Genomic DNA, 144,179 nt, shown 5'->3' with positions numbered 1-144,179 from the left:
ATATACTTGCTTCTGTTAAGTACAGATTATTACACGATGGAGTTTCCGCTCTGTGTTTTTTTTTTTGCAGATGTCAACCAACTGTACAATAATCATAACTCTTACACTGATTACTGATATGCACAAGCAGAGGAGTACGATAGTTAAGAGACTCAGGATACCTACCTGAAAACCTTAATTCTCCAAGAACAACTAGCAAAGTCATGATTGCTGAATTCCTCAATACAATTTAACAGAAGCCGTCCCACCCAACACCATAATAACCAGTCCATACCATTATTTTGGATGAAAACGGCCACAGCATTTATAAAATAAACATAACTGTAGTTCTTGCCATCCATAACTATTTAACACATTTTAACATATGCCAGCGACTGGCTTCAAGGCTAGAAGGCATGTATCAACCTTATTAACCCACAGGTTAGCACAACACAAGCCGCACAGCTAAAAAGGTGTTACTGTACGTTACTTTTCCAATGCCATATATGGCCAACAAAAACATCATCAGCTTTTAACCTCATACAACTGTCAAGGAGATCCTGCTGCGACAACATCAAAATTCATTGCATTAGACATCATGTTTTTATACATCGCAATATAAAATGACATTAACACAATAAAACATACTAAATATACAATACATTCATTATTATTATTTTTTTAAATATATAATGGGAGGGAGGGCCGTAAAATGAACTTCTCTTGTTGTTAACCTAAAATGGTTGACACTTACTGTCAGTTAGCCCAACTGTCCTATTAGCTCTGCCATCTTATCCGAAGCTGCCAATGACAACAACTTTACAAAAAATTCCATGTGCCAAGCTTTCCCAACCAAATGTATTAACACCTTACCAACACAGGTTATTCCTCATCAGCAATCACAATCTTGCCACGTCTCATTTGACCCCAAGAAGCCGGCGGGTCAACATCTCCTGCACCTGTTGGAGAAAAAAGAAGAAAAGGATGAAGAAAAGAAAGGAAACAAGATCTACACACCAGGGGCTCCTCTGCAACCAACTGAGGATCGTGGACTTCTAAGCACCATTGCTGATGAGGATCATTGCATCGTTGGTCAATAATTGGTGCCGCAGTTGGATGAGGATGAATGTTCATCACGACAAAGGTAAGAAACCCATTGATTGTCTTTTATTTACTTGTGTATTTTTTTAGGTTGCCCATTCATTGCCATTGTGGTAATCTTTGCCCCCATTTCCTACTGTGTAATGTATTGCACTATTATGTCAATGTGATTTTATTGTGTATTTATTTATATTTAAAACAAATGGGCAAATGGGCTATTAGCCACATTTGCTCATTTTGTGCTTATGTGAGGTGAGAGAAGGAGGATGGTGGTAGTTGCCCGGGAGGGTGGTTAGGCATCCTGGGTGGATAGTGGGGGTGGGTTGGTGGGGTTAACCCATTAATTACCATAGCGGTTAATAACTGCTAAAGTGATTAAGGGGTTACTGGCCGGTTGTTAGCTTTTTTATTTTACAGCTGGTGCCTTGGAAGAGGAACAGGAGGCCGAAGATGAGGACGAGGACAGCCTTTATCCTGGCAGGGTAAGTATGGCTTTTATTTACTACAGTACATGCTGGCTGGCTAATGGTTTATTTTTAATGGGCAAATGTGCTATTATGCAGATCTGGATTTTAGGGCTTTTGCCCACTACTGTACTGAAGTTGTTGAGGGGGGGGTTGTTGGGGATAGAGGGGGTGTGTAGTAGGATGCCCTTTGACTGCCAATGTGGCTACCTGTGCCTCAGTTAAGGGCAAAGGTAACCACAGTGACAATCAATGGATAAAATGACTAATGCATTTTTTGTATATTATTGTATTTCATTTTGAATGGGCAAAATCGCTATTTGCCATATTTTGCTATTGGCACTTTTGACCATTCCTGTGTGGTGTTGTTGGTGGTAGAGAAGGTGGGTGAAGGGGATAGTTGCCCAGGGGTGTGAGTGGTTAGGCCACGTGGAAGGGGTTAACCCCTTCATTACCTTTGCGGTAGTAACTGCTAAGGTAATGAATGGGTTAACTCCTACCAAGACCCTCCTGGGAGGACTAACCACCCACCATGGGGCAACTATAAGCTTCATTCACCCTCTCTACCACCAACAGACCGGGTAACGCTATTTAACCCCTTCATTGCTTTAACAATTAGCCACTAAAGTAATGAAGATGTGTTTTAATTCTAATAACATAGGATTCAAGCAGCGGGTCTCTGGAGCTGAACCGCATTCATTTCAAGTCCGGTGACACCTTGCTTCCTGAGGTACAGACTTCCGTATCGGTGCTCCGCTTAAGCACACCGGTCACATGTAGATGTCCTCCTCAGCTTCCCACACTGTCACCGTGCCCTGATGCGTCTCTCAGGTTTCTTCCTCCACCATGCCTCAGGCTGTGCTCACCTCCATATGAACCAGCCTGTTTGAGGCCTGCCGCCCCGATCACTCATCCTCTGTGTCACACTGTCACCATCATGGATACTGCCGAGCCTCACTAGCCAGCCCGTTGCAGGCCTGTGGCTCCTCTCGCCATTCCTCTTCTTCCACTACAGTTCTTAATCACCACCGAGGGTCGTCTCCACCGCACTGCTCCCACTTTTGGGAGTACTGGGGGCCTCGATCTCCTAGGCTGCTTTGCAGCCACTGCTGGCTCCTGTTATGGTAGGTATTGGCTCTGGCCTACCTGCTTACTTACATTTCCCCCTTACACCTCCCTGAGCCACACTCCCCCCATCCCTAGATACTTTAAGTTTTATAGCGGCTATAATAGCCTCCAAGTCAATATTTCCAACACCTCTTGGTGATGAATGTTTTTGGCTTGGAAATCAGCTTAGCTGGCCATCCAGTTAGCAAGGGCTAAAGCTAAGGTGTAGTCAGTTTTTCTTAAAGGAAATAGGTGTTATTTTATGTATTGTTTTGATTTAAAGGGACGGTGGGCCTGTTAGCATTTGATTAAATCCCTGTAAATAAACCTCATGTCAGAGAAGTACGATGTTTCCTGCCTTTATCTGGAACTAAAAGATGCTATAGCGTAGTGTGGATATCACAATTGGTGGCGTTTAATGCAGGAAGTCCAAAAGGCAATGAGCAGCGGAAACTGTGGGTTTGAAAATAAATGCGTAGGTTTAAAATGGCCGCCCACTTGGAGTGAACCGCAAATTCTGCAAGTAAAATCTGTCCCACTGTGTATGACCAGTTGTGATTATAGCATTCACAGAGAATATGTGGTGTGGATGCAATAGCACAAGAGGCCAGTGGATGAAGATATGTTATGGTGCTGAACCCAAGCAGAAAACCCCATTTTCTTCTGAAGAAAGTGAAAGTTGCAGCTAGCAAGTGCTGAGTGTAAAGTCGGCCCCGTTGGGTATGAAAGGAGTGATGTGCTGTGTAAAGGAAATAGCGCTTCCAAGAGGTCAAGGTGAACAATACACCTGAAGGTAGAAAATGGAGGATACAATGTGTTTTATGTGTAATATGCCTGGTCTCACAAAACAAGGTCCTTTCAGCAATGGGTATCCAGGCGTGGTCCCACAAAAGGAACAGCACCAGAAATGTTTATGGTGTGAAAAGCTGGACCACACCAAACACTGTCCCTTCAGGCTGGATGAGGATGATGATAATGATGATGACTTCTGCTAAAGGGGGCACGCAAAAAGGACAGTTCCCATTTTCAGCAGAAGCTCCAGAAAAATTTACCCCATGTGTTCAGGAAGGCGTGGGTTAGAAAAGACCAGAGCATTTGGCGCAATAGTCACGGGAATAACGACCAGCCTAGAGATGACAAAGGCTACCGCTACCGCCATATACAGAGAGCCGAGCGAATCAGAGAAAACAAGTACTGACTGGAAACTATACTATGCGATGTCCCAGAAAGATGTGCAAAACTTCATCACAGATTTAGAAGTTTCTCAGCAAGAGGCTAGCGCGCTCAAAGCAGAGCTGAAACTCTCACACCATGAGGTTTACGCTCTCAGCATGGAGGTCTGTGAATTGAAAGATGCTAAGGAAGAGATCCTGATTCGTTTGAGACTGTAAAAAGAGCAAATACAAGCCTGAGACAGTAAAATTCAGTACATACACTGTATTATATTGAGATTTATGAAATTTTGCTTCATTCTATAAATCAAAATCTCTGCCAGGACCGGGGTCACACACTTCTGTGTTTAATGATCTACCTTCAATGTATAAAAACGTAACTTTCAAGCTCCATACACGAGATACAACTTCAGATAGAAATCAAAAATACTTTGCATCAATCCCCACTTTCCTTTTCCTGGAAGCATAAAACCTCAATACACTTTGATATTATAATACACATTATAGCATCTTCCTACACGGATAATGTACTGTAAGTAACATGTGGTTCAAGAAACAGAGCTGGATTAAGTCTTTGGATTCCAGTCGAGATTGCATTAGAACATTTAGCATTAAAGATACTGTCAAAAATAATCGACATGCCCATTTTAACTGGTACATCTGAAAATATATCTTGGGTGACTATGGCACTATATTTTTCATTGATAAAAGAATCTGTCTGTTTTCCTTTAGGCTTCTTCCCTTTAAACTTCTTAGGTCAGTGTAAGATTGACAACAACCATAGCTCTCAGCTTTTAAAAGCTTATACAGCAGACACTCATTCTTGCCAGCACTTTGTAGTTGAGTGAGCTAGTTTTGTTTGACCTTTCAGAGGTTTAAAAACCTTTGTGAAGCACACATCTTATCGGAGGAACCTTTTGTATTGAGTAAAAAAACAATGTTTAGAAATATATCAAGAAAAAAGATATTGTTTTTTCTGCACTTTTAGACTTCTATATATATTGTGAAGCCCACACCACATTGCAGTCTCTGAGTCCCAGATTAAGGACAGAAACATTGTATTTCTCTATACAGGGGGTTTATTTACAGGATTAAACCATACACCAACAGATCCACCATCCCTTTAAATCAAAACAAAACATAAAACAAACTACACCATAGCTTTATCCCTTACTAACCGGATGGTCAACTAAGCTGGTTCCCACCCCAAAATATGTACTATTATGACTGAACATATAAAATCTCTGTACACAGCACTAAATGGTTTTGCTTATCTTTTAGTCCAGGGTTTGAAGCAGATGTCCCCGCTTCCGCACGGCCTTCCTTCCAAGGCGGAGCTCGGCCCCACAAGAGCTCACAGAATTTCTCCTGTCTACGTCCAATGTTAAGGATAGGACAACCCCGCTTCAGCACGGTCTCTCGTCCTTCCTTCCTCTTCCTGGGATTAACAGCCCAGGCAGTCCCAGCAGACTCTGTGACCACCGTTCATTGGGTCTAAGGGGCTGTGCCAGCTTTCATAGCTGGGGAGAACTCTTCTCTGAGAAACAGCAGTCAGTCTCTCAATAGCAGCTCTCTAGGTCTGCCTTAAAACACTTCCTTGTTCATCCTGCTCAATTCGGAAGAGGCTGCTGCTGGCTTCTCTTGGAGATTAACTCTCTCTGATGGAAAGGTCTCATAGCTGCACTATTCCAGCACATAGAGGACACTGATGGTATCACAACGTATATATATATATATATATATATATATATATATATATATATATATATGTAGAGGTATCAGTACCGTGTTAGCCGAGCTTCAATAATCAAAAAATAAATAGATGATACCGTTCTGTGGCTAACGAAATGCTTTTATTTGTGCGAGCTTTCGAGATACACTGATCTCTTCTTCCGGCGATGTTACAATGAATGAAGCAAGCAAAAGCTATACTATAAACAGTGTCTATTGGAATGTTATCTGTGCTGGTCCTTCCCCCGGTGTGGATGTGTTTTATGGCTGGAGGTGTCAAAAGGTTCCTGAAAGCAAGTGATGAAAGAGTGTGTATGTGTATCAGTGTGAATTAACATGAATGGAGTGCCCACAATATATACAGTGCTTTACAAAAGGTGTGTGTGGAGTGGGAGCGGATATAAATGGTGTGGGTGGGTGTGGAAATGTGAGTGTTAGTAGCATAACTAAAAGTGTGTGTGGATACTATGTGGTCCCTATTTTTGTATAGGGATGGAAAAATAAGGAGTATAAGTATGTGTGAGAGACAGCTGTGTGTGCATACATATAGCACAGTATGTACAGACATGGCCTATAGCGCTCATGGGAAGAGAGTTCACTTGTGTCAGTAATGACTCATAAAATTTCGATCTCTGTTTAGGCCACTGCTAAGTGTCCCGAACAGTTGCATAAATTTGTATTCATGCAACCGTCTCTCTTTCGGTGTTTTAAGATTACCTTTGAGTATGGCAACCCTCAGATCGTTCATCTTATGGCCAGAGTCAGAGAAATGTTCGCCAACAGGACTGTCTCTTGTTCCGCGTGTGATGCTGTGGCGGTGCAGGTTCATTCTCTTGTTTAGCCCCTGCCCTGTCTCACCTATGTAGTAGCAGCCCCCTGGGCATTTCATGCACATGATGAGGTACACGACATTGCTGGAGAAACAGGTGAACCTTCCTCTGATTTTGTATTCCCGATTCCTGTGTGGTATTTGTATTGTGTCCGCTGTGTAGAGCATTGCGCAGGTTTTGCATCTTGGGTCCTGGCATGGTTTTGTCCCGCATTCAGTTGTACTGCTGAATACTTTACTCCTCACCATAATATTCTTGAGATTATGGGGTTGTCTGTATGATAATAAGGGTGCTTCAGGGAAGACCTGTTGCAGTCTTGTATCTTCCTGGAGGATGGGTTGTAGTTTCCTGGCGATCTTGCGTAGGGCACCTAGGTGTGGGTTATATGTGTCCACCAAAGGTACCCTGTCGCTTGTCTCCTTCTGTTTGTATTCAAGGAGATCAATTCTTGGTATTCTGGTGGCTTTGTGAATTTGCTGGTCTACAATTCTGTGGTTGTACCCACGGTTTATAAAGTCTGATATCAAGGCTTTAATCCGCTGGTCTCTGTCTGCTGTGTCGGAGCATATCCGGTTGTATCGTATTAGATAATAAGCCAGACCACTGTACCAGGGTACTAACAATTGATATAGTACCTATTGTGTCATATAATGGGTACTATCCTCCTGAAGACAGGTAATGTGTGGTGCAACCCACTCACCATCAGTATCATTGGCAGGTTCCCCTGAAAAATATACAAGTACTCACATCCTGGTAGGGCAGGCAGGCAGGCTGTGCAGCTACTCAATGCAATACAGGGAAAAGGGAGACCAAAAAGCGCACCAGCACAAACGGAGCAGGAAGAACCCAGGACAAAAAAAATAATTAAAAGGGCACTTTAATGTGACAAAAGACCCAGCACTGTGAGAATTGAGAGTACACTGATACTGTATTTCATCAGGGTGTGAAAATATTTGTCAGTCACTATGGTTTACAGTCACATGGTTTACAGTCACATGTTTTAAATACAATACAGTACATTCTTTAATATCTTTAAAATAAAAATATATAAATCCTGTATATACAGTAAGTATAATGTAACATAATCCGTTCTGTGGGTCTGTAGGGGTATACATGACTGTATTCTGGTTACTTTGGATGTAGAGGGATTGTATTCCAGTATCAGGCATGATCAGGGAATACAGGCAGTCAACCACTTCCTCAGCACACGCAGTCAACACCACCATAAACATAATATCTTCACAGTGGAATTACTACAATTCGTTCTTAAAAGAAACTATTTCTGGTTCAACAAAACCATTTACCACCAGATACAGGGCACGGCTATGGGCACTAAATGTGCCCCTACGTATGCGAACCTGTATCTGGGATGGTGGGAATCAGAGATAGTTTTCTCTGAGGAATTGGAATATCTAACCACCTTTGTGGAAATGTGGTTGCGTTTCATCGATGACGTGCTGATAGTGTGGCGCGGGACTGAGGCTTTGTTGAAAGACTTCATTGAAATTCTCAACAAAAATGACCTCAACCTCCGCCTGACTCTTGAATACAGCCCTAAACAAATTTGCTTCCTTGACCTACTGATTACGAAGGATGACACTGGCAATCTTGAAACGACTATATATCGTAAAAAGACAGCCACAAACAGCATACTCCTAGCCAGCAGTCATCACCCCAAATCCCTTATCAGGGGGATACCAGTGGGGCAGTTTCTTCGCTTAAAAAGAAACTGCAGTAAGGATCAAGATTTCGAGGAAAAGGCGAGGGACATGAAGGAAAGGTTCACCGAAAGGGGATACAGTCAAACAACAATTAAAAGAGCATATAAATGGGCAAAGCATAAAGCCAGATCGGAACTGGTTATGGATAAAACAACTCAGCCAGAACAAAGAACAGTAAGATTCATAGGCACCTTCAACAAACAATGGAAGGTGGCTAGGGAAGTCCTACAGAAACACTGGCACATACTAAGGGCGGATGAAGACTTATGCGATTCCATACCAACTTTTCCAGCAATGGTCATCAGACGTGCAAAAAACCTGAGAGACCATCTGGTCCATAGCCACTACAATGTGGCAATACCAAGGGCCACTTGGCTACCACCCCGTATAAACGGCAATTACCATTGCCAAAGGTGCAAGGCCTGTCAGCATATGACTGTTTCTAAAACCTTCAGCAATCACAACAACAGAAAGCATTTCGATATACGCAAATTTATCAACTGCAATACAGTGGGAGTAATTTACATGGGAACATGCAAATGTGGGGAAAAGTACGTGGGCAAAACCCGCCGCCCACTCAAAATACGGATACTCGAGCATGTGGGCTCTATCCGGAATAAGCTAGATACTCCAGTGGCCAATCATGCCAACAGGTGCCAACCTGGAGACCTCAAAGCCATGACCTTCATGGGAATAGATCAATTCTCTCCAGGAATAAGACGTGGGGACTGGGATAATGAGCTATTAAAGATCGAAGCCAGATGGATCTATACCTTGGGAACATTAAATCCACTTGGACTCAATGAGGGCTTCGTGTTCAGCCCCTTCATATAAATCCCTTATCCCCTGTTACCATCTCCATTTTAAGAAATGAATCCCGAACTTTCCTGTAATCCAGGAACTACACTTACAACACCGAACCCACTAATTTGAACGTAAAACATCCCCCATGTTTCTTTCCCCTGCACTATTTGCAGTATACTGACAACCATTCGGCCGCCATCACACACCTACACTCTGACAATGAATTGAGTACAAATAAAACAAGGACATAGTGGACTTTTAGTTTATTTCATTTTATTTACCATCAATGGAATACAGTGTATTTGCTTTTGGTACGATCTAGAATCATAGACTTACCTTTAATATCAGTGACTAACCATCACTCCTTACCATGAATATAAAAATTTACAACACGAACACCCCAGCTCCTGTGAGTAAATACAACAGTAATACATCACATATATTACCAGTATTGCAGCCATAGCCATTCAGCCCATTATAAAAGTTGTAATTAGTTTGCCACTTATGCAACGACCTAATGGGCATATTGAATCTGGCAATAAGGCAGTTACTAGTCTGCAGACCACAATTAGTGCATCTATGGCAATGGGATATTGTATCTGTCTATCAGCAGTAACGAAGGGGTTAAGTGTAGGAACAGGCACTCTCACGTTGGCTATATAAACTTGCCTCCACACGCAGGGACCTCCCCCTACGTGCCCTGAAGAAGCGTTCACTACGTGAAACGCGCGCGTCGGCATTTTTCTCCTGCACACGCGGGAAGCCAGTTCATTTAAATTTAACAGCAGAGGGATACTGATCCGCGTTAAAAGATTTGTGGCTTCCCCCAAAGTGCATGTTCAGTGGGGATCGCGCTTCGTAACCATACAGCGCGATCCTCTTACTCAGGCAATCCTCTCCTGCACACGCGGGAAGCCTGCTCATTTGAAATTCAACAGCAGATGGATATTGATCCGCGTTGAGTGACTTACGGCTCCCCCCGGCGTGCATGTGAAGCCGGGATCGCGCTCTGTAACCATACAGCGTGATCCTCTTACCTCCAGGGGTCTATTCAACCCACCTACAGACAGGCATGTCCTCGAACATATCAGCGCTGATATAACCAAGATCAGCGCTGATATAGGGGACTATGCGACTTATAGCTAGACCGGCCCCTATTTAAACTCACAATTGGTATATAGCTGCTATACAGAGAAAGGGGGGTGGGGTGAGTGAACACTGATTCCATCCCATCATTAACCCCACACATACCCTATCAGCTGGTATTAGCTGCATTTTGTCAGTGTGTTCATCTACTCAGGAGATTCATATATTCTGTCAGTTGTTATGTGTATTTATTAGCCCTATAACCAGTGCTGACCTCAGCTGCAGCAACCACAATATAGTGGAGGTTGCTTCAACAGGCTATTATAAATACACACAGACCTCTATACTGAGTTGAGATTACCTATACCTCACTGACACCACCATAGGTGAGCCCTCAGGGTTTATAGTACAAATAGAAACACCACGGCATTATTACTACCACCTATGGTGAATCAACACTCTGCAGTAAATATACCTGATAAACGCTAATATATACCTCACCTCATACTTGCTTATAAGCCTGTGTTTTACCTTATTATGTGGGCGTAATATGAATCCGCAAAAGATCTAGCGCCAACTAAGATATCACGCAGGGAGCAGTTTATTCCCACAATAGGGGTGGATACGGTCTGACCTTGCATAGTATACTAATACTATTGCACCATAAGTGTATCTTGTGAGTGTGCACTACATACCCGGATACACTTACATTTACAAAACCTCTGGGTGAGTTTTTATAGGCTCCTTTCCTATACCTTTTAGGAAGCTATAACATATAGCAGTCCAAATCCCGAATATCCATAAGGGGTTTTATTACTACATCCACCCACCCAGCTCAAGGTGGGTAACATTTGGACACAGTCACGTGCTGTTACAATACACCGTTTAATTACGTTTTAACACCCATTTTTTTATTCTTGGCATTAATAAAGTATTTTAAATTTACAACTCTACATTTGTTTGTGATTGAGTGCTGGAAGACTGGGTTCTTTTTTCTCCCATATGATACGGTCTGTAGGGGTGGCTGTCAATGATTATAATTCGCATGAAAGTGCATAAATATTTATTTTATCAGGAACCAAAAAATACAAATATAAAAAAAATGTATACTGCTGTACTATAAATATAAATAGACAAATATATATACTGTTGTACTATAAATATAAATATACAAAATAAATATACTATTGTAATATACATATAAATATTTTTAAGAACACAATGGCAATATGCAGAAGGTTAACGACCCAGTGGAGAGAAGGGGTTGGTAGGATAGGGTGACTCAGCCGATTGACGCTTGGCTAGGGAGGGATTAAAAACTCTGGAGGTGTGTGGCTGAAATAGTTAACAGCACTGTAATTTCAAAAGGCAGTTCATCATAATAATTTGATGAATAAACCCCCAAAGACAACCCCCAAATACAGTACATAAAAAGCAAGTCACTTTAACTCACTGTGCCCCATGCACCAAAAATGTTTTGTGGCAGAAGAATTTAATAAAGGCTGCAGAATGTATTATTGTGTGTTGATGGTTAGAATTGCTGTGCACTTTAAATGTTACAACATTGTGCAGTATTTGTAAATAAATGTTTTTGTACTGACTCCACCAATAAAAGAACATGTTGAATTGCCTCACATTGTTTCCATTTGCTCCTTTGACAGTGTAACAAATGTAGAGGCTTGCTGCACTGTTTTTTTACTGCCTGGTCGCGCAATTGGCGTAGGAACTACGGCAATTGGCGTGGGAACTAGGTCAATTGGCATGGGAACTTCTGTTCTAGGGCACCTAGAAATAAAATTCATTTTGCCCCTAGATGTTAGGAACCCCCTCACTTGACCCCAACAGGGTCCGAGCAGTAATGGCAGAGAGAAAGGGTCACGCCGGCGAGGAGGGTCCTACCATTGAGCGTAATGGCGGAGAAAGCTTTGAACCGGCTAAGTCAGAATGAGCAGAAACCTGGAACCCACAACTCCGGTTCTGTTCGACCTAGAGGGCTCTGATTCGGTCACCATGTAGTCCTAGTTGCGGCAGGATTGCATGGCAAATTGCAACCCTCTCGTGGCAACAGAACGGAGTCAGGGTGATGTTAAAGTTCAGGTTTCTGCCATTGACTTGCATGGCAGAAAAAAAAGCCACTTTGGTAATGTGCTTTTAAACTGTCTATTGGTACCTCCGGTTCCGGGGGTCGTGCAAGGCTGATATTTTGCCACTATGGCAAGGGCCCTCCCGCATGAGGACCAGGTAAATTTCAACCCGCTCAGAACCACAGAACGGATTATGTTACATTATACTTACTGTATATACAGGATTTATATATTTTTATTTTAAAGATATTAAAGAATGTACTGTATTGTATTTAAAACATGTGACTGTAAACCATAGTGACTGACAAATATTTTCACACCCTGATGAAATACAGTATCAGTGTACTCTCAATTCTCACAGTGCTGTGCACATCAAATTTACATTTCAAATTCGAGAGGGGATTTTCCAAAGCATTACCGTTCAAACAACAGGCCTCTAAGGGTTGGGGGAGGGGGGTGGTGTGATTAGACGCAGGCGTACTGAGTGTTTGTAGCTCGGCTATGGGCGGATTAAGAACACAATGGCAATATGCAGAAGGTTAACGACCCAATGGAGAGAGGGGGTTGGTAGGATAGGGTGACTCAGCCGATTGACGCTTGGCTAGGGAGGGATTAAAAACTCTGGAGGTGTGTGGCTGAAATAGTTAACAGCACTGTAATTTCAAAAGGCAGTTCATCATAATAGTTTGATGAATAAACCCCCAAAGACAACCCCCAAATACAGTACATAAAAAGCAAGTCACTTTAACTCCCTGTGCCCCATGCACCAAAAATGTTTTGTGGCAGAAGAATTTAATAAAGGCTGCAGAATGTATTATTGTGTGTTGATGGTTAGAATTGCTGTGCACTTTAAATGTTACAACATTGTGCAGTATTTGTAAATAAATGTTTTTGTACTGACTCCACCAATAAAAGAACATGTTGAATTGCCTCACATTGTTTCCATTTGCTCCTTTGACAGTGTAACAAATGTAGAGGCTTGCTGCACTGTTTTTTTACTGCCTGGTCGCGCAATTGGCGTAGGAACTAGGTCAATTGGCGTGGGAACTAGGTCAATTGGCGTGGGAACTTCTGTTCTAGGGCACCTAGAAATAAAATTCATTTTGCCCCTAGATGTTAGGAACCCCCTCACTTGACCCCAACAGGGTCCGAGCAGTAATGGCGATGAGAAAGGGTCACGCCGGCGAGGAGGGTCCTACCATTGAGCGTAATGGCGGAGAAAGCTTTGAACCGGCTAAGTCAGAATGAGCAGAAGCCTGGAACCCACAACTCCGGTTCTGTTCGACCTAGAGGGCTCAGATTCGGTCACCATGTAGTCCTAGTTGCGGCAGGATTGCATGGCAAATTGCGACCCTCTCGTGGCAACAGAACGGAGTCAGGGTGATGTTAAAGTTCAGGTTTCTGCCATTGACTTGCATGGCAGAAAAAAAGCCACATAATGACACGATACTGAACATGTAGAATAAATTCATAGTTTTATTTATTCGGGTTTATTACACAGTATACTGTACGGCCAGAAAACATCAGCATACAGTACAATATTATCCATCGAAATCCCCTCATTAGCCGTTTTCTTTTCTGATGAAAAACAAAAAGAAAAGTTTTAATGTACAGTAATGGTCAGCCCCCTAAAGAAGTACCCAGCCAGCCCCACCAAAATAATACGGCAACAAGACAGTACTCACCATAGAATTAAAATTAATTTTCCCCCAGATGTTAGGAACCCCCTCACTTCACCCCAACAGTGTCCGAACATGTACAGTACAGTACTTTAAAATAAATTAAATATGCAATTTTACTATTACTGCGCACGCACGCACAGACTGTGTACTGTAGGTTGAACCGCGAAGGTATTAGACTTCAGAGACAACAGCTCGCAAACGCCCCCATGCGTTTTTACACGGCATTGCAGTATTGCAGCCAGCGGGAATAAAATGCTTAAATCACAGCCGCGAAAATAACGCAATACACCCCGGGAGAAAACGACACAAAACCGCACATCACCGGGATATTCTGAAATTCGCCGAGCTAGCCAAGTAAGAATAAAGTTGGTCGCCACTGTACATTGATGACCTGTTTATAATATGGACAGAGGGTGAAGAAAACCTTAAACAATTCCACGGTCCCTGAACTCATTCCATCCATCAATTAAACTCAAAATGGATTATTTGGCAAACCTAGTAAACTTTCTAGATACTACAGTAACACTGAAAGATGGCAAACTACACACATCTGTATACAAGAAACCAGCTGAGAGATGCAGTTACCTCCACAACTCCAGCTTCCATCCCACTCATACAAAACAAGGTATCATACACAGCCAGGCTATAAGATACCACCGCAGATGCTCTGAAACTGAAGACAGAAACAGGCATCTCACAACCCTGACCGAATCGTTCAGACAGAAGGGATACAAACCAAAGACCATTGCCAAAACTATTACATCTGCAATAAAAGCCCCACGAAAACACCTACTACAATACAGACAGAAAGAACCTACCACACGCATACCACTAGTGACCACATACAACCCTACCCTAGAGGGTATACGAAAAATAATCAAAGATCTGCAACCCATGCTGACAGAGGATGCGACATTAAAAGAAATCTTTCCCAAACCTCCCATTCTTGCATTCCGGCAACCACCAAACCTCAAACAGAAATTAGTCAGCAGAAAACTTCACAACGATTTTAAAGACATTGATAATGGCACAAAGCCGTGCAGCAACAAACGCTGCAAACTCTGCAAACATATTTGCCAAGATCCCACAGCCAGTCACAACCATAGAACATTCAATGTTAAAGGATCATGCAGCGGCACATCCAGGAATATAGTGTATATGATTCAGTGCAACAAATGTGACCAATGTTGCTACATTGGGGAAACCAGCCAAAAACTACAAGGAAGAATGAATATGCACAGACACTCTATACTCCATCACGAAGAAGGAAGATACTACTCACCTGTGGGACATCACTTCTCACAACCAGATAATTCCATAAATGATCTAAAAATCTAAATCCTCAATGGAATGTTTAAAAGCACCCAAGAACGGAAAACATTTGAACTCAGAATGATAAGACTCTTTGACACCAAAACCAAAGGACTTAGGGCCTCATGCAGAGAGCAGCGCTAACAGGGAAAGCGGCATGTTTTGGCGAATTCTGCCTTGAGAAAGGCAGATAATGGCAAGTTTTTAAAAAAGCGCCATTTTTTTTTTCTTGAAACTCGCCGCGCGGCTGGAGAGATCCTAATCTCTCCAGTGTTTAAAACGGCCGTATGCAGAGAGCCGCGAACGCCATCTAGTGGCTGTTCGCGCCAAAAAAATGGCGCGATTTTCAACATTTTTCCTCTCCACCATGAAGCTGGCGCTCTGCGGCCGGTGGAGGAGAAAAAAAAAAAAAAACGATTTAAGGAGTTAGGTCTTTTATTTCTGTTTTGTGTTATGAGTTAACCCTGTTCCTGCTTTGTACCCTGTAAATAAACCCCTGCTTAGAATGTACAGTGTTTCCTGCCTTTGATCTGGACAAAAGATCAGACGCTGGGACTGAGACTTCACAATATATATATATATATATATATATACACACACACACACCATACACAGTTTAAGTTATGGTGGGTTAAAAAGGCGACAAGAAACCTCCACCGTATAGCATATAGCAAATAAAAACATCACTTTTGAGCACATGCACATGTCTTTCACCATTATCACCTAGCATACAGTGCTTCCACCGCAGCAAGGGATTATGGGAAATGAGCACACCATGTCACCTTTTGCCTGCAATCTATTTTTACATGGAACCCTTATAAGTTAAAGATCGCTGTTAACACAGCTTTTAAGCACCACATGGGAATCAGATACAAAGCCACCCAGGGCAAACTAACAGGGTTGTAGTCTGTTCAATTATTCCACAGCTGCAAGTGATATGTTCATTCTGTTATGAAGGCTGGAAGTTGTTGTGACTAAAAACCATTAAAAAAAGAAGTTAGTTGTCAAATTCTGGACAAGCATGTCTACATCAGAACTAGTATAGTGATGTATTCTGGTCCAGAGGGAGACTTCAAATCCACTTTTAGTATACCACAAAAATGGCCATATTTGATTTGCGAAAAAATGCAAAGCTTAATCACAGCTCCTAAAATGTTTAGCGAATGACTCGTCAATTTTGACTGACCTGCGAAATAGTGAATTTTTTGTTTGAAATGCGTGATTTCTAAGAACTGTATAGCCTATAAATATTCTGTGAACTGGTTCGCCAGGAATTAAATGTGATTAAAAAAATATTAAAATATTTGCAAGTGTATTTTGGAATGTTTTGCACATCTAAGATGGTTTAGTCCAACTGGGTTGGAGAGAGGGGTCCAACCATGTGGCTAATTGGATAAGTATAATATATTTACTCTATTTTCTGAAAAAACGGGCTCCTTTTTATTTTTCATCATATCTTGCAGAAAGATTTCAAAATTTTCATGAACATTTTTTAGCAAGTATAGTATATCCTTACTCACAATTATTTTTGTTTTAACTCACAGTTTTTCTTTCAGATGTGTGGTACCGCTATGGGAACTAGGTTTGCACCAAGTTATGCCAACCTATTTATGGGCAGGTAGGAGGAGGATTATATATGGAATAACTGTCCTCTTGGTGCAAACCTAGTGCTCTGGCGGCGCTACATCGATGATGTGATTTTTATTTGGTCTGGGAGTCTAGAACAACTAGATATTTTCATTAACTATCTAAACAATAATAATAGGAATTTACAATTCACTTGTCATATCGATTCGCAGCATATTGATTTCTTAGATTTGAGTATTAGTATTATTGATAACACTATACATACTAAAACCTTTTTTAAGTCTGTGCAGGCCAATAACTACTTGATGGCAGACAGCCATCACAATCCTTAATGGATTAGGAATATACCTAAAGGACAGTTTGTCCGCCTGAAACGCAATTGCTGTGATCAAGAGACTTTTGCTGTTCAGGCCGACGAACTTAAGAACAAGTTAATTGATAGAAAATATACAGTTAGCTAGTTGGACAACACCCTGGCACAAGTAGGACAGATGAATAGGTAAGCACTTTTAGAATAGAAAAATAAAATAAGGAGCAATCCACTGAGGTCAAAGAGCATATATCATTTATTACACAATATAACCAGATGGCACCTACAATTAGACAATATTAAATAAGCATTGGCCAATTCTGCTTAGAGATTAAACTCTTGCACAGATACTTTCACCCACCCCGAGTATTATATTCACTAAGGCTACCAATTTAAAATCCAAAATAGCACCTAGCTGTCCATTAACTAAATCGAAATCATCTTCGTTGAGTTCAACTAAAGTTTTTTTTACTTGCACTGCATGCACAGCCTGTGCGTATGGTGTGACTAGAAAAACCTTTAAGTCTAATGTGACCTCGAAAATATATTCTGTCAAATCTTTCATTAATTGCCATTCCACATATGTTATTTACATTTTGCAATGTCCATGTGGCTTGCAATATGTTGGAAGAACCGGTAGGACCTTCCAGAGAAGAATATACGAACACGTATATAATATCAGGAAAGGTCTTACCACACATAGTGTCTCACCATTTTCTGACACACCAAAACCAAAATCCAACTGGTTTGGAGTGTCAAGCAATAGAGATGGCAGCATCCAGCTGGAGGGTGGGGGGGGGGGTAACAAACTCAATCAGATCAGTAGGCGGGAGGCCTACTGGATCTATGAGTTGAAGACCCTCTCTCCAAATGGACTCAATATCGACTTTGAGCTAGGAGTTTTCCTAGAAAATTAACCACCAGTTCTGTGTCTGGTTTTCTCTCTCCGATACCTTTTAAGTACAATAATAATCAGTTATAGTCTGTTTTATTGTTTTTAATGATGAGCTTTTGGAATAATAGTAATGCATATATGTGTATACATATGCATATTTAATCCTTGTTGCTATTTCACCTCAGTATTAATTAGAATATGTATTTGCTGTGGTTTTTTATAGATTATTCCAGCCATCATTATGTGATGCTGTATAATCGGTATATACTATCTCTAACTGGGTAATGCACTACATGTTTATGTATGGTTATCATAGTATTCTGTTATTATAAGTTGATGTAGTCTAATGTGTGTATTGTTTTTTTATGTATATGGAGTGTTAGTCTGTCATTGTTCGTAGGCTGTTCTTTTAAACTGTTTGGATTGGAGGAATAGTAACCAATCACAGCCTTTGGAAGGGTACAAATTGAAGTACCAATCAAACACCAGTAAACCCCTGAGGAAGTGATGTATACACGAAACGCGTAGGGTCAGAGGTCTCGGCTACCACGGAGGAAGTGCACAAGCAGCCATTCAAGCGTTTGTATTGATCCAACCACGAGGAGCGGATCCTTCTCCCAGCGTGTGCCTGTGTAGTGTGAAAGCAGACACGGAGCACACAGTCAGCACTGCTATGGGTCTGCAGATGTCAGCACGCTGAGGGAGGATAACAGGAGAGTCTCTATCTAAATGGGACATACATGCATGTTTTCATCTGCACTGTTGTAAGTAGGATTCTGGTTTTAACCACCAGATCATCTTCAACAGGTCAACTTCTCCTTTTTATGGAACTGAGTGTCCATTTCATGTTTTAATAAATTAGTTTAATTGTTTTTTCAGCCTTGTTTGTTTGTGTTACATGTTATGTGTTGTTAAAGTTATTTGTTTGTCAGTTAGTGATGTTAGTCTGAATTTATATGTCAGTTTGTATATTATAACAGTATACACTATGAAAATCTTTTTGTGTTTAACGGCACATATCACGGGCGTTATCTACGGAGCCACAAAGTCAATTAGGATGAATGGGACTTGACCACCTTAAGGAGTTTAACCCCTACCAGTACATCTGGACATTCACTGCGCTATATCTTGCAAGGCGCTGGTCTGTATTTCAGTCAGTATTATTCGGCTGCCTACCTCAATTTATTGCATTTCTTTGTGTTCTTTATACTTATATTTTTGAGCACGGTTACTATTTTTGTGTGTATTATCCACAAGCGCTTTTTAGCACCTTCTCTTTGTTCTGTTTAAAGCATGGGAATCAGATGCAAAGCCAGAGAAACCATTCACAGACAAGTTTCAGCCTTAATGGGTATCATCAGTGTGAAGTTGGTTGTACTGCTAGCTTTGCATTTGTGTTTGCAAATGTGACCATGCTGTGCTTTAAAGTTGTGTTAACAGCGAGCATTTGCTTATATGGGCTCTATGTAACAATGGTTTTTCAGACAAAAGGTGACACATTGTGTGCTCATTTGCATGTCATTTCCCAGAATCTCTTGCTTCAGTGGAAGCACTGTATGCTGGGGATAATGGTGAAAGGCAGGGTTGCAGACCTGCCTGAGACATGTGAATGTGCTCACAAGTGATCTTTTTATTTTCTATATGCAATACGGTGGAGGTTTCTTGTTGCCTTTTTCACCTATAATAATTTAAAACATATATATCAAACACGCCCAGCAATATGTGGAAGGAGGCACATACCCTTGATAAATATTTGAATGCGTTTGATTACATTTTATTCCATACTATTGTAACTTTTGGATTACAGTGCCTTAGATTTTTTCAGCACCGATATTGGATCTGTTCCATACTGGAGGGTTGCGCAAACTGGGGTGCATTCCCCCAAGGGGGGGTGCAAGATTTTCAGGGGGGGCTCCGCGCTCTTCCCCAAAGCATTTAAATTAAATGTCGGGGATCGCGCGCAAGGCCTCTGCAAGTTCCCTTACCTTGTCTCCAGCTGCTTCTGGCGACGTGTGACCATGGTAAATGACGCCGTGGGGTCACATGACGCTGCTTTGCCATGGTAACGTGACATCACATGACGTTGTGACAGCAGAAACACCGGAGACAAGGTAAGGAGGGGGGGGGGGGTAGAGGAAAAATACTGTACTGTCATGTATAGGTGTTCTCATTTGCATGTCATTTCCCAGAATCCCTTGCTGCAATGGAAGCACTGTATGCTAGGTGATAATGGTGAAAGGCAGTGTTGCAGACCTGTCTAAGACGTGAATGAGCTCACAAGTGATCTTTTAATTTTATATATAGTGTGATACCATCACTGTCCTGTAGGTGTTGGAATAGGCAGCTATTGGACTTTCCAATGGACAGAGAGTTAATCTCACTATAGAAGCCAGCAGCAGTTTGAATGAATGAATAATCAATTCTGAGAAAGTTAACACACCATTAATTGTTTAATATTTCCTTTTGTTCCATGTGCGCTCGCTGTTGACCTGTTTGCATCCAATCACTGAGAATCCTGGGAAGATCCTCTTTCAGCTGAGCAGCAGTGAGAGTTTGGGCCAGTATAATTTAATACTTTCGGTTGCGTACTCTCGTTCACTGCCCGTTACACTTGTACACTTTGTTTGTGCTATCACCGCACTTCTCTTATCTGAGGCAGCGCCCCAGTTTCTCCACCATTGAACTCCTGATTGCTCATGGAGTTTTGAATGAACAAGGAAGTGTTTTAAGGCAAACACAGGTCTGCCATGCTATATGACTGCTTTTCTCTGAGAAGGGGAACAGAGAAGAGTTCTCCCCAGCTATGTGAAGCTGGCGCAGTCCACTAGGCTTGCTGGACGGTGGTCACGGAGCCTGCTGGGACTGCCTGGGTTGTTAATCCCAGGAAGAAGAAGTAAGGATGTGAGACCATGCTGAAGCAGGGATGTCCTGTCCTTAACATTGGACTTACAGAGGAGAGATTCTCTGAGCTTTCGTGGGGCTGAGCTCCCCTAGGAAGGGAGGATACGAGACCATGCTGAAGCAGGTATGTATGCTCCAATCCCTGGAGTAACAGATAAGCTAAACACTTTATTGCTGTGTTCAGAGACTGTACTATATGTTCAGCTATAATAGTACCTGTTTGGGGTGGTAACCAGATTAGCTGTCCATCCAGTTAGTGAGGGTTCAAACTAAACGTGTAGTTAGTCTCGTAAGAGTAGTAGGAGTTTATTTTATGATTTCTTTTTCACTTAAAGGGACAGTGGGCCTGTTTATCCCTGTAAATAAACCCCATATAGAGAAATACTACGTTAACTGCCTTAATCTGGGTCTTAAAGATGCTACAACGTGGTGTGGGCATAACAATAGAAAGATATACACACACCGTGTTCAGGAAAAAGGGACCCTTTAATTTTTCCTCATATATTATATATTTCTTGCTAAATCCACATGAAAATGAGCACAATTGTAGGTCTATTATGTAGGCTAACACTACACTACTGTATATAAGAAACATAATATAGACCATAAACTGATATTAACTAAATTGATGTCAGTGTTTTATGTCAGCTTCTCTTTACGAAGATTCCCTCTGTAAGTGTAACGGAGGACCCTCCGTGTCTCCACACTCTCAATTTTGTGTGGCTGCGATGCAGCTCTTTTGCGGACCCCACTATCACCTCCCTGTACTCAAAAAAGGGAGCCTTTCCCCTAGAAAAAAAGGGATTGCAGCACCAGGGGCAGTTCCAAGCTGATAGCTTCTGTTTTAGAAGCATTTGAACATTATCACCAGTCCTGGTTACCACTGGTTCCTGCCGTTGAGTTTCAACGCCCATGGTATCTTATTGCTTACCTTAATCATATTCCAACCGATTTGCATTTGTTTACTGTTTTTGCATTGTTATTTTGTGATTTTCTTTTTATGTTGTTTTCTTTAGTGTCCTTTATCTAGTTTGTATTCCTTTATTAAATGCAATACATTTATGAGTGTTTCGCTGTTACGCTTCTATTAGATGTGAAATATATATTTTTATATATACATAAATATATATATATAATTTTTTTTTTTAGATATATGTTGTCACAATCACACTTTGTCTGGCATGCACCAGTAGCACTGAGTGCTTCTCATGTGCACCTTGAGCTAAACATATCACGATTGTGGTTAATGTAATAGTTATAGTTAAGAGTTGTTTCTGTACTCGTATGTCCCTAATGTACTTTTGTTTTCCAAATTGGGATTGAAACTGTATTATGGAGGTTCCCTGGCTACTATCTCCTCTCCCAGAAACCTCTGCATGTCACATTATCACTGTCTATTAACTCTATGATACCTCCAAATGGAGGGCAGTGACATCCCCAGACTGGAGATAAAGTAAGAATATATAGTACAGTAGCAGTGAGGATTTGCAAAGTGACCTTCTCCAATGTACTGTAAGAAAGAGGAATCTATATGGGCAATTAGAAAGGGATAATGTTAAGTATATATTATTGCACCATTGATGGATACAACAGGAAATATTTTACTCACATCAAAGATATACTGTGCATATCCTCACCTTATACAACAAACCCTTTTGTTTTTCCAAAGTATTTTTGTTTCATATCTGTGAGTCCATCAATTCTTCTTTCATTGTATTAGAAAAATGATAGTATTTCTTTGTTTCTGCACTATTCACTATTGTCTACTATCGCCGATAAGGTGAAATTGTGGATGAAGTGTATCTACTGCTTATGCATAGTGCTTTAATTTTAGTTACAGAATAAGTCTTTGAAAATCCCATTTAATATGTTTAAAATTGAATCTTTGGAAACCACTTATGAGTTTTACTGTACTTCAGTGAAACAGCAGCAAAACAAAACAAAAATGAACAATTTCTATTTGTATTCATTTGAAAGCACTTGGCCCAAACAGCCGCTTTGGCAGATATACAGTAGCATGAGGACCTTTGCCACTTTGTGACAATGTATCGACGAGCACCAACTGCACCAGTGAGTGTTTGGGGTATTAGTTACATGAGGTGCTAAGGAAGGAGACAGTCAATGGGAAGATATTCATGAAACTGTTATAGTGCTGATTAGGGCACTATCACGTGGAAACTCCCATTAAAGTCAAGGGGAGAGTCCATGTACATGTACAGTTATTTCTTGTTTTGTTAATAAATTATTACACTTTAAACCCTGGTATCTGTTGTCACATGCCGCCACACCGAGAGAGTACAGAGAGACAACATAGCACCACTGAACCAGAAAGAAAAGCATCAAGACAGTGTGTTATTTACATTGCCTAGAAATTCAACACCTCTGAGTACAATTCACTCACATATGGCCATGTGAGTGCGCTTTATTTATATACTTTTTCATTAGGCATTCCCACGGTCCATACTATTTATTGGCACCAACCGTGGTTGTCTTCTTTGCATTGAGACAACACAGGGATCCTGTATTGGCAAGAAGAACCAGAGCAGTATACTGTACCAAGGGTCAAACAAGAGGATCCAAGTTGCAATCACAGCAGTCACTCACACATGGCCGTGTGTGTTATTATTATTGTTCACCAATACCTCAATCACACCTTCCCCTCCCCTCCCCCTTCCCTTCCCCCACTCCTTCATCCTAAATACAACTAACAAAGGTTTAATATAATCCTTTATTTTCTCTCATTCTTTATTTTTGCGCTTACCGTATTTTGTTCATCCATACTCATTGTAATGTGCCTTAACCTGGGACTGCAGATGAGGATAACCAAGAGTATTGTTGCACTGAGGTGCTTCCCCATTAAAGTTACTAGAATGAGCTGTAATCACTTATAAAATAAACAATTATTTCCAGGGGCAATGGGGCTTACTACAAAGTCATAGGCCCCAGACCTCCCATGACACACACCAAAATGCAAAAATCTAAAAACTAAAAGTAGATATTAAAAATATAAAAATGGGTAGCTAGCTTCACAGTCAGACAGCCAAGAGAGCTATTACAAAAATAGGTTTAATATCAAGGGTAGCGGTACATGGAAGTGTTAACAGTACAGACAATAGCGGTACACATAAATGGATATTAAAACAAATCAATCCTATTTCGTACAAGGAGGCTGGTTGCACTAAGCTTGGCACCTCCAGGTAGAGGTGGTACTGTATGTCTGAGAGATCATAGACAGAAAGTCGTAGGAGCACAGAGAAAAAGTCCTTTGTTGCAGAGAAGTCATCTGGTTTCTTTGGTCCAGGAGTTCCAGGTGTTAAAAAGTGAGACTTGGAGTAGCATTAGACACAACCGAAGCAAGACAACAGATAGTAGACCCAGGAAGGGTAGAACTAGACGGCCAGAGCTAATTGAATCAGTCAATCCGGAGTGCTGTAGTACAAGTTGTCCAATTGTGTGAATCGAGTACAGTACGTGCCGGTTGTGACGTCTGGCAGTGGGGAAGCAGTACAATGCGAACACAATTCATACTACAACGGATTTCATATTTGCAACAGGAAACTAAAACGTTAACTTAAAGATCTGGCTGTCCCCTGCCATGCAAATTTGTGTAAGCTGACGGGAGGGGGGAGGGGAGGGAGGGGGAGGGGGGGAGAGGGGGGGGGGGGAAGGGGGGGGAGCAGCTGAGCTAAACCCTTTTATGCCTCTGTACTAAAATCCATCTAGTTTCTCTGCTACTGTATATATTATACAAAATTAACTGTATTATAGCTTTTTGTAAAATGTTACTCAAAGCAGATAGCTAATGGTAGTGTCAGACTAGGGTCTCAAAGACGCACATACATATACTCTTACATGCACTCACAGATAGTGTATTTACAGGTATACATAAATACGCACATAAATATGAAATACAGTACAGTGAAAGATGTATAGCATATGGAGATTCAGATAGACCCATATAAATACATTGATCAACACAGAGGAGGCCAACTCAGATAAACCCATAAATTCACTGATACAGAGCAGACTCACCCCATAAACATGTCACTGTCATTAGTATACTTCAGTACCAGCAGGGATTCCCCTTTACAATTTGTAGGGTTTAGCTGACATTGCCTCTTGTTCTAATATAAAATTGTGTTTAATAACTTAGTTAAAAGGAAATATTTGAGTTAGAAAACGTGAATTTGTTTGAAACATTTAAAAAAAATCACAATGTACTGTAGGCCACTTATATAAAATAATATATATCAGCAAAGCTGATGAGTAGAAACATATCTTCATTATTTCCTTGATAAAGTAAGAGTATCACAACGCTGCTATGAAACATGCCACATACTATATCTGAGAACATAAAGCATGACCTAAATTAGAAAAAAAACAGACCTCTACAGAGAAAATATGACTCATAGTTTACCCTAATTAAATGTTACCATAGAAAAGGATGTTAAAGCCATCAGTCAACAGAATACATTACAGATCTTTAGTGAGATACAACCCAACTTCAAGTGTATTTCAGTGCAGTTATTGTATTTAAGGCAATGTAACATTTGTTGTAATACATTAACTGTGGTATTACAAATCCAACCATTTTTTTTTAGGTTTTCTGGTATGTAGTTTTACCAGCATTTACAGTAGACTAGTAGCTTGGTGAAAAATATAATATAATACAAATATATTATGCATTGTATTGCTTGTCCACTGGCAACAACAGAGTTAACGTACAGATGTAGCAAGACTTACTGTTCCCATGACCACGCAAAACAAGGTGCAATTTTCCTGCACTTCATTGTCATGGCCCAATGACTGCAGCTGCCCAACTTCTGCCAAATTGTCTTGTGCGGCTGCCTTAGTACTTTGATGTAATGATAGGCGATGCTAGTGTGTATTTAACCTAAATTCAATGCACAGTATTCGTAGGCTATTGTTATGGTATTGCACGTTTTGTACGGTCCTATGTACTCTCATACATTCTTTCAATGCTAGGAAACTTAACATAACAGACACAGTCAGTCTTTATACATTTTCATTAAAGTAAATGAGAGAAACATGTATTGTACTGTACATCTGTGTAAGATTTATGAAAAAATGTATTGCTTTATACAATAACAGAAATAACAAGGACTTGGAAAAAACAATACCATCTTCTTCCACCAACATTCCCTGGCTGTCTCTTCTACAGTTTAACCTGTAAGATAATCGAGAATAAATAGATGTATTAATTAAACACTGTGATGCTTTGTCAGAACACCACTGTGTATGCACGCTCTATGGATACCGTATGGAAAGCATATGCGTTCCATTGAATTCATGCCAAAGCATGTTCTATGCCAACTGAATGGAATGCATATGGTTCCATTCAAGTGCTGCACATGCACACTCTAAACCTACTGAATGAAACACATACAGTACAGGCAGTCCTCGGTTATCCGACACAATGCGTTACTCAAAATGGCGTTGTAAAGCGAAACGTTGTAAAGCGAAACACGTTTTCCCATAGGAACACTGTTTAAATGAAAGGTTCCGTTCCTGAAGGCATTTTTAACACTAAAATACACCACATATTTTATGCAGGCAATAAGATATGCAGCACACACATAAATTATATAGTGTATATAATGTATTATATATATAATATAACATAATAAATAATATATTATATAGTATAATATTATATAGTATAATATTATATATATACGCTCTTACGACGCTTTGCAACGTTGTTTATGTGAAAGTGTGTGTATATATACACAGATACACAACGTTGCAAAGCGTCGTAAGAGCGTTGGATAAGCCATTTTGGCGTTGTAAAAATGAATATAGGTATGCGTTGGATAAGCCATTCGTTGTAAAGCGAAGCGTTGTAAAACGAGGACTGCCTGTACTGTGTTTAATCTAACTAATGCTCATGTGTGCAGGAGCTACAACACAAAGAGATGTTACCTTCATTTTGTAATAGTTATGTTCTGTGTCGATGGATGTGGTTTCTACAGGAACAAGGTGTTGATATTGAAAAACGTTAAGAATCTGCAAAACAAGCATGAAAAATAAAATAATGCGCATGTACAAGAAGGGATTAACAACCACAAGAATCATATGGTGGCTGTGGCAAGGGGGCATCCCTATGCTGATACTATGCTGTGTTAGGTACAGTATCATGCACAAGGGAAGAAAAAGGTTTGTAGGATGGTCCGCAGGTTCAGAGCTGACTAAGTACACTACTGTATACAGAGCATTGTTTCTCCTGTATTGTGCTTTTCACACAGTGTGTAATGTACAGTATGGCTCTGTACTCTTTTTCATCTTTATAATGTTGTTGTTCCACAGTGAAGCCATGTGGCTGGTGGATGTGATCTGCACAGAAAATGATGAACAATCTGCCACAGAGGTTAGGAATATTCTGCATCACAGTCACAATATTCCAGTGTCTGAGTCCAGCATCAGACTAATCAGACATGGTTTGGGTTGGACCTTAGGACATGTGAGGTAAACTGCTGTACTGTACAATTTGGTTCTGCACATGCCAAGTGATATGCATGAACATTGTACCATATTCCCGTTCTAACCACCTTTTTTATTATTATTATTATTGCAGAGTGTATCCCATAATAAGGGATGTTAACAAAAATTTAAGAGTTGGCTAAGCACGTGCATGGATTGAGAGTGGAGAAAAGTTTGAGGCTGTCATATTTTGTGATACATCAAATAAAAATACCACTTGGGGGTACATTTGCACGTCTCAGATAGGACTGCAACCCTGTCTTTAACCATTATTTCTTAGCAAACGATGCTTCCACTGCAGCCAGAGATTAAGGGTAAAGACATGTGTAGACATGCATAATAATGGACTGCAGACATCTTCCCTGTTGGCAGTAAACCCTGGTAAGTACAGGAATGCCAGCAGTAGTTATGGAGGTTTTCCCTCACACCCTGGTGAGGTGCCCTATGTATGGATGGGAGTGGCTGCATGCTCTGAGTCCATGGATAGTGACATCAGAGATGTGCCTGCCCCCTGAGGTATATAAGGCACAACACTGTCAAGTTAGCGTTGTTGTTGCTAAAGTGTTTGGCTCCTGTGAAAGGGATTGCAGGATAGCTTTGTGACCCTAGTGCTGTAACTAGTGGCACGAGTTTCCAGATCAAGCCTGTCAAGGCCACACTGTGTCCAGGGACCTGGCACAGGGGTGATCTCCCTACGGGGAGAGGGGATCCCACTCCAGTTAGGAGGGCAGTACCTGGCAAAGGGACAGCACGGAGAAATGTGCGGCTAGAGCTGAAAGCTGCCTGGGGCAGTCTACTACATCGAGTACGTCAATAAAGATGCCCTGTTCAAAGATACCCCCACTGTGTGAGTGTGAGATTACTCTGCAGTGGCAGTCATCACCGAGAAGGAGTTCCTCACCAGGACCATCTCCCTGCGGAAGCATAGATCCTGATGAGGTAGAGGCGCTGCACATGATATAGGTAGGACTCGCACCCACTACCTCAGATACCTGTTCCTGATGACATCCCGTAATACCATCGTGCGGGAGACTCAGGAGTCCTGTTACTTGGAGGTGCACCACCATACACGATCACGTAATGGGGGCCAATGAAAAATGGGGTGGAGGCGGTCACAGCAATTGGAGTCCAGCCGAAGGATGAATGAAGATAAAATCAGCTTTAATAATACATGCTGTACATCACAGAAGGGGAACTCTGACGCGTCACGTTCTGTGATGTACAGCATGTATTATTAAAGCTGATTTTATCTTCATTCATCCTTCGGCTGGACTCCAATTGCTGTGACCGCCTCCACCCCATTTTTCATTTGTACCTATTTTGGCTGGGCACGCAGGCTTTTCACCATTGAATTCCCAGGCTTAGAAGTGCTGGCGTCATCCCCCTCATACGTGCAGTCGCGCCGGAGCGCAGTGAATGCAGAGACGCATCAGTTGCTCCTCCTCTCGGCAGGAAACGGCGTGGGCTGGTTTGCAATCAGCTGTTCTCCACATGGAGAACGTGTCGGCGTTCTACTAAGAATCAAGACGCCACCGCTACCCCCTCCGTTGAGGGAAGGACGCCAGGGAAAACACTTCAGCTGGGCATTTGTGACCTCATCCCGTGGAATGTCTTACAGCAAGTGAAACAAGGATATTCCAGACACCGGGCAGGATAAGGGCAGCAGCTGGCGGCTTCAGTGGTTCATGAGTGTGGTGTTCTTGGACACTTCATCTCTTGCACCTTGCCTCATCCTGCACAACGGGCCCCCCACCCAGGGTGAGTTCTATTATATTATCCTGTAAATGACTTTACAACTATGCTTCAATGGTGAATTGTCATTCCTTTTTAGTGGATTGTGGATCACACCCCAATTAACCCCTTCATGTACGTGACTTTGGCAGCATCAGTATTTTGGGTTCATTCCCTTACTTTTTGGTACGTAATGGGGACCGGTTAGACCACACGGGCCAATGTGATATTGGGTGGGTCAACAAGGAGGGAATACCCGTTACACATGCAAATGTGAACACACAATGAGTCACTCTTTACTTCTTATCCATTTTAACATGGACCTCTATATGCTAATGCCTGCCGTATTACACAGCACATTCTGGGTTAAAGAAGTGCATAGATAGTAAGCTTACTCCCAGACTGCTATTTCGACCTTTTGGGTCTCATCAGTGAAAGGTTGGTTGCTGGCTATATGGTAAGGCCATGGGGCCCATGCACTAAGCGCCCGGGGAAAAAATCGCTGGGATGTTTAAATTGGCAGTTGTGACAGCGTTGCTATCATGGTATGCAGAAAGCCCAGATTACCTGTGATAGCAACATTAGCAAAACTGGTGAGTAGCCGGAGACGTGATGATCGCCTCTCTGAGAAGGGCTCACCTGGCAATTTCTTTCTGCTGCGGAGAGTGCTGCTCAGAGAGAGCTGCCTCTCCCTGTGCAAATCTCGGCCGAAATTAATGTTTTTTAATATACATTTTAATACTAGTACAGATGAGCAGGGGGTCTCCGGAACAGAACCTTGTTGATTTCAGGTCCGGGGACTACCCCGGTTCCCGAAATACAGGTCCCGTTATGGGGTGCCGGTATCTTCTAAGCATTTTATTCTCCACAGTCACGTGACGCAGGACATTTAAATGCATAGGAGATAGCGGCACCCCATAACGGGGCCTGTATCTTGGGAAGCAGGGGGTCCCTGGACCTGAAATCAACGTGGTTCTGCTCCGGAGACCCCCTGCTCATGTGCACTAGTAATAAAATTTATATTAAAACAGCTGCTACCCGGAGACTTCCGGTGACGTCATCCAAGATGGTGGGTTAGTCAGGGAGCTCTGAGAACCCTCAAGCATAAAAAGATCAGAAAAGACCTTTACCCCCCACGAAACCAACGGAAAATAGCCCCAAAAGACGTCTGAACCTCACAGCATGCCCCAGAAGGCAAAAGCGCCAGCTTCTAAAGGCGTCCCGAAATTTTTCCAGCCGCAGCAAAAACGCGGTCCTGCGAGCATGCAGGGACCCCAAGATGGCGCCGGACACCACGCGGCCACATCCCCGCAACGAGACGGAGGCGCGCAGGCCGAGGAGCCAGCCCTGGAAAGGGAAATCACACGCACCTACCTTGAGGAACTCCTCTCTAATATGCATGACAGACTACACAAAACCCTCAAGCAGGACCTCAGGGAAATGGTGACAGGCCTGCGTGAAGAGATGGGTACCCTCACACAGAGAGCTGACGATCTTGAGAGCAAGCTAGAAGAATCTTTGCAAGCTCAAGCGGTGGCAGATGATGAGATCATGCGCCTGGGTGAAGAAGTCAGACTCCTGAAGGACAGTATAGAAGATCAGGAGAACCGGGACCGGAGGCAGAATCTTAGGATTCGGAATGTCCCGGAAACGGTTCTCCCTGAACTAATAAAACCCTATTTGATTGATCTCTTTAACACTCTATGCAAGGACCTGGACAAAAGAGATCTAGAAATAGATCGAGCGCACCGCGCACTGGGTCCCCGCTCGAATGACCCGAAACAAAGGTGGGACATCATAGTACGCCTCCATAGTTACTCCACGAAGGAGAAAGTGATGGCGGCGAGCAGAGAGGCAAACAACCTGACCTTTCAAAATGAACCGGTGCAAATATTCAGTGACCTCGCCAGGATCACAATTGAGCGACGCCGAGAACTCAAGCTACTCACCCAACTACTGCGGGAAAACAACATACCCTACCGGTGGGGATTCCCGTTCTGGCTTGTCGTAAGCAGAGGCGGAAAGCAGAGATCTATCAGACTACCAGAAGAGATGCAGGGATTTGCCCGCGAACTAGGCCTGACGCTGCCACATGCACGGAACAACGCGCGGAGGGAACCACGAGAAGCAAGCCAGGAACGGAGACCTGTCAGAGCATCGGAGAGATTGGCCGGCCAGCAGGAGCAACAGACCTGATCGCCCAGAGGAGAAGCACTGCGACCCAGAGCCCTTGTTTCCATTCTGGGGGCCATGGAGGAAGCTGGCGTGCCTACACGGATTCGTTAGTTGTTGTTCTACCAACCAGTTGGCCGGAGAGACCCCAGCACCCCATGGCTTGGTTTGTGGAAGCCAACATGTGCACCTCTGCAAGCAGAATAGGCGAGTCGAGAAGCGCGGAGGCGGGAGAGGGGAAACCCGATCCACCTGGCAGCCTTACCGGCCAAGCCCCACGGGGAACTCCTCGACCTACCCGTGGACACCGCCTAGACCAGGTTTGAATGTCCTCCCCCCAGATAAACGTTATATCAGGCTCCGGCGAGAAATAGCTGCCCCCCCCCCAATCAGACTGATACAGAAACCGTTACCCCTGTTGAGACTGTTAAGCACTTTTTCTGTGCTGCGAAACTCACCCCCCCACCACTTTTATGTGCCGTTCAAATCCCTGTTGAGAACCAAGTTGTAGCTACGTTATAAAGCCCTTCACTATCTACCACAATAACCTAAAAAACGGACCATCCCCCCCCATTACCCCCCCTCCCTCCCCATTACCCCCCCTCCCTCCCCATTACCCCCCCCTCCCCACCCATGGTCCCCCCCTCCCCCCTCCCTCCCCATGGCCCCCTCCCTCCTCTTCATCCCCCCCCCCTCTTTATCCTCTCCTCCCTTCCCCCCCCCCCCACTATCCTCCCTTCCCTCCCCCCCACCCTCCCCCCCCAACACGCTAAGATGAGCGCATAATACCTACCTACATACTACAATTCACACAACACCCCCAGAACCAAACAAAAGTCCCTTACCCCCCTTCCCCCTCCACTCTTTCCCCCCCCCCCCACGTCCCTTCCTCTCACTGACCCTTCGCCCCCCCCCCTCCTAAACTGCGCCCCGCTTAACCATAAAATACACAGATCGACTCACCTGCCACTCCAGAAACGCAGGGTGTCACGCCCCCCGAAGCACCTCGGGACATGGTGACGAGCAGAGCAATGCCCTGAGACGACCGCACTGTTTCAAGCAACTGCATACTGACCATAGCCAGCAAGTTAGCTCACACACCCACAAGGACACAATCATGGTTACGCAATAATCCTCTCGCGGACCTACCCTCAATCACTCTCTCCCGCCCCCCATTACTCCCCCCCCCAGCCCCCCCCCCAGCCCCCCCCCCAGATAGAACAATAAGTATGAACCCCATCATAAAGGCTCTCCACCTCACTACACGCAATCAAAGCTGAGGCCGTCCCGTTATAATTGTCTATATGAATTACCAATGTGAATAACTGTATAACTACCGTATAAGTGACGCAAAGCATTAGGCCAAAATACTCCACGTTACCCCTCCCCCCCACCTCCCCCCCCCTCCCTCCCACCCCAAAACCCCCATCACCCCTCCCCCCCCGGATACAACGAACCCCATCATAAAGGTTCCCCGCCTCACCATATGCAAACAAAGCTGAGGCCACCCCGGTATAACTGTCTATATGTATTACCAATGTGAATAACTGTATATATATGTATTACCAATGTGAATAACTGTATATATATGTATTACCAATGTGAATAACTGTATATCCAATGTATAAGTGACTCAAAACTAGATGCCAAAACACCCCCCGTTACCCTTCCCCACTCCTCCTCCCGCCCCCCCTGGATACAACGAACCCCATCATAAAGGTTCCCCGTCTCACCATACGCAACCAAAGCTGAGGCCACCCCGGTATAACTGCTTATATGTATTATCAATGTGAATATCTGTATATCTAATGTATAAGTGACTCAAAGCTAGATGCCAAAACACCCCCCGTTACCCCTCCCCGATACCACCTTCTCCCCCCCACCCCCCCCCCTCACACCCCTCACACCCCTCCTAAAACACCCCCCCTACATAGCCACCCAGCACAAATATCACCTCACCTGCTACTCCAGAATCCCAAGGTGCCACGTCCCTTACAGCATCCCAATGAAGAATAATGAGCGGAACAGTGCCCCGAGCTGACCGCATAACCTAGAGAAACCGCTACGCAGTATGCACCGAGCAAGCCAATCCGCAGACTCAAAGGTGTACATCCGCAGGCTCATAGCAACCCCCCCACGATCCTATCCCTAATCACCCCCAATCACCCCCTCCTCCCACCTCCCCCCCCACTCCCCCTCTATTCCTCCCCCCCCAGACACTACAGTGAACATGAATTCCATCACAAAGGTCCCCCACCCCCCCCCCCATATGCAACCAAAGCAAAGTTTATTATGGTATAACTGTTTATATGGCTTATCAAAGTCATCGACTGTCTATCTATTTTACAAGCGAATCAAAGCCCTGCGCCGCAACCACAATGAATAAGAACCCCATTGCAAAGGATCCACACACCCCCTTATACATCCACGCTGGAGCTCTCATGTCATAATTGTGTGTATGACCTATTAAAGTGAAGAACTATGTCTACTGTACAGGCGAACCAAAGCAAGGCGCCGAAATGTCCCCCACTACCCCTTCCCACCGCCATCCACTCCCCCCCACCCCCCCATCCCCTCCCCCCCCTCCACTGCCACCCTTTCCTCCCTCCTGTCCTCTCCCTCCATATCACCCCCCCTCCCCCCAAGATTCGTGCGCTCATAGACCCAGCGACATGCAAAGGTATCAATGTATACACAGGAGAAATGTCCAAGATTTGATCTCCCTCACAAAGTACCACTCCAAGTTCTGGACGTTTCAAAGAGAGTACCCACTCCTGTTTACTGAGAACACTGATACATAAAAGTATGCATGATAACCTAATGTAAATATCTATTTACCTGCTGTGCACACACCTTCACCTGTGACGCGGAAACGCGCTCTAGAATCTCTCTTTTGTCTTACCTATCCCCCCCCCTCCCCCCTCCTACCCTCCCCCCCACCTACCACCTTCCCCCTCCCTCCCCACTCCTCCCCCTCTCCCTCTTTCGCACACCCTTAGACAAAAAGGCCCATAACCCACAGCCCCCGAGAGGGCAACCCTTACCTCGAGGGACCCCCCCTCCCCCTTGTAAGAGGACAAAGGGCATGAATGAGCATTCAGGAGGGAAAAAACAAAGAACCAGAGGGCTCAGCCCCCCCCTTCTACACTGCCCACCGGCTGCCGACACCGGAGTCAACCCCGATGGGCACGATTGCCCAAAAGCCGGTCGCCCAAGGACCAGGCAAATACCTGTTAGGTTCATACAGGAGAAAAGAATAGAGGCTGGGGCGCTCCCTTATTTATTAGGCTTGTTGTATGGCCTATTTTTAATGTATAACCAAAATAAGGGGTAGTGTATACTTGCCCTTGTTGTTTTCTGCAGCTGGACCTGTAGAGAAGATAAAGCCCGGAATCTTCTTGAAATGGCAGTAGAATCGATGGATCGGTCAGCGCATGGATTTTTTTGCTCACAGGATGAAAAGAGAAAAATGGGGGACACGTGATTAGTGTTTAAATAGACAAAACATTTAACCAATAATACAATGTGGTTGTCTAAAATTGATCTTGTTTAAAATAAAATAAAATAAAATAAAAAATAAAATAAATAAAAAATATATGTTCATACAGGAACCTCATCTTCCTCTTCTCCTTACCGCTGAAATTGTCCCAGCGGTCCTACCCCCCATCCCCCCTGCCCCCCCCCTACCCCCCTCCCTCCTCAGACCACTCAGTTAATCTTTTTAAAAAAACAAGCTACCTTGAGATGTTTGCCAGGGCTAAGAACACTCTTAAGCCATAAAGTCAGGACCCCCCCCAAGATGGGAAGGGAGGGTTCTTAAAAACCACGACCACAAAAGCCACACATGGCTTCTAACGCCCCAGTGAAGATAGTGTCGCTCAACGTCAAAGGACTTCAAAATAATAGAAAAAGGAGGCTTGCCCTCCAAGACATGAAGCAGGCAGGGGGAGACATCGTATTCCTGCAGGAAACCCACTTCACATCACAAGACCCCCCAAATTTATTCAAAAAAGTGTTTCCAACATGCTTTTTCGCATCATTTAGTAGTAAAAAGCGGGGAGTGGCTATACTAATCAGACAAGGAACTCCATTTAATCATGTCAAAACGACCATGGATCCAGAGGGTAGATTTCTCGTGGTATATGGCTCCTTAGCGGGCTCAGCAATCGCTCTAATCAATGTATATGCCCCAAACGAAAATCAAACAGAATTTCTGAAAACAGTGCTTGAGGGCATCGACCCGGGATATCTGTCATCGATGATAGTGGGAGGAGACCTAAACATGGTCTTTAACCCCACCGAGGACAGATCCCACTCCCAAATCACGGGGAAAAGGTTCAGGGAACTAATGGATGAGTTCTCATTGGTGGACATATGGAGATCACAACATCAGGGCCAGAGAGACTATACCTTTTACTCGGCACCTCACCAGACCTATTCACGCATAGATCATTTTCTGCTGACCAAAAACATCCTAGCGGCAGCCACGAAATCAGACATCGGCCCCATCACGTGGTCAGACCATGCCCCAATCACCTTGACCCTATCCACACCATTCGAAAAGACGACATCGTATTCCTGGAGATTGAACGACTCCCTATTGAACCACCCCGAGATAGAGAGAGAGAGATCAGAGCCTCCCTCAAGGACTACTTTTTCTTTAACTCAGGGTCGGTGTCATCTCCAGCGATCCTATGGGAAGCCCATAAGGCGGCAATTAGAGGCAAATTTATCTCTATTGCCTCACATAGGAAAAAAGTGAACCAAAAATTGATTTCGGAACTTACTGATAACATCCTAAAATTAGAGCAATCCCATAAAGCTAATCCTGCAAAAAAAAACCTATAAAGCCCTAACAATAGCCAGACAAAAGCTCAAACAGACCCAAATGGAAGACGTGGAAAAAGCCCTTAAATTGACTAATCAGCATTATTATGATAAAGGTAACAAGGCGGACAAGCTTTTGGCCAGCAGATTACGAGGCATCCAAAAAAGGTCCCAAATAACAGCGATCAAGAATAGGTCTGGCGAAACACAATACAGTGACAAAAAAATAGCAGCGGAGTTCACAAAATATTATACAGAACTTTATAACTTACGACCTAAAACTGGTCGGTCAGAACCAAAAGCATCAGAAGCGATCAAAAAATACTTAGATAAATGTCAACTCCCTACCCTGACTGAAGAGGAAAATGAGATCCTCAACGCGGAGATCACGAAAGAAGAATTGGAAGAAACGGTAAAAGCATTAAAGATCTCCAAGTCTCCTGGCCCCGATGGCTTCACTAATGTCTACTATAAGAGATTCTTGCCCATACTATCCACGCATCTACTAAAAATGTTCAATCATTTTATGGAGGGAAATTCGATCCCCACCTCCATGTCCCTAGCCAACCTAGCCATAATACATAAGGAAGGCAGAGACCCGATGCAATGTGGAAGCTACCGTCCAATCTCCCTTCTCAATAACGACCTCAAACTATATAGCAAAATTTTGGCCAACAGATTAAACCCCATTCTACCGAGGCTAATTAACATTGACCAAGTCGGATTCGTGACAGGTCGACAGGCCTCGGACAACACACGTAAAATAATTAATATTATTGAGCATATCCACCTCACAGGAACCAAAGCAATATTACTCAGCCTAGACGCAGAGAAGGCGTTCGATAGAATTGACTGGCTATTTTTAGACCATACTATGCGTAAATTTGGCTTTCGAGACGCATATTTAAAAGGGGTCCGCAGACTTTACCAAGATCCATCCGCAACGGTAAAATTACCAGGAGGCAATGCCCAGAGTTTTGGCATTCAAAACGGCACGAGACAGGGGTGCCCCTTGTCCCCTCTCCTCTTCGCACTAACTATAGAACCCCTGGCAGCTACAATTCGAAACAACGTAGATATTCAAGGGATAGAAATTGGGCGTACGCATTACAAAATATCCTTGTTTGCAGACGATATAATCCTAACACTCTCAAGACCCCAGATTTCCCTCCCAAACTTACAAAAGAGCTTTTAGACTTCGGAGCTATATCAGGTTATAAAATTAATAACGATAAATCCGAAGCGCTAAACCTCAACCTGCCAGAGATGAAACTCCTTAAACTAAATTTTAACTACCGATGGTGCTCCTCCTATATCAAATATTTGGGAGTAAAGATATCGGGGAACTACCATTCTCTATACCATCATAATTATCCGGCCCTCTTTCAGAAAATTAAATTAGACCTAGATAAATGGGGAGCATACCAAATTTCATGGATCGGGAGAATGATCTCGGTGAAAATGAACATACTCCCCAGATTACTATATTACTTCCAGACACTCCCGATCCACATCCCTGGCACAGAATTGAAAAATATCCAGAAACAAATTCTCCACTTCATCTGGCAGGGGAAAAAAACAAGTCGCAGGAACAGTTCTACTTGCTTCAAGGGGGAGAGGGGGCTTGGGAGTCCCCGACATTATGCGGTACTACCAAGCCACCCAGTTAAGGCAGGTAGTAGTATGGAACGCGGAACCCGGCCAATATTGCTGGCTAGACATAGAAATGCAATACGCCGGCACGCCTTCTCTGCCAGCATGCCTTTGGTCCCTGAGCAGGGAAGACTTGCAGAAAAACAAATTCCAATTAGGACCGATGAGGCATACATGGGAGACCTGGACGAAATGCAAACTGAAATTTAAGCTCACAACCACCAAATCTCAACTCATACCAATTACCCAAAACACCAAATTCCCACCAGGCTGTGAGCCCAGACAATTTGAGCAATTCACAATCAAAAACATAAGGGCGATTGCTGACTTCCTGAGCATTGGGGAGTTCCTGAGCTACCAAAGGCTACAAAACAATTACGAAATACGGGGATTGAACGTCTTCAAATATCTCCAAATTTGGCACTACGCCCAATCAATATCACCAACGTTGGAATTTCCCCCTCTCACGAACTTCGAAAGACTATGCAAAGAGACATCACACCAAAAAGGTCTAATAACACAAATATACTCAGAACTAGAAAGGGCAACAGATGCTCCGGTTCATGACTACATGCTCCATTGGGCAGCAGAATTGGGCATAGTTATAGACCAAGAGGACTGGGAAAGTATTTGGGACTCAGCCTCAGGAACTTCCATATGTACCACAATCAAAGAAAACATATACAAAATACTGTTTCGCTGGTATCTTACCCCAGTTAGAATAAATCAAATCTACCCTCTGGCTTCCGACCTATGTTGGAGAGGCTGCGGACAAAAGGGTGACATGGCCCACATATGGTGGTCATGTCCAGAAATTCAGAAATACTGGGAAACCATACAGACTCTAATCACAGAGGTCACAGACCTCACAATACCCATTGATCCGCTGACCTACTTGCTGGCCAGGCCAATCGAGAACATTGACCGCCCAACAAGTGAATTGATCTCCTTCATTCTCACGGCGGCTAGATGTGCGGTGGCGGCCTCATGGAAGAAGGTGTCTCCCCCCCCCCCTAGGCAAACTGTTAAAAACAGAATACAGGAAGTTATGTTAATGGAAAAGCTTTCGGCCTTCCTAAAAAGGAAAACGGAGCCCTTTTATAACACATGGGAACCGTGGCTGTCCCGTATGGCAGATTAACGATAACCATCTCCCACAACAGAAGACAGTAGTAGCGGAGGAATATCGTGCAATGGACTGAGGAGGAAGGGCCCTCCCATCCCCAGACCCCGCCCCCCCCTCTCCATCTCTCCTTCCCCGCCTCTCCCCCTCCCCCCCCCACTCTCTGTTTCTATCCTCACGCCAACCCTGCCGACCCACGCTTGAAGGTCAGGGGCGCGTTGAGTCTTTCCCTCTTACTGTCATTAAAACAAGAAAACCTGTATTAGGCAAAATGATGTTTATTCAGCATACAATGTATTTCAAATCATGCCTAATAAAAAACTTTTGGAAAAAAAAAAAAAAAAAAGCTGCTACCCACAATAAACATTAAAAACACAACAACACTAATACCCACCTCTTCTACCACATGATTGATACCAGAGGCCGTGTGTGTCTGGGGGTCCTCATGTGGTCCCCATGGTTATCTGGGGGCCCTTGGGTGGTCCCTGCAAGTGTATGGGGGCCCTCAGGGCTTGTATCTTGGGAAGTTGGGTGTCCGCGGACTTGAAATCAATCTGGTTCACTGACGAATTGACGAGATAAGGCATCAGCCTTCAGGATCTTGGTACAGGGAATGTAAGAAATAATGTAATTGAACCTTGAGAAGAAGAGAGCCCAGCGGGCCTGACGAGAACTGAGGCGACGAGCACCTTCAATATACAATAGGTTTTTATGGATTGAAATAGGATTTTCGGTGCCCTCCAGGAGATGTCTCCATTCTTGTAGAGCAAGTTTGATGGCTGAAAGTTCTGTTACCAACGTCGTAGTTTTGCTCTGCGGAGAATTTCTTTGAGAAGAACCCACAGGGATGTAATTTATCATGAGGAGATTGCCTTTGTGAGAGTATTGCTCCTGCTCCGATATCCGAGGCGTCTACTTCTAAAGTGAAAGGGAGAGTAGGATCTGGGCGACGTAAGATGGGGGCAGAAACGAATGCATTCTTAAGAGACTCGAAGGCCTGGCATGCTTCAGGGGACCAGGAGAAGGATCCGCGCCTTTCTTAATCAGGGCAGTGATAGGGGCCATAGTGGCCGAGAAGTTACGGATAAATTTACGGTAATAATTGGCGAAGCCAAGGAATCGTTGAATCGCCTTGAGAGAAGTAGGTTGGGGGCAATCTAGAACTGTTTTGAGTTTGTCAGGATCCATAGCGAACCCTTCATCAGAAGTAATATAGCCTAGGAAGGAGGTGGAGGTTTGGTGAAACATACATTTTTCCATCTTGGCGTAGAGATGATTCTTGCGTAGGCAAGAGAGAACTAACTTAGTGTTCTGGTCATATTAGATTCTTGTTCCATATCACTAGCTGACACTTTCCACTCTGTTGAGGAATCCTGGGCCCTATAGAGTGGGAAGTGTCAGCTAGTGATACAGAACAATCTAATACGACCAGAACAGACCTATCACACCCGACACCCCACTTACCTCTTCCATTACCACAGAGACCTGGAACATCTTCCTCTTTTTTAGAGGATCCGGGCCTCTATACTCATACACCCATAAGAGGAAAACAAGAAGGGGAAAGGGCGGAGTACTTGAGAGATCGAGAAAAATGGGCATATCAAGAACAAGGGATGAACTTAGTGTGCTGGATGTGTTCTGATATGGATTTTGAAAAAATGAGAATGTCATTGAGGTAAACTATGACAAAGGTGTTAAGGACATCACGAAAACTCTCATTCACAAACTCCTGGAAAACCGCTGGTGCATTACAAAGTCCAAAAGGCATAACCAAATACTTGTAATGGCCGTCGCGTGTATTAAAGGCTGTCTTCCATTCATCTCCTTGTAGTATGTGTATAAGGTTGTAAGCCCTACGGAGATCGAGTTTAGAGAAAATGGTAGCGTCTTGCAAGCATATATTTGTTTAACATTTTCTGTTGGGCCAATTTTAATCCTTAGCAGCACGCTCCTAGAGGGCAACACTAATACGGTGTAATTAATATATTTAGCCAATCACCTGCAACTGCTTATTGAGCAGTCTGTGGGAGGCCAGCCCCTCCTTCTTCTAGGTATATAATCTCCTAGCTAGGTCCCTATATTTCACTATTCACTTTACTTGCAGACATGTGAGTGTCTGTACTGGTATATAGCAGTTTTTAACTGCACTATGTTATATAAGCATATGCTTGAATATATTAACCCTTTCACATAACATTAGTTTGCATTTAGCGTAGGTACCTGCTATAGAAACTTACCTTGACGTGGTTAGCAGGCTTGGCATTATTTGATCAAAGGATGTAACCAAAAGTCTCCTTTAACTTATAGATTTTCACACTATATATATATATTTATCCCCATTTATTGCTATCGCAAAGGGAGAAGCACAGGGATTCACTGTCTGTTTTTCACATTTGTATGGCCAATCTCTTCGCCAGCTGCATGCTCCTTACATGGAGAAGCGCGGCGATTATTCTTTTATTCATTCTCTCCCGTCTTGATTACTGTAACCTCCTGCTGTCCGGCCTTCCTGCCTCTCACCTGTCTCCCCTACAATCTATCCTAAACGCTGCTGCCAGAATCACTCTACTCTTTCCTAGATCTGTCTCAGCATCTCCCCTCATGAAATCCCTCTCCTGGCTTCCGATCAAATCCCGCATCTCACACTCCATTCTTCTCCTCACTTTTAAAGCTTTACACTCTTCTGCCCCTCCTTACATCTCAGCCCTAATTTCTCGTTATGCACCATCCAGACTCTTGCGTTCTCCTCAAGGATGTCTTCTTTCTACCCCCTTTGTATCTAAAGCCCTCTCCCACCTTAAACCCTTTTCACTGACTGCCCGACACCTCTGGAATTCCCTTCCCCTCAGTACCCGACTAGCACTCTCTCTATCCACCTTTAAGACCCACCTTAAGACACTTGCTTAAAGAAGCATATGAATAGCACTGTGGATATTCTGAACACATGATACATAAAGCTTGGCCCCCTGCAGACGCACGTACCAGAACTCCCTCCTACTGTCTCTGTACATTGTCCCTACCTACCAATTAGACTGTAAGCTCCTCGGGGCAGGGACTCCTCTTCCTTAATGTTACTTTTATGTCTAAAGCACTTATTCCCATGCTCTGTTATTTATTTGATTACCACATGTATTACTACTGTGAAGCGCTATGTACATTAATGGCACTATATAAATAAAGACATACAACACAATTTGTTTTACATTTTCTGTTGGGCCGATTTTAATCCTTAGCAACACGCTCTTAGAGGGCAACACTAATATGGTGTAATTAATATATTTAGCCAATCACCTGCAACTGCTTATTGAGCAGTCTGTGGGAGGCCAGCCCCTCCTTCTTCTAGGTATATAATCTCCTAGCTAGGTCCCTGTATTTCACTATTCACTTTACTTGCAGACATGTGAGTGTCTGTACTGGTATATAGCAGTTTTTAACTGCACTATGTTATATAAGCATATGCTTGGATATATTAACCCTTTCACATAACATTAGTTTGCATTTAGCGTAGGGACCTGCTATAGAGACTTACCTTGACATGGTTAGCAGGCTTGGCATTATTTGATCAATGATGTAACCAAAAGTCTCCTTTAAACACTATATATAGTTTATTGCTATTTATTGCTATCCCAAAGGGAGAAGCACAGGGATTCACTGTCTGTTTTTATAAAGCACACTGCCTGTACCCAAAATGGCCACAGTGAGCAGAAAGGGCAGGAGAGACAGAAATCCTGGACTGTAGTGAAAACCCGGCACGGATCGAGCAGACTCCTTACACCAACCCAATAGGTGTATATTGGGTGATAGTTACCGGTAAGAAAGAAAAACACAATGTCGAAGGTTTAAATATATGCCACAAAATGGAGAGAAGGCTTATCTCATCGGTCTGATCAACTAAAGGTAAACTTAATATAAAATGTCCCACCACTTTGAGAAGTCGATGGGTCTCTTCAAGCCCTGCTTCTGCCTGACTTGTTAAGCTCTAATATTAGATTTTTTCAAATGCCAGCAGCATCCCAATGTCCTTTACAATATTGATTTAATACTAGAATTTCACTGTGTGATTTACATATACAATTAATTTTGCATTTGCAGTCCTTTACACATTGGTTGTGTCAACACATTAAAATTAATGGACATAAATAGCCATGTATCATTTTCATGTTCTGATGTATGCAAATAGTTAGGAAACGGAGTGTGTTTCAATAATGAGCCAAATACAGGAATATCAACGAGGTATACTACTGTAGATATCTGACAGGCTTCAATGACACACAGGAAATGCTGTAATTGTGGATGTGCGAAGAAGTAAAGACATGGATAATTCCTGTCGTTTTCAGAATCATAGGTCGCAAGTGCATATTGTCAAATGTCCTTGGAAATTTCCATTGCAGACTTAGAACTTAAACTCCATGGGGTTGATAAATGAATGCAGTTTTGGAGCAATATTTATGTAAAGATTGTATTTGTCTTTCTTTTGTCTTGAATCAATGTCAGTGTATTATTAATATATTTTGCCACAATGTGGCCCATATTCATCACAGGGCCCAACTTGACACATATTTTAATCTTTTCCCCTCTTGCTATCAATTAGGTCTATTTAGCAAAGTTTCCTGGCTGCAAAACTGAGGCAAAATTGGACTAAAAAAGCACCAAATTGAGTTTCTCAATTATAAATCTGATGATGTTTTCCTTGCTCCAATTTTGGGAGACTTTGATATATACTGTAGACGCTATAGTCTCAAGGTGCCTTGCTCCAATTTTGCCCTGTGCGTCAGCTTATATTAGGGTTCGTTTTGTTAGTCCTTAATTATCCAAATTAAAACACTTTTGTAACATTATTCCTATGGCTACTAATACCTCAATACCATAAATCAGATTTCTTGGTATGGTTTAAATAAAATACCTCTCCCATTAAAAAAGCCTATGGCACCGAATGTTAATTTATTAATTATCTACTTACTGCAATATACAACAATCCTTTAGCTAAATGAAAAATGCATTCATCCGAAAAACAAATAAATGTACTATACAACATTTTATTATTTTATGTGTGATTTATTTACCTCATTATACTTGTTACAGAGGCTTTAATAATGGTCAAAACGTGAATATAGACAATAAACTTCTGCTTTTCAGTAGATATACAGTAGTGTGATTTTTAGAAGACTGGGATTTGCCAAACATTGCTTCAAGCTCATATTATGATCTATACTATAGAATGCTTCATTAGTACAATCAAGTTAATTCAGAGACACAAAACAATACTTCATAAAAGTTTCACAGATACAATATTTTGTAAAACCTTGTGCTGTTCATTATTTTGATACACAGAATGTGCCAGGTGCTTAAATCTAAATTTTCATTACAAATGCTTAACATTTTTTGGAGCAATATAAACTGAAGTGTAAAATAAAAAGAGAGATATATGTTTTCTTCTCAGGACCCCAAAGTGCATGTCTCCGATTTATGAAATGATGTAAAACATTGGAAGTATCATTCAATCTGAATTAAGTGCTTTTAAATTCATTTATAGCTAGTCTGGCTTCTGGCTCTTCTGAAGAGCACAAACTTGTTGCTGCCATTAATAATAGAAGGTAAAAAAGAAGGGAGTGGAAATATGTTTGTGCTGTTCTACAGAAAACAGAAGGCAGAGGGAAGCTCAATAAATCTCAATACACTTCACCTTTCCAGTGTCATAAGTTACATCACAAATCAAAGCTGGTTGCATCTTGACCCCCCCAGAAGAAAAAAAAGATATAGGAATAATATTCCCTCTTTTATTCCCTAGAGTTTCCTGGATAACACTGAACTGCCTCAAAAATGATCAGGTTACAACTAACATTTGTGAATGAATACAAGGTTGAAGAGCTAATAGTAACATAGAAACAGATTTGACCACATACAGTATTGGGCCATACTTACTAAGCAGTATTAAGCCATAAGATGACACCTTACCATTCAAATTGTTCAATGTCGTACAGCACTGTAAAGGTTTTTTAATGGTTTAGCACCGCTCAGTAAGTATGGCTTTATGACTGTGGTATGTTGATTGCAGGTGCAGACAGCAATATATTCTTGTATCTTTGCATTCAACACAAGTTCTTCCTTCATATACATATCCTGCATAGGGGATAATTCAATAATCTGAAGTGGGCAATCACATCATTATCGGTTGAAAATGCACCATCTAGGTCAATGGGAGTTTTTAGTCAATAAAGTGTGAACGACCGCTGTGGAGTGTATTCATCTGACCCTTAATGGTATCAGCATCAGATAATTTTATTAACAAAAGTACAACAGGTGCTTGGATATTCTTTGCTCCTAAATTTTTCAAGAACCAAGCATTTTAAGTGCAACAGAACACAATTGTATGATGCCATCAATATCCCATACATAACATCAACATATTAATACAAAAGAAAAATCAAAGCATATGTTTGAGTCTAGCAGTACATTAGTGGAAAATAATTGGGCCGCAAACATATTTTATCTGGTAAAATGATAATTATCCCACTTAATATTCATCCCCTAAGAAGTTTTCAGTACAAAGTCTTTCTTTCAACACACTAAGAATAATTTCATCTCTATATATCTTATCACCTTTCAAAGATCATATTTACTTTATACTTTCCTAAAAAAAAAAAAAAAAACACTTTCCCAAAATTCAGAAAGCAACTAGTTACCAGTGAGTATAACTTTTGCTAAGCAATATATATAAAAATATATATATAAGGTATATAAATTCTGGTGCTTTTTAAAAATACTTATTAATGCAAAGCTGTTTAGGAGCAAGGTATATTTTATTTTTTTAGCTGAGTGTACACCATGCTAAATTAAAATCTTTGTTAACTGATAGATTAGAGCTTTCTAATACGGAAATGTTTCCATCTTTTATTTCAATGGAATCTGTTTTCTTTCGTGAATTACATATATTTTTGTCTTTTTCATTATTTTTCTTGTCTTGTATAATGAATACATTTTTTTCTACAAAGCAACATTAGGCTTCAGTTGTTATACATTTTCTGCTTGTATAATGCTTGTTACAAACATTTATTACAATAAAAAACTAGCAAGGGATTATTCAATGAGTGGAGTAGAATACAGGAATAAGACATACAGGAGTATTGCAGGTGATTTATTTATATATCTTGGTTCACTGCTAATGTACAAGGCAAAAGCGTATTGCTGTTGCCAGGTTTATGCACAAAGAATGTTATACTTGGTGACAGAAGACAGATCCTTAAAAAACTTAATCCAATTAAAAGGCATGAGCCATTACAGTAACTAGCATTACGTTAGAGCCTTTTTCTTCTCCTTTTGATGTGAAGAAGAAATTGCTGTGCTGTTTTGCAAATTGGTCCCACTTTTTATGTGATGAATCAATGTCAGCCAGGTCAACATTGCTTATGAAGTGCCGACTAACCTAGTCTTACTAACTGCAGGATATACAATTTTCCTCTATGTTTTAAAATCCTTCCTGGGTTGTCATTGTGTATTTTGTGAAAGTAACAGAGTGCAAAAGTAATGCAAACGAGTTTAAAGAGGAATTGCTGTTTTGGGGCATATGTACTAAGAGCATATTTTTGATCGTCAACATTTTAGTGCTAAAAGATAGTACAAACCTTCATAGAAAAGTGCACTGTATACAGTATATGAAGGCTTCATACAAATAAAGCATTATTAGTTGTTTGAAATGAATTTTGACGCACTGTTATGTTGAATAACTGATACAATTTAAATTAAAACAGAATTGTGTGAATTTCTTATTTATAACTAGTATGCCTACTAGTAAATATAAATTATTAGTGATACTGTTTAGAATTGCTATACTGTGAAAATAACATATTGGGGCCTATGCAGAGAGCAGCGCTATTTCGAAATTCGCCATTTTTTGGAGATAATCGCGCAGAAAACAGCAGAAAATGGAGATTTCCGAAAAACGCGCCAATTTTTCTTTTCTATTTGTAAAACTCGCCTCGCGGCTGGCGAAAACCTCAATCTCGCCAGTTTTACAAATATCCTAATGCAGAGAGCCGCGAACGGCATCTAGCGGCTGTTCGCGCCAATAAAATGGCGCTATTGTCTCCTTTTTCCCTCGCCAGAAAAAATTGGCAAGAAGCGGCCGCTCGCGGCCATTGCAAAGGGAAAAAAAAAGGCGCGCATTTGTTTTTACAAGTTTCTGAAGCGCGCATCTCGCCAATTTAAACTCGCCAGACGCATCCATGTTAAACATAGCAGAATTCGCACTTTTCTGCATATGGAGAATAAAACTCTCCAAAAAAGCTACTTTTTATGAAATTCGCCATTTTTCAAATTCGCTGCTCTCTGCATAGGCCCCATTGTGTTAACCTATTGTTTACAATGAAATGTGTGCTGCAGCAAATACATTTTTAGTTGATACATATCAATTTAATTCTGCTCTAATACTATTCACAGACATTTGAGGGGTTTTGCCAACTTGAAGTTAGTGAATGATTTTTAAGCACTTTCTAATTATTTTGTTGTACACAGAAACATTCTTTTTCATTACCTACCATTAATATCTGGTCGCATAGCACAGTCCACTTCTGTACAGCAATAAAAGGTAAAAGCAATTGTTTTGATTGCGCAGATTCCAAAACATTAATGTAGTACATACACACAAAAGCACAATTTAAAATTAGATTTCCAAGCACCAATTTTGAGCCAAAAAAGACGCTTGCAACACTTAGTACATAGGCCCCTATGTGGTAAACTAATCCTATTTAGGTTACTTTAATAAACATTAATTTATTAAGACTCTACACTTCACAGACATATTCTTGATGTTGTAGTTAAACAACACAGCTTCAGGTTGAACGATACCTCAAATTGATAACTGATATTTAATGTATTAATAATAAAAGCTTTCAAGGTTGTCAATGTCGCTGATCTAAATGTATTTAGATGAGGAACTAGTGTTTTTTTCCCACTAGCTAACATGAAACCCACCTCTGTTTGACAAAGAAACATTATTGTGCAATTTTCCTCAAACCACATAATCTGTGTTTAGATAATTGAATTTCAGATACTTCTATGCACTTTGGTCTATTTGTAGAGCAGTTGAGTGAGTGGGTTCTTCATAAGATTCTTCTGTGTCTTCAGGCATTGGTTTATAATCAGTGCTAAATGGATTCTCGCTTTCAAATTCCAGTTCATTCTCACCTTCTTCCTCGTCTTCAATGATAGAGAGCTCAATGTTATTCACTACTTGACTTTCTTCTGTCTTGGTCTCTTTCTGCATTGAATCTACTATTGCTTTTATCTCCTCATGAGGAAATGACACTTCAGATGTCTTCTCACTCAATGAACTCTTATCATGATCATCCACAGCTTTCTCTGCTACAACTTCCATAGTAGATTCGTCTGTGTTTTCAGCAGGAGTCTCGCCATCCTGTGTTGTCTTCACATTGAAAGTAAGTGGGGCAACTTTAAACGATGAACTTTTTGACGATTTGTTTTGGGATTGGGTGAAAGACTTTTTAATTTTTTCCCTCCTTTCTGGCGACACAATCTTGGTGCTGATTTTGTTCATCTTCTTCTCAATGTTTTGACGAGAAAAGGCCTTCTTCAGGCTATCTACTTTTTTGAGGCTTGATCTTTTAATTTTTTCAGCTCTGGTTTGTTCTAACTTTTCATCGATGCTGTCATCCTGTGCATCATCTTCAGGATTTATTTCATCATCTGAAGACAGGTCAATTGTGTGCATTGTCTCCTCCGGATTCTTATGGTCAGTGGACTCTTCATGACCTTCTGTTATGCTTGGAATGGGTGTTGGTTCTTTCACAAAGAGATTTGCAGGTATTTCATTTTCTTCCTGAAATGTATAATAAAGTTTAGTAACTGTAATTAAGACTTATACGGTAGACACAATACATGTTCAAGGAAAAGTCGTTCTTATGCAATGAGTATGGAAGCAAAATAACATATTAGTACTTGATAAAACTAAAATCTGAAATCAAACTAACCTCGATGTGTGAAAAAACTCTACAATGCACTGCAAGCGACTACAGTAGTGACATGTTTAAGAAAGTACAGTATAGTATGGCCGAGCTCATGGTGGCGGTGTGGGCCACGGTGCACACTCCTGCAGCCCCAGCGATGTGTGCACGAGGCTACAGGAGATTGGGGAGGCTGTCGGGGGCGTGGCAAACGTGTCACAGACGCGTCACAGAGATGGTTCACCCTCATTGGCTGAACCAGCTCACATGACGCTGTCACGCGACTGCAGCCCGAAATCTCAAATTGACTTGTCTCAGCAAAATGTAGCAGCATCAACGCGTGCAGCGCCGCAGGCACTTAAGGAAGTGCAATAGCAAATCAGGTAACAGTCCCGAAAGTGCGCGCGCACACAGCAACGCCCCCACCATGAGCTCGGCCTAAGGCTTTAAAGCAGCCGTTCAAGCTGCGTTTTTTTTTTAATTTTTAATTTTTTTATTTTTTTCTACCATTAATATGTGCATCAATACAATCCACACAATGATAAGTAATTAGCTGAATTGCCAATCGATCCTTTCTCCTGTTGATCGATCAGCGAAGATTCGGATTGACTCAGTATCTGTGACTTTGTAAATGGTTGCTATAGAAACAGAAGGCTTGTTACATTACAATACATTAAAAATTTAATTCAGAGTTGTGTAAAAAAATGCTACATGTATTTTCTCATAATACAGAGCTGATTTATTTTAAAAAAAAAACCACACGTAGGATATTGCTTGGTCTGCAGCTTCAAATAGATATATGACTGATTCACATATGGTTTCTATACTAATATGTCTAAAAGTAATAAAGCAAAGTATAATAACATTGTATTGAAATGCATCTATTTATTAAATGTACATATAGTATACAGATGTAGCCTATTTAATTTACCTTTGGTTATTGTTACTCTAACAGATGCAAAGCCTAGCCAGGGGCAAAGTTGCCAATTGCTTTAAAATGTAGCAGATGAGACTGGCTGCAACTGCATCTTTCCACTGCACAAGGTGCCATATATACTAAGCAGTCTTCTGCCATACTGCACCTCCAAGTGCAGGAAGACACTATAAGGCCCATATCCATCAAGGCAATTGTGCGGCAGAAATGAGCACCATACTTTATGCATAAATCAAAGCCATATTGAATACAACAAGAATTTGTCCCAGAATTGCCCCTTTTACCCTGATACATAGGGTCTATAGCAGGCCTGCACAACTCCAGTCCCGGAGGACTGCAAACAGGCCAAGTTTTCAGGATATAACTACTTCAGCACAGCTGGCTCAATTAGTGGCTCAGTATGACAGAGCCACTAATTGAGCCAGCTGTGCTGAAGTACAGTAGGGATATCATGAAAACCTTGCCTGTTTGCGGCCCTCGAGGACTGGAGTTGTGCAGGCCTGGTCTATGGTATCAATGTAGGCAAAAGTTTTTTTTGATGCATTGCTCAGTTTTTTGGAACAGTTTCTTCCATCTGATGCAGAATGTTAGACATGCACCACTTCAGATACAGAGGATTTGGAGGCCAAATAAAAGGAAAAAAAGAATAATTCAGAGATGTAGACTTTGATACATATCATTATTATAAGCCATAGAAGAAAGATGCGAGTCGCTCAGGGTTCAACCCCCTCTTTTAATGTGTATCAGACATTGACCCAAATGACACTACAATCTTCCAAATAGTGAGGAGTGGAGACCTAGTAGGTACAATTAGACTACTCAAAACATATAAAATGAACAGATCCTACAGTACAGGCATACCCCACATTAACATACGCAATGGGACCGGAGCATGTATGTAAAGCGAAAATGTACTTAAAGTGAAGCGCTACCATCTTTTCCACTTATCGATGCATGTACTGTACTGCAATCATCATATACGTGCATAACTGATGTAAATAACGCATGTGTAACAGGCTCTATAGTCTCCCCGCTTGCGCACAGCTTTGGTACAGGTAGGGAGCCGGTATTGCTGTTCAGGACGTGCTGACAGGCGCATGCGTGAGCTGCCGTTTGCCTATTGGGCGATATGTACTTACTCGCGAGTGTACTTAAAGTGAGTGTACTTAAAGCGGGGTATACCTGTACAGTACTTTGTTGCAAAATGCACTCAAGTGGCAAGTCAAATGGGCACCTGTTAAAAATGTACTTTTAATAGATTCCAAAAATGTAAAAAGATGCGGGGGAAAATAAGTTAAATTTATTTAAACCCATCATTAAAATATAATCAAAAGGGGCATATCCGTGTGTGGTTAAATACATCTAGTAGAGAAAAGGACTAACTTTTGGCAACTTGGCAACTATTAATTTATTCTGGCATTACTAATAACTAGAACCAGTGCAAACAGTAAACACACATAATAGTCTAGCATCAACTTAGGCGGTTCATCACTCTATCAGGATATGGTACAGAAGTGTCAGTCAATCTGTTGTTACGAATGTAACAATACACCTTATTGAGAAATGTAATTTAAGTTTTGAGTATTAATTATCTGTTACCAATTGCAGCTGGGGAAAACAGATGAGATAATGCCAATTCAATATAGACAAATAACAGTAGTAATATGCTCAAAAAGTCAATAAAACAGGTCAAGACCCAATTGAACAATTTCAATAATGTTCATGATGGCTACTACATGTGCCATTAGGTGTATTTTTAATAAATCAGCAATGCAGTGTGATAGAGGTACAGTACTCCTATCTGTTCAGGCACCATTAAGCAGTATATCACGAATCTCTAGTTCTTAATAGGATGGTAGGGGTCCATAAATCAAATGGAGCAATGGATAAAAGAGAAAAAAAAACACACCCAACTGTATACAGGGTCTTTAGACTGACAATCACCCTACAGAAATATGCAGAGCAACGGATAGAAATCTTGAACATAATAATGATCCCAAACCTCAATGGAGTACTGAGTTGGAGTTTCCTACAGTTGCCTCTAAACTCATATTGAACCCCCACCCCCACAAGTTGTCTGCTAGAAATTAGTTAGAGATGCTGCTTCACCAAGTTGCGCGTCCAAGCAGAGATCTCTACCCTCTCTGGCTTCCACGTCTCGTGATTCGGACACACCGTGTGATCATACACCCGACACGCATTTTCCTCCACCAGAGAGCTTTCTCAAGGGCAATCAATAGTCCTTTCACTCCGCCAGCTATATATATACACACACACATTACTGGTAGTCATAGCAACCAGACATATTTAGAATTTTAACTCCTAGAACGTCATGTGGAGCCCACATTACGAGACAATAGTTATATCTGAGTGATGATCCCAATAAATATTACTGTATGAACAGTGCTCAAAATTTGAAAGTAAGAATAATAAATAAACAACATTAAAAATATAATGATAAAACCAGTAAGGAAACTGGAAAAAAATAAATGAATAAGCATATCCAGTATTATTCCAAATTAACCGCATTTTAATGTACTTAATGTTTAGAATAACCTCATGGTTATGATTTCAAATAAAAGGGCTAAAGGTGAAATCTTCATTTAAACTCAATGGGCGCAATTCATTTTTGATGGAATTAATATGTTCTCTCACTTTTCTCCTTTGTGGTCTTATTATTTCCCCCAAATACTTTAGTTCACAGTCACACCTTATGAGGTAGATAACACCAGTGGTCTTGCAGTTAATAAAGTGTCTTATTTTATATTATAATTAATAAATAATTGTTTGTTCTTGTATAGCACTGCTAGTTTTAACATAGTGCGTTACAGAGATATTTTTGCAGACACAGTCCCTGCCCTGTGGAGCTTACAATCTATGTTTTTGGTGCCTGGCACACAGGGAGATAAAGTGACTTGCCTAAGGTCACAAGGAGCAGACACTGGGAATTCAAACTCAGTGCCAGTCAGTGCCTTTGCTCACTGAGCCACTCCATCTCCACAATATCATTAGTGCCCGAAAGAGTTTTGTGTAGTTCCATGAAGGGACACGCTTGCATGTGTTGCATTTAGAGCCTATTGTCCGAGCCGTTAGCAGTTGATAGTGACTATGTACCGTCATGTCACGAACATGTTTAACTTATCTGATCTAGAAGTAAATACTCTTCAAATTTCCTTACTCCAGGAGGGACTTTAATTTTGTCTTATTAATTTTGACTTTAATTAATTTGATTGTGTAAAAGACCTTAATGTTTTTGCAAAGGAAACTACTGTTGAACAAATATCAAAATAAAAGCCTGCCTCATTGCAACTAATGGGATGCGTTAAAGAGATAAACTTTATATGAAGGACTTTATTTTCTTCTTAGAAGATAATGATAATGTTAATGATTTTTCAGGATAGGGACCTTTCACAGATTTGAAAAATAAAAATGTGTTTACCTATGAATTCTTGTCCCCATATAGAATTTTTTGTGGAACTTGTCACATGGGACCTAGAGCAACTAAAACCCAAGTTGAGTTTGTGATGGCGAGGGTGTAACCAGGTTCACAATAAACGTTTAAGCCTGTTTGGTTATCTCTGATCCATGTAGTGGTGTTTGCGAGTGTCAGTTCTTGAGCCCACTGATTGTATCTGTATTGTATGACATTATGCGACAATAAAGAATTTGTGTTTTTACCTTTTCAGGAGTGCCAGCAAGCAGAGATTGCTAGGCTATGAGTTTCAAGGGGGGTTTTATGGAGAAAGTCTTGTCAGAATGTGCCTAACTAGTTGGGTTCCAGAGTTGCGTGACACGCCAAAAATGTACCTTTGAATCTGGTCGGATTCCCGAATACATAGAGACACATTCCTCCAGCAAAATCTCCCCTTGAAAACGCTTGCGCTTGTGCTAGGATTCCCTGCTTCAGCACAGACAGAAAAGTAAATGGGGCATAGGTATGTGAGATGTCCCTGAACATGTCAAGGGGTCCCTAGGTTAAGGGGGATATCCAAGTAATGTCCAGGTCACTCAGAACCTGTATAGGGGTTCTGGGGTACTCCAACCATGCATAAGGTTGTGAGGGATTTTATAAGTCCATTTTTTATAGTGTATGGGGTAATTGCTAGTAAGAAATAAAGTGCAGCTTTTTATTCTATTCCCCATACCAGCAGACTTATAATAGTTTAAAGGGTATAGTTTTATTAAACCGTGTGTTTTAAAACATATATGCTTGTGAACAGTGAACAGACATTATCCAATGTCCTGAGTGAGTCATTGGGCTACCAACTTTGGTGCCAGAATGTCTACTCAGACATCGGACTTGAAAGCCACAGAGGGTGCTAGAGGTGCGAAGGTCATCTGGACAGGATGGCTAGTGAAATATCCACGTCCTGGGATGAATGAACGTCCTCCGGACTACCATTTGCCTTCCTAGGCGTGGAGGCGCCTAGCCCAACAGGTGGCTTCTGAATACCAAGTGGCCAAAGTGTATGCCCTTGGCTGATTGAAAAGAAATCACTTGCCCGGCTTCAGGACACTGGCATCTCTCTGATTGGCTAGTAGGAAATTTCCCACGCTCGAATTGGATGTAGTATTTCATGAATTAACGCTGAAATACTATAAGAAACCTTCAGCCAATCTGGACATCAGATTCTAAGCGCCAGAACAGCAGTGGCAAATTTGAAACGACCAAAAGATGCTCTGAAAGAAATAGCAAAGACACGAGTTCTGAGAATTGAACGTAGCAGTTTCGGCTGGGATTACAAGCCGAATTTAGTTCCAGGACGTTTGGAGCTAACTCCCGGTGAACTTATTTCAGCACCTCTGGAGGAAATACAGCGGTGGTGTCAGGAACTTCATGCTGATTTGAGTTCCAGGAAATTTCGGGCTAGTAAAGACTCTTGTTTTATGTCTATTTAAGCTAGGAAAGTCTAGTTTTTTTTGCCCAGGTCCCAAGTAAGTGTGCATTTCTTATGTAGTTTGTGTTCCATTGTGTGTATGCCTTTTCATGTGAATACATTTACAATTTATTTCATCAACCTGTTTTGGTCAGTGAATGAACCCAGTAAAAAAGTGCAAATTGTCTGGTCTCCCGTGACAGAGTTCTTAAAGTAACCTAACAAAGGAGGAACACAAAGCCATAAGAGAAATGAGTTAGAGGATAGATCTGACCCTCAAGACCTCTGATAAAGGGGGAAACATAGTTATAGTGAAAACTGAGAATTCTCAGAAAAGAAAATTTCAAAGTGATAATAATTGTTTTAAGATTTTAACAAACGATCCCACCTCGACCTTCAGGAATTAAATTATCTCAATTTCAAAACCAGGTTTGATTAATAAGGTCATCAACAAAAAAATATTTGAGTACATGGATATGAAATATCCAACCATTGACACATTTTATTAGCTGCCTGAAGTTCATAAAAATCAGCACTATCCCCCTGGCAGACCAATTGTAACAGGAAATGGTAGTTTAACGGAGCAATACTAAAGTAATTAAGGTCATTTGTAACAACCTTACTGTCATATAGAAAGGATACCAAGGACACAGTTAGGTGACTTAAATATACCAGCATTATTCAAACAAATGGAGTAAGAGTCTGCCAATTCCTTTTTGCAAACGCACAGTTTGCGATTTCAAACACATAACGACTGTGATTCAAATGTTAGACTTCCTCGTTAAACATAATTATTTCATCTTTGATGGTAGATACTATTGCCAAGTAAAGGGAACAGTATCAGGTGCACACTATGACCCCCAAAGGGCTTAATATTGACGTTGATTTAGCTGGTTTACTTTAGATTTTGGTTGTGTTTTTAGTATTTTAGATGACATGTATTCATATGAAAGTTTTATGTATATTTGTTCTGATTTTTCATTTATACATACATTCATATTGACCTCCCTTATTAGGTTTTACTAATTTACACATTACCAACATCTTATTATATTATTTTTTATTACCTCTCATTCTCCTCCACTTATGACTCCGCCACCCCCCTTTTTTTAATGTACGGAAATTATAAAGGAATTGTATATACTGTATATGTTGGTTTTAACAGTGCTTCCTTGACACTTCTGTTGTATCCACTTTGAAACGCATACAAGTTTATTTTATATGCTAATACACCCCAGAACGCAAGGGGCTAATACTGGTTATTTAAGATATACAGTATAGAGCTTGCGCTGTGGAACATTGTCTAGCCCTGAGGAAGTGAGGTCACGCCCTCATAAAAAGCATAGGCTAAGAGATGCTGGCAAGAAGTCCGGAGGGTGATCGTAATGTGTGGCCTTGCTTGGTTGCCGTGGAAACTCAAAACCGGAAGTGGGGTGGAACCGTAGGCGGGAGCAAGCGAACAGGATGCCACAACAGCATCGTGAAGGACTAACTCCTATGCAGATAAGCTTAGATTTGTAATCATTTTTGTGAGTGCATTACTTTCCTCAACGGTCACCAACAGGCCAGATTAGGGATATCTCTGCTATAGCACAGATGGCTCATTTAGTGGCTTAGTCATTTTGAGCTACTGGAGTTGGCCACCCCCTGTACTACACCATAGAGGTCTTTGGTCTGTGTGCGCTTTTATCTTCAAGTATTCTTGGCATAACACTTTAGAAAACAGGGAATATCTCCATTAAAAGCAGCACTGGACACCTCTTGACTGCTAATACCACAAGGATTGTTTGCTTTGCACACCATCTGCATAATAAAGGATATTTATGTACAATATTATACCTTTTCCTACCAGGATTTTATAGAATAGGATTTTTGCTGTAGAGCATTTTTTATTTTTCATACTACAGTATACAGCTCAACCCCCTTATAACGCTGTGCTTGGGGTCAATTGAAACACATCGCGTCATAAGCGGACCGCATTAGAGATAATGTACAATTGTATGCATTGTATAATAAAGTATTTAAGATACCAATAATCGCGTTGTAAAGTATTCATAAATACGAAAATTGGGAGCCATGCTTGCATCGCGTTATAACGGGTTTGAGCTGTATTATCATTACTTCTTTGGGTCCTTCTTTCTTCAAAACTTCACATATGCTCCATGGATTGGAGCTAGCTTTGAGGCCGTGGAATATGAGATTCGGATATTACCAATGGTCTTCACTCCACTAAATAAATGTGAGTATATGGCAAAATCTTAGCTATGAAAAGGCACCAGATTTATCAAGGTAAAAAATCCTAATACTTCTTTTGGGACATTTCTCTTTAATATATCTGGCGTATTCTGAGTGTTTGAAATGGGAGTTGAAACGTAAAAGAGACAGTTATCCTGCCTGCTGAAGAGCACAGATTCAATATCACAACCAGATAATAAAGGAGTAGTAACTTAGATACAATACAGTAGGGATAAAAATGCATACTAAATTGTTCAGAACACAGGAGGCAAATATAGAGAGTGTACTTGCAGACTTGTCCTTAGACATTCTTTTGATGTTGCCAACGATACATTATATAGAAATGATAGCTCCATTAATGGTCATTAGCTTTAAATTATGGAAACATTACAAAGTGGCTATGGAACATGGTTTGCATATTAAAACGTTTGTGTTAAGTATATAGTATATTTTGTAAGTTAATTCAATGTTAGTATCATGAAAATTAAGCGTTTTAAAGGCTTGTGCAACTGTCCTGGAATATGAGCATAAAATTCCAAAATACAATTGAATACACTTTTAAAACATGTATGCTGAGAAGTGGCTAATGGATAGAATTAAATTCAATAAAATAATTAATTTCTGTTGGATGAGCCTGGAAAAGTGAAACAGTACAGTTATTTTAAGCTGTGATTGGAGTAAAAGAGGAGCATATGTTAGCTTAGGGGTCAGCGACCTGGCTCTTTCCGCACCTACATGCTGCTCATCCGAAGTTGCCGCTCCCCAGCTGCTGCCTCAGGTCTCTTGTTGCCGCTGGGCATCTCCCCAGCTGCTGGACTGCCTTCTACACTGTCCCATGCCGGGCCTCTTTGATACAGCTCAACCTCATTATAGCGCGATCCGCTACAACGCGAATCCGCTTATAACGCGGTCTGAGCATGGCTCCAGAACTTAAAACAGCAAGGCAGCAAAAAAGCAGCAGGTGAGGAAGCACACAGGAGCCTTTTCTGACCCCCCACCATTTGAACTTTATGAGCCTGATGAAGCCGATGAATTGGCGAAACGCGTAGCTCCTTCCTTGTTTGTTTCTGACCCACGGGGGCTTCCGTAGTCAGTGTGAGCTGCCGCAGTTACAGTCGCACGTAGTACTTCCATCCTCCTGCTTTCCGGACGCGGAGACAGAGTTATCTGCGACAGGACGCCTCACCTTGCCACGGCAGTTAACCTGGGACTTGTTCGATGTGAGTGATTTGTGAGTTGTTACTACACTCCAATAAATGTTTTGATATGTATGCTGATACAATTGCCTCACTTACCTTATACCGCTACACTGGGGAGGAACCGGGCCATTTTAAGGGCACAACAGAGGGAACTCTCTGCCAAAACCCTGCTTGTGAGCGGACACCTGATTTCTGTCCTGTTGATCGGTGTGGACGAGTGTGAAACCCCACAGATACCAATTGAAGTATCTGTACTTACACTTGGCTGTGTAAGTATTATAGACATCAATTATAATATATAATTCCTTATCCCCCCCTCTCCCTCAAAAGGCCCTGCCTTCTTTTGGGCTTTCATTTACGATCAGATTTTTGGATACTTGGATTGTGTTAACCCCTTGCTCCCCCTGTCTTCCGTTTCTCAGCAAAAAAGCAGCGCAAGGACCTTACCGATATCTCTCTCCTCACTTCATAGAAGCTCTCCTCTCTGCAGCCGCCCACGTGCTCTCCTCTCTGCAGCTGCCCACGTGCTCTCCTCTCTGCAGCTGTCGTGTGCAGGGTCTTTTTTTTTAAACATTCAATTAAATGCTTTATTGACTAACTGACACACAAATTGAACATTAGTACATTTTGTATAAGACACATTCAGGGCTTGAACTCAGGACCTTCCACTGATACTGATACCAATGCCTTACCTCTTACCACTTCACCATAGGCTGGGTGTGACAAGACATACCCTATACATATATTTATCCTCTGTAAGGAGAATGTACTCTGTTAACTGTTAAGTTTATTACTAGATGTCTGTGACATCACATAGTCCCTGTGGTGTAGATCAGCGGTGCGAAAACTGGGGGGCGCGAGACAGCCGGCGGGGGGGTGCGGGGTTTACAGAGGCCCCACGCGCTTCCTGAAGGCACTTAAATTAAGCGCAGGGCCTCTGTAAACCTTACTTACCTAGGCTCTGGCAGCTTCCTTCCTGCGTCGCCATGGCAACGCGGCGTCAAAATGACGCCGCAAGGTCATGTGACGTCACGTTGCTATGGCAACGTGCCGTCATGACGCCGGAGCGCAGGTAAGTGGGGGTTAGGGGGGGCGCGGGAGTGAGGGGACTGCCGACAGGGGGGCGCAGGGAAAAAAGTTTGCGCCCCCCTGGTGTAGAGGTAAGGTACTAATGTTCAATTTGTGTGTCCGTTAGTCAATAAAGCGTTTAATTGAATGTTTAAAGAATAAAAAAAAAAAAGACTTTGCACTTAGCTGCAGAGAGGAGAGCTTCTATAAAGTGAGGAGAAAGATGTCGGTAAGGTCCTCGCGCGGCAAAATGGAGGTTTAAAAAAAACAAATATGACTGCCGGTGAAATTTTAACACGATCCCAGTTATAACATGGTCTAGGGGCTGTGGACCCCAAGGACCGCGTTATAACGGGGTTCAGCTGTATTTTTTCCTTTCCCTGATTCTGATTACAGTAAGTTTGTCGTATGTTAATGCTTATACAGTACATACCTATTAGTGTGTAATTTCCCCATATACCTAATATGGGGAAAGTTTTATTTTGTTTGTAAAGATAGCAGTATAGCCTATATTTTACAGCCATTTGGTGATCTACAGAGCAGCACAAACTTCTCCAATTGCTTCATTCACAATCAGTATAGTACATCAAAGGGTCCATATATAAAGCAAAAAGGTTTTTTAACGCAAAATTAATGCATGTCAACCTCAATTTCAATTCCCCTTGTGTGCACCTATTTACTGTGCTCACATTTGTCCATCTTCACCAGCTGCACAAAGAAATAGACTATTCTGTATGCACTAAAAAATATTTATGTGCGCCATAAACAAACAGTGCGTCAAAATCCATTATATTTAATATTCTAGGACTCCATTGCCACAGGCTCAATACCACATGATTGGCGTAAAGCAGACGTGGTGCCTACATTTAAAAAGGGAGCGATATCACAATTACAGACCTATAAGGCTGACATCAATAGTGGGGGAGCTACTTGAAGGTTTAGTATGGGATAATGTTCAGGAATACCTCATGGATAACACAATTATTAGTAATAATAAGCAAAAACTAGTTAAAAAACAACTTCAGGGAATCAAAAACTTTATATAAAAGCGTCCATCCACCAGCATAATCTGAATTGGCTCTGATATATAATATATCTTTATGAAGAGTAGGACTTCTATCAGGAAGGTAATAACAATATTCATAATGTGTGAGTACATTTCTTAAAATGTATGGATACAAATATCATACTGTATATCACAAGGTGCCGTATATTGGTGAGATCAGGTGTTGGGGGTACTAGTAATAGTCAGCAGGATTTATGACAGAGAGCTCATGCCAAACTAACCTTATTAGTTTATTTGAGGAGGTAAGTAGGAATTTAGACCCGGGTAATTAATGCAGTTGCAAAAGCTTTTGATACGGTGCCACACGAGGTTTGTGTACAATTTTTTTTGTCTTTATTGAAAATAAATAAATTGAACCCCTTTGTCAGGATTTTGCAATGAAATATATTTTCCTAGTTCTCCTTCTCTCCCAGTTCCTTTCTCTGTCCACCAGGTGTGCTGCTGTTTTCTGTATGCTCTGGGGTTCCTCTGTCTGTGTCCTTGTTGCTCCTGTTCTCTGTCCTTATAGTTCCTGTTTCCTGTTCCTCCCTTGCCTTTGTCTTGTGTCAGACTCCTATGCCCATGCTTCTGCCTATGATCTGTTCCTGTACCTGTCCTGTATTGGAGTCCTGTTCATATTAAAGGCCCTTGCTATTTAAGTAGATTTCTCAGTCTGTTTCCTGCTTGCATGTCCCAGACCTGTCCCTGCTCCCTAGTCTCAGTTCCTGCTCCCATGCCAGTTCCTGCTCCTGCCTTCCTGTTGCCAAACCCCACGTGTGACCCCGACGTTCCCGCTTGCTGCCTGCCTCCGACCTTAGCTCGTGACCCCGACGTTCCTGTTTGCTGCCTGCCACCGACCTCAGCCCGTGAACCCAACAATCTTTGCCTGCTCACGCTGTTCTGGCCACGAGGTCCTACCCGCTACAGGAGTACCCCGTGACACCTTTTAGGTTGGGCTAAAGTTGTAAGTGGAGTACTTTAAGGTTCAGTACTGGGACCACTGCTTTTTAACATGTTTATTAAAGACCGTGAGTTTGGCAAAGAGAGCAAAGTTTCAATCTTTGCTGATTACACTAGATTGCGTAAGGTAGTAAAATCAGAGCAAGGTTTGTAATTTATCTCCAGAAAGGACTTGGATAGACTGGAAACTTGGGAAGGTAAATGACAGATGTGGTTTAATACAGAACAATTTAAGGTTATTATTTATTTATTTATAAAATATTTTACCAGGAAGTAATACATTGAGAGTTACCTCTCGTTTTCAAGTATGTCCTGGGCACAGAGTAAAACAAATAATACATGGTTACAAGTACTGCACCGACACACTTTATTCGAGCAAATACCCAGTATGTACCTGGCAGATACCTGGAATGCGCCGCTCCTCACCTCTGACAAGCCCCGTTGCGTTTGCCTTCCCAGCCTGGGTTCATGCTTGGCTGACGGGCGGCTGATCTGTTAAATGATAATGATTAGGATTTAATAGGCTGCAATGCTTTGCGTGTCTACCAGATGGCATAAATTCATGAATTGTAATGCAGTATATATATATATACTGTGCAGTATTGCAGCCAGCGGGAATAAAATGCTTCAATCCCTGCCTGGAAAATACCTCAATGCACTCGGGCAGAAAACAGTCACAAACCTCAATACACCCGGGTATACCCGAATTCGTGGGACTAGCCGAGCTCGAATAAAGTGTGTCGCCAGTGTACAGTTACATAAACGAACAAGGTATACATTATATACAAGACATTGCGTGCACAGTTAAAGAAAATGTATATTATGAGCGTATGAAACAGTTACAGACCAGATTAAAGTGTGAGACAGCCTTAGATTTGAAAGAACTTAAGCTGGTGGTGGATATGAGAGTCTCTGGTAGGTTGTTCCAGTTTTGGGGTGCACGGAAGGAGAAGGAGGAACGTCCGGATACTTTGTTGAGCCTTGGGACCATGAACAGTCTTTTGGAGTCTGATCTCAGGTGATAGGTGCTGTATGTGGTAGGGGTGAGGAGCTTGTTCAGGTAGCTGGGTAGCTTGCCCAGAAAGTATTTGAGGGTGAGACAGGAAAAGTGAACTTTGCGCCTAGACTCTAGTGATGACCAATCTAATTCTTTGAGCATTTCGCAGTGATGTGTGTTATAGTTGCATTGGAGAACAAAACGACAAATTGAATTGTAGAGGGTGTCAAGTTTGCTAAGGTGGGTTTGAGGAGCCGAGCCATATACTATGTCTCCATAGTCAATAATTGGCATTAGCATCTGCTGTGCAATACGCTTTCTGACCAGGAGACTTAGGGAGGATTTGTTCCTGTAAAGTACCCCTAGTTTGGCATAGGTCTTGGTTGTCAGGGTATCAATGTGCATCCCGAATGTTAAGTGGGAGTCAAACCATAAGCCCAGGTATTTAAAACTAGTGACAGGGGTTAGGGTGGTGTTAGCGTTGGTTCTAATCAGGAGCTCAGTCACTGGAATCTTTACCAATTTAGTCTTGGTCCCAAATACCATTGTTACAGTCTTGTCAGTGTTTAAAAACAGTTTGTTTTGGGAAATCCAGTTTTCGAGTCTCAAAAAGTCAGACTGAAGTATGTGTTGAAAGTCAGAGAGGCTATGGCTGTGTGCATATAGGATTGTGTCATCTGCATACATGTGTATTGAGGCTTCCTTACAAGCTGTGGGAAGTTCATTAATGAACACTGAGAAGAGTAGGGGCCCCAGAACAGAGCCTTGCGGGACACCACAGGTGATATCCAGGGGGTTGGAGTTAGAGCCTGAGATGGACACATGTTGGGATCTTCCTGATAGGTAGGACTGAAACCAGTTTAAAGCATGTTTCCCTATTCCAGAGCTCTGGAGTTTGTTAAGCAGGATAACATGATCAACTTTATCAAAAGCCTTTGCAAAATCTAGGAATACTGCACCAGTGAGTTGTCTCCGTTCCATTCCACACTGGATTTCATTGCAAACTTTTAGCAGGGTAGTTACGGGGGAGTGTTTGGGACGAAACCCAGACTGGAATTGGCTAGGGAAATTTGTCTTGGTGTAGAAATCGCTTAATTGGGAGTGGACACATTTTTCCATTACTTTGGATAGAATTCGGAGAAGTGAGATTGGCCTGTAGTTTGAGACAGTGTTTTTGTCCCCACTTTTGAAGATTGGGACAACTCTGGCAATTTTCCAGGTCTAAGGGATATGGCCTGCAGACAGGATAGAGTTGACTATGGACGCAATTGGTTTGGCAATGGCTGGGGCACCAAGTCGTAGGAACCTAGATTGTAGTAAGTCGGGTCCACATTGGCTGCTTAGTTTTAGTTTGAGGAGCGCTTGTGTAATCTCCTCTTCAGATACTGGGCTAAATTGAAAATTGTGGGCAGTGTTGGGAGGGGGTGGGACTGTAGGGATACTCCCAGGATGAGATTCATGTTTGGGGTTTGTGCTGCGTTTCGCTAATAAGTTAGTGGCACACCCCACAAAGTAATCATTGAATGCATTTGTAATATCAGTGGGGTTTGTCAGAGTAATATCCCCCTTAGTGATATTACTTGGTTGTTGATGGTTAGGAGGCTGGAATATATTGTTGATAACCTTCCAGAAGTTAGCTGGGTTTGATGTATTTTGGTGGAGATTGTCAGCGTAATATTGTGCTTTTGCATGCCTTGTTTGCCTTGTGCACATGTTCCGCATGCATCTGTAGTGATTGAGATCCTTGGTAGTGCCAGTTACTTTGTAGCTTTTCCACAAGGCATCCCTGAACTGGTAGAGTGCTATAAGGTCAGGTGTAACCCATGGAAGGTGGGCCCCCCGTGCCCTTATTTTGCGTAGTGGAGCATGGGTATCGCAGAGTTTTAAGAACTCGGATTGGAAATAGTCGAGCGCAGAATCGGGGTCGGGAATTAAATCGATTCTGTGCCATGGGCAGTTGGTAAGGTCATCCAGAAACTGTTGTGGGTTAAAGTTTTTAAATGTTCTAGTGAGGAGAACTTTAGGGCTTGAATGGGGCGGTTTAATTTTCCTTACACAGTACACTATTGCATGGTCACTGAAAATATCAGGAAGGATGCCAGAGGATTGGATTCTGCTGGGGTTTGAGGAGAGAATCCAGTCTAGCAAGGAATGGTTGTGCGATTTCAGATTTATCCGTGTGGGTTGGGAAATGAGTTGCGATAGGTTAAGTGACTTGAGTTGTATCTGGATTTTGTGGTTTTTAGGGTCAAGCCAATTGAAGTTGAAATCCCCAAGAACTAGCAGCTCACTCTTCTCATTCAGAGAGGAAATGTAGCCAAGAAATTGGGTGATATCAGTCAAGGATTGTAGAGGGGCTTTAGGGGGGCGGTAGATGCCAGCAAGCAAGATGGGCTTAGAAAAGGGGAGGCAGATTTTGCCAACTAGAGTTTCAAAAGAGGGTGGACTTGGTGGGCAATTTAACAGTGTAAATTGTAAGGTGTCTGCAATAGAAAATAACACCCCTCCTCCTCTCTTTGACCTATCTCTCCTAAAAATTGAGTATCCCTGAATGGCGATATTTGCATCAGGGGTTTTAGGGGATAGCCATGTTTCTGTAAGAATGATGGCTTTGGGTTTATGCATAAGGCACCATGCCCTTAGTTCGTCTAGTTTGGGCAGCAGGCTCCGGATGTTTATATGGGTGACAGATAGACCTTTTTGGAATTTAAAGGTGGAATTCTCAGGGGCATGGGACAGAGGTGAAATGGGAGGACCTGGGTTAGGTTCAATATCACCTGCTAAAGAGAGTAATAGTATGAGTAGAAATTTGGGTAGTTGTTTGCAAGTTGTAGATTTGTGATGTTTGCCATTTGAGTGAGCAGTGGTTGGTGTGCTGGTTTTTAGAGTTCTCCGCCAACATTCAGTAGATAGTGCAAGGCTTTTGAGTAGTCCAGGGTGTATGGTGATGTTGGGTGTGGGCCAGGATGGAGGAGTTTGTAGTGGATAGAGGGAGTAACATCTCCATGAGAGCAGGAGAAAGAAAAAAATTAAAATACATAGCAGGTTCATGATGCCAGAGGTAGGCAGTGTTGCAAGGAGCTGTTGTGAGCAGAGTGAGTGTGTGCAGACTAAACAGCAGGGGTGTGCCTGTTCCTTGTCAAATGTTTAGCTGTATTGCAATGCTAGAGTCAGTTCAGGGTTTCAGTGTATTGTGCAATCAGTTTTGGGAGAGACTGCAGTAAATAAATTCTAAAGGGGTGGGGGGTTGAAATAGGCAGGTTAGCAAGCATGGGATCATAGTGTGATCTGAATAGTTTACCGTTTGTTGTCTTGAATGAAAGAGTTTGCAGAAAGAAGCAGTCCCCAGTCACCTCTAGTCTAACTATAGTCTAACTGTATTTATCACTTAAAAACCTCACTTTAAATGCCTCACTGTCTAATGCCTAATGCAGTTCCTGCAAAGATGCAGGAAAGGTGTTGGTATTATACAGATAAAAGCAGTCACATGACCCTCCCCCTCCCCAATCAATCAGCTTGTTCCATTTGGTCAATTAACAGCACAGAGTTAAGAGGGAAAAAAAAAACATTCAAACATACTAACTTATATCAATTCTACAAGCCCAGATTCAGTCTTTTACACAGAGTTTCAGCATCAGGAACATACTTATATCAATTATATCAATTCTACAAGCCCAGATTCAGTCTTTTACACAGAGTTTCAGCATCAGGAACATACTTATATCAATTATATCAATTCTACAAGCCCAGATTCAGTCTTTTACACAGGGTTTCAGTATCAGGAACATACTTATATCAATTATATCAATTCTACAAGCCCAGATTCAGTCTTTTACACAGGGTTTCAGCATCAGGAACATACTTATATCAATTATATCAATTCTACAAGCCCAGATTCAGTCTTTTACACAGGGTTTCAGCATCAGGAACATACGTATGCTACAATTCTACAATTGATATAAGTATGTTCCTGATGCTGAAACCCTGTGTAAAAGACTGAATCTGGGCTTATGCATTTGGGAAGCAAGAACAAACAGGCTACGTACAAATTAAATGGAGCATCATTAGGTCAATACTTGATGGAGAAGGATTTAGGAGTAGGCTTAGCAAAAGTACCCAATGTAAGGGAGTAGCTGCAAAGGCAAACAAGATCTTATCATGCATTAAACAGGGTATGAATGGAAGAGAAGAAAGTATACAGTAATTATGTCATTGGATAAATCATTAGTAAGACAAACCTTGAATATAGAGTACAGTTTTGGGCACAACTCCATAAAAAAGACATGGAACTAGAAAAAGTACAGAGAAGAGCCATCAAATTAATAAACCGGATGAAAAATCTGACGCATAAGGAAAGGCAGTCAGTGGGGGAAGGGGGGGGTGAGGGGTAGGGAGGGAAGAATCCTGCTCAGCTCAAAATAGACTTTCTAGGGAGGTGCTATCAGGGTGAAACTTAGCGTATAGGAGGAGAGAGAAAGAACCCTATGTGATGCACTCAGCCCTACTAATAAAAATAATAAACTTTTATTTATTGAAAAATGCAAACATAACAAATATATTTAAAACCTAAAAAGTGTACTGTGCAGTTCTGATGTGCATTCACTCTGAATGACCAGATAGTGTCATAACTCGTGTGATGCACAGTAGATAAGAGAGACTGTAGATTCTCACAACACTAGTGTATGAATATAGTGGATGCACAATGTATATGACCCTGTGGGGGAAACAACTGATGTGCACTCTACACAGGTGTTATAATACACAGGCACTGGGAGCATTAGTAGTGCATTGGTGGTGCAACTCTGTGTTACAAGGCTGCAGTGAGGTGCATAACACTGCTGCATACACAGGGAGCCAAATGCAGACCCAGATAGGGAAAGGACCCCCCTGATGACAAATCAATGGGAGCGCTGCTAGGAGGTGGGTGCAGGTAAGTATACCCCGTTATTAACCTCATGAGAGTACTCCAGACTAATAGCCAGGACTCACACTTTGTCAGCTCCTTCCAGAGGGGGGGGGGAGAGATGTTGTCACAACCCTGCTGTGTATATATACTTCGGGCTAGCCAGTGCCAGCAGAGGCTCTCATATGCCTAGTTTCTAGCTAGTGGGATCCACATCTGTGGCCCACATCAAAGTTTAAAGCTAATCTACAGGACGTGAACAAACTCCTATGAGTTTGACACTGCAGCAGTACAGCCGGCGTCGCTATGACGTCATCCCGACGCGCGTTTCGTTCCAGCAAGGGAAGAGCCATCAAATTAATAAACCGGATGAAAAATCTGACGCATAAGGAAAGGGAAGCAAAATTAGATTTGTTTATATTAGAAAAGAGGCGTCTAAGAGGGGATATGATAACTAAGGTTGGAGGAAAGGAGATTTTGCCAGCAACAAATGAAAGGGTTCTTTACAGTAAGAGCAGTTAGAATGTGGAATTCATTACCTATGGAGACTGTGATTGCAGATACAATAGATATCTTTAAAAAAAAAAAGTTGAACACCTTTTAGAAAATATGGTACACAGCGATCTAACAAGTAAATAAACATGGGAAGGATGTTGATCCAGGGAAATCTGATTGCCATTACCGGAGTCAGGAAGGAATTATGTTTTTCCCTTATGAGACATCATACGATGATGTTTCACTTGGGTTTTCTGTTTGCCTTCCTCTGGATCAATATACTGTAAATGTAAATATAGGATAAGTATCTATTGTCTAATTTGTCTAATTTTAACACAAGTTGAACTTGATGGACATGTCTTTTTTCAACCACATCTACTATTTAACTATGTAAAAATAATTTGCCAAGTTCATCTTGATGTAAACCCTAAAAAGACTCCAAATAGTGTTTGCGCAAAATAAAGTTGCTACAGTATGTTTCAACCCAAAAATGTATTTGACGGAGTACATTCATTATATGTTATCAAAATGTATTATTTTCACAGTATGGCTATTATAAATTATATTATACTAATAATCCTTACTAATGCAAATAACAATATATATATAAAAAAAATACTCAATTAGGTTTTAATTTAAATTGTAGCAATGAGGTATTCAACATGAGGGAATAATTTCAAACAAATAATGATGCTAATTTTTTAATGTTTGTATTAATTTTTAGCACTGAAATGTTTACTGTATGTACAAAAAAAGGTAAAATAAAATCTTAGTATATAGGCCTCCAGTATTCTTAAACACAAGACAAACTTTAAAAACAATTAGCATGATAAAAATGGGAGGGCTTATTTCATTTATAACATCTGTAAAAGACCCCCTCCCACTTTTTTTTTATTATTTTTCCCTTCTATAGTATATATATATATATATATATATATATATATATATATATATATATATATATATTTAATTAATTGAAAGAATTTAAAGGACATTTGCAGCAATAATTATGACGCATGGCAAAACTAGATATTGTATCAAGATAACATTTGCTCATAGGTGTCATTTTTTAATGTATCAATTTGTGCTATAAACAAATTTGTGAGACCATTATGAGATCTTTTTACATCTGACAGAGAGATACTGTATTAGGAACTTAGGTTGTTGTCATCTCAGACCTGAGAAATGTAATTGGTGTAGGCTTTAAAAGACAGGCTACACCCTAAAAATTGTACTTTCTCCTGTTTTTTTTGTTTTCTAGAAACTTTGTTTATTATTTATTTCTTTAAGAATATTGAAGATATATATATATATATATATATATATATATATATATACTGAGTTAAGTTATGGTGAGTAAAAAAAGTGACAAAAAACCTCCACAGGAAAGCAAATATGACCTGCCTAAGACATGCAGATGAGCATACAGCTATATTTGCATATTTGCTTTCCTGTGGAGAGTTTTTGTCACTTTTTTTACTCACCATAACTTAACTCAGTATTATGGTTTAGCCTATCCCATAGCCTCTCTTGCATTCCCAGTAAAATCAACCCCACACTGATGAGACCCATCAAGGTCGAAACAGCTGTCTGTGGGTGGTTTTCTGGGTATGCACCTTAACCCTGGCTGTGCTCAAAGCTGTGACCATGCAGCAAGCTTAAGCCTATAGGGAACCATGTTAAAAATGGTTATTGAGGCAAAAAGTGACACTGTGTGCTCATTTGCATGTCATTTCCCAGAATCCCTTGCTGCAGTGGAAGTGCTGTATGCTGGGTGATAATGGGGAAAGGCGGTTGTGCAGACCTGCCTAAGACATGCAGATGAGCAGACAGCTATATTTGCATATATATATATATATATATATATATATATATATATATATATATATATATATATATATATATATATATATATATATATATATATATATATATATATATATATATATATATATATATATATATATATATATATATATATATATATATATATATATATATATATATATATATATATATATATATATATATATATATATATATATACAGTGCTCGACAAATACGGTCGCCAGGGCCAACAAGATTTGGCCTCCTGGCGACTCAGCCTCATGGCCGCGCAGCGCACGCGGTTCTATGCTTGTTTAAAAAAAAAAAAAAAACATTTTTTTTCAAAATCCTTCTTCCTGATTGGTTTGACGGGACTTGGCGCGATGCAAGGTTTTTTTTTTTTTGCCAGCTACAGGCTCTATATAAGCCCACGCACACGAATCATCCTTCCTTTTGTATTCTGCTTGAAGGTTAGTACACCGTTGCCACAGTACACCATTGCCTCACTGACCCCCCCTCCCATCCTCCCCAGCCCGGCATCGATCACAATCAGGAGCCCACGCACCCAAGCAGCATCACTGACCCCCCCCCCTCCCGACCCCCCAGCCCGGCATCAATCACAATCAGGAGCCCACGCACCCAAGCAGCATCACTGACCACCCCCCCTCCCGACCCCCCAGCCCGGCATCGATCACAATCAGGAGCCCACGCACCCAAGCAGCATCACTGACCCCCCCCCCTCCCGACCCCCCAGCCCGGCATCAATCACAATCAGGAGCCCACGCACCCAAGCAGCATCACTGACCACCCCCCCTCCCGACCCCCCAGCCCGGCATCGATCACAATCAGGAGCCCACGCACCCAAGCAGCATCACTAACCCCCCCATCCCAGCCCGGCATCGATCCCAATCAGGAGCCCACGCACCCACGCACCATCACTGACCCCCCCCCCCCCACTCCCTCCTTGTGTCCAACGGATGCTGTGTCTGTTTGTGTGTGCTATGCTGGGTCTGTGTGACATGCTGGATGTGTGTGTGTGTGTGTGTGTGTGTGTGACATGCTGGATTTGTGTGTGTCTGTGTGTGACATGCTGGATGTGTGTGTGTGTGTGAGAGAGAGACATGCTGTGTGTGTGTGTGTGTGTGTGTGAGAGAGAGACATGCTGTGTGTGTGTGTGTGTGACCTATGCTGGGTCTGTGTTTGATGCGCCTGGGATGGCTGGTTTGCTCTATATGAGCAGGAGCAGTGACGTCCTCAATCCTTTCCAGGGCTGTTTATAGAGGAAGTAAGTGCTCCCCCTGCCTCATGCATTACCATCTCCACAGCCCGCCCCCCCTCCCTCCTTGTGTCCAAAGGATTCTGTGTCTATCTGTCTTTATGTGTGTGCTATGCTGGGTCTGTGTGTGTGCTATGCTGGGTCTGTGTGTGTGACATGCTGGATGTGTGTGTGTGTGTGTTTGTGTGTGTTTGTGTGTGTGTGTGTGTGTTTGTGTGTGTGTGTGTGTGTGTGTGTGTGTGTGTGTGTGTGTGTGTGTGACATGCTGGATGTGTGTGACATGCTGGATGTGTGTGTGTGTGTGTGTGACATGCTGGATGTGTGTGTGACATGCTGGATGTGTGTGTGACATGCTGGGTGTGTGTGTGACATGCTAGGTGTGTGTGTGACATGCTGGGTGTGTGTGTGACATGCTGGGTGTGTGTGTGTGTGACATGCTGGGTGTGTGGGTGTGTGTGTGCATGCATACGAGTGTGTGTATGAGTGTGTATGTATGAGAGAGTGTGTGTGTGTGTGTGTGTGCGTGTGCGTGTGTAGGTGTAGGATACCTGAAGTGTCACCCCACCACATCACCCCACCCAATCACCCCGTCCCCCCACCCAATCACCCCGTCACCCCACCTAATTACCCCACCCAATTACCCTGTCACCCCACCCACCCAATCACACCCCCAATCACCCCCTGTCTCACCCTCTGTTTTTCGCCCTCTCTCTCTCGCCCTCTCTCTGTCTCTCGCCCTCTCTGTCTCTCGCCCTCTCTGTCTCTCGCCCTCTCTGTCTCTGTCTATCGTCCTCTCTGTCTCTGTCTATCGCCCTCTCTGTCTCTTGCCCTCTCTGTCTCTGTCTCTCGCCCTCTCTGTCTCTGTCTCTCGCCCTCTCTGTCTCTGTCTCTCGCCCTCTCTGTCTCTGTGTGTCTCTGTCTCTCTCTCGTCTGTCTCTGACCCTCTCTCTCTGTCTGTCTCTGACCCTCTCTCTCTGTCTGTCTCTGACCCTCTCTCTCTATCTGTCTCTGACAGGGTTCCATGTAATAATGGATTTAAGACAACAAGTGGCACTGTGTGCTCATTTGCATTTCATTTCCCAGAATCCCTTGCTGCAGTGGAAGCACTGTATGCTAGGTGATAATGGTGAAAGGCAGGGTTGTAGACCTGTCTAAGACATGTAAATGTGCTCACAAGTAATATTTTTATTATATATATATATATATATATATATATATATATATATAATATTATATATATGTATATATATAATATTATATATATGTATATATTATATTTTTAAGTGTAACAAGGAGCTCCCATGTTGCCTCTTTGATTATATCATTTATGGTACAGAACGTTCGAGGTATCGGACAGCAATGTAATTTTAAATAACGTTCAGCTCTCCATAGAGTACAGAAAGAAACAATGTTACTAAATAGCAGCATAGATACTTCTAATACTGGTGATACATCGCTGCCAAAAAACTCCAGCCTGAAATAAAAAATGTATATTAAAATCACAACCTCTCACACACATCCGCCTCCTGCTGTAATCAAATCACATGCAGTCATAAATGACATCAAAGAAAGTGTTAGTTGGACAGTAGAGAGATGAAGAACATGGCAGCACAGAGGAATAATTGACCTTGATTATTATACTTATTTTATAGATACTTAAGCATTTCTTAATATCATAAGCACACTCGGTTTTTACATTAGTTGAAACCATTCAAATAATTTTTTTTGATTAATCCGTGCGTAATGTCCTTAAGACGGAAACTTTAATACATTCTATTATAATATTGTGCCTAGCAATTCCTCCCTTAACTGCTATAAACACTCAACAAATTGCTGACTGATGCAAGGAAATGCAAAATTGACGTACAGGATGTGCTATCTAATGGGTCAATGCAATGTTCCAGTGTCAATATGTGATTAATATATCATCTATCCCTCTGAGATTTTGGGGGATTTTGTTTCGTTTTTAGATTGTTGGGATTAGTTTTATTTAGGATTCGTTTTTATTGCTGCATGTTAACATTCAGGAGAATTTATAAACTGCAGCTTTAATGTTGGATGCCGTTGTTGCTATAAAACTGTGTACCTATTTGTTTTGAAAACCGTTATTACCTAGAACAGGGGTGCGCAAACTTGGGGGTGTACCCCCTACAGAGGCCCTGCGCTCTTCATCCCAACATTTAAATTAAATGCTGGAGAAGGTGTGAGGCCTCTGTAACTCCCCCTTACCTGGTCTCAGCCGCCTCTTCGGCGACGCATCGCCATGACAACGCAACGTCAAATGACGCCGTGGGATCAAATGACAACGCAACGTTGCATGATGTCGTGACGTCATATGACGCCACCGATGCCATAGAGCTGGTAAGGTGGTGGGTAGAGCAGACAGGGGGTGCAAACAGAAAAGTTTGTGCACCCCTGACCTAGAACATACTGCATGAACTGCTGGGTTTGACCAAATGGTCCATCAAGTTTAGTATACTTGAAAATAAATATTGGAAGATTATGGAGATAAAGAAAGTTCCTTTTCTTTGTATATAGATCCTTGTGTATCCTTTCAGTAGAAATAAAATGCCAGACAGAGATTTCTGAGCAGTTTCTACATTATTATTTTAGAGACAAAATAGTAAACCAATAGACTTCAGATATATTGGTTACAGGCAAAAATAGACATACAATCTATGAGAACATATGTCATTTGTTGCCTCTGATGGTATCGTTCGTTCCTACTCACAAAAAGCTCAAATAACTATTTCCTAGCTACCAATTAACCTACAGTATGCATGGCTTTGTTAATAAAAAGCAATAATAAAGGAAAAAAAGACAATAACATATGCTCATCCTTGGAAATTACTTATCAAAATGTCTGGGCACAAAGCCTATAACCTTGATGGTCTCCATTTTGTTCTTATCTTTTCTACAAGTCAGCAGATTTCACGATTTTCTTACAAAACGGATTTCTAGCACATCTGACGAGTCAAAATGGATCGTACCAGACAAAATGGATTCAGAATCACTTGAATTTCATCTACAATACTCGTACAGAAATCCTTCGAGATACATTCCGGAAAATGTTTCTGTCACGTACCGCACACCGGTCAGCACGTGACCTGTATATGGGACAAAGGTTAATACACAGTTTGCAAGCTGCCTCAAATGAACAACATCTCTCCCTCAATCTGTCCACATATACCATCTGTCACGAACAGCACACAAGTGAGCATGTGACTTAGATATTCAACCAGGGTTAAAATACACGGCTACTCTAGCCATCTCACCTTTTTCCTGCGCAAGGTACTTTCAAGGAGTTAATATTAACCCCTTACTTAATTTCAATAATATCTATATGCTTCAACAACTCAAGAATTATGCAGAATATGCATATTAATATATCTGGCAGGGTCTCTTGTCCCTGTTTATTATAGAAAAACCTATGCACTTACTGTAACACACAAAAATCTGTCAAAAAAATATAAATATTCTCTCCAGAATGTGCAACAGTTCATTCAGAGCCCCAAAGCATTCTTATTAAATAATTATTTCATATACAGTATATAAAAATACAGTGGATCAGATTACAGAAAAAAGTAATTTCAAGAACCTAAAATTACTGTAAATGCAGAATGGTTTCTTAAAATAACAGGATAAAACATAAAACAGAGATCATTACGTTACCATATGTCAGGATTTCCCCCAAAGAGGTCACTGGCGTAGAAATATAAAAATTCACGTGTTTGGTCCAAAACACACCTCTGTTGAATTCTGATTTCATAACTCCATGGCAAGGCCTATATATTTTATTTTCTCATTGAGAATTACATAAGCCCACCCCTGTCATAAGTCAGCTGCTAGTTTGACGGTTTTACGCCAGAGAAAAAAACAAGTTTAAATCTTTGCCTCAATATATAAACTCAAGCATAACTTCCTTTCTCTAATACTTAGACACACGTGAGTCATATCAATAGATTCAGACAATTATGATGGACGTAACAAGACTATGACCACTTGCACCCAAATCTGAGTGTCAAACAGATCTGTCCTTGGCACCTCTTACCCATGCAGTGTGTGATACGGTTTGATTTGTCTTTTTGCCACAATTACAAATATGAACCTGTTATTACACATAGTAGATGATGTCACATGATATTCTCATTTTTAATAAAGTACTCCAACTAACCGTTGACCTATGGGTTACCTCTCTCTGGAATGCACAAGGGATATCTCAGGAATGTTAGTTTCCTTTGAGGCTGACAGACTAATATCCGGCTATCGTGTATTGCCTTCTAAACGACACATGTCACTTTTAGTGGGCCATCAGTGATAGCCCCCCAATTAAGCCCCATTTCAAGATCAGTACAGACCCAGGAAAAGTCTTGACCGGTCATAAACCCAATATATTATTATTGTCTTTTTTTATTTATTTATTTTTCAATTTAAAATTTTTATTAAATTTCACAGGACATTTACAAAACATACATTCAACTTTTCAAGTGTGATATTGGTGGGTCATGTAGCTTATTACAGCATAAAATAGTGATATAGAGTTACAGGAAATCTGGACGTACACCAAATAAAAATACACACAAAGAGGAGTGGTAAGGGGAGGGAGGGGGGGCTGTGGTCTGGAGTTTGTGTCTTTATTTTCTCTTGTGATCTTCTCGTGTCATCGCCTCTCCGGAGTCACAACTTCTGCACGGTTCCATTCTTAGCCTGCGTAAAACCTCTAGTTCGTTTCCTGACTCTTCCCCAGTCAATCCACTGTCAGAGGAGAACGCATTCTGATCTATTAAAGCCAAGCGGTGGCATTGTTCACCCCTGGAATGTCCGTCTGGGCCAGCCAAGGGTACCAGACTTTTGGGAATTTAGAGCCAGTGTCATTAACCAAACTTGTTGATTTCTCCATCTGGCAGACAAACCAAATTCTGTTTCTAATTTTGCCAATTGAGGAAATTGCTAGCTGTTTCCATAATGCTGCGATCTCAAAATGCAAAACGAAATTGTCTCCCCTCCTGGCTAGTCCCTGAGCCGGTCAATTTAGCAGGAAAAGCAAGGGGTCCATCAGAATTTCGAGGCCCAATATCCTCTCTAGCCAAACCTTGATTTCGTCCCAGATAGGGGCTATCCAAGGGCAAGACTACAGCATATGCAAAAAGTCCGCTTGCTCTCCACATCGTTTAGGGCACAATGGTGTGTAAACTATACACAAAAATATAATTTGTGATTGTAATCAGAATTACTTTTGTTTCTTACAGAACGAAAAAAGGATTTCAACCGGTTTTGCACCGGCATCATAAGAGAACAGTCAGGGACAAATTTAGAAAGTTTTAGCGGGGTGAGATTTCACATCATCAATACCCTATATACGTTCTCCTTTAACGTTGTGCATATTCAGCTTTTGGCCGCTGCTCCTATAATCTTTTCCCATTCGTCATCCTCCAAAGTATCACCTAGGTCCGATTCCCATTGGGACATATATTTTATTTTAACTGATCAATTCGCCACAGGACAGACCACCTCCCCGTATATTCGAGAGGTTAGGCCCTTCGCATCCGTTTCCAGAATACAGCACGTTTTGAAATTCGTCAGTGGGGGGCGTTGCTTAAATTTAGTGTAAAATGCACGGATCTGGAGATATCTAAGACATTCTAAATTTGGGATGTCTTTGTCTGACTTAATTTGGTCATATGATTTTATACTGTTTCTACCCTCCAGATCCTTGAGTCTCAATAACCCTTTCTGTTTCCAAATCTGAAAATTCTTGCTATTCAGACCCGGAGCAAAGTCTGGGTTTCCGAATAACGGCGTGATTAATAAAAGTCTAGTGGTCAATGAGCATCTATATTTTGTGGCCTCCCAAACTACTAGTAAATTGGTTATTGAGGGTAGCCGTTCATGTATTAGTTTATAAATCTTTTTAGGATACCAGATAAAATTGCGTAACTCAATAGGTGCACAGATCTCCTTTTCCAGCGCCACCCATCTCTTCAACTCTGGAGTTGTGTGCCACTGAAAAATTTGGCTCAATTGGGCCGCTTTACAATAGGACATCAAGCAAGGTACCGCAAGCCCCCCTGCTGATGTTGGTCTTGTTAATAATTTGCCTCTGATTCTCGACCTTCTATGCCTCCAAATAAATTTAGAGATAAAAAATTGCAATGAGAGAATATCTTTTATATTTATCAGTATTGGAAGAGCTTGAAACAAATATAAAATACGTGGCAAGAGGTTCATTTTGATGCAATGGATCCTTCCAAACCAGGATACATTGTATGTAGCCCATCGATTAACATCCCCCCTAAGGGTTTTTATTAAATTGGGATAGTTAGTCTTGTATAATGATTTGTAGTTTTTTGTGATTTTGACTCCCAAGTATTTCATTGCCTGTGGTTGCCAATTAAAATTGAAATTCAGTTCTATTAGTTTCTCTACATCTTTAGGCAAGTTTATATTTATCGCTTCTGATTTTGATTGATTGATTGATTTTAAATCCTGATACCCTGTTAAATTTCTTTAGGAGGCTAGATAAATTTGGTAGCGAGGTAAGGGGGCTTGACAATGTCAAAATGAATCATCTGCGTATAATGCTAATTTATGCGTTTGGGAGTATACCTGTAACCCCAATATATCCGGGCTCTTCCTGATTTGTGAGGCCAGTGGCTCCATGCACAAGGCAAAGAGCAGGGGCGAGAGCGTGCAGCCCTGTCTCGTGCCGATTTGGATCTGGAAAGAGTTAGAGGGGAAACCCTGATGTATGACCCTCGCTAACGGGTTGGAGTATAGTGACTTTATTGCTCTCAAGATTCTTCCCCCAAATCCAACTGCTCCAAGCGTTGCACCTAGATATGGCCAGTCTATCCTTTCAAAAGCCTTTTCGGCATCTAGACTCAGTACCAAGCCCCGGATCTTTTTTGTGTTGGCAAACTCAATCAGATCTATAATTCGTCTAGTGTTGTCAGCCGCTTGTCTATTTTTGATAAAGCCAACTTTATCCGGGTGGATTAGTCTAGGCAGGATGAGACTTAATCTGTTGGCCAGCATTTTAGAATAGATCTTAATATTTGAATTTATCAATGAGATTGGCCTATATCTTTTACAGTCCGATGGGTCCTTGCCTTGTTTATAGTTTAATGAGATAGACGCCTGGAGGATGTGTTCCGGGAAAGAAACACCCGCCAAAACTGAATTAAACATACGGAGCATATGTGGGGCTAAAAATGTAATGGTTTTTTTGTAATATAAATGAGAAACCCTGTCTGGGCCCGGGGCTTTAGATTTTGTACTACATCCACTAATTCTTCTAGTGTGAAGTTTTTTTGTAGACCCTCTCTTTCCTCCCTATTAATTTTGGGTAGATCTGAATCCGATAGGAAGCGACTAAGCGTCCTCTTCGAATTCTCGCTATGAATGACCTTCTTACCATTGTATCATTCTTCATAATATGTTTTAAACTCTTCCACGATAAGTTTAGGATTAGAAGTTAGGGCTCCTGATTTAAGTTTAATAGATTGTATATTATAATTTGGGTGTTTATTCCGAATCTTATTTGCCAACGTTGTACAGGCATACCCCGCTTTAAGTACACTCACTTTAAGTACACTCGCGAGTAAGTACATATCCCCCATTAGGCAAACGGCAGCTCACACATGCGCCTGTCATCACGTCCTGAACAGCAATACCGGCTCCCTACCTGTACCGAAGTTGTGCGCAAGCGGGGAGATTATAGAGCCTGTTACACTTGCGTTATTTACATCAGTTATGCACGTATATAACGATTGCAGTACAGTACATGCATCGATAAGTGGAAAAAGGTAGTGCTTCACTTTAAGTACAATTTCGCTTTACATACATGCTCCGGTCCCATTGCGTACGTTAATGCTGGGTATGCCTGTATCTGGCTTGTTTGCTTTTTCAAAAAACTTCCTCTTTGACCACCTCAGACTTCTCAGCCTGGGAGGTTTGGAGCAAATTCAGCTCAATTCTTGTGTCCTTTAACTCTTTTAGGAGAGTTACTCCTCCACCTCTTTTATGTGCGGTAGAGAGTTTGTGCAATTGAAAAAGGAAATACCATAGAATGATTATACACAAAACACTAGGGTTTACAGTTACAGAATTACTGGGGACTAATTAAAGTTTAGCAACTCAGGGGGTAATGCAGTAGAGTAGTATAATTTATTGTACCTGTGCTTTGTACTTTTAAAGAAAAGGAGATTGGAACCATTTTATTGTAGTGAACAACCTAGAAAACAGTTACCACACCACAATTAACTACTCTTGTGATCTTTACTTTAAATCATTATTACACCTGCTTTCTGCTTTCCCATTAGATTACACATAACACCTTACAGTCATAGACAAGCTAATGGAAATGTATGGGGTTTTAGCATTTAAATGCATTTCCTTAATCTATTTCTGTAATATTCGACAGGAATCCTAAAACAACTGAGTATAATTGTACATGGTTATTTATTTTCCAACATGTTTTTAAGTCAATCATTGTTCAACACAATGCTTAAAAACACAGAATGTATTATTTGCTTGGTATCGCAAGCTGTGTCAATTTGCGGCCTTGTTTAGTACACCGGGGTTTCTAACATTATGGGTTTGGCAAGGATTTTTCAACCATTTGCAAAAAATTATCACAGTTAGCAAATCCAACTATGCCGTAAAGCGCACTTGGTTTTCAAAATAGTGACCCCGTCACAAATAACGTCTTTCATTTTGTGTGCCATCAGGTGATAATAACAGGACAATTCATTAAGCACTATTCACAGTTACTTTACCCAGAGGTAAGAATGCATAATCAGATTACTGCTGTTGCTGATATTAGGCTGGCTCAGGTTCAAAAGTTAATGGCTAGCAAAAGGGACAGCAAACTGTGCAGTAATGTATTATGCCAAGTTCATAGGCACTAATGTCAGGCTGAAAAAGCCACTATGCTGTTGTAGAAATACTAGAGGTCACAATGGCTCCTGAAATGAAGTCGTTTGAAAATGAGGAAGAATTATTTTAACATAGAAACCAAGAAATGGGTAGCAGATAAGAACTTCTTGGTCCATGTAGTCTGCCCATCCTTCTAAAACTCGATGCAAAAAGAAAAATGGCAGATGCTGTAATAAAGTAATAGAACCGTAGCAGCCCAAGCTTCTGTAATTTCTAGGTCCTCCCCAAAGGAAAGTTGTGAAGACCTGAAACACGTGTTTAAGATTCGAGGATTGACCATGCTTAACTTTTAGCGTGAAGATTCACAATCACTTGGGAGTGTGGGAATCATGTTTCTGACCTGACCCCTGAAAACGTGAATTAAGAGGAAATTCTCCTCTTATGTTCATGGCTTCTGTAGATCTGTTAACGCGATCTCTCCTAAAACCGGGCAAAAAAACCTGATGATATCTACTACATATTAAAATGCCACCAGCATGCCGGCCCATGGGACATTCAGTGGGTGTCATCAGGGTACTATAGAGGTAAAGATTTGTGCAACATTGGCGTACTTGGCTTTTAGCCTCTGTCCTGCCATTATGTAGTATTTCAACCTATATTTACTAAGCTGGGCTAAGCCCGTGCACAAGATTTAAGAAATAAATCAATAAAAAAAGAGTCCGCAGGATACTTACTGCATCCCTTCTGTAGTGTCCTGCTGTGTTCAGCACAACCCAGCAGGACACTAGAACTCCAGGAATGCCCAAGTATCCTACAGACTCTCTTTTTTTCTTGATTTATTTCTTAAATGTTCAGGGAAGTACCACAATTCTCCTTATACTGTATGTGGGGAAGGGCCAGAAGAAGAGCTAAGCAAGTTCGAAAACATTTGCCCCCCTGCACCACATTTGGTGGTAGATAACTCTACATTTGCATACTAGAGTGGTTACAGATAAGTATTTGTCTCTGTGTGCTGTGTTCTGATTATTCTGATGCAGATATATTTCTACACTCACTGTATATACTCTTCACTCAGTGCTCTTGTCTTGCATGTATTTTGGTAGTTCTCTGTGTGTGTATATACAGGTAAACCCCGTTATAGCGCGAAATCGGTTATAACGCGGTCTGAGCATGGCTCCCGAATTGAAAGCCTCCATTTTGCCACCTTACCTGCATCTCAAATCCTCCATTTTGCCGCCTTACACTCTCCTCTTCCAGCTGTCCTGTCCAAGCCAGCTGTCCTCTCCACATGCTCATCTCTCTCCTCTTCCTGCTGTCCACGTGTTCATCTCTCTTGCTCATCTCTCTGCTCGTCGCGTGCCATCGGTTTTTTTTTCAATGCTTTATTGACTACCAGACACAATTAAACATTAATACATTTTGTACAAAACACATGCAGGGATTGAACTCGGGACCTTCTGATACCAATGCCTTGCCTCTTACCTCTACACCATAGGCCTGGTGTGACAAGACATAACCTATAAATATATTTATCCTCTACAACACATTGCAACATGGTACATGTCAATGTTAAATCTTAAGTCTTTCTAGATGTCTATGACAGCACACAGCTTCTGTGGTGTAGTGGTAGAACTCTTAACCAACATATGAAAGGGTCCTGGGTTCAATTCCTGTATGAAATGGTATAATTAGATTTTTTAATAAATTATTATTTTAATTATATTGTATAATTTATAAATATATAATTATTTATTATTCTTTATTAAGTAATAATTATTTATTAATCAATAATGATGTATTAATAATAATTCTCTATTAATAATTCATTATTAATCATTCTTTATGATTAATTATGTATTATTAATAAGTATGATTATTAATTATTATTATTATTAACAGTTAATTAACTAATTAATAATTATTACGAAATACTTAATAATAATTATTAATACTGACTTATTAATAAAACGTATTAATACTTAATAATTATTAATAATTAGTAAGTATTAATAACGCGACCCCGGTTGTAACGCGGTCTTGGGGTTGTGGACCCAAAGGACCGCGTTATAACGGGGTTCAGCTGCATGCGCGGTGTGCGGTCTAAGCTGACACGCACTAATAGAGTGTCGTGACGCTTTGTATATCATTATATTAGGCGTAAATATTGAGACGCCACATTCTGCACATGCGCAGTAGATATACATGTAGGACTTAGTACCTACAAGCCGCGCATGCGCATATTACTCGAGCTGACATCATGCGTGCCAGTCTGACACGCAGACACGGCACATTAGCAGTAATTCATTTAAGCACCTGCAGCTGCTGCCGCCCTCATCCGTTTTTGGCGCGAAAAACAACCCTACATAAACAGTAATCAGCTTTAGTTCCCTCACCACTCCTAGTCAAAGTCTCTGGACGAAACGCGTCGGAGTGGGGGTGCTAGGCAGGACCCCTGACCCATGGCTCACGTAACTATGCTACCCAGCACTCATGCAAACTATTTTTCTGGACTGTGACTTTTCATTTTTTCATTAGGGACACTGATAACAAACACAAGGTTATACAATAGGCGTTCATTAGGTATTTTCCTATATATGCTATTCACTAACTTTATTGTTCTACACATCTAGGGATTTCATTCCACCTCACCACCTTTCCTACACATGATTTGCGCTGTAGGTATTGGTTATATTTCTGTATGCTCATGCAGATGTGTGATGCTTTGAGACTGTCATTTATACTTCGATCAGTCTATTTTTTGGTGTGTAGTGTGCATTATCCTTAGCGTTGTATAGGTGCCTTTGAACCCAATAACCAACTGTGATTCACTTTGACTTACCCTAGTGTTTTTTGAGTCACTATCCTATTCATCTTTAGGGTTGACAATGTGTGTCGTTCCCTAGTGCTGTTCATCAGTGTTTAAGGGTAACACCCGTGACAGGGGTCCATGCCTCTTTTTTAAGTGTTTTTAATCATGTACTGTTTATTCATCCCTTTTTGCACTGTGTCAAATAAATAAACTAATATATCAATTGCATACCTGAGTGCTCCCATACGGGTTACTTTTTTTCTCCTTTCACTCACATAATTCACAACCCGTGAGCACCGCCAAACCTTATTCGTGTAAATTAAATAAGATATTTTCTTTGGCTTATGGTGGCATGAATTTTGTACTAGTAGATGCGAGGTTTTTTTTCCCTATCCCTCCCCCCTTTTTTCCCCCCGTTATTTGAATATATATATATATATATATATATATATATATATATGTATACAGTGTTCGACAAATAATTATAACCACACGCCCATGGCGAGGGGATTTAGGCCGTGCTGCGGCTCTATGAATTCCCCTGCTCACTCCAAATGTTTTTTTTTTTAAATAAACCCCTCCCTGTTTGGGTTAACGCGGGGAAGAGGGCCGGCAGGCAGCTCTGGGTTAGCCCCTTCCCCCGATCTCCTCCCCCTGATCTCCTCCCCCACCTGCCCCTGATCCCCGCTTGCTGCCCGGGGGTGTCCGCCTCTGAAGGGGGTCCGCTTCCACTTCTGGGGGGGAGCGTGCTGCGGGGCCGCTTCGGGGGGGGCATGCTGCGGCGTCCGCTTCGGAGGGGCGTGCTGCGGCATCGGCATCCGCTTTTGGGGGGGGCGTGTGTCTGTGAGTGTGTGTGTCTGTGAGTGAGTGTGTCTGTGAGTGTGTGTGTCTGTGAGTGTGTCACCCTCTCTCCCTGTCACCCTCTCCCTGTGTCACAATCTCCCTGTGTCACCCTCTCCCTGCCCTCTACATATGTCACCCTCTCCCTGTGTCACCCTCTCCCTCTCCCTGTGTCACCCTCTCCCTGTGTCACGCTCTCCCTCTCCCTGTGTCACCCTCACCCTTTCCCTGTCGCCCTCACCCTCTCCCTGTAACCCTCTCCCTGTTGCCCTCACCCTTTCCCTGTTGCCCTTACCCTTTCCCTGTCGCACTCACCCTTTCTCTGCCGCCCTCTCCCTCTCTCTGTCGCCCTCTCCCTCTCTGTCGCCCTCCCCCTCTCTCTGTCGCACTCTCGCTCTCTCTGTCGCACTCTCTCATTCTCTCTCTCTCGGTGTCTCTCTCTCTGTGTCTCTCTTTCTCTGTGTGTGTGTCTCTTTCTCTGTGTGTCTCTGTGTGTGTGTCTCTCTCTCTCTGTGTCTCTCTCCCTGTGTGTGTGTCTCTGTGTGTGTGTCTCTCTGTGTGTGTGTGTTTTTTCCCTCTCTCTGTGTGTCTGTGTCCCTCTCTCTGTGTGTGTCTCTCTCTCTCTCTCTGTGTGTCTCTCTCTGTGTGTGTCTCTCTCTCTCTGTGTCTCTCTATCTATCTGTGTCTTTCTCTCGTGTGTGTGTGTGTGTGCCACTCTCTGTGTGTGTGTCTCTCTCTCTGTCTGTCTCTGTCTCTCTCTCACCCACACTCTCTCTCTCTCACACTCTGGATCTCTTATTTACCCTATATATCTTAATTGCCCTATACCTACACCAAAATAACCTATACTGCTTTCTTCCAGATCTAACTCTCGAGCTTCACACGGAAGACATCGGAATCCCCCCTAAACCAGAAGACAGGTAGGGAACACCTCCCCTCCATTGTATAACATTGCGGGAATGAGGGTACCTGGACATTGAGGGACTGCGGATCAGGTAAGATCCCAGGCAGAATTGCTGCTTTAGATATTGTGACGCGGGGACGTCCAGGCACTAGTTATGGGTTTCAGGAACATTCACACACACACACACGTAACAAGGACTAATTGTAGTATAATGTAATACAATAAATAAACTAATGTCAAAAATGAATGTTGTTCTTACTACTGCACCGACACACTTTATTCGAGCAAATACCCAGTATGTACCTGGCAGATACCTGGAATGCGCCGCTCCTCACCTCTGACAAGCCCCGTTGCGTTTGCCTTCCCAGCCTGGGTTCATGCCTGGCTGACGGGCGGCTGATCTGTTAAATGATAATGATTAGGATTTAATAGGCTGCAATGCTTCGCGTGTCTACCAGATGGCATAAATTCATGAATTGTAATGCAGTATATATATATACTGTGCAGTATTGCAGCCAGCGGGAATAAAATGCTTCAATCCCTGCCTGGAAAATACCTCAATGCACTCGGGCAGAAAACAGTCACAAAACTCAATACACCCGGGTATACCCGAATTCGTGGGACTAGCCGAGCTCGAATAAAGTGTGTCGCCAGTGTAGGAATTTATTCATTTATTTTTTTTAAAGCGGTTCTGGGGGCGGGTCTAGGGGCAGGGCTAGGTAGATTTTTTGTTCGGCGAGTAGATTTTTGGGTGATTTGTCGAACATATATATATATATATGCAGTATACATATGCAGTATATATATGCAGTATATATATGCAGAACATATATATATATATGCAGTATATATATATATATATATATATATATATATATACACAGTATATATCTTTAAGTCTTTTTTCGAATGTGAGCTACACATGTTCTACTTAGAGACCAATAGGTTCTCAGAGTTTACTGATAACTTTTGGATGTTCAGAATACCAGCAGTTACGATTCTATCTCATGTCGTATTCAGGTGGAATATCTTGCATATGACTGCAAATTTGCATTTAATTATCAATACACCTTTTTATTTTTGGAAGAAGTCATATTTTCTCTTTATTTTTGAGTGCTGGGGTAATCTGTATATAACTATTTTGTATTTTGTATTTTGTAAGCTCCTGTTTTTTAAACTGTACATTTTCCAGAAAAATTGAAAACTTTTTTTTTTTTGCTTGAGTTTTTATTGGTTTTACAAAACGAATAGAAATGTCATTACAAATTATATTGCTCATAAATACAGCAGCAGAATCAAAAAACAGTATGATAATTTCAGTGATATTTTCAATTATTATTGCATGAGATTTTAAAAAAAAATAGAAACTTATATATTTATTCATCCAATAACATACTTGTATTTTATGTGGGTAAATGTACAGGTAACATTTTTATACTTGGATTTCACTATGGGGAATTGTTCCTATAAGGACCCTGAAACGTAAAGTGATATGCTTTCTCAAAATCTGTACACAAAAATGTGTGGGTGACTGTAGCTTTTATGCAATGATCCATAATCCTATAAGAATGTAAAGTGAAAATAAAATTTGATTTCAGGTGATATTGAAGCCGTAACATACAGGCGCCTGCACTGATGAGGTTAATAATTATGTCATGCACATAATATTACAAAATGATAAGGTAGCCTGAATCTTCCAATGACAAGCCTATAAAAAGACTTTGTTCTTTCTACAATGCTGACTTGATTTATGAATATAGACACTGATCTTCTGTGAATAACATAATTAAATTACCCTTTCCAGATTTGAAATTGTAGGCCTGTAGAAATGATTGATTGTTCAATTTCTGAATTCTATCATCCTCCCATATTTTTCAATGTGTGTAAACCTATACAAATATTGTTTGACTAATGAAAATGAAGGCCAACTGCCATCCTCAGTGCATTGGTACAATGCTGAGAAACACTGCAGATTTCACTGTTTTGCTTTTACCATATCTAAGGCCTCGGCCAGGCTCCCTGCTTGCTCGCTGAGGCGCGCTGAGGCTCAGGGAAAGCGGGTACTTTCCTTGGCCTTGCGGTTGCTTACCGCACGCGCTGTCAGGGGGCCGTCAGGGGGCGGGCACATCACTGGCAGGGGGCGGGCCAGTGACGTCACGGAGCCGGTTCGCCCTCATTGGGCGAACCGCTCACGTGACCGGCCTGTCGTGCCGGCAAGCGGGGGAATTTTAAATTCCCCTAAGACCTACGCTTCCGCGCGCTTGTATTGGGACCTTATTTTTCATATACAGTTACATGTATGGGGTTAGTTAGGATGAATTGCTTCTTTAAATTGGAACCCCCAACACCATAAGGTATTGGGGGTTCCAATTCAAAGAAGCAATTCATCCTACACTAACTAACTCCATTTTTGTTACAGGATTGGAACCAATGGCTCCTTCTGAGTTGAACCCCACTAATTTTCAGCTCTGGGGACCCTCTGGATCCTGAGATATTGGTGCAGTTACCGGTATTGCTCCCTGTATTCTTTTTAAAGGGGATTTAAATGGCTGTTCAATAGGAAGCTATAATCAATGATGTATATACACACACACACACACATACATACACACACACACACACACATACATACATACACACACACAGGTAATCTATACCCACAGCCTGAAAACAAAGGCAGACAGGCGCACTGAGGGGTGTAAACGATTTATTAATCTAAGACTGTAGAAGAGATCCGAAGATTTCAGCGGTGCACAGCTTGTAGAGATGAGAGACCAGCAAGGTGTAGATTAAAAATCTACACCTTGCTGGTCTCTCATCTCTACACCATATGTTTTTTCAATAAATTTTTATTTTTAATCTACACCTTGCTGGTCTCTCATCTCTACAAGCTGTGCACCGCTGAAATCTTCGGATCTCTTCTACTGTTATATTGCACACCAAGCGTGGATGCACGCAACCGAGAACCGCCACATGTGAGTATTGCAGGTCTCCCTTCATTTGAGACTGGATGACCGGAAACAGTGCAGCAACAAAAGGGTCATGTAGGGTGCAATCCTACAAAGTAACGGTACGTTAACCTGCATTCATGTTATTTGTCATATGTGATAGATTCATGTACTAAGCACTGGATTCAATACCCATGAATGGTTATAGGCTGACTCCACAACCAAATAAGGTTTATTATTACCCACTGAAGTTCTGAACAAGATTGAGCACTGTTTTTGGGACTCTTGCCCCATAACCACATACTATTAATCTAAGACAGTGGGTAACCATCCACTGATGCAGGGTTAAAACAACAATTAGTCAAAACAATTATAGTAAAAACAGGACTGGTAATTCACCAAAATAGTAGATGTGGGGTAGGGGGTAACCAAAGTGATCTAGCTAAGCACTACAGAGAGGGTCCGGACCAATCTGAGTACTTACCCTGCTAGAGACAAGGGGACCCGGTTCCACCAGCTGCAAATACTCCACAGGAACTGCCACCACGTGACCTCTACGCGTTTCGCATGTAGTGCTTCGTCAGGAGGTCACGTGATAGCGCTGTCCCTGGAGTATAAGTGCAGAGCAGCAGCCAATGGATTAGGTGCAATTAGGATAAATAAAAACACACATGTAGTCCCAAACGAGTACAGATGGGGTTCTCTGCAGCTTGTATATAGGTTTAACTGATGGAGGACACATTTCCTTTTGGAGCAATATTCAACCAGTTCCAAATGGTAACTTAAAATAAGTCCAAAGTCATATCAACATATTAGATAAAAACATGTATACAATATCACTTACAATTTACAAAGAATGAATTATTTGGTGATTACTTGGGTTTTGTATGCGGTTTTTCTTACTTTTAGATATAATGTTTTAATTACATACGGTTTTATTATGTTTTTAATATATGTCTATCTTGTAATTGTTCACATCTTTGAATTGTAAGTTCCTGTGGAGTATTTGCAGCTGGTGGAAGCGGGTCCCCTTGTCTCTAGCAGGGTAAGTACTCAGATTGGTCCGGACCCTCTCTGTAGTGCTTAGCTAGATCACTTTGGTCACCCCCTACCCCACATCTACTATTTTGGTGAATTACCAGTCCCGTTTTTAGTATAATTGTTTTGACTCATTGTTGTTTTAACCCTGCATCAGTGGATGGTTACCCACTGTCTTAGATTAATAAATCGTTTACACCCCTCAGTGCGCCTGTCTGCCTTTGTTTTCTTCTGTTTGTGAGCCCCCCTCGTGGGAGCTCACTTTTGTAGGGGATGTGTGGAATCCCCCCCCCCCCCCAGACTGAAGGCTGCAAGAGGGAGTCTTCACAGTACCCACATTAGCGCGGAGCAACTCTATCCCTACGTATACCCACAGCCTATGTATACACTTATCCCTTGATAAAGTCAGATAGACAAAACCGGTAGGGTAACGTGGTTCTATCCCTTAAAAAGTCTAAACAGACATTTTATTCATGTGTCTTTTTGAATGCAATTTTGACACATTGCAATTGCATTTTATTCTGCTCATTTGTCCTCTATAATGCGTTGAAATCAATGCATAGTGCTGCCGCAGAGGCATTTCAAGTTTGAAACACCGAAGGTGCAATTAGGACTCATTATAGAACAGTTGAGAACTGACGGAGCTCTATCCACGTGTGCGGAGCAACACAGGGTCTAAACCCTGGCTGTGCTCAAAGCTGTAACCATGCAGCAAGCTTAAGCCTATAGGGAACCATGTATAAAATGGTTTTAATGGCATCTTAACCCTCGCTGTGCTCAAAACTGTGACCATGCAGCAAGCTTAAGCCTATAGGGAACCATGTATAAAATGGTTTTTGAAGCAAAAAGTGGCACTGTGTGCTCATTTGCATGTCATTTCCCAGAATCCCTTGCTGCAGTGGAAGTGCTGTGTGCTGGGTGATAATGGTGAAAGGTGGGGTTGCAGACCTGCCTAAGACATGCAAATGAGCATACAGTATATTTACATTTGATATAATATATATATATATAGAATCCAAAGAAGCAGCCGGCACTCCACTTGCAAGTAGAAAAAATTGGGTGCTTGTCCCATAAAGCAATAATAAACCATACGATACCGTTTGAAGCACGAGACAGCACTCGGGTAAGTTTGATCACAAGTTTTTGTATTGAAAAAAGACACATAAACCGACGTTTCGGTCCCCCAGTGGGACCTTTGGCACCACCTTGAGAAAGGTCCCATTGGGGGACCGAAACATATATAAAAAAAAACTACTGTTTCAATTGAGGACATCTTTTAAATTTAAAATATAGCATTTAATTTTTGGCTCTTAGAGGGGAAAAAAGATCTCGCATTACTGGCACTGCGATTATCTTAGGTTGCCTAGCAGTGGAATACTGTAGATAGACGTTTCTGACTCCAATGAAGAATAAATAACTCATGAATCAACATATGTTATGATGTGAACTGGTATAACCTTATTCAAAACACTTCAATTCTTTGTAGCTAAACATGTCAATATTAATTGGTATTTTACATAGGAATATTTGAAACCTGAAACCCTTCAGTGTCAAAAAAAGATATATGTCCCTGTAGTTAAAACTATTTCAAATTACATTTTAATTAACATCTTAAGTGCCAGTGGGACTGAAATGCATTATGTAGTGCAAGCCCCTTAAGCACTAATGAAAGATATATTCTCCATTAAATAGACCATTGAAATTACAACATAATAAAATATGAATTCAATTATTTAAGTGCCTGTGTCTCTTACTATGCAATATTTTGTGAGGTAGTTCCGATAATGTATTTGTTATTTATTATTTATTTATAAAATATTTTACCAGGAAGTAATACATTGAGAGTTACCTCTCGTTTTCAAGTATGTCCTTAGCATAGTTATGATGACAAATACATGGTTACAAATACATAGTTACATTAAGTGAACAGGGTTATAGATTATATACAAGACATTGCATGCACAGTTAAAGATAATATATATTATAGACATATGTAACAGTTACAGACCAGATTCAAATGTGAGACAGCTTTAGTTTTGAAAGAACTTAGACTGGTGGTGGCTGTTGAGAGTCTCCGGTAGATTGTTCCAGTTGTGGGTTTATTATTACCTTTTATACCGGGATCATTTGATTGAGCAAGACGAAGCATTAAAATAAATTGTAATTTATTCAATTGTAATTTATTCCAGGATTATGTGACAAAACAGTGCTGAAATGGCGCCGTCTTCTCTTTTTCTTTATTCCAGGATTAGACATACACACAATGTAACACAATTTGCACTGAAAACACACTTATTGGGAACGGGGCTAACAAAATAAATCTTCCTTGGAACTAAATGTTAACAACCAACGTCTGTAGGAGCCCTTTGCAATGACCGGGAGGTACTCACGAAAGTCTTGCAATCCCAGCCATGACCGCTACGTCCCTCAAAAGATTGACATAGAAAATTTCTTGAGTAAAAATCTCTGAAGCCGGCTCGCGTCTATTTCGCACAGAGAATCTTTTCCGCAACTTGAATTTGCCTGTGTTTGTTTGGCGTTTGGAACCTGAGGTCCTGATTGGCTGCAAGGTTTCGTATAGGTTTTAGCGTCCCATTCAGAAACCACAACAACCAATCAGTGCATGGGAATGCTCCTGCCAGCCTATCACCGATTTGCCGGTATTCTGAAGCCGGGTCGGTACCGATTTGGATTTTGCTAAAGGGCATGAGTCAACCTGGCACCTCGGCATTTTAGCATATCGAGCCCACCCGCTGTCCAGTCTCTGCAAATTCTGGGGAAGGGCAAATGGTTGTCAGATAGCCCTTTGTTAGTTCAGGCCGTAGGTACTCAAGTATAACTACAGTACTCCTCCTGTTCTAACACCTTGGCATCCCTGAGGCTTTCAACTCCGGGTCCCGGGCAGACTCAGTGGCGCCAAGCTTGGTAGCCATCTGGTCTCTCGGAACCATGGACTTGGAAATCCCACGGTCACATACACATTGGTACCAGCATATACATTTATTAAATAAATCCTTTCATAAAATACGCTTTGCTTATGTGTCTTGTGTTTTAACGGGTCTAAGTCTTCTGGTCTGGTGTCAGAGATAGACTAAGAATAAATGTTCCCTACTCTTACCAGCCATATCCCTGGCACACTGCAAAACCCTGACTTTACCTTTACTCACACTATAAAAAAAACTTGCAGCTTTATGACATAGCTGGAGCACCCCCTGAACCCCTATACCAGGTTCAGGGTTACTTGGGCATGAACTGGGCATCCCATCATATGTTATTGACCCTGGGACTGTTCTGGGGATACCTTGATCCCCAATGCCCTTTTCACCTTTTCTGTTTGTGCTGAAGCAGGGAACCCTGGTGGTGAGTCGCAAGAACGTTTCCAGGGTAGGATTTTGCCAGAGCACTGTGCTTCAATGTGCCCAAGAATCTTACCTGACTCCCGGGTATATCTTTGGGGTATCCCATAACTCGGGAACCCCGCTACATAGCCACAATCTGATCGAAGTTTCTCTGCAAAACCCACCCTCAAACTCACAGCCTAGCAAGCTCCGCTGCCCAGTACTCGTGGAAAGGAAAAAAACACAAAAATACGGAATAGTCGCACAGTTTATACACAGTCTCAGTGATGCATATACGACAGTTGGGTCCAAGAGCTGGCACTCTAGGACCTTTACACATGGATTAGGGGTAACCAAGTGAGCTTAACCTTTATTATTGAGCTTGGTTAACCCCTCACCATCAGTCATTCATTGGAAGCTTTAGAAATGTAGCCTTGTGTTAAGAAAAAAGTGTGTGTGTGTGTAATGGAAATTTTACTGTATGCTCATTTGCATGTCTTAGACAGGTCTGCAACCCCGCCTTTCAGCCTTTCACCATTATCACCCAGCACACAGCACTTCCACTGCCGCAAAGGATTCTGGGAAATTACATGCAAATGAGCACACAGGGCCACCTTTTGCTTCAAAACCATTAACATGGTTCCCTATAGGCTTTAGCTTGCTGCATGGTCACAGCTTTGAGCACCGCCAGGGCTAAGATGCATAGCCAATAAACCCACCCACAGACAGTGGTATGGACCTTAATGGGTCTCATCAGTGTGGGGTTGGTTATACTGGCTATGCAAAAATGAAGCAAGATAGGTTTAACCATAGTTGGTTAAGTTATGGTGGGTTCAAAAAGTGACAAAACCCCTCCACAGCAAAGCATATAGCAAATGGAAATATTGCTGTATGCTCATTTGCATGTCTTAGACAGGTCTGCAACCCCGCCTTTCACCATTATCACCCAGCACACAGCACTTCCACTGCAGCAAGGGATTCTGGAAAATGATATGCAAATGCACACATAGTGCCACCTCTTGCTTCAAAACCATTAATATGGCTTAAGATATATATATATATATATATATATTGTGACAAACGGCTTACTCCGGGGCTCCGCCGTCTGTCCGGGACTGTTAGAACACGGTCTTTTAGGGTAGGTTAAATGATGAGACGTCACGTACTGTTCCTTTAAACAGGCTATGCCTGGTTTATTCAGTCCCAGGCACTGAGACTGCCACAGTTTTAACAGAAAACAAAGCCAAACAAAAAGCTGCTCGTCTGAGCGATAACTTAAACTTAGATGTCCCTGACTCAGAGTTGGAAGTGGCTTGTCCACTTCCACCAACAAAATAAGTACCTTTGCAGTCTTTAGACAAACTAACAGAATGAATGAAGCGATTTGGGAAAGAGGCTTTCTCACCCCTCTGCAGTTCAGCAGCCTTCCAGGCTCTTGGGCGGGGCCCAGAGGAAACAGGAAACAGGTCTTATATACCTGAACTCTAATCAGCATGACAGGTGACAGAAAACAGGCAGCAGACAAACTGTGGAATGGAGTGCCTGTACCACGAGGCTGCCCTGTTCAGCTTAGACAGGACAGAAACTGTTCAGTATCCTGGGAGCCCTGTATATGGAGTTTATTACCAACCCCTGGTTTCTGTCACATATCCTCCCCCCCAGCTCAGACCTCGAGGGGTGAGCGACCATGGATATTAGGGAGTGCATCCTTGACAACCCGTCGGCATTGCCATGTTTGTGCCCCGACCTGTGTTCCACAGAAAATTTAAAGGGCTGTAGGCTTAGGAACCACCTGGTCACCCTAGCGTTCTTCTCCCTATTTTGACACATCCAGGTAAGGGGTGCATGATCTGTGACCAATCGGAACTTTCTCCCCAACAGATAATACTTGAGTGTCTCTACAGCCCACTTTATTGCGAGACACTCTTTCTCGACTATGGAGTAATTTTTCTCCTGGGGATTTAGTTTCCTACTTAAATAAAGGATGGGGTGCTCCTCCCCTTGAGACTCCTGGGAGAGTACCGCCCCCAGCCCTACCTCAGATGCGTCGGTTTGGACTACGAACTCTTTGGAGAAGTCAGGTGTGACCAACACTGGTTGGGCACAGAGAGCTTCTTTCAGGCTTCTAAAGGCCTGTTCGGCTTCGGGGAACCATTTTACCATTAGCGGTCCTCTTGCTTTTGTGAGGTCGGTTAGTGGGGTTGCCTTAGTTGCAAAATTGGGAATAAACCTCCTATAGTAGCCAATTAACCCCAAAAAGGTCCTTACTTGTTTTTTTGTGACTGGCCTTGGCCAATTTTGTATCGCCTCTACTTTGAGTGTTTGTGGTTTGAGTAACCCTCTACCAATAGAATACCCCAGATACTTGGCCTCCTCCAGACCAATAGTGCATTTAGCGGGGTTAGCAGTTAGTCCAGCAGACCGAACTGCGTCGAGCACAGCTTGGACCTTTGGAAGGTGGGACTGCCAATCTTCACTATGGATTACCACATCATCCAGGTAGGCGGCAGCGTACCGAACATGTGGTTTTAAAATTTTATCCATCATTCTTTGGAATGTGGCGGGAGCTCCATGTAAGCCAAAAGGCAGCACCTTATATTGAAAGAGGCCGTCTGGGGTTGAGAAGGCTGTTTTTTCTTTTGCCCTTTCTGTGAGGGGAACCTGCCAGTACCCTTTTGTTAGGTCTAGGGTTGTGAGATATCGGGCTTTGCCCAGTCTCTCTACAAGTTCATCCACCCTGGGCATAGGATAAGTATCAAATTTTGACACCGCGTTTAGTTTCCGGTAGTCATTACAAAACCTTGTTGTACCGTCTGGCTTTGGGACTAAAACTATAGGGCTGTTCCACCCACTTTGGGATTCCTCAATTACGCCTAGTTTTACCTGGCTGTGTAGAGAAGATTTCTTTGTTCCTTCTCACTAAACTCTGGACCTCTCGTTTTTGATGCACGGACAGTGTTTCAGCTATGCTAACCTCTGGGTCAGTTTCTTGATTCTCTGACGGACCTGGGGGTACTAGGGTTAACAAGACCTCTCTATCTTTCCAGGGCTTGAGTAGGTTTATATGGTAAATTTGCTCAGGTTTCCTCCTACCTGGCTGCCTTACCCTATAATTTACTTCTCCCACTCTTTCCAAGACCTCATATGGCCCATGCCATTTAGCAAGGAATTTACTCTCCACGGTGGGAACCAGAACTAGTACCCTATCACCTGGAAAAAAAATTCTGACCCTAGCACCCTTATTATACGTATTCCTTTGTGCTTCTTGAGCTTTCTCCATGTGTTCCCTCACTATGGGTAGGACTGCAGCAATGCGGTCCTGCATTTGGGCAACATGCTCTATTACACTTCTGTAAGGGGTAACCTCGTGTTCCCAAGTTTCTTTGGCTATATCCAGTAAGCCCCTTGGATGTCGGCCATACAATAGTTCAAACGGGGAGAAGCCTGTGGATGACTGGGGAACTTCCCTAATGGCAAATAACAGGTATGGTAACAAACAGTCCCAGTTTTTCCCATCCTTATCGACCGCCCGGCGTAACATGCTCTTTAAGGTTTTATTGAACCTTTCCACTAAACCATCTGTTTGTGGATGATAGACTGAGGTTCTGAGATGCTTGATTTTTAGGAGTTTACATAGCTCTTTTGTTACTTGGGACATAAATGGTGTTCCCTGGTCAGATAAGATCTCTTTAGGAATCCCGACCCGGGAAAACAGAACTACTAACTCTTTTGCTATGTTTTTAGCTGAGGTGCTACGTAGGGGAACTGCCTCCGGATATCGGGTAGCATAATCTAATATTACCAATATATGCTGATGTCCCCTAGCAGACTTTATTAGGGGTCCTACTAGATCCATAGCAATCCGGTCAAATGGTACCTCTATTATGGGAAGGGGTACCAATGGGCTGCGGTATGCTTTGAACGGGGCGGTGATCTGACATTCTGGGCATGAGGAACAATAGTTTGTAATTTCTGCCAGAACCCCAGGCCAATAAAAGCTTCGGAGAACCTTTTCTTTTGTCTTTTCCACCCCTAGGTGTCCCCCCAATGGATGACTATGTGCGAGGTGTAATACTACGTTACGGAATGTCCGTGGTACCAACAATTGTTTAGTTGTAACTGATTTTCTTTTATCAACCCGATATACTAGGTCGTTCTCTACCTCGAAGTAGGGGTAAGCAAGTGACCTATCTGGTTGGCCATGAGTACTATTCTGGTCCCGTATATTTCCCCTTGCTACCGCTAATGTGGGGTCCTCCCACTGGGCCTTCTTAAAACTCCCAGGACTGACCTCTAGGTCAGCGAGGGTCTTATCCTGTACTGGGGTGGTAAGTGCCTGATCAACATCTTGATTTGGGGTATTCCCTACCAAAGTAGTGATGGGGAAGGGAATTTCACAGCACTCCTCCTTTTCCCCCTTCTTATTTGGGCCCTCGTCAACCTCCATTTCTGAAAAAGGGAAAGGATTTGTTTCTTCTAACACTTCGTTATGGTCTGCTATTGAACTCTGGGCGCTATTCTGAGCTGGGGACCACATTTTTAGAAAATGGGGAAAGTCGGTCCCTATTAACACATCATGTGCCAGTTTGGGTACAACACCCACCTTGAAATCTAAAGAACCAAATTCTGTTTCAAAAAAACATCAACAGTGGAATATTCATGATTATCCCCATGTATACAACAAATTGCCACTCTTTGTGAACTGTTTACCTGTTTCTTCTTAATGGGCAATAGGTATTCGGACACTAGTGTGACCATACTCCCAGAGTCAAGAAGTGCCCGAACCCTCTTACCATTAACCTTTACAAATGCCCACAGATGGTTATTCAAGGGGTCCTCTGGGCTAGGGCCCATACATTGGGACAACAGCGAATAAGGTTCCACGCTGTTGCATTGCATGGGCTCATCATTTAGTGGGCAGATTTTTGCTGTGTGGCCCCTCTCATGACAATTTACACATTTAGGTACATAGTCTGTGTCCCACTTAGAGCCTTTTCCCGGCTCCCCATGTTGGCTATTGCCCTTAGTGTGCGAACCACTGTTGCTGGGGCGGCGTGAAGGTGGTCGCCGCTCTTCAGCGCCCCTTAACCCCGGTACCCTTTTACCGTCTCTGGAAGAGTCCTGGAACCTCGGATAGTGGGGTTGCTCCACGACTGTGGGTTGCGGGTGCTCTTCTGCTGCACTGTAACTTTCTACAAGGGCCACAAGCTCATCCGCATTGTGGGGGTCACTCCGACTGACCCAACGGCGTAAGGCAGAGGGAAGTTTCCTCAAGAACTGGTCCATGACCAACCGTTCCACGATGTGGCTTGCTGAGTTGATCTCGGGTTGTAGCCACTTCCGGGCGAGGTGGATGAGGTCATACATCTGGCTTCGGGTGGCTTTATCCATCGTGAAGGACCATGCGTGAAACCTTTGGGCACGAACAGCCGTGGTTACGCCGAGGCGGGCGAGGATCTCGAACTTCAATTTTGCACAGACGTTAGCTTCGGCTGGCTCTAGATCAAAGTAAGCCTTCTGGGGTTCGCCGCTTAGGAAGGGTGCGATTAGACCAGCCCACTCAGCTTCTGGCCATCCCTCTCTCTGTGCCGTGCGTTCAAACGTGAGAAGATAGGCTTCCACATCATCCGAGGGTCCCATCTTCTGAAGGTAGTGGCTTGCCCTGGTCATTTTCGGAACTGGGGCTGCCTCTGCCTTTGGAAGGTTACTGATAGTCCCCCTCAGGATCTCGAGTTCCTGCTGTAAGCCCTGAGCGAACCGCTTTTGCTCCTCTCTCAGCAGGCGGTTTGTCTCTTGCTGGTTTGCATTAGTCTCTTGCTGGGCTATTAACAGCTGTCGCTGGGTTTCACTCGCCTGTTGCTGGGCTTCATTCGCGTCTTTCTGGACAGCGACATTGCGTACCAGCGCACTCACCACGTCTTCCATCTTGTTTGGAGAGAGAGAAAAAAAAACCTTCTTTTTTTTTTTTTTTTTTTTTTTTAAAGTTCTTTAACCCCCAGACCTTTCAGTGTTCTGCCCGCATTCTCCACCATATGTGACAAACGGCTTACTCCGGGGCTCCGCCGTCTGTCCGGGACTGTTAGAACACGGTCTTTTAGGGTAGGTTAAATGATGAGACGTCACGTACTGTTCCTTTAAACAGGCTATGCCTGGTTTATTCAGTCCCAGGCACTGAGACTGCCACAGTTTAAACAGAAAACAAAGCCAAACAAAAAGCTGCTCGTCTGAGCGATAACTTAAACTTAGATGTCCCTGACTCAGAGTTGGAAGTGGCTTGTCCACTTCCACCAACAAAATAAGTACCTTTGCAGTCTTTAGACAAACTAACAGAATGAATGAAGCGATTTGGGAAAGAGGCTTTCTCACCCCTCTGCAGTTCAGCAGCCTTCCAGGCTCTTGGGCGGGGCCCAGAGGAAACAGGAAACAGGTCTTATATACCTGAACTCTAATCAGCATGACAGGTGACAGAAAACAGGCAGCAGACAAACTGTGGAATGGAGTGCCTGTACCACGAGGCTGCCCTGTTCAGCTTAGACAGGACAGAAACTGTTCAGTATCCTGGGAGCCCTGTATATGGAGTTTATTACCAACCCCTGGTTTCTGTCACAATATATATATTATACATATACACATACACACACACACATACATATATATATATATATATACAGTGGTTGACAAATCACCCAAAAATCTACTCGCCACACAAAAAAATCTACTCGCCACCTAGTACCAAACGTGTGCTGCTTGGGCCAATATTTACTCTCCCGGGGGTTAAATCCACTCGCCCGGGGCGAGCAAATGTATAGGTTTGTCGAACACTGTATATATATATATATATATATATATATATATATATATATATATATATATATATATATATATATACAGCTCAACCCCGTTATAGCGCGATCTGCTATAACGTGGATCCGCGGTTTGAGCACACACTCACTGCACACTGCATACATACATACATTCACAGCACACTGTATACACTCACAGCACACTGCACACACACTGACACACACACACAGCACACTGCATACACTCACAGCACACTGCATACATTCACAGCACACTGCACACACTCACAGCACACAGTACACACTCACAGCACACTGCATACATTCACAGCACACTGCACACACTCACAGCACACTGCACACACTCACAGCATACTGCACATACTCACAGCACACTGCACACACTCACACCACACTGCACACACTCACACCACACTGCACACACTCACAGCACACTGCATACACTCACAACACACTGCATACACTCACAGCACACTGCATACGCTCACAGCACACTGCATACGCTCACAGCACACTGCATACGCTCACAGCACACTGCACACACACACACTCACAGCACACTGCACACACTGACACACACACAATCAAATACATACACACACACACACACACAGACACACTGTCTCTTTAAGGGAGCTTGCTCTCGCAAGACAGAAGCAGAAGCAGGAAGCAGAGACAGGGAGAAGAGTTGCCAGATACCGGGTAAGTGCTGCAAGCTGTTGCCGCTGCCCCACCAGGTCTGGGAACGCTGGGAGAGTTCTCAGCCTTCCCCCTCCGGCGGACGCGGTACCACCACCACCAAAAATAAAATAAAAAACTTTAAAAAAAACCCCAAATAAATAAAAAATACATTTTGGCGTTATAACGGGGTTAAGCTGTGTATATATATATAGTGTTTGACAAATCCGCCCACATGCCCCGGGGACTGGATTTGAGCCCGTGGCGACCTCCTCATGGCCGCCCAAGCAGCGCACGCGGTTCTTTGTAATATTCCCTGCTCGCGCTGAGAAAAAACAGTCCCCCTACCTGATTGGTGACTTGACTTGGCGCGCTCCCAGGATTTTTTGTGGGGGCGTGGCCAGGCTCTATGTGAGCTCCCGCATCACAATTGGCCATTCCTTGAAGAAGTAAGTACTGCCACTGCCTCCCGCAATCCCTCTGATTCCCGAACTCCCTCTGCCTCCCACGGTCCCCATGCCTCTGCCTCCCTGTGACTCCCGCACTCCCTCTACCTCCCACGGTCCCCATGCCTCTGCCTCCCTGTGACTCCAGCACTCCCTCTGCCTCCCACGGTCCTCATGCCTCTGCCTCCCCGTGACTCCTGCACTCCCTCTGCCTCCCGCGGTCTCCATGCCTCTGCCTCCCCGTGACTCCCGCACTCCCTCTGCCTCCCGCGGTCTCCATGCCTCTGCCCCCCATGCCTCCCGCAGTCCCTCTGCCTCCCTATGACTCCTGCAGTCCCCATGACTACCGCAGTCCCCCGTGGTGGGCCCGCCGGAGCGGGAGGTGGTAGCATGGGTGCACCCGCAGGAGTGAGAGGTAGTAGCCCGCCGGAGGGGTGGGGGGTTCCTTCCCTAGGAGTGGGCAATGCGCTTCCCTTGCATCCCGGCACTGCCATGCCTCCAGCGTTCCCCTGCCTGCCATGGGTAAACTGTCTGGGTTGCGGGAGATGGGCGCGCGGGGGGGAAGGGCGGTCGTGGCTGGCGGCACGCGGCTGACCTCCAATTTGTGGTTTCAATCCCTGTATTGTGTGTGTGGGGGAGAGTGGGAGAGTGTGTATGTGGGAGAAAGTGTGTGTGGGAGAGACTGAGTTGATGTGAGTGTGTGTGTGACACAAGAAGTACCCACCAACCGACTTAGTCAGCCACCCACCCAGTCAGCCACCCAGTCAGTCAGCCATTCAGTCAGTCAGCCACCCAGTCAGTCAGTCAGCCACCCAGTCAGTCAGTCTCTCTCACTCTGTCTCTGTCTCTCACTCTGTCTCTCTGGATATCTTACCTATATATCTTAACTGCCCTATACCTACATTGAAATAACCTATACTGCTTTCTTCCAGATCTGACTCTCAAGCTTCACACGGGAGACATCGGAATCCCCCCTAACCCAGAAGACAGGTAGGGAACACCTCCCCTCCAACATATAACATTGCAGGAATGAGGGTACCTGGACATTGAGGGACTGCGGATCAGGTAAGATCCCAGGCGGGATTGCTGCTTTAGAAATTGTGAAGCGGGGGCATCAGGACACTGGTTAAGTGGTTATGGAAACTAGTCATTCACATCTGGCTTTCTTTTTTTTCAAGATCCGACATTTACACACACGTAATTACGTAACAAAGACTAATTGTAGTAAAGTATAAATGTAATACAATAAATAAACTTATGTCAAAAACTAATGTTATTAATTCTTACTAGGAATTTTCAAAAAATGTTTTAAAGAGGGGCGGAGCTATGTGGCAAGTAGATTTTTTGGTTCGGCGAGTAGATTTTTGGGTGATTTGTCGACCACTATTTATATATATATATATATATATATATATATATATATGTAAATATATATATATATATATATATATGTAAATGTAAATACAACTGTATGCTCATCTGCATGTCTTAGGCAGGTCTGCAACCCCGCCTTTCCCCATTATCACCCAGCACACAGCACTTCCACTGCAGCAAGGGATTCTGGGAAATGACATGCAAATGAGCACACAGTGCCACTTTTTGCTTCAAAAACCATTTTTAACATGGTTCCCTATAGGCTTAAGCTTGCTGCATGGTCACAGCTTTGAGCACAGCCAGGGTTAAGGTGCATACCCAGAAAACCACCCACAGACAGCTGTTTCGACCTTAATGGGTCTCATCAGTGTGGGGTTGATTAACTGGGTATGAAAAGAAGCTAAAGGATGGGCCAACCATAATACTGCGTTAAGTTATGGTGAGTAAAAAAAGTGACAAAAACCCCCCACAACAAAGCAAATATGCAAATGTAAATACAACTGTATGTTCATCTGCATGTCTTAGGCAGGTCTGCAACCCCGCCTTTCCCCATTATCACCCAGCACACAGCACTTCCACTGCAGCAAGGGATTCTGGGAAATTACATGCAAATGAGCACACAGTGCCACTTTTTGCTTCAAAAACCATTTTTAACATGGTTCCCTATAGGCTTAAGCTTGCTGCATGGTCACAGCTTTGAGCACAGCCAGGGTTAAGGTGCATACCCAGAAAACCACCCACAGACAGCTGTTTCGACCTTAATGGGTCTCATCAGTGTGGGGTTGATTAACTGGGTATGCAAAGAAGCTAGTATATATACTAGCTGAGAGATCCGGCGTTGCCCGGGATGTGAACCCTGAATAATGATGTGTAAATGTTGTATTATAATGTGTATTGCAACCTTGCAATTGCATGTGAAGGTTATGTAATTTTTTTCCAAAGTGTATTTTGAAGGTAAGAACAGTATAAAAGTCATGTGTCTGAGGCCAATTGTGCAAGTGTATGTTACTTGTTACGGTTGTTACGTGATCAAAATGTTCTTCTTGAAAACACTTGAGGAAAGATGGGTAGGTCCAGGGTGATGTGGGCTCGGGGGAGGGGGGGGTCATGCTCTGTGTGGGTGGGTGTTGCGGCCTCCGGAGGAGATGCGTGCGTTGTCCGGTGCTGATGTGTGAGTATCAGAGGGTGATGTGGGCTCGGGGGAAGGGGGGGGGTCGTGCTCTGTGTGGGTGGGTGTTGCGGCCTCCGGAGGAGATGCGTGCGTTGTCCGGTGCTGATGTGTGAGTATCAGAGGGTGATGTGGACTCGGGGGGGGGGGGTCGTGCTCTGTGAGGGTGTTGCGGCCTCCGGAGGAGATGCGTGCGTTGTCCGTTGCTTATGTGCGAGTATCAGAGGGTGATGTGGGCTTGGGGGGGGGGGGTCGTGCTCTGTGTGGGTGGGTGTTGCGGCCTCCGGAGGAGATGCGTGCGTTGTCCGGTGGCGATGTGGTTCTGTGGCGGTGAAAGTGAGTAGCTAGCAGAGTGTGTGTTTGTTTGCTGAGGGTGTGTCGTGTTGTGGCGGTGAAGGTGCGGTCCGGCGTGGTTGTGTTGAGGTGAAGGGGAGGGGTGTTGGCAGGGTAGGCCGGAGTGTGTGCGGGTCGTAGAGGGGCTGCGGTACCGGGAGAGGTGTGGCGTGTGGTCGTGGTCTGCATTGGTGGGGGTGGGGGCGAGGGGGGGGTTGTTAAGAGGCGGTGGCCGTCGGTGTGCGCTCCGTGAGCGTGCGGTGTGTGGAGGTGATCGTGCGCTGTTGTGTGAGGGTGGGGAATGTTGCAGTGGTGAAAACAATATTTATATAGCTAAGAGTGTGTACCTGATTCCGCAGTTCTTTTCGTGGTAGCAGGCGGTGAGGGTTTTGTGGGTTGAGAGCTGTGAAGCGTCGTCCCAGAGCAGTGAGGGTTACGTGCTGTGAAGCATTCCCAAATCTCCCAGAGCAGTGAGGGTTAGGTGCTGTGAAGCGTTCCCAAAGCTCAGTGAGGGGTGGGAGAGTGTGGCAGTGGTGTCAGTGTGTTGGCCGCAGGCCAATGAGAGGTGGGCGGGCCAAGGGAGCCATCTCATTGGCCTGAGGCGGAGTGACGGGCCTCAGGTCCAATGCGATTGCCCCTAGGGACAGAGGACAAACAGACAGACAGGCATACGACGGTTTGAGAAATATAAAGATATATATGTGTATATATATATATATATATATATATATAATAAGAGAAAGCAGTCACTGGCACTCCTGTATAGGCAAATAATCGTCTGGTGCTAGGGCCATAAATCAAATAGAGCATACTTTACCAACAGCAAGGATGGCAAAAAAGGCAACAGCACTCAGAGATGTAAGCACAAAAAGTGTATTCAGAAATAAATAACAGGTCCAACGTTTCGATCCACATAACGGGATCTTCCTCAGGGAGTTGTGCAAAGAACCACACACAGTGAGAACGCTATATAACATATCCCAAGTGCCTGACACACCCACCAATCAGTCAATTAATTAAAAATCGTGCGAAAATGCAGGTGAGTAGCGACATCAATGCATATACACAACAACTGAGTCAGAGTCCAATCAGCTGAGTCAGAGACCAAGCAGTGCGCTGTGGCACGTCCCTGTTGTCTAAGAGTGTAAGCGTCATGGTTGCCTAGGAGACTGGCTGGCGCATGCGCAGCTCCGACTATGCCGTAATCCGAAACGGGCCAAACGGGCAGAGTCTTAAGCCAGTGGAGAGTAAGTCAGGCACAATATTCCTGGTGCATAGAGGGAGGAGGTCCCCTGTTCGTGCGTCCCGCTAAGCGGGTTGGATCCACTGCACGCTCCCGATCGGGGATAAGATCTGTGGTTGCATGCGGCTGTTGTAGAGAGTCCTGTCACGTGACCCCAGCAAGGAGAGCGGAGCATCTGCGGAGCCATGGCAACCCCACACAAATACTGTCAGTGAGCAGATCAGCTAAGCACAATGAAAACATAATGTACTCAGCAGACACTGGAGATAGTGAAGCACATTATAGGACCCCAATTAAGTGATCCATTGCGGGTGATGTGTAAGCTGAATAAAGACATATGGGTCAATGAGTAAAATGTCATGGTCTCAGTAAAATTATGTCTGCACATAGCTAAATGGATGGAACAACCTGTATAAGGGCACAAAAATGCCAAACAACCAAATAGTGAGGGAAAGTGAAGTGGGAGACAAATGGGTATGGGAAATAGGTTAGAAGAATCCGAACAGATAGTCAAAAAGATATGTTAACACTGGCCACGTCATAATATGAACAAGAACATGGCATATCACATTAACACCTACTGACATATAGATAACATCAACAGCCCACTAAGAGCCAGCAAACAGATATCACAACAGGTCAAAAAGTCTAAATGGGCAGAAGCCCAATTAAAGGAAGCAGCCCAGGTTCAAGTCTTGATTCAGGCCCCTGCATTTTATGGTGTTCAATTTGTGGATCATTTTTGCCTCTAAATAAAGCAATAGTTTGTGTCTGTTGGCGCCCCACATTGGGGCGACTTCTTCAGGGTCTATATGTGAATCTATATACATAGGAAAAAAATCCCAATCGCGCAAACTGTTTCAAGGTAATGTAGGGGTTAAACGCCAATCCTTGCTGCTGTTGCCACAGAGGGGGCTCTGCTCCCCCTCCAGATGTCCTTCCCAGGCTCTTCAACAAACAGCAAAAAGGCACAGCGCACCAGATGCAATGGCAAGTAAGTGTATTAGAGAACACACAAACATACATAACTAACTCACGTGTAAGTTTTTAAAAGAAGACTTCTCACAACACCGAGTGAGAGCTGTATCGACTGACGATCGCAATGTCTCTGGAACTCAGAGCCGTGAGCTCCGATTGGTGGACAGCTCTCAGCACCGGATGTGGGGAGATGCATTACAGGCGCCCGGAAGACCAGACACCTGGGATTTTTCCATCCCTGAGTTACATGGTGCATAAATTATAATGAGCTGTATCACAGTCTGCATCTCCCTGCACCACTCTTTCCCTTTTATTTGCCCAAAAAATTAGCCACAAGATTAATTATGTATCCTGCTTGGTATGCACACACATTTCATTGGACAGAATGAAAAGGAATACTTAAGTAATAATCCCTGAAGAACAGGCCATTACTGGTCAATAATGCCCTGGCTGGAAGAGTTGAAGGCCCGAGGCGAAGCCGAGGGGCTTTAACCCAGCCAGGGCATTATTGTCCAGTATTGCCCTGTTCTGAGGGGATTATTACTATTATAGGCTAAATATAGGCTTTTTTTCATAAATAATAGACACTTTTGTATAGTTATATAGATTTTTTTATTAAAATAAAATGGTAAATACATTAAAGCCCCTCTATATACGAGAGAGAGAGAGACTTTTAAATAAATACACCCCACCTCCCCCCTGCACCCAAACACATACAGTATAGTAATGGGCAAAATTACTATTATCCACATATGGATAATAATGCGAGAGAGAGAGAGAGAAACTGCAGCTACAAAAAAACTGCAGGCAGCCACTTACTTTGCAGCTACACAAACACTCTCTCGCTCCTCAACTCAAAATGAAGCTGTGTTCACGGAGGGAGGGGGAGGAGTCACTGCCTGCTGCTGCTATCTGGCCAATCCCCTGCCCTGTCTGAGAGCTGTTCCTGCCTCCTGACAAATCCCCTGCCCTGTCCCAGAGCTGTTCTGACAAAAGGAAAAAGCTGATTGGCGGGAAATAAACATTGCAAGCTGCAAAAATTCCAGGCATTACTGAATAATGCCCGGAATTTTAACCAAATCAGAGAGCAAGGATTTCAATAATGCCTGGAATTTTACAGTTTTAGCCTATAATTAAGTAATAATCCCCAAAGAACAGGACATTACTGGCCAATAATGCCCTGGCTGGAAGAGCTGAAGGCCCGAGGCGAAGCCGAGGGACTTTAACCCAGCCAGGGCATTATTGGCCAGTAATGAATGCCCTGTTCTGAGGGGATTATTTCTATTATAGGCTAAATGTAGACTTTTTTCATAAATAATAGACACTTTTGTATAGTTATATAGATTTTTTTAATTAAAATAAAATGGTAAATACATGAATCCACCTCTATATACTCTTACACTGCAGATATCTATATCCACACACTGCCGCCCCCTCTGTGTACACACACATACACACAACACACACACACAACACAGCAGCTCAACACACAACACAACAGATCTACACACACACAAACTGCTGCTACACACAAAACACACACACAACACAGCACCTCTACACACAGCAACTCTACACACACAAGCACACATACATACACACACTGGAGCTCTACACACACAACATAGCACCTCTACACTCACAACACAGTACCTCTACACACACAACACAGCACCTCTACACTCACAACACAGCACCTCTACACAGACAACACAGCACCTCTACACACACAACACAGCACCTCTACACACACACAACACAGCACCTCTACACACAACACAGAACCTTTACACACAACACCTCTACATACACATACAACACAACAGCACACACACACAGCTGCTGTTACACTCAAACACTACTGCTGCTGCTGACACACACACACACACACACACACACACACACACACACACACTAACTAACTACAGCCAGAAACAAACTGCAGACAGACTCTCACTTGCTTTGCAGATTCTCTCTCTCCCCCACCCCACCAATTCAACTGAATCTGCTCAGTTCATGGAGCAAGGGGGGAGGAGTCAACCCGTGGCTGATACTTCTTAACCAATCCCCTGTCCTGTCTTATAGCTGTTCCTACTTTTAGACCAATCCCCTGCCCTGTCTCAGCTGTTCTGAAAGCTGATTGGCTGGAAATAATCACATTGAAATCAACACTTTGCAAGCGGCTAAAATGTTTTGGGGTCCTAGAGTGTCAGCTCTTGGGCCTGACTGTTGTATATGTACTGCCATGCATTGTATGTAAAATATGCGACAATAAAGAGATGATGTATCTTTTGCCTTTCCAGGAGTGCTAACCAGGGGACATTCTCAGGCTATGAGGTTCAGGGTGGACTTTGCGGTAAAAGTGTTGTCGGATTGTGTCTAGATAGCCGGTGACCAGAGTTGCTGGCCACCCCAAAAATGTATCCGGGAGCCGAATCAGATTCCTGGGTACATGTAGACACAGACTTCCAGACAAAGTCCTCCCTGGAAAGCAGTTACGCGGCTCACAGCCAGGATGCCCTGCTCCAGCACAGACCAGAAATGTAAAAGGGGGCAAAGGGATACACGTATCCCGGATATAGTCAGGGGTCCCTGGTTTAGGTGCAGTCCCCAGCAGTATATGCCCCAAATACCCGGACCCGGTATAGGGGTTCGGAGTGTCTCCAACCATCCATGAGGTTGCGAGAGTGAAATTATTTCTAAGTCCAGCTTCGGTACAATAGAAGCAACTACGAAACGTAACCTAAGTGTTATTTGAAGCAACTTTTAGCAACTACTACAGTGGATCCTAGGGGACGAGGGACTTGGAAGAATTGTGTGAGAATTTTATTAAAATGGTGTATAAAAGGTATATATGTTTTATGCACTGTATATGAGCTGGGGAATTTCCAAGTCCCTGGTTCCGAGAGACCAGATGGCCACCAAGCTTGGTGCCACGGAGTCTACTCGGGTCCCTGACTTGAAAGTCTCAGAGATGCCAAGGTGTTAGGGTGGGCGGAGTACTGGAGTTATGCTCGAGTACCCACATCCTGACATGAATAAGGGCTATCCGGCGACCATTTATCCGGCCCCAGATTCTGAGGAGCCTGGCCAAGCGGGGGGTTCAATATGCTAAGTGGCAGAGGTGCCAGGTTGGGGCATGCCCCTTTGCAGAATTGAAATTCGTGCTCGCACAGCTTCAGGGCACCGGCAAATCGCCGATAGGCTGGTGGAAATATTTGCACGTTTTGGATTGGTTCAGGTATTCTGTGAATGGGACTGAAATCCAATAAGAAACCTAGCAGCCAATCAGCTCAGGAGATTCTAAGCGCAAAGACAGCAGCAGCAAATTTGAACCGACCAAAAGATGCTCTGGGAGAAATAGACGCGAGCCGGCTTCAGAAATTCCCACTTTTCGGGGCCAAGTTCTCAGAATACTTAGTAGCGGTCGTGGCTGGAACTGCATGCCGAAAAGAATACCAGGACGTTTGGTACTCGCTCCGGGTCAAGGGATTTCAGCACCTCCAGAGTGGAAAGAGTGGTGGCGTCAGGAACTGCATGCCGATTTCGGTTCCAGGACTTTTCGGGCCTAGTCCCAGTCATCTAAAAGACTTTGTTTTCTGTGCTATTACCACTAGGAAGGTTCGTTTTGTAACCCATACCCCCAGTAAGTGTGTTTCCTCTTGTTTATTGTAATTCACTGTATGTACGTCTGTTTCTATGGAATAAATGACAATTTGTTTTACTTCTTGGTTTTGCTCAGTGATATGATCCCGGTATAAAGGTGTAAATTCCTGGTCTCCCGTGACAATTAGCATGATCTGAAGTACAGGGAAATGGAAGAAGAATCCTCCTCTTCTGTTTACGGGTTAAGGGCCACCGCTTTCAAGAGTGATCAGGTGACCACGCTATGCCAGAGGGCCCCATAAGGCCTGGACGGCTGATGCTAGAAGTTTGGCCCGCCCAAAAGTTGGGCCCAACTTCAATGTTGGGCCTCTGAACGCCAATGGGTCCCAACTCTCCTCAGCTGTGGGGCACTCTAACCAACCCCCTTAAAGGAGGGGGCCGGGGGGGGAAATACATAGGCGGAGTGTGTGGGGGGAGTAATACATGTGAGGGGAGGGAGAAATACGGGTGGGGTGGGTAGTAAGTGGGGGGGGAAATTTACATGGGGGGAGAGGGGAGTAATATATCGGTAGATTAAACTCGGTTTCTCATCTAGGGTCCTGTGTGACCTAAGGGTGTATCACATGAACTTGAAGGGATCCGTATGGAAAACAACTTAGAAAAACCCTATTCATATAGTGAGAAGTGGGGGTAGGGCAGGTAACAATGCATTCACCTCTTGTCAAGTTAATGGTGATAGTGATAAGGTGGTAATTGTATTATTGACGATAGCTTGTGCATTATTTTTAAAATTACAAAAAAAGTAATTTACATTTGCTGAACATTCTAAGTGTAATGTTAATTTAAATTTCAAATTCTGTTTTTAAATTTTTTTTAAATTTGTTTCCAACCAGTTTCATAGAATTTTCCATGAGTAATAAACTTATATGTTGTATATCATGCATATTTTTTGTGACTAAAGGAATAGCTTAGTGCAAGAACACTGCCTTTGAAGTGGGTGAACCTAGTAGTTTTGAATTGCAGGGTCAGCTCTCCTTGTTATCTCAAGCACCAAAATTAGATTGCAAGCTCTTTAAGTCACCGGCTTATTAACCCAGATGTATGAAGCCTGCACACATTTCATGTACAGCCCTGTATAAGGAAAACAAATAATATTATTATATAGAGGATCCATGTGGGTTAAAATAATTACTTAGATCCTAAACGCTTTGTCTCCCTTTGTCGTGCCTGTTGCCCTTATCATTGTTCGTAATTTATTTACCTTGTATTGTATTTTTTTTTTTAAACGCTGTGTACATTGCTGTTGTAATATACAGTAAATAAAATTATACATACAAATACAACTATGGGGCTGGTGGTAATGTTACGGGTGTGGTCTGGCAAACGACACTAAATTATCCCACTTCTTACAAACAGCAAGCTGGCCTGTGGGAAAACACAGCACTACCATGAAAGGCAGTGCGAAGCCCCAGTTACCAGCTATCTACTGTATCAATACACTAAAAGCTCAGTTTGTGCTTGGCCAGGCCTGCAATGGGCCTGTACTCATACAAAGGAATGTAAAGTATTTAGAGTTGGGAATTCTACACCACATACAGAAATGTAACACAAGACTAAGTTTTCCCTAACCCCTGACACGTGAAAAAAGATGCATCCCACAATCACTTGTCATAAGCTAAGAGTTTATACAATCATTAAGCAGGAAGAGTTTTAACAGCATCTGTTAACCCCTTTGCTGTCAGAGGAGCCTGCAACGCATTAAGCATACAGTAGGAGATTATATCCCATTTTCTGCCATGAGGCACCTCCCGCCTGGAAGACAATTTCCAGCCTATTCAAGTCAATGGGCTGCAAGTTGTCTTACATTCTATGACAAAAGACTGCCTAGTACTGTAAATATGGGCCTTATTTTTTATCTTTGTGCCCAGTTTCATAACAGCAGCTGTTGGATATGAATTATGCTCTTTTTAGAAAAAACACAAGTTATAAAAGTAGTCCTAATATACAGCTTCCTGTTTTTTCAATATCCCATGAAAAATAATATAATACTATAGGTATACTAGTTGGCATTGTTATTTATTTATTTTTTCATATATACAGTAGCACAATATTATACACATTTCTCTACAAAGAATGATAGAGACACAGCCCCTGAGTTGAAAAATTTACAATCTAAATTTGACACCTTATGAAGTAAGGAAATTAAAGGATTTGCCCAAACTCATGGGGAGTTGCTAGTGGAATAATTCCTCACTTTACAACGGAGTAAATAACAGCCATTTTTACTACTCATATACAGAAGATAACAGACATTTTTACTAGCCACATACAGAAAAATACATACGTATGTATTGCCACAGATTTATATTTTTAGGGTCAGTCGATGTAGACAATAAATAGTAGGTTTGTTCAAAGGCTAACAACACAAACAGTTTTAATAAGGAACAACACACAGAACCCCAACAAGCTTTTTTTGGGAACCCCTGGGCCCCCACAAAAGATATATGTATATAAGTGTCAAAAAGGAGAGCTATTGAGCGTGGCATATGTATACAACAAGCAACAGAGAAGCTCAATGCTACATCCAATATGACAAAAATACACAGTCAAATACTTATATATTCTCTTGTAAAAGGGTAATTTAGTAACTCAATAAGGAGTACTATGGATTACATATTTAATGCATTGTATTATGTCTATTGGAAATGTATAGTAAATGTGTGAATATTCATCAATTTTGAGTGATGAAGAAAAATTAAAAACATCTCATGAAAGTCATACTTACTGTACAACCATGAAAGGCTTGTTTTTAAAGGCTGTACATATAACATTTCATTTGTGACCCCCTATTCTAAATAATTTATTTAAAGAACAAAATATGAAAAATGAACTTCTGAAGCCAACATTCTTTGGGCCTTGCAGTGGAAAAGGTGTATAATTGTATGAAATATATCTGCCAAACCCATATGTAATACATTAATCTGACCCAGATCTTGTTGTACAATGGCTAATAGCTCTTCAAGTGTTAAAAGGATACTGCTCTGTTTTGGGTTATATGCAACATTATAACACTATTATACGCCAAATTGAGTTATTTCTTCAGGTTTGCAAGTAGGCTAGGTGACTACGCGCTCGCATCTGTGCGTGTGACGTCACCCGCTTTTTAGCCCAAGCGATTTATAGCCAGAGTAGACGCGAGGTGGAGGTGTGTCAGAGGGTGTGGCTGTGACATCACGGAGCTGCTTCGCCTTCATTGGGCGAACCGCTCACATGACCTGGCCGTTGCGCCGTGGAATCAAATTTAACTGATTCCTCGCGCACTGCGCGCCCCCTCATGCTGTCGCATGCGCTGTCCATGGCATCGGTCATTGCCTTAAGTGCAAACTGGGGGCGTGAGACTTTTTTGGGGGGGGGAGCGCCGATCACTTACCCGGAATCTGTGTCCACTCGTCTCCATGACATTTGACACTGCGGGGCCATATGACGTGACGTTGCCATGGAGACGCAGTGTAAAATGTGGGTCACGTCACATGACCCCGAGGCGTCATTTGAGGCCGCGAGCAGGCAAGGGGTTACAGCGCAGGAAGTTTGCGCACCTCTGCCATAAGGCATTGTGATCGTGCCGCGCGCAGTCTCAGAGAACATGGCCGCAGGCTAAGGCCTATACAAAATCAGTAATCAGTATTTTTTTTTTTAAATATGTATTTTCATTTTACCATAATACTATTAAAAAAAACACAATTTTGCTGTTGAAATCATGCATCCTTATAAAGTGATATTGACCTTTCTGCTTTACATTGTAACACTCCAAATATAACTTGCTCAACCTTTTTGGGGGGAGTTTCTAAAAATCAGAAGTAATAGGTTTTACTGACTACTGATTAAGCAAGTCTTGATTCTTTGAAATTGTTAAGAAAGACAGAAACAGCCCAAATCACTGCATGTCTGGAATGACTGCAGCATCAAGAAATCAATCAGTATTGCTCCATAGCTACTGTAATTATTAAACACAACTTAGGAAACAAGCAAATGTTAGGCAAGGCATTGCATATTTATGGGATTTCTAGTGATTAAGTGTGTGTGTGTGTGTGTGTGTGTGTGTGTGTGTGTGTGTGTGTGTGTGTGTGTGTGTGTGTGTGTGTGTGATGTGCTCTTAAAAAAAACAGCAGAAGGTTCTGCTGCATACAGTAATATAAAGAAAGTCCATAAAAACAGGCATTCGCCCCTTGTGAAGAATTTATTGTGGGATCAACATTTCGGCCCACACTAACAGACCCCCAGAGGGGGCCGAAAAGTTGATCTTTAAATAAATCCTTTGCAAGCGGTGCGTGCATGTTTATATGGACACACACACACATATATATATATATACACACACACATATATACACACACACACACACACACACACACACACACACACACACACACAGACACACACACACACACACACACACATATATACAGAGGCAGAACTAGGGTGTGGCAAATTCCGCGGGCACAGCCTGATAGGGGATGCCCCGGGTCCAAAACTACCTAGTTCCGCCTTGGCACATATATATATATGATATATAGTAGTTAAATACAAAATCTATTTGTACATATCTATGTTATATAATGTCCGGCGCCTCTCCACCGCCAGGACGGACCCTCCTGCTTCACAGGTAGGGCCAGGGATGGAGAAGGCAGAGGGGTTAAGTGAGAGAGGGGTTGAGTGAGAGACGGTGAGAGCACCTATCATAGTTATCATTAATACTGTAAATGGGAATTACCCCCTCAAGTCAAAGAATGAATAGTTCCCTTTTGTACCTTCTGTCAGCTCCTTTCAATACCAAGTGATTTACAGTTATAATTTGGCGCAGTCATGTAGCCACCTCCGGACTAGAATCCAGACAGCACAATAAAAGTGCTATTGTATGCCTGGCAGCCACCAAAAAGGAGGAGACATATAAGATTAGTGCAAATACAATTTATAATATAAATTCACAGCTTGGAGCAGAGCTAGTTGTTGAACTATCCTGAGATGGTTCAAAGTCCATAGTCATTCTCAGTATTGTTTTTTTTTTATCATTAGGCTCATTTTACAAAAGATGCTTAACATTTAACACATTGATTATGTTATTAATTAATAATTGTTATGAAGAAAATATTATTAAATGAATGAGACAAATGAGGGTCACACCCTTACAGAGGGTTACTGAGAGTAGTAAATGGAGCTGTAACCACTGCACTGCACCCTCTGGTAAACCTTTTATGGTCCATAGGGGTTCATTATTTTAACATTTTGAGGCAAACAGTTCAAAATCGATGGAGAATATGAAATTCAACTCAATATCACCACACCTCCCTCTTGAATTTGTTGTGGCATTAAAAAGTTAACCCTAGATGTAGTAAAGCTACATTTATATCATCCATCATATTACTTTCCCCTTTGAACTTTTGTGGTGACAAACGGGCGTATGGGTGAAAAATATGAAATCCAACTCTTACTATGATATTCTCTCTCCCCTTTTGAGTTTTTATTTTTTGTAGCAAGTTTACTATAAACATGATGAAATCCATCTTTAACCACTGCTCTTCATCACTTGAACTTTTGATTACCTATCCATCTCAAGAAGTGGTATGGATACCAATCTCACCATCTCAGAATGCAATAATAAGGTGTGGTGTGAGGGTGCTATCTTGCATATCTCAAGGTACAATAAGGAGCGGTGGGGCAATGTACAATTTACCCAAATATGCAGTGTTGAGATAGACTAGACTAGAGGACCATCTTATCTATATATTGCAATAAGAAATGGTGGGACACAATGTCATCTTACTCAGATGCGAAGTGTTGGGATAGAGGACAATCTTACTCATCTCAAAGGGCAATAAGGACAAGTGGAGCACAGTAACATGTTACCCAAATAACAAGCGCGGGGTGCCCATCTGAAGATACAATAGAAGTGGTTGGGGGCGGGGGGGGGGGGTTACTAACTGACCTGGAAGATGAGGACTTTGAAGTTGTTCCTTCTCAGGAGCTGGGTGTGGTTGTTCTCCAATTTCTTCACCTGGATCGTCTGCTTGTCCATGCGATCCTTGACATCCCTCATGTTAGCACTGACCTTGCGGGACTTCTCCAGCAGTTTGCTAACAGTGTTGCTGGTAGAGGTGTGGTTCTTGGACATCTTTGTTATATCAGTCTGGATCCCCTTGACCGAATTTTCAATGTCGATTTGCCTCTTTTCCATCTTGTGTTGGTTCTCCTGCACCGAATCCAGCATGTTCACCAGTTTATCAAGCAGGGTGAGAACTGTGATGGCGTTGACCTGATTGCTGTCTTTAATGGAGTCCACCACAAGCTGTTGTGGTGTAGGGCTAGAGCTTGGAGACTCTGCAGGGCTGTGGCTGGGGACCACCAACTCCTGACTTTCATGATCATAGCTCTGCTGAAACTCCCCACTGCTCTTCTCTACTTGAAGTGCATCTTCTTCCATGTTTTCAGCCGTGATCAGGACAGATATTCCAACGCCTAAACTTTCCTTACCACTTTTCTAAAGGTTCCTTGCAGAATAATTTACTAAACTGCTTTGAAAGTGTAATCCTTCCCTACAGTTTATTCACATTTGATCACCGCCTACTTAGATACAGTAGGACAGTATGAGACACACCAGTATGCAGAAAAACACTGCCAGCAATTACATTCCAGCTTCTCTTTTAAGCCTCCACTCCACCCAGTGGGAGGTGAAAGTTGAAATATCCACACTGCAGCCCCTAACTTTCAGATCAGGAATGTATTACAGTGCAAGCCATGCCCCTCTCCCCCTCCCCTCCTCCCCCCTTTTCTCTTGCCACTCCTAGATGTGCAGGTTTCAATATTTTTTTAACATGCGATAGTTCAAAAATGACTTCATTCAGGCATAGAAAAACACCCCATATTGGACAGAAGCCATCCTGTCTTCTATTGGCTGCAGGGGATAAACTTTTGGCTGGCTGCTATGATACACTGGGAACACTGAGTATGTTTTTTTCCGGGATGAAGTTATTTTCAGAGGAAAGTATTGTTTGCATTTGCCAAGGGAATAAGTCAAGTTTTTTTTTCTTTTCTTTTTTCACATTTGCAATTCTTTTACTTTAATATAGTTTAGAGATCTCATGTAAATTCAATGTTTGGTTTAATATACATGTTCTCCAAAACATTTAACACTTTGTGATCTTCCCCCCACCTTAAAAAAATAACACACTGTACCATACAAAATATTGTGCATGGCTGTACATTTTGGATAGAACATTCGCTAATTAGAAAATGTATACTACAGTATATGTTTTCTTTAAAAAAGGAGCACTTTTTAAAACGCACACACCATTAAACATGTAGTTGCCTTTCTTACCTTTTTCCTTTCTCTATTTATATAAATAGTGTCAATTACATACTTACTAAAATAAGTAACTAAATCGCACACACAAAAAACAGACCCACAAAACATTGGGGGTAATTTTGGGGGAACAAGATACTAATATAAAAAACTGGAATTTGAGAAAAGATTAGTCTGTTAGCTGCAGTCCTTGACTTTCAGATTACTCCATTTTCCTGTTTTCTTCAGTCATTCTACCCAAGTCCCAATAAAACACCAACAATAGTTTGGATGTAAAATGGCTACAGCATTTATTAACATCACACAAAGTTGCCAGCAAACATTTCCAAAACTGAACCGTTTAAACATACCGTTTACCCGAAACATCATGCCAGCCATTAACCACTAGGGCCAATCGGCACATTTCTCCGTAATTTCCAAAGGTTAGTGCAAGCCCTGCTGCAAGGCTATCAGCATTGCTACTACATTAACCATACCCTTTTGGGGAGCCAAACCTGCTAAAATTCCACCAACTTCCACTGGCAACATCCCTCATGCTGTGACATTAATTAGAGCAGAAACATCATTAACACAAACCACAAAATAAAAGGAGGGAGTGAACCTGTTCAGATTGTTGTAAAATGTCTGACCCTATAGCCTGATACCAGCCTTGCTAATCTCACCCCCAAACCTTTCCTCAATCCCTGGGCACCTCCTGCAATATTTACACTTTTACCCCCTTAAACCAGTGTTACCCCACTTTTTTTGTTTAAGGAACCCCAAGTGAAATTCTGAGGAATCCCCAACCATCTCTAATCTCTGTATGACTGTATGATCAGATGCATTGTAAAGTCTTCTGTATTTGATACAATATTCCAATGACCAGAAAATTGCAGGGAACCCTTTAGGGATGCCCAGGGAACCAGAGGGTTCCTAGGAACCCTGTTTGAATATACTGCCTTACACTATACTGGCAGGGTTCGTCACTACAGTCATGGGCCCTATTCCTAAGGCTGCGCTTATAGTGCCTGGCGACAGCGATGCAAAGTTGTTCCGAAACAAATACGTTGACTCCTTCATAGTAAGCGAGACGGAGAGACCAACATTTTTGAAGCCGGGTAAATTTAATTTTTTAGAGACAGTCGCCACATGTGACTGTCTCTCAGGCCGAGGCCCCGCTGCACGAGCCCGCACGGCCGCCCTGCTTCCCGGCGGCGCGTGCAAGTCACTGCACCGCGATCTGTGGTCTGCAGTTCACATTTTCCGGAGCGGGGGGGCATGGTCAAAATGGGTCAGGGGGGGCGCGGCCATTGAACCCGGGGAGGGGTGGAGGAGGTTAAGGGTGAAGATGCAGAGGTTGTGGGTCCGCAGGAGGGGGGGTTGTGGGTCCGGGAGGCTGTGGGTACGGGAGGAGAGGGATAGATTGCACACACTGGCACACTTCCCTCCCGTAAGCCGCCTCCCTCCCGTAGCTCCCCTCCTTCCCTCCTTATTGGCTGACTCGTGCACCACGTGACGCGTCTGCGCTTCTGATCACCAAAAGCTTGCAGCACCAGCCGACTGATGCATCACAGCACGCAGTCAGCCACGTCGGAAGGAGCCAGCGGGGACCTCCAGTCTGGAGGAAAGGGGCTTTTGAGCCACGCGCGCCGCCGACTACAGCGGGTCCTTAGCCTAAACCAATCAGATTGCGCTGCCAGCCCCCTTCGTGACGTCACTGCCTTGTCGCCAGCGACGTCGCTAAAAAACAAATTACAACTTTTGCTAATGGCGGTAACATCATCGGTCGCGTCACCGTGCCAGCACTACAAGCACGGCCTTAGCGTCCATGGCCCAGCTACAGTACTAAAGTAGCTCTGCAAATTTTGGTTGTTTTAGCTTTATTTTCTCTAGAAGCTGGAGCTATTAGAAATATATAGAGAGATACTTATCTTTATTCCAAGCACCATATTCACTTTTTAAATGGATTACAAATGTACCCCCAAAACATACTATAACCAGTTTAATCACTCAGCTGCTAGTAAGGCTAGAGATGAATGGATGAGTGTTACTGGGCCTATTGGTAGCCAGTGAGTTTTATGCCAGAGTGCAGTGTACTCTGACTGTCTTGAGGGATTTGAAAAATGTGTTAGTTACGGTAGACCAGGTCTTACCAACAAATTAATACCGGGATTCTGGACTGACACAACTATTAAGACAACACACAATACTTTGCAATTTCAGTCAATAAACACTTACTGGGATGGGGAAACGAAATAAAATGTCCACAGAACAAAAAAAAGTCTTTGGGCACCCCTGCAAGTGGGTGCGCGATGTGAGCTGTGCGACAGTCCTTGGCTAAGGGCACAACTTGCCAGCCCTATATCTCCGCCAAAAGGAAAGATTTCGTAATGTCCTTACAAGATTCGTTCGGGAATCCTTAGCTCAAACGAATTCTGGAATAGGGGCACGATCCTTGGTTACGATGTTGTTAACCCCTCACACTCTGGAACCGCTGACGCTAACACTTGGACGTTTCTTGGTAAAGCTGAGATGAATCTGACTAGGAGGGGGCTGCAGGCATTCTTATAGGGTTAAGGGTCCTATTCCTAACATGCACACCCAATCCTCTCGCGGGAACAACTTTTCCCACCTATCCCAGACTTGCCAGGTGTTCATAGAACGGGCAGAAGTTGCTTCCCGGTCTGCTATGAGCATGCGTTAACCTCACACCTGAGCTACTTAGCATACCGGGCCCAACCTCTTACCTGGCGACAGTAAGTCTGGGGTTTGGCTACCAAGTGTGAAGCGCCCATACTTCACTCTGGTATCTGGTACTTACAAATTTCCCGGCCACCCTAACCCTTCGGGTCTCTGAGGCTTTTCAACTCCGGACTTCTCTAGACACTGGGGCACCAACTCAGCAGGGTGCCCTTTGAAGTACGGAGATGAAAAATCCCTCAGCTCATTCATCCATAACATATGGATATGTTAATGGATTCATTGCTGGACAGGCAGGAAAGGGTTCTTGCATTTGCATTGAAAACACCATTGAAATACAGTTTATTTATAAATGTATGTTCTGCATATGCAACAATTATAAAACTCATATGTATCTTCATGGTTTCTTTTTACCTAGCTGCACTCCGAAAATTAGAGTGCTAACTCTTTCCTAGCGCAAGTTATCCACTTAATTGAAAAGGCTCTGTGATGTGGGTTGTGGTTTGACCTATAATCGATCTGGGTTACAAGCCGGCATTCAATGTATCCATCCTGGCTTTTGATCGGTAACCGCAGATGTGCGCCACCAATTCAGCTTAAGTGGATAACGAGACGGCAGGATACCATGTATCAAGAAGGCACTTCAGCTAAACCGCAGACCACTTATTCAATTGACTTTGCGGTTTCAACGTCTGTTGTCTGGAAACTGATACCTATCTTTAATACAGCTACTTACTCGCAGGCACACTTCTTTAATTTAGCGCTTGGCACAGCGCTAGAAGCTCCCTCTTGTGTCGCAAATATAGTTAGCACATTTCTCATTCATTCATTTAACTGCAGCTTGCTGATAAGCTGCAAAACAGGGACAATAAGGTTGTGTAGGGGAAAACATGGTGTTATGTTGGCAATACATTTTAACCCCTTCTGTCCCAACACGGTTTAGGGTTAACCAGCTTGGCATAATACCTTTATTATTGGCCTGGTTAACCCTTCCACCGCCACAGTCAAATGATTGTATATATTATGTAAAATGCACTGACTTCTTCCTTTTTTATAGGTTTTTATCATTTTATCAGAGGTCCGTAGCTGAGGTACACAGAGGAGCTTTGTCAGTTATGGCAAGTGTGCAAGAGCTGACGAGGAAGCTGCAATTGGAGGCAAGTGGGCATGAGGTCCGGTGGCTGCAGCGGGAATTACAGACCCTGCTGAGGAGGGTGGGCGTGGCCGAGGCAATGCAAAGTAGAGGCGGGATTTCAGTGGAGCCCTCCACCAAAAAAAGTGGGCTGAGCTGGTGAGAGCAGGTACGGCCTGCGCACAGGTGCACTAAGCCTCCTGAATGGCTAAGCTTGGAACAACAAACTATGGGGCACAGCAGGAGGTGTAGTAGGCCTCCCCCAGGACAGCTGCGGGTAAGAGGAGAGCCTACAACAGAAACGTAATGGTAACATCTTATATCCCCTCCCTCCCCCTTTTCCAAATGGTAAGGCTGGAGATTATAAGACTTCAGTTAGTTAGACAGGGGGTCAGGCTGTACTCTGAGTATTCGTACTGGTGGAAGGGGTAATGAGGCAAGCACGCCGCATCAGGCTGTGGGTGTGGTAGGGGATGTAGTGGTCCTGGGGCTGGGGTGCCCACGTGGCTGGTGGGCCTAGATCTGAGGGGGCAGTGGATTGAATGGCCCTATTAAGGGGTGTGCTTGGGGCCCTGGAAAACCAGGCAAGCAGGTCCTAGGTTAGCCTGGGAGGAGGGCTAATTGCACCATCAGCAGTTAGTGTGACACTTAGTGTGGCTGCTGCATTGGTAGGCTGTGCTTGTGGGAGCTTGGGCTAACCCAGTGGGCTGATGGTTTGTACGAAGATTGCATTTGTCATGGGGAAGGTTACAGTTTTTTTCCCCAGCTCTTGCAGTGGGAGCAGTCAAAGCGGGAAAGCATGGAAAAGATGGATTGATGGCTAGACATTTACCCAATAAGGAGGCAGTCAGTCTGTTTTATAGAAGGCTTCAGGATTCCTTTTCATTAAAAACATGGGGGTACCTGGAAGGAAAAAAAACTTGAAATTTGTTAGGGAATGGGGTTATATTGTGAGGGAAAAGATATTTAAGGAAGTGGCGTTGGGGAGGATGGTAGGGCCATTCCCAGCTCCTCCGTTGCCTGATTTGAGAATTTCACCTTTGAGTGTTGTTACAAAAGAAAGAACAGGGCGCTTTCTGGCTGATATATCTGTTGCTTCCTGAAGGATGGTCAGTGAATGACAGTATCGATGGGCAGCTTTGCTCTCGTAGCTATATTGTACTTTATTCGATAAGGCTGCAACTTTGGCGGGACGTTTTGGGCATGGTGAGCGTTTGGCTAAAGCTGATATCCAGTCCACATTCCGGTTATTGCTGGAGCATCCTGGTTATTTTCATTTGTTTGGATGTATGTTGGAAGAAGGATATTTTGTTGATAAATACCTTCCTATGGATTGTGCATTGTGCATTATCTTGTTTTTTTTTCGAGACATTCAGTACCTTTTGGAATGGGTGGTTCGGAAGAGAGTGCATACCTTTGGTGTACTTTATTGCTTTGACGACTTCTTGTTTATGGTTTGGACTTAGGCGCAAGGTGGTTAAGCGAATTTTTAGCAACGGCAAGTAAATTTGAGGTCCCATTGGCGGGGAAAGGTAAAAACACAAATTCTTTATTGTCACATAATTTTATAGAATGCATGTACAATCACATGGATCAGAGATAACCAAGCTTCAATCCCTGGTTGGATCGCTAGAGGCCTTTTGGTCAAGTAGGAAAGCTTCACTGCGACAGTTTCAGTCATTGCTTGGCCATTTAGTGTTCACAGCCAGAATCATGCCGATAGGAAAGGTATTCTCAAAGCTTTTAGCGGCAGCAACAGCGGGGATGAGGCGACTGCACCATTTTGTCCGGATTACGGCTGATATACGGGAGGATTAGGTTGTGTGGCTATGTTCTTTAAGGGATTACAATGGGAGGACCCTATGGAGGGGTCAGAATGTAATAGAGTGCTTTAGCTTTTTACAGATGTGGCTGGGTCTATAGGCTTTGAGGCATACTTCAAGCGGGCGTGGTGCACTGAGCTTTGGCCAGAGAATTGGATGGGTTCCACTTTAGCTAAGAATCTGACTTTTTTTTAACTTTTTCCCCTGGTGGTTACAGTGAGGATATGGGGAGAATGTCTCTCGTATCGGGAGGTTCTTTTTTGGACCGACAACCTGGGTGTGGGGGAGGCCATGAACAGTTTTGGGGGACGGTCTCCCCCGGTGTTAGCATTGCTACGTTATTTTGTGTCGACATGTTTAAAATTAATATTGCATTTAGGGCAAAACATGTTCGGGTTAGCTAATTGGGTTGCTGATTCTTTGTCTGTATGCAGCTGTCGGAGTTCAGGAAGTGGGCACCTGAAAAAGACCGAGTCGGCAGAGCTGCCCCCTGGAGCTATGGAATCTCATTGCGTTCCTCTTATGGACTTCGTTTGGGTTTCAGTCGCGCCGGCTATTTGGGAAGGTTATGTGCCTGCATGGTGCGAGTATGTCAATCTAGCAGGGGAATTGGGCATGGAAGTAACTGAGGTTGGGGCCCTCCTGACATACATGTTGGTACTGAAGGATAGGGGGCTAGCGGACAACTCATTGAAAGGAAACTGGCTGGCATTTCTTTCTTTATGAGATTGTTTAATTTGGGTGATATTACAAAAGAATTTGTAAGCTCACTAGCAGCTGGCAAGTGCCGATAGCACATGAACAAAATGATGCCCTGGGGCCCCTGCATGTTTAGCTATACCACTGGAGCAGTTGCTAAAATGATCGAGCTCTTCATGTTTTGATCCTTCAAATTGGGGGGCAATGATTTGGTTTCAGTTAAATCATTGGATTTAATCCATGTGCTTCGCATGGTGTAGTCATATTGGGAACAGAAAAGTGTGGAGATGTGCCCAGCGAGCATGGAGGTTGAGAAATCTAGGAGAAAAATTAATGAGGCAGTGGGAAAGTTCGGGTTGTGGTCACAGGGTATGTAGTTTTTCACAAGGATTTTTGACACCAGTAATGAGTGTTTGTTCCGACCAGACATAGTGCATTTATTTGATTTAGGTTTAGATGTGTTTTATGTTAATATACAGGATGGTTTATAGCGAGTCCTGGCGTATATGGGGGTCAGGGGCTAATTTAAAGGGATTTTAATAGCCCCTCTGGTGGTAGCTGGTTGGGGGGGGGTGGAAGAAGGTAAGTGCTGGGTAGCCTTGCCAGAAAGGGCTCTATGGGATGCTAATGCCTAGTGGTGGCAATTAGTGAAGAGTGGGAAGGGCCCATTGTGCTGTGTGTACCAGGGGCTCATTGTCACTGGTGGGTCATCTGAGCAGCTGGAGCTGTGCGGTACTTGGATTGGGATTGCAGGCCATGGTTTGCAGTACCATTGGCCTTTATTAGTTGGGAAGCATTTCAGCAGGGTCATCACTTACTATTAATGTAATGACATTTAATAAAAGCTATGGCCATTTAATTTCCAGAACATTGTCTGAGTGTTCATTGAGGGTATGTTAAATAGGTTTTGGTGGGGGGAGGGGTGACGGTGACTCGCAGGCTCCGAGGTCATGTTATAGGGGCATATCTGAAGCTTTGTGCTTCATATATTTGTATTAAAGTACCACACATCAATGTAAGAAGCAGGTAACCCTTGTCCCGACAACTTATAACCTATGTGGTTTTATGGGAGTCAATGTGGCCTGTATTTAGCAAGCAAGACTATTCTATAAGATACATTCCGGGGCCAGAAGATACCTTAACAACCAATTAACGTGAATGATTGAGAAAACGTGTCTTATGAAATAACACCACTAAATATGGGCCTGTTTGTATTCCATTTTTTTTTAACATTGCAGCCAGCCCCTTGAGATGTATGTATAATGTTAACAGTTCTCTATAGCTGGTAAAACTAACATGAAACAAATGCATAATGCATTTTAATTTCTTGGTAAGATTCCATTACCCATAAAATACATATTTTACTTATTTGTGTACGGACAAAAAGTCATGTTTCATTTATGTGTAAACCTGCTTACCCAGCTCTAAAGGAGTTCACAACAGATTAACTACTATATACACATTGGCAGTGCTCAGTCTCTCAGGCTTTGGCAGTTCTTGGTAGGTGCAGGCTGGGCATGACAAAAGGGATAGGAAAAATATGGGCACCAGGAACTTTTATAAAATAATAAAGTGCTTTATTGACTGCCGTCTATAACACTCCACTGGTATCAACATACTTTGTACTTGACAGAAACTCGTGGCAAACAATACTTTCAAGACTTCATCCCCTAGTAGTTCCCATTGCTATTTAGGAAAGGCGCTTGGCTTAGTGGTCCATTGCAAAAGCGGGATTTGGTACAGCTTGCAGAGAAACTAGAATGCCAGTGAGAACACGCTAGATGGACAGGTTCAGAGTCAGTCAAGGGTGCAGTGTAGACAACCCTATGACAACAGTGGTGGTCATGCTTCTGTAGGGACAACCCTACAGATAGTTGGCATATTTTGCCCGAAAATGTAGGCTTCCAATATCTTTAGTAGGTACTAACTTAGAAGGGGCACGTTACAAACTGGAAAACAATAAAGGGAGACAGGACACATCTTAATACACACTAACCTATTTACAGGACTCACAGTGAGGAACAAAAGCCGGACTTTGCAGAACCTGCTTCTATAATATAAGAGGAAGCTATCTATACCCTTACATTGACATCATACATCACAATATACCCTTTACCTCGGCTAGCAGATGCATTCCCAGAGGCCTGGCACGTGCATGCATCCTGTAAAACACATCTGCTACATTGTTTGCATCTGCCGTTCCCTTCGCCGTGCTCCCAACCGCTGCTGCCAGTATCATCACCACACTTGCGGGAGCCAGGCTGGCCAGGACTAACCGCATGACCCCTGCTCAAGTGGGACCACCCGTGATGCCTCCCCCCATTTCCAACCCAATGGGAGCTCAATCCAGGAGGGTCTCCTTTTCCTTACCTCCAGTTGGGCACAAATTGAAACCCAATCTAAATATTCTAATTATAATGTTTATGAGCACTGTTAGGGCAAACTTCCATGAATAATGTAGTGCAAAGAAAAAGAGTACTTAAGTACTTGGTAGTACCTTTTCTAAAGTACTCATTTACTCTGCATTAGTGCAACTGGACCAACAGCTATTTCTATTGAACTTACGAATAATGTAGCAAATATAGAGAACTCAGTTTATCTGCATGTACTTCATGGGTTCGCCAAACCTACCTTACTTATCACCATATTTATGCCATATGTAATGTAGGGATTAAAAAGCAGACAAGAATATTGGGTAGTGACAATGAAATGAACACCCAGTAGGCGTGTCACTTTTAGCTTTATATCTATTTTTACACGGACTCCCTGGAGCTTTTTCCTGCTGCATTGTACAGCTTGTACAGCTGCCAATAGGACAAGGAAATACAAAATCAGCAAAGACAGCTGTTTTTGGACTCATCAATTTGTGATTGTCCTCTGATCCTGCATTGTGGAGCTGCTACACGCTACAGTATAATTGCACAGCAGACACAATAAGGTAAAGTTTGTAAAAAAAATTTAAAAAAATAACAATATTGGTCCACTGTACAAGAACAGTATTTGTAATAATTTTACAATATTTATGCTGAACTCATAATTTAAACGAATCAACCATCTACTGTAGTTTTGAGCTATTAAATATGTCGCTGCCGTTAGTTCAATTTGATCCTCTGTGGGAGTATACCTACATTAATGAACTGAGTTTTACACTTGTATACAAAGCTAATACTTTAGGCACTCAGAAAATTACGTACTGTAAAATCCTCCTCAGTATGTGGTGTACATTTACCAGTGCAAAAATGGTTAATATCCAGCTTGCTAGGCAGGCATAATTATATTGAGGTTGTAACAGTTTTTTTAATCTCTAACATTGTAGAAAAATAGAAAGCGTGCATAGTTAAACTATCAAATTAAGAATTTGACACATTTAGCCTTCGTACAGTACAGTATGTACAGTGTTTGGACTACAATGATATCTCGTTGCAGTCTGAATGCTTGATCTATTAACGCTATTTTCTGCATGAATAAAACATTTTCTGGAGCTCATTGGTTCACCTATGCTGAAGCACTATGATGAATGTATGCTCATATCACTTCAGCTGTCCACCACTTAGCTCTTTATGAATTTTCATATCTTTCAATGGATCCATTCATCTTTTGTCATGCTGCCGGGCACAATTCTACTGTATATGAGAAAATAATCTGCAAGACAAGGCAGAATTATTCTGTTTACATACCTAGAAAGCCTCATGCTTGTGTAGCACTGTTCCAGTTCCAGGATCTGGACCATGATAGTCTGCATACAGATTCCTAGTTCACCACCACTTCTGTCACTCAGGGAGTCAGAATGAGGGGGATCAATGCCATTTAGGTCAGCCTGTCACAGCCTGTAACTACCAGGGACTTGCATGATAGGAGGCAGAGAAGCAGTCTTGACTAGCCACGCTATACTCTCCCCAGGGTGGAAATTTTCATGACCTCACTGGAACAAATTTAATGCACCATCCATCACTCTGGAGCATGCAAGATAATAACAGGTTACCCACATGATGGTACATCATAACCAGAATACAATTACAAACAGCAAGACCCACTTAATCCACTGATAACAGCGATGATATACTACTTCTTCCAACATGAAGAACATGGGGTCACTACTTGTAATATTTGGGATCAGGCTTTTTGATTACTCATCCCTCAAAATCCTTCACCCATCCAGAATATATCTTAGGGGCACCAGCTTCCTGTCGGACTTCTACTCTGTCCATAAAAATACAGGTTCCTATCATCCATTCCCCCATGATGGTACATAGGAGAGACTCTGTGATGAACTCCTTCGTACTGGTTTTGGCCCTAACAAAGCCAGCATGGCTTGCTTGAGCCAATCATGCCACTACCAGGGGCTTACATGACAGGAGGCAGAGAGGCCGTCTGGACTAGCCATGCTACACTTGTATCCAAGTAACTGTAGTTTTATGGAGATAGGATTAGTTAAAGTTGCAGGTGCTCCTAGGATCAAAACAAAGCAGAGACTTGTGTAGGGTGTTGAAGGCACAGTTCCTCCTATGACCAAAGTAAACTAATGGCAGGAACATAATTAATGTATTAAATGTATGTAGGTGGCATTACACCTGGGTTATTGATGTGTTAACATATAAATAGATATAGTAGCCCCCCCCCCCCCGAATCCGCTTATCTCCGTGGGGTGCGGGGTGGCCAGCAGAGAGGTGCACCCGCTCGCAGCTTCGCAGGGCTCCGCCATCTTGAAAGCAATTGCACATGCGCAAGATGCTGCGTATGCGCAGGACTAGGCGTGTGATGTGGCCATTAGCCAGAGAGGGCACCGCGGGGACTACAGCCCCCAGAATACAGTGGGGCTGGTAATCACATGGCACGACAGAGTCAAAAGGGCTCCTGGATTCCCCTGCTCCCCAGAAGATACATTTGGCACGCTGCGAGGACTGTGCCAGTCGGAGCGTGTGTGTGCAGGTGTCTGGCCCTTAGATAGGGACACTGCCCCTGTTGTACCAGAACTAGGGACCCCGCCAGGATGCGGCTGCATTCTGGCCTCAAGTGATCTGGGACCCGGCACCTGCAACAAGGAGACATTGCATACGGTGGTACACACCACGCGGGATACACCCAACATAGAGCCGGAGGCTTCACGCCGGACATCTTGGATCCGTGGATACCATCATTGCGACGTCAGGGCGCCGGGTGCAGGGAGCCCCGGCAGGTACCCAACGAATCATGTGCACCAACAAACACTATAGTGGGCAGCGCTGTACCACACAGTGGGTGGGACATTAACTTTGTGGACACCGGGTTGTTTGGGTCCCAAGGGCGCCTAGGTACTGTGGGGACAGTAACTCCAGCGGGAAGGTACGGCCGTGCGTGGCCTGGTGGGTAGGCTGTATATCATATTTCTCTGCACATTGTAAAACTGTTCTTATACCACGTGTGCATTTCTTATTTGTCCTGTAACGGGGTCATTCTACACCATAGAATCCCATACAGGTGGAGGCGCTACCGAGCATCACTCAGGTGCACCCCAGGTTCCCGGCAGCGGAGGCTCAGATCTCCTGGGCACCAGCAGGTTTTGCACCGCATTCACACACCGTAGCCACACATCTCCAAGGGTGTGGGGGAAAAGTGCGCTACATAGACATATATTTTTAAAGTTAGTTTGTAAATTGATAACATGAATCATTGGAGGTCAAAGTATGTTGAGCAAGACCTTGCACAGGCACCATCCTCTCCCCTTTCTCATTACTTGCCCACTGACATAGACAGAACAGACTATTAATAAAGTGAACACTTGATTGACAAGCACCCCACCCACGAACACACACACACAAACTAATATCAAGTTAATATCAAAGCAACCATATGTTTGTACTGTATAATGCATAATTACATTTAAGGAAACCAATTATTTTGATAAGTTAGTTACGTGTCAGTTTTCTAAGCGTGATTGAGATTGCCCTATTTAAAGCAGGTGATGCCCTTTTTAAAACTTAAGTGTTTATACACCAAGCAAAATTAACTCTAAAATACAGTAAAGTTGCTTGAGGCATTCTTCATTTCTTCACTTGAATCAGGAGGTGGCTATCTTTCATTTGTAGTCTCATGCATGACACTGGTGGTATCAGAAAGGCAGAATTATTAACCAGTAGAGAGAGAGAACCACATAATTCAACAAGAGATTTACTAAGCACAGATGTGGCACAAAATTATTTAACATCTTTATTGTCGGAGGCTACCAATGCATTGCAAAGCATTCAGGCACCAAATGGGTTGACACGCTACATAACCTATTTCCTCGATTCTAAGACGTACCTTTTTTCCGATTTTCACATGTCTGAAATCGGGGTGCGTCTTAGAATCGATGTATTAAAAAAAAACAATTTTTTTCTAAAAGTGGCTACAGTACTACAGTAACACCCTCTTTTCACTTACCATGTTTCAGGAGTGGTCCCATGTCAGCGGAGGACGAAGCAGGTGGCGGCGGCAGGAGAGGTCCCACGTCTGCAGATGGTTGAAGATGGACAGTGGGTGAGAGTGCAGTGGGTGTACGGCGGCATGACAGGTCTCAAGTCTGCAGGTGAATGAAGATAAGAAGACAGCAGGAGAGCTGAGCAGGAGCAGAGCGGCACAGGGGAACGGCTTGGAAGGTGCACACTGTAACCGGAAGTCAGACACCGGTCAACTTCCGGTGTTAAAGTGTGCACCTCCCAAGCTGTTCCTCTGTGCCGCTCTGCTCAGCTCTCCCGTTATTATGATCTCCTGCCACCACACGCCCGCCATCTTCTTATCTTCATTCATCTGCAGACTTGGGACCTGTCCTGCCGCCGCATACCCGCCCGCTGTCCATCTTCAACCATTTGCAGGCGTGGGACCTCTCCTGCCGCTGCCCGCTTCATCCTTCGCTGACATGGGACCTCTCCTGAAACATGGTAAGTGAAAAAGTAATTTTCCTCAATTGTAAGGGCCAAATCAATGGTGCGTCTAACAATCGAAGGCGTCTTACAATCGAGGAAATACGATAAAACAATCACACGATAATCAACAATAAAATATGAAAAGCATAAAATCTATAAGTGTAAATATTAACCTCTTTTTTATATATATATATATATATATATAATATAATAAATATATAATAAATAAATATATATATAATAAAGTCTTGGTGCAGCTTGCCCACCTTTCCCGCCTGCGTAAGGAGTGTCTCCCTTGTCCCATGCCCTCTCCAGCATGCCATACTTATGATGAGTTAAGGTGGGTGTGGGCATTTGAGCTTGCTTGGCATGTGTGTTAATTAATTTCTGACTGGAATCATTTGTATGGAGGTTGTGGCACCTCCCCCAGAGCTCACGTCACCTCCCCCTTTTTAATGGTGGATCTCATTTTGCTGCAGGTAAGGAATCTATTATGGTTCTTCCCCCTCATACAGAGGTATAGGGAACAGATGCAGTGTAGTGTAGGACTTGCACTTATTATGGTTTACCTTGACGTTTGGTGTGCAGCTTGTGATACTTTGGCCAAAATATCTAACTAAAAAACATATTTTATTATTATTAGTATTAGCATTATTATTAGTACTGAAGCATTATTTCTTGTAATTATTACCATGTATGTTCTGTCATTTGGATGTAGCACTGGGCACCCCCTGTCGTTTGCTATATTCACTTGCCACAGCCCTCTGACACTCTTTGTGACATTACATATATTGAAGATTAGGTGGGTGTGGGCGTTTGAGCTTGCTGGGCTTGTGTGTTTATATATATATATATATATATATATATATAACAAACAAGGAAAGAAGCAGCGCCTGCTCAGGGTAATTGTTGGTAAGTCTAAAAATATATATTACAGTGTCAGTGAACTCAAATAAATCTAAATGAAAGTGGACTATACTAATTATGTAAATAAATTGTGTAAGGGCAAATTACCTAACTAGATGCCTGTATAGCAATTACAAGAATAAGCATGAATATAGTAAAACAGGTACAATATCATGCAATCAATATGAATATATATATATATATATATATATATATATATATATATATATATATATAAACAACTAAATAATGAAACTGAAAATACAAAAATATATGATAAAAAACAAAAAAGCAAAAAAGAGGATAAAAACCAGTCCTCAAATGTATAGTCCAATGGTATAAATGGATGCTGATGCAAGGGGTCTCCGGCTGCTCTCAAAAGGACTAACTACGTCCATAGGGAATCTGCAGAGAAGAGAGAGGAGAGAGCGCACGCCCCATAGTGTAAAACTGTAAATTTATTGAGGGGAAGGGGAGGAGGTGGGGGGGGGGGTAAAAAATACACTCACAAAGGTACAGAATAAAAAAGCATTTCGTTATAATAATCACCACCATCCAGTGACTGCGTTTAGTCCTTGGGGAACCCCCGATCACGAACGGGATAAGCCACAGTCCTAACAGATGTCCAGGGCAGGTGGATACTGCTGCAACACGTTCCAAAGATAGTAAAGGGTAGCTCCTTGCTATCAAGCCTCTATGATGTCGGCGCTTGGATCGGTTCAACACGGCGCTCAGTGATGACGTAATGTCTATGCGTCCTGCGTGATGACGCTCCCTGACGCGTTTCGTCACTCACGGGTGACTTTCTCAAAGGGTAGTGGGGAGGGACCAAACAGCCATGGTATATATACACACACTAATAGTTCCGTGGGCCGCCCCACATCAGCTGCAAGATGCTCAATGTACTTGAGCTAATAAAGTGTCTAATTAACATGTAATAATTAACACAATCAAATTGGAGGAGACTAAGAAAGAGAAAACAACTAGTATAACTCATACCGCAATACCACACATAATATATGGAGATAATATATGATAGAAACCACAAAGAAAGCTGGCCTAGAAGATACAATATAAAAATAACTCTAACACTACAATTTACAAAAAAATACTTCATATATAGTATTCAAGGTATTGAAGACAAAGCAATATATTAAAATAATATATTAATACACTAAAAAGGATATTATTAATATTCTATATGTGAATAGCTCTATATTTATCTTAAATTAACACTTTATATAGTGTGATAATTATGCCACAAAGAAAGAAAATGATATATATAAAATAATAAAATGGTATAATTTACCTATAATAAGACATTAATAAACAATTAGTGATGAGATTAACCCCTAGCAGGTCCCTAAAACCTACAAGTGTAAACCATTAAATCTAAATGGAAATAGTGAAGATGGGAATATAGTGATCCCAATAGCTAAAATTGATGTGATCCTATATTTACTACTAGTAGATAAGTGTAGGTTTAATATTCGGTTATATCTAAACTGATAATACATTCTAACCCAAACCTATATATACTCTAAGAAGTGAAAAAATGTGTGCACTATGAATGAAATAAAGTGATTCTAATTGTGTGGATGGGTGATGTGAAATAAAAATATAAGACCAAATATGTCTAATACAAATATCAAGCAAAAATGAAATCAAGCAACAACCTAGTAAACTTATATATTCTATATAATGGACAATGAACTACAATAGAACCCATATATATGTAATAATGAAAATATAATATAAAAATAAGATAAAAAAATGTTTCAAATGTATAAAAAACTGCTACTCCAGGACCCAAGGAGAGGCCTAGGAGGAACCCAGACAAAAGATGACAGAGGAAAGCAGAGGAAGTCAAGGACAGGAAGAGGTGTCCACTGTAGGGACTAGACTAATGTACTGACATCAAAGCATTCATTTAATCCACCAGGGGTCAAAGTACCCAACTGGTGGATCCAAAATGTTTCCCGCCTGCAGAGGATCTTGAAGCGGTCACCTCCCAGGGCACACGGAGAAATGCTCTCAAGTCCCATTATTGTCATGGATTTGGGATCCTGTTGATGATAAAATTTAAAGTGACGAGAGATACTATGAGAATTCAAACCTTTGATTACATTTCTCCTGTGCTCCAGGAAGCAAGTACCAAGTGACATAGTGGTGCGGCCAACATATTGTTGACCGCACCCACACTGAATGAGATACACAACATAGGTGCTAAGGCAATTGATAAAGCTAGTAATAGAATGTGTGGTACCTCTGCTGGGGGAACAAAATTGAGTTTTGGTAAGGAGATGTTTACAGGTTATACACCGACTACGTCCACATGGGTGATTACCCAATAGACCCTTATGAGCCGTGGTTTTGGATGATGTTGATGACGACCTAAGTTTAGTAGGAGCTATCATGCTCTTAATATTTCTGGCCTTCCTGTATACTACAGAAGCTCTTTCAGGCAAGACAGACCCCAAATGGGGGTCACACTTGAGGATGCTCCAATGATTATTAAGAATCTTATTAATAGATCTAAAGGAATGGTTGTATGTAGTTATAAACCTCACTGTAGACGCACCAGTCTTAATAGATTTTACTGGAGCATAACTCAAGCGAACCCCCTGATCACATTTGGTCTTGGATTTACTTAATAGAACTGACCTGTCTAGAGAGCTAGCTTTGCCGAGAGCGTCGGAGACCAGATCAGGATCATAGCCTTTGGATAGAAATTTAGCTCCGAGTAATTTGGACTGGCTTTCAAAATCAACATCCCTGGTGCAGTTCCTACGTAATCTGTGAAACTGCCCCAAAGGGATATTTTCGAGCCATTGCTTATGGTGATTACTGGCCGCATGAACATAGCTATTGACAGACACAGACTTAAAATGTGTGGTGGTGATAATATTAAAGTCTGAGTCTGCACTAAGAACTAAATCAAGAAAAACAGTAGACACTGCATCAATTTCAAAAGTGAATTTAAGTCCAAATTGATTACTATTGAAGGAACTCAAAAGACCAGATAGAACAGACTCTTCACCATCCCAAATAATAATGATATCATCTATGAAACGGCCGTAGTACACGAGACCCGCTCCAAATGGGGTGTTATGCCACACAGAAGACTCCTCCCAGTACCCCATGAAGAGGTTTGTGTAGCTAGGAGCGAATCTCGTGCCCATAGCCGTACCACAGATTTGCAAGTGATAATTATCTTCAAACAAAAAATAATTGTGAGTGAGAATAAAGTGAATACTTTGCAAGATAAGGTGTTTGTGCTTGTCTGGGAACGATAAGTCTGTGTCCAGACAGTATTTGATAGCTTCAATCCCCCTGGCATGATCGATACAAGTGTAGAGTGATGCCACGTCGCACGTGGCCCATAGATAGGTGGATTTCCACTTAATGTCTGAGATGGAGTCAATGACATGGAGCGTATCCCTAATATGGGATCTGAGCTTAGCTACATAGGGCTGGAGAAAATAATCAACATATTGGGATAGGCCCGATGTCATCGACTCCACACCCGAAACTATGGGTCTACCAGGGGGATTGTCCAGGGACTTGTGAACCTTAGGTAAGTGATAAAAAAGGGAGCGCGTGGATGTGAGGATAACAAAAATTTAAATTCCAATTTAGAAATAATACCTTCCCCCAGTGCAGTGGTGAGAAGTTCCTTCAACAATAGTAGGTAAATGTCTACTGGATCAGAATCCAACAAGGTGTAGGAGGCCGAGTCACCCAGGAGTCTGCGTGCCTCTAGGAGATACGCAGATAAGTCCTGAATGACTACGCCCCCACCCTTGTCGGCCTGTCGGATGACAATGTCTTGATTAGCCTTAAGCTTGTTCAATGCGTCCAGTTCACCTCTGGATACATTCTGTGTGACTTTGGTGGGTTTAGAGCATAGTGACTCGAAGTCACGAAGTACCAGATTGTAGAACGTGTCCACAAATCCCCCCTTGGATTGGTAAGGGAAGAAGACTGACCTCGGTTTGAAAGGTGAGTATGTGATACTCAGATCTTCCTCCAAGTCTAGTTCCACAGACCCGGTGGGATGAATGGACAGTTCAAAGTTGTCAATGGAGACTTGTGATCCAGATGTTGAACCCGACTCTCTCAGCAAAGAAGTTAACGCCTCAATGCAGACTTCTTCCTGTGTATTAAAGGTGGTAACAGGGTTAGTCAATTTGGTATTTGTCTCCTGAATGTTATAATATCTATTCAAAGTAAATTTCCTAATGAAACTATTTAAATCAATAAAAAGTTGAAATAAATTGGGACCCATATTAGGGGCAAAGGATAAGCCCCTCTCTAACAGAGATGCTTCATAATCAGTCAATGGAACTGATGAGAGGTTAAATATACTACTAGTCTGAGATGGTATTAATCCTCTTCTGTTTTCCTTCTTCCTCTGGACAACTCTACCTGCCCTAACTCCTCTGCTCCTCTTTTGCCCTGACCTGATGGTCTGTTTGAGGCCTCGCGGTCCCAAAGGGGATAATGTTTGTCTGAATCCCTCCCTTTTGACCTCTTCTCCTGTCTCGGAGTTTTGTCTAAAAAATGAGCAGATCTATGTGTGGTGTTGGGTTCTTTGGATCTGGCACCTTTACCAATATCAGCTGAAACCCCATTCTCATCCCGCACATCAGGGGCCTCAGATTTCCTCACATTGTCCCCGGGGAGGGCTTCCACCTCGAGGACCGCGTAGCCACCACCTGTATGGAATTCTGTGGGGCCACTGGAGGGACCCTGGGACCCCCGATGACCTGCCTGACGAGATGGGGTGTGGCTAGATGTATCCCTTGGTTGATAGGAGCCACCTCCTTGTGTACGAGAACCTCTTCGTGCACGAGAACCTGAACTATATCCCCCTCTTCTCCTATAGTTGTAATTTTGTGTCCGTTTCCAGACCCCAACTTTGTTTGTGGCATAATCCTCCTTATCACGATTTAGTTTACTGTCTTTTCTATCAATAACCTCTTGCTCAAAGGTAGTGACTCTCTTACTTGTTTTCTCATCGAATTCTTTAAATTCCTCAGTATCACATTAAGGTTTCAATTTAACTTGAATAGTCTCAATCTCTAACTCCAATTCTTTAACTTTCATATCTCTAAAATCAATTAAAAGTTTCATCAATGAAAATGAACACCTGTCTAGTGTTTCATTCCATTCCCTGGTAAAATCTGCATTGGTTTCAAATGTGGGGGACTTAGTCACCCTCAGACCTCTGGGGATGATCTTGCGGTCTACATAATCCTGTAAAGAATATGCGTCCCACCAATGTCTCATCTCCTCTTTCATAAGTGTTTCTAATGTAAAAAAGTTTCCCTTAATATCAATTTTATTATCAGTGTCCATATTGTCTTCGACAACTACTGAAGGGATGAGTCCACTCCTTCTGGAGTGCCTCTCTTTTGCTGATTGCATCATGTTTAGGTTCTAGTCAGATGCCTCTTCTAAGAGAGTGGCTGCTGCTAAGGGGTTAAATATAAAGGACAAACAAGGAAAGAAGCAGCGCCTGCTCAGGGTAAGTGTAGGTAAGTCTAAAAATATATATTACAGTGTCAGTGAACTCAAATAAATCTGAATGAAAGTGGACTATACTAATTATGTTAATAAATTGTGTAAGGGCAAATTACCTAACTAGAAGCCTGTATAGCAATTACAAGAAAAAGCATGAATATAATAAAACAGGTACAATATCATACAATCAATATGAATATATATATATAAACAATTAAATAATGAAACTGAAAATACAAAAATATATATGATAAAAAACAAAAAAAGCAAAAAAGAGGATAAAAACCAGTCCTCAACTGTATAGTCCAATGGTATAAATGGATGCTGATGCAAGGGGTCTCCGGCTGCTCTCAAAAGGACTAACCACGTCCATAGGGAATCTGCACAGAAGAGAGAGGAGAGAGCGCACACCCCATAGTGTAATACTGTAAATTTATTGAGGGGAAGGGGACGAGGGGGGGGTAAAAAATGCACTCACAAAGGTACAGAATAAAAAAGCATTTCGTGATAATAATCACAACCATCCAGTAGCTGCGTTTAGTCCTTGGGGAACCCCCGATAACGAACGGGTTAAGCCACAGTCCTAACAGATGTCCAGCGCAGGTGGATAGTGCTGCAACATGTTCCAAAGATAGTAAAGGGTAGCTCCTTGCTATCAAGCCTCTATGATGTCGGCGCTTGGATCGGTTCAACCCGGCGCTCAGTGATGACGTAATGTCTATGCGTCCTGCGTGATGACGCTCCCTGACGCGTTTCGTCACTCACTACACACACATATAGTTCCGTGGGCCGCCCAACATCAGCTGCAAGATGCTCAATGTACTTTAGCTAATAAAGTGTCTAATTAACATGTAATAATTAACACAATCAAATTGGAGGAGACTAAGAAAGAGAAAACAACTAGTATAACTCATACCTCAATACCACGCATAATATAAGGAGATAATATATGATATATATTATATAGAATATATAAGTTTACTAGGTTGTTGCTTGATTTCATTTTTGCTTGATATTTGTATTAGACATTTATGGTCTTATATTTTTATTTCACATCACCCATCCACACAATTAGAATCACTTTATTTCATTCATAGTGCATACACATTTTTTCACTTCTTAGAGTATATATAGGTTTGGGTTAGAATGTATTATCAGTATAGATATAACCGAATATTAAACCTACACTTATCTACTAGTAGTAAATATAGGATCACATCAATTTTAGCTATTGGGATCACTATATTCCCATCTTCACTATTTCCATTTAGATTTAATGGTTTACACTTGTAGGTTTTAGGGGCCTGCTAGTGGTTAATTTCATCACTAATTGTTTATTAATGTCTTATTATAGGTAAATTATATCATTTTATTATTTTATATATATAATTTTCTTTCTTTGTGGCATAATTATCACACTATATAAAGTGTTAATTTAAGATAAATATAGAGCTATTCTCATATTGAATATGAATAATATCCTTTTTAGTGTATTAATATATTATTTAAATATATTGCTTTGTCTTCAATACCTGGAATACTATATATGAAGTATTTTTTTCTAAATTGTAGTGTTAGAGTTATTTTTATATTGTATCTTCTAGGCCAGCTTTATGTGTGGTTTCTATCATATATTATCTCCATATATTATGCGTGGTATTGCGGTATGAGTTATACTAGTTGTTTTCTCTTTCTTAGTCTCCTCCAATTTGATTGTGTTAATTATTACATGTTAATTAGACACTTTATTAGCTCAAGTACATTGAGCATCTTGCAGCTGATGTGGGGCGGCCCACGGAACTATTAGTGTGTGTATATATACCATGGCTGTTTGGTCCCTCCCCACTACCCTTTGAGAAAGTCGCTCGTGAGTGATGAAACGCGTCAGGGAGCGTCATCACGCAGGACGCATAGACATTACGTCATCACTGAGCGCCGGGTTGAACCGATCCAAGCGCCGACATCATAGAGGCTTGATAGCAAGGAGCTACCCTTTACTATCTTTGGAACGTGTTGCAGCACTATCCACCTGCCCTGGACATCTGTTAGGACTGTGGCTTATCCCGTTCGTGATCGGGGGTTCCCCAAGGACTAAATGCAGCTACTGGATGGTGGTGATTATTATAACGAAATGCTTTTTTATTCTGTACCTTTGTGAGTGCATTTTTTACCCCCCCTCCTCCCCTTCCCCTCAATAAATTTACAGTTTTACACTATGGGGCATGCGCTCTCTCCTCTCTCTTATATGTATATATTATATATATATAGCAAATGGAAATATTACTGTAAGCTCATTTGTATGCTCATTATATATATATATATATAAAATAAAGTTTTGGTGCAGCTCGCCCACCTTTCACGCCTTCGTAAGGAGTGTTTCCCGTGTCCCATGCCCTCTCCAGCATGCTATACTTATGGTTTTTATCACATGTTCTAGGTTGGTTATTCTTATCTTGCCTCTGTATATAGTGGCTATTATACACATAGGGAAGATAGGCTTTAAAGCCTGGGGTAATTTCTAAAAATTGCTTACATTTTTTTTTACGGGAATCTGTTATCACCAGGTATTGGAGTTTAGTAAAAAGCATGTGAATAAGTTATTTGATATGAACTAATTATTTGTATTCTCATGTGCATAAGCCACATAAAAATACAGAAAAAAACTCTGACATACTGTATAGCCTGCGGTAAAACGTTCCTAATAATTGCTTTACCCCTGGTGATATGGCTTTAGTGAATAAGTTAATAAATTACATTTGCACAAAAATTGCCGATTACACCTTTTTAAAATGTATTTCTCGACCTTTAGTAAATGTAATACATAATTGGGCTGCTGTTTAAACCAGAAGGCAGCTGTGTTATACAGTACTTTGTATTTTTTCTGTAAAGGAATGAATGATTATAAACGTTTTAAAGCTGTATATCATGAGCTTGATACATAAATTCCCATTCTTTGTAATCAACAATGTTGAATCTGCAGGATTCTGTGTGACATGTTGTGAAATATCAGGACATTTTGTGAACTATAGCAGTCAATAGCACAGGGCACATCTGTGAAAATATAATGAACTCACGTTGCTATAGGTAATGGTTGATCTAGGATAGTACAACAGGATATATGGTTCCACAATTCACAAACCCAGAATACCACTTTTTTTTAATTTACACTTACTGTTCCACTTTCTTTTTTATTTTAGCAATTGGATTTATTTATTGTAAATTGGATTTTTCTTCAAAACCCCCTTTTCTCTTTCTATTTCCACAGCGTACATATTGTATAATTAAAAAACAATGATTAGAAGAGATTTCCTCCAGTTGTTCAATCAAAGAGCCATCCAAGCCATTTTTTATTTTCTTATGTAGCCCTCTTTCCCCCACCCTCTGGGAGATGGGGTTGCTACTGGTGTATGCTGTGGCTGCTCGTTCATACCTGAGTGGTAAACAGGAGGCAGGAGATCTCTGCGATGTTGTGGGGAGGACATCAGGACAGGCTCACAGTAGTTCTTTAAGTTACAGCGCCTCCAGTCCAAGAGGATCCTGAGACTTTCAGGATGAACCTCATGAACACTTCTTCTGTGGTCAAGTCAATCACAACTCCAGATAGGGTATAACTGGATTTATAGTACAGCAGGATACATAGGATACAGTCCATTTGCATAATACCCAGACTTGAGGCCTTAACAATTATTTTCTTAGTATCCTACCCCCTAGTGGGACAAGGCCTCAGCCTACTGCTCTAGCAGCAGAGGCTCTATTCTATGTCTGCACACTCTGAAGTCTATCCCGAACAACTACTCCCACTAACCGTACTCTACACTATAGAGGAGAAAAACGCCTCCTTCCCTGGGGAGTGACTAGTAAGGCAGCCTACACACTGTCATAGACCCCTTTTACCATAGCAGGCTAACCCTGAACTTTATTGAATATGCACACTGAACAATATAACATACCCAGCTTAGGGCCTCATGTTGTAAGCAGCGATAAGCCCCTTATCGCCAGGTTATCGCCAAAAAGGCCTACAGCGATTCAGTAAGCCCCGATCTGCTGGAGATAAGAGCAAAAATCGCATTTTTTCCCCCAAAAAACACAGACCACTTGGCAATAAGCCACTTTTCGGCGCTCATCGTCAGCTTCTCAAACTCGCTGTATTCTAGTAGCCTCGCTCAGCTTCTCGCAGTTAATTGCCGCTCTAGAATGGAGATTTGCTCTCCAAATTGCCTCGCCACAAAAAGTTGGCAAGAAGGTGGGGAGAAGCTGCGGATGAGCGGTGATGCAGCACTTTTTCCTGCATCGGATTGATGTCGGGGTCACCGGAGCTGATATCCATTAATACCAGCACCAGAGACCCCCGGCATGAATCGGATGCATTTACAGCCCACTTCATTACCTTAGCGACTAACCGTTTGTGGCGGCTAACCACCAGTGCCATGCTTATTGTGGATAGCGGGGTGGGTGATGGTGGTATTTGGCCCTTTGTGGGTGTTTAGACTTTGCGGATGGGTTGCAGGTGGACTTAACCCCTTCATTACCTTAGCAGTTAATACCGCTAAGGTAATGAAGGGGTAACCCCTCCCGCTACCCACCCGCAAGTCCTAAACCCCCATCTTTGGGGCTACTACCCCCTTCGCCCATCCCCGCTACCCACAATATACACAAATAAACACAACAGCTCCACTACCTATCTCTTAGGCCCCCAATAAACATTGAAATATCTAATACACAACCCACCCACGCCGTGCCCCCCCCATAAAAGCATTATTTATTTTGTTACACACACGATTAATTCCACAGGTCGGTGGGGATCCTTTGGTGGTCCCGGCACAGCAGGTGTCCGCAGGCCCCACAGTGCACCCGGGGGGGGGGTACCCACAGGTGTCTAGGGGCCTCCAGGTGGTCCCCGCTAGGTTCGGTGGGCCTTCAGGTGGTCCCCGCGGGTCCCAATGGGGTCCACGGGTTGTCCCCGTGGGTGTCTTGGGGTGTCTGGGTTGTCCCCACAGGGGTCTGGGGGCCCTCGGGAGATTCCCACAGGGGTCTCGGGGCCTTCGGGTGGTTCCCACGGAGGTCTGGGGGCCTTCAGCTGGTCCCTATGAGGCCCTGGGGGCCCTATAGGGTCCTCGGTTCCTCCCCACATGTGTCCGTGGGTCCTCAGGTGGTCCCTGTGGTGTATGTATTTGGTGGTGGTGGGGGGTTATTGATTGAAATGTAGTCCATGTTTTTATTTTTTACATACAGGAATGGTACCGCAGGCCAGCGAGGACCCATGGGGACCACCCGAGGACCCCCAGACGCCAACAGGGACAAAATTAGGACCCACAGACACCTGCAGGGAGGAACCGGGGACCCCTATGGGGACGCAGGGGGACCACCTGAGGGCCTCTAGACTCAGTGGGAACCACTGAGGTGGCCCCCAGACCCTCGTGGGTATGACCCTGGGACCCCCAGACACCCATGGGGACCACCTGTGGAACCCATTAGGGCCCGCGGGGACCACCAGGAGGCCCACAGAGCCTAGCAGGGACCACCCGGGGGCCCCCAGAGAAATCAGTAGAAATCAGTAGTCCCAGAGGACTGGGATACACTTATTTATTTATTTCATTTTTACATAGAATTGATGCAGGGGGTCTCCACAGCTGAACCTCATTAATTTCAACTCCGGGGACTTATGGTTCCTGAGATATTGACCTCCAAAGAGTGTACCAGTATCTCAGCAAAATGTAAAGCTCCTGCGTCACACAGGCCAATCGGAAGCTGAACCTCGTGACATTACAGTTTCATATTGGCCGCAGGGCATGGGAGCATTGAAACTCCACGATTACTTGAACCATGGTAGCCGAGTGGAGCGGCTACTTGCACTCCCTATGGAGGTAAGCATCTCCGGAGGCAGGAGCTAAAATTAATGGGGTTTAGTTCCGGAGACCCCCCGCTTCAATCCTATGTTAAAAAGAAAACAATTTGCCAACACAATCGCGCGCTTGGATTGCCACTTTAAGATTAGATTTTATTTTAGGTACAATTTCATTACTTGTGTAAGATACTTGGATCATTGACTACAGAAAACATAAATGTACCATAATGTCTCTGCAATATCATATAAAGCATAAGAAATGTACTCTTTTCAAGGCTTTGCTGTTGTTTAGCGTTTCATTAACTGTGTCACATTGAGCTGAAAAGAGTGTCCACAGAGAATGCCCCTAAATATAAGCATCTTACAGCCATGCTGTTACTACTACATGCACTTGAGTGTGAAGAGACCCACCTTGGAAGGAATTTGACCTGCTTTGCAAAGGGTCGATTCAAACTTTCCAGCAAAAGATGACTCATACTTTTTTATTCCAAACAGTTAACTAGGAAAGGAAAATATGTGACCTCTTTCCATAGCCTTTTGCTTCGTGTCTTATGCGAGATTCATGTACAATACAAACTGAGTGTGTAGATTGAAAGCAAAGATAAACAGGTGCTTTGTGCCTTGAATAATTAATAATCCATATGCAAAAATTAGACAATTGTATATAAAAAGGGATCTTATTAAGATTTTTAACTCAGTCAGTGTTGGAGTGGTAGTTTTCTACATTCAATACACCAACCACTACACCAACAAAAAATATAAAGTATTAGTTAAATCAGCGGTGCGCAAACTGTGGGGCGCGACCCCCAGGGGGGGTGCGACACTGCCGACGGGGGGTGCGGGGTTTACAGAGGCCCCGCGCGCTTCCCGAAGGCACTTAAATTAAGTGCCGGGGGAGCTGCAGGGCCTCTGTAAACCTAACTTACCGTGGCTCCGGCGGCTTCCTCCCTGCGTCGCCATGGCAACGCGGCGTCAAAATGACGCTGCGAGGTCATGTGACGTCACGTTGCTATGGCAACGTGACGTCATTACGCCGGAGCGTGGGTAAGTTGGGGTTGGGGGGGGGCGCGGGAGTGAGGGGACAGCCGGCAGGGGGGCGCAGGGAAAAAAGTTTGCGCCCCCCTGAGTTAAATGACAGTCAGACTTGGCTCACAAAATGCAATATTTTTTAAACAACTTATAAAGGTAATTTAGTTTGGTTAATAAATCTGTGTATTACTTAAAGGGACAGTCCCTCCTAGCACAAAAGTGTACTAATGTCATTTAGGGGTGTTTAAGGGGTTCCATGATTTATGCCTTTTTGTTAACCAAAATCTCATGCATATAAATATTATTTTCATTCATTTTTTAAATGTAAAAAATAAATTCTATATGTTTGCTACTATCACTTTAAATATTTGCAATTATGTGCTGTGGCCATGAGCCAAACAGAGACTTTGATAAGATATATTAGGCATGATGGGATTTCTTAGTTTTAACCCCTGATGAAGTGGCCACATAGTTGCAAAACGCATTGGATGTTTGTTTTTGCTTGAGACATTGTGCGATCTGTGCCTGCACTAGTCTCCTTCACTGATGTGGACTTGCTCCGTTTGAAATTGCAAGTTCGGAGGACGCTGACGTCAGTGGGTACACGCCACTGGAGGCACGTCAGCTGTTTGGAGGTTCCCTCTGCTCAGGCATGTGGCACCGGCACTCAGCCAGTGAGTTGAGATGCGAACAGCCCCCAAGGAGGATCCGTTCCAGAGACGAGGGCTTAAACTGCTCGTCTAGGACGACTCTGTTGAGTTGATTTCCTACCCCTTACCATCTCCCAGCGAGGACATTCCCTGCTACCCCTGCATCATCTGGTTGATCTGGTCTGTATTGTGACGAACCGTGGTTCCAGTCTGGCGATCACGGCTTTAAACCCACTGCTTTTAGATTTTTCCTTGACCTCGGAGCCTGCGAGGAAGCTCCCCATCCTTCCCCGCCCCCCCTTCCTCCCCCCACAACACACAAATAAACACACAACAAAAGGTCTGGAGGTACAAAGGCCACGGCTTTATTTACACAAATAATAATAATAATAAACCTCGGTAAGTGCCACCCCTGCCAGGGAGCTCTTTCCCCGGGTAAAGGCTAATGGCACCCCAACCATGGTCCGCAAGATCCACCAAGCCGGGTGCCCATTGGCCCAGCCGTTAAGCGATACTGGGTCCAGGGAATCATGCACAAATGAGCCCTGCCCACTCGCTATCCCCAGCCACCCCAAGGCTTTCGGGGTTATCTGCACCATAGAGTCCCCGCTGGTAAAGTTACTGTGCACTTACCCTCCCAACAGCCACGTGACAAAGGCAACACATGCCTTGGAATGCCCATCTCAAATATGTCAGATATCAAAGTCTTTCATATTATAATATATATATATATATAATCAAAAAATAAATAGATGATACCGTTCTGTGGCTAACGAAATGCTTTTATTTGTGCGAGCTTTCGAGATACACTGATCTCTTCTTCCGGCGATGTTACAATGAATGAAGCAAGGATTACTTAAAAACAGTGTCTCTTGGAATGTTATCTGTGCTGTTCCTTCCCCCGGTGTGGATGTGTTTTATGGCTAGAGGTGTCAAAGGGTAACTGAAGGCAAGTGAAGAAAGAGTGTGTATGTGTATCAGTGTGAATAAAAATGGATGGAGAGCCCACAGTATAAACAGTGCTCTACACAAGGTGTGTGTGGAGTGAGAGGGATATAAATGGTGTGGGTGGGTGTGGAAATGTGAAAGTTTGTAGCACAACTAAAAGTGTGTGTGGATACTATGTGGTCCCTATTGGTGTATAGGGATGGAAAAATAAGGAGTATTAGTATGTGTGAGAGACAGCTTGTGCATACATATAGCACAGTATGTACAGATATGGCCTTTAGCGCTCATGGGAAGAGAGTTCTCTAGTGTCAGTAATGACTCATAAAATTTCGATCTCTGTTTAGGCCACTGCTAAGTGTCCCGAACAGTTGCATAAATTTGTATTCATGCAACCGTCTCTCTTTCGGGGTTTTAAGATTACCTTTGAGTATGGCAACCCTCAGATCGTTCATCTTATGGCCAGAGTCAGAGAAATGTTCGCCAACAGGACTGTCTCTTGTTCCGCGTGTGATGCTGTGGCGATGCAGGTTCATTCTCTTGTTTAGCCCCTGTCCTGTCTCACCTATGTATACATATACATATATATAATGCAAGAAACAAACAGCGCAACTCCCAACAATTTGTTAATACAGTTTGAGTGAAAAACTGCAACTAGCCAATTCAATTAGTAAGCGAGAGGTATTAACCCTTTAGATACTGACTAACCCTATCAAATCTGCTGCCACTTAAGTCCACGGCTCCACAATTGCCGAT

General features: G+C 42.6%; 1 protein-coding gene across 1 annotated transcript; it reads right to left on the bottom strand.

Moving 5' to 3' along the window:
- Positions 1 to 43,806: 43,806 nt before the first annotated feature.
- On the bottom strand, positions 43,807 to 114,696 carry CAVIN2 (caveolae associated protein 2). The gene is made up of 2 exons (XM_075608346.1): positions 113,935 to 114,696; positions 43,807 to 48,607 (listed from the first exon to the last, which is right to left on the bottom strand). The coding sequence occupies exons 1-2, from the start codon at positions 114,427 to 114,429 to the stop codon at positions 47,825 to 47,827; spliced, it is 1,278 nt and encodes a 425-aa protein (XP_075464461.1). The 5' UTR covers positions 114,430 to 114,696; the 3' UTR covers positions 43,807 to 47,824.
- Between the last annotated feature and the right edge of the window lie 29,483 nt (positions 114,697 to 144,179).

Source organism: Ascaphus truei, chromosome 7 (genome assembly GCF_040206685.1).
Source record: "Ascaphus truei isolate aAscTru1 chromosome 7, aAscTru1.hap1, whole genome shotgun sequence".
NCBI classification, from domain to species: Eukaryota; Metazoa; Chordata; class Amphibia; order Anura; family Ascaphidae; genus Ascaphus; species Ascaphus truei.
This window is presented reverse-complemented; position numbering and strand designations above follow the sequence as displayed.

Bases quoted from the DNA above. Each gene is read 5' to 3' on its own strand.
- CAVIN2 (XM_075608346.1), bottom strand. From the start codon at position 114,429: ATGGAAGAAGATGCACTTCAAGTAGAGAAGAGCAGTGGGGAGTTTCAG. The intron at 48,608-113,934 runs GTCAGTTAGTAA...TATACATTTCAG, and splicing joins TCAAAGTCCTCATCTTCCAG to GAAGAAAATGAAATACCTGC.